Source organism: Ascaphus truei, chromosome 8 (genome assembly GCF_040206685.1).
Source record: "Ascaphus truei isolate aAscTru1 chromosome 8, aAscTru1.hap1, whole genome shotgun sequence".
In the NCBI taxonomy this organism is placed as follows: Eukaryota; Metazoa; Chordata; class Amphibia; order Anura; family Ascaphidae; genus Ascaphus; species Ascaphus truei.
Genome location: NC_134490.1, coordinates 56,891,248 through 57,035,426, shown reverse-complemented (window position 1 = coordinate 57,035,426; position 144,179 = coordinate 56,891,248).

Sequence of the window (144,179 nt, the reverse complement as noted above, 5' to 3'; positions counted from 1 at the left end):
GAGTGGGGTGCAGGGGGGTGCAGGAGGAGAGTAGCAGGCCGTGGGGATCAGGGTGAGAGGGGCAGGCCGTGGGGTGTAGGGGGAGAGTGGCGGGCAGTGGGGTGCAAGGGGAGGCTGTCAGTGAGGTGCAGTGGGAGAGTGGCGGGCAGTGGGGTTCAGCAGGAGAGTGAGGAGTGAGGTGCAGCGGGTGATAGAGAATGATGCAGGGTACCGTAGTCAGATATTTTTTTTATTAATTTCATTGTAAATCATGTTTCTCCCTCTGGGTAATACTATTGCTCTTTATTATTGAATCTAACGCCACGTACAGTACTCATTTATTCCCCCGCAGCCTGCCACGCCGTGCGCCAACCTAACTCCTCAATGGTTTTCCCTAGAAAACAACATCCCGCTGCGATTACCCCTCTGATCAAAAACACGCAGGCCCAGGTCAGCACTCTGCCTTGGGCCCCATACAAGCTGTCTGGGCCCTATCAGGATATGATGCAAGTGAAACGGGACAGACCCGGAAAAAAGGAAGGAATATGCACGACCCCACTATCACCAAGAGAACACAGACACCAGTGGGAAAACACTCCCACAACGCCGGTCACAACATTAAACAGGAGTCCCCAATGGTTTATATATTCCCTCCCCCTACCTTTTTTTTTTTTACACATGCTCAAATACTGAGCACATCTGAGTGTGTGGATCCCATCACACAGGGGGTTACATGCACATTCATTGAATGTATTGTGTCCTGTATTAAGATATCTTACTAAGTCAGCTTCTGTTGTAATATGCCTGAAAAAGAGACCTAAGTGATCCTAAAACCTTGCACTCTTTTTAAACACTAGTTAGCCATTAAAGGTATCACATTTGCAGTATTTTGATGTATTTTTATTTATTTGTATGAAAAAAGCCTTTTTTCCACTACACTATAGGCTAACCCTGCCCCATCCTCTGTCTGTATTACTGCAATGATGTACTTCAGTTGGCAACTACAGAAGTATGAAAATGTAAGGCAGCAAAATGAATAAGGAGCTTCAGGGACAAGATTTAAGAAGTATGTTTAAAGCACTAATCCTCAGTGACCTCAAACTGAACAGGTTTTATTATAGCCCTGCATAGGACTAATTGTTTTACTTTGGAGCTCATTACAATTAACTGTATGCCCGATTGGCACCATGGGAGTTGAATTAATCCTACCTGATCCATAATAAGTTACCAAAAAACATACAACAACAAAATGCCCTCCACAAATGTTAAAGTAACAGTGTCGTATTTCTGTATTGTGGCACACACCGGCACATGATAGTTTCTGTTACACTTCGTATGGCTTATTTATGGTTTCTCTGAGAATGCTGATCTTGCCACAAAGGGTTTTGCTAGCAAAAATAATTACAAGCATCCTGTAGGCTTTGGACAAAGCCTTTCATCTATCTCCTTGAAGTTCAAAGACTTTGTCTGTTTGGCATGGACCCAAAGTCATTTTGCTTTCTCCGCTTATCCTATGACTTGTATGGAAAGAGTTGGTAGTCTTAGTCCGGATACTAAGGCAATACATATCTGAATCCCAATCAGCACCTTAGGGAGCTGCGGCACAGTGTGTGTTCTGAAGGTTCTCTGTGACTAGGAGGGGCATTTTTAATTAAACCCTGCAGATAATCTGATAGTTGCCAAAGAAAATCACCGCGTATCATGCCACAACCACACACAAATGTGTATACGGCTAAAGGAATTACAACGAAGAAAATCTCCAGCCACTCCAAAATAGCCGACACATTATTGCAATGCATTTTTGACATGATGTTAGACCTACATTATAAGAATGTTTCAGCTGTTTTGGAGTGTCTGGGGATGTCCTTCCTTGTACTTATAGCGACAGGTGTGCTCTCCCTGGAGCACCAGGTAACCTCTTGTCAGTTCTGCTTTATTTGTGGTCTTCACAATGTACCCTCTACAATTTCTATTGCTAAAATAAATTACATGGGGTTTACACAGGAATTTTCAAGCCTTTAACTCATTTTGTCCTCCATACAAGACAGCAATTACAAGCTATGTAGTCGGTTGGTGGTAGCATAAGGTTTAGCGCTATTTTTCTCATGAATATTGACACCTGAATTGCTGGAGGGAACTGTAAAATATTGCTCTCCAGGGTTGAATATGTTTGAACAGGACTTTTTATAGCATGTGTTATGATAAGGATACCCTCTAAATAAAGAGACAATTAAGGCATTCTGGGCTTGACTCACCAGCAAGAGTGTTTGCCCAAAATGCTGTCCAAGTTGACTAGCCTTCCATCCTTATAGTGGACACGCGTAATACAAAGTAGTACTGAGTTTGGTAACTCACAGGGTCATACTTAATAAGAAATGCTACTCCATAGTACACCTACCATGCTGGAAAACACCCCATGGCTCCTTCAACTGAATGGGTCATAAAGAGCCAGATATACTAAATGGCATTGCTCTATAAGACACTTTCAGTGACGAAAGACACCTAACAGTCCATTTACGTAAATAGGATGAAACAAGCCATATTTACTGAAACAGGTTGGAAGGTGTCATATGGAGTAGCATTGCTTAGTAAACATGGGCCACAACCTTTTATCTAAAGCTCTTCTTTGTGGAGCCCTCCAATTATTATATGCATTAACAAGCACCGCCGTCTTCAAACAGAACCAGAGTAATCACTTCCAAGGTTCCCGCTGAGCTTTGGTTCGCACTGCGAGTTGGATGTGCGCCCTGGTTCACTTTGCAAACACATTTGCCCATTTTCCAAGGAATTCACATGAAACTGAATTGTATGAATTTTCCAAAAAGAGCAAAGTTCTGCAAATCTTTTGAGCCGTAAAATCCCACACGCTCCATATTTTTGTCTTATATATATATAGTAAGAAAATGTTGAGCGCATTTGATGTGATATTGAAGCCAGTTCTGCTTGATGTTAATTTGTAGACGGAGCCATTTTCATGGGTCGCAAAAAAATAAATATATATATTTGTTTTTTTTGTGTAAACTTGCGAGTTGGGGAGAGTGTCTCACATATCCAGGTGGCAATGGGTTGGAGACAATTGAGGTGACTTAGCCGCTATGCAGTTTGTACAAATGCAGTATTTACAAGCAATACAATCACAATACAGGAAATATAATAACACAGATGGGAGTGCATCAACAAAAATGTACCATAGTCAAAAGGACTCCCTGTTCTCAAGAGCTTACAATCTAATTGGTATGTTGGGAGACAGAAACAGTGGAAGTGAGTAGTGGTCATCCAATTTAAACACTTTGTTGGCCAGATGAATTTTCAGAGGGGTTTTGTAGTTAGAAACAGAAAATCTAAGATCTAGCGTACGTAACATTGAACTTATTGCACATCCCCCAAAATGTGCTATTTGTGCTGCTCGTTCAGCCTCTGCAGTGCTGGAGAGGCCAATACGCTTTGCAGCAGAGTTGTTCCCCACTACAACTTCTTCATTCCTTGAGTGCTTTGCAATGCATTGCCCACCCTTCAGGCACTCAAGGGGTTAAAGAAAGATTTGATATTGCCAAAACATAACATAATGTTCTCAAGCACAAGTTCAGACAAAGGAGACAGTGCGGCCGGGATAAATACCTGAGATTAGCAGAAAACGAGCATTAAAGCCCATAAAAGAGGAGGCTCTTGCCTTGATGTGTAAACATATCACTAGTGAGGTCACATGTTAACTATTGCTCTGCCAGAACGATGCACTGTAAGTCAGAGCTGAAAAACAAGGTTTAAGTACGGAGGTGAGATATGAGTGCGGTTTATTTGCTTCAAAGACAGTTATACAACTTCCCGGGCGGTGTTTCTGCCAACGCGGTCTGTGTAGCATCACGGGCCCTCAATTACCCCCCTCTTTTACAGCTGGAGGGTCTACACCGCACATATCAGGTAGAGGGATGGGTGAGATTGTGCGTTCTTGCAAACGTGGGACAAACACTTTGAACTTGTGGCCAATGAGAGCAGTACAGCACACGGTACTCATTCTACCACCTGCAGAGATGCCTCTCCAGTACATTTTTATTATAGATTGCTGCTTCAAATCCCTTGTTCTCTCAACATGTTTTCATAGTAATGTGTTCTTATTATTGGATTGAATGTGCAAGTTTGTTGTGTGTTAACTTTATTTGGTTGGAACAAGGGAGTTTTTGGCTATGAAGGTGATCATTTCATTCCTAGGGTATGTGATCAGTTGACCTTTGCTTTTTTGCAACATAAAATGCCCCAACCCCCCCCCCCCCCTATTCCAGGGGTGGCAAACTCCAGTCCACAAGGACCACCAAGAAGCCAGGTTTTAAGAATATCCCTACTTCAGCAGAGGTGATTCAAACAGTCCCTGCATCAGCAGAGGTGACTCAATCAGTCACTGCTTCAGCACAGGTGACTGAGCCACCTGTGCTGAAGCAGGGATATCCTTAAAACCTGACCTGTTGGTGGCCCTTGAGGACTGGAGTTGACCCTCACCCCCACCCCCTGCCCTATTCAATATGTTAAGAAGCAGGGTAATGCAAAGTTAACAGTATATAAGAAATACGAACCGGCACATCAAAAAATGTCCAATAAATTTCCAAAATATGTTGATAGATGGTATTGGGAACCTTGTTAGGAGGTCCAATCTGGCGTGACAAACAAACACACCACAAAAACCACACTACAAACAGAAACTGACAACAAAAAACAAATAAAACAGATGTTTTATTTGTTTGTTTGTTGTTAGTTGTTTTTTGTTATCGGTTTCTGTTTGTAGTGTGGTTTTTGTGGTGTGTTTGTTTGTTACGTTTTGGTGTGCCAGTATTGTATTGTTTGTTCCTTTGTTTTGTCTGTCCTTTTGTTGCAGTATTATACACTATGATTTTTTTTCTTGTGTTTAACCCCGCATGTCCTGAGACACTTCTCTGGATCCATCAAGCCGATCCGGGTGGGCCAGACTGGACTCCCTAACAAGGTTCCCAATACCATCTATCAGCATTAAAGACTTTATGCGCCGCCCCTCCTTTGTGACGCTAAACCAAATAATGGAGACCACACAATGTTGGAAGAAAAGGTCACAGCTTTATTTTAACATCCGCTGTTAAAATTCTACCAGCCTGCCTGCCAGCCAAGCATGCTCCATGCAAAATGGGGGGGAGATCCTTGCCCAGTGGCCATAGATTGGCCGCGCTCCCTCCCCCCGCAGCATGTGAATGGGGGGGAGATACTTGCCCAGGCAGCCAGCAATTGGCCCGCTTCCCCACCCCCCCCCCCCCGCCCAAAGCACTGTAAGGCGGGAGGGGGAGATCCTCATTCAGCCGATGTTGGGCTGCTTCCCTCCCCCTCCCGCCCTAGGGTCAGCTTCGGCCGAGCCCTAAAGCTGGCGCCCAGCCTTTTACCAGCGTTGATTGGGCATAGGCCCTACAGCCGGCGCCTCCAGCCTGCCGAGTTGTTCTAGGGGCTCCAGCTGAGGGATGGACCCTAAAGTCCTCACCCTTTCTCTGTCTCCTGAGCTTGGCTGGCGCGGCAGCTCCACCACCCTGAGGCCCCTCTGCCAGGTACTGGCTACCCTGGGGCCGACACGCCCACCCAAAGCTGCGACCTCTGACCTTAAATTCTTTCCGCAAAACACCCTTGATGTTACTTAAGAACACCTCCAACCCTTTTGGTGATAGATGCACGCAGTCCCTTCTGTGCCAGCTGCACTCTTTGGTGTCAGTCTCTCTGCGCTCTAAGAGTCTTACCGCCGCTAGAGAGGATGAATTTTGCCCAAGGCATTATTTACCTTCTTCCTAGCTTTCTCTTTCCGTGGCCCCTTTTAAAATTCGCTTTGGAATAATTAAATACCAATTGATTACAACCTCCCTCCACAGCGCCTTCAAGCGGGCGCATTCCTGTTGTAACCGATAAATCACCTCTATTGTTTTGGTGTTGGCTGGGTCGTTCCCCCCGCGTTGTAGCAAAATAACATCTGGTTTCACCTGCAATTCTGCTAGCGCCTTGTCCAGAGCCTGTTACAGATCAACCAAGAACATTCCTCTGTTCCCAAACCAACGCCAATTCACCCCCTCCCCCGTAAATCACAGCTGCTGGCCGCACCGCTGATCCTTCACCCATAGGCGCGCCCACTGAATGAAGGAAAGACCCATGATCCACACTTCCAGGGTCCTTGTGCAGCTGTCTACTGAGAGGGAAAAACATGTTAATCTTCTTGCATCCGCACGTTGCTGTGCCATTTGGTCCTGATGTAACCCCCCATAGGCACTGGGTTTCCACTTCTCCGGTTTCTTTATTTGCTTCGGCGTACAGCCGCTCAGCTGCCGCTGTAGCGGCACCAATTCTAAAGCAATGGGTATCAAATACTCTTGGATCTATCCCCCCTAGCGGCAATGCACCGCCTAAAAATGCTTTGAAACTGGCACCTTGTGAGTGGCGTTGCGTCCTGCCTTATGCCTGTGCCTTGCGTACCACTTAGATCAATACCACTGGGCAAACTTCCGTTATTGTCCGTAGTGAGGTGGACCCCCACCCCCCTTCCCGCTTGGCCAGTTTTAGACCTGTGAACCTTGCACGCCACCGACGTAGCATTGAGAATAATGCTCGCGAAAAAACAAGCCGGAACCCTGGCTTGCTTAAGATGCCGCCACTAGCTCGCCAACCCTGAAGGCCCCAAGAAAGCCGCGGCAAATGCTACTCTGAACAGTTCCCGTTTCCGCTGTAGTGAAACATACCTTTTTTTGTTGCCATCATCAATAACTCAAGCCTGTCTAGCGTTACCGGATCCCTACCGTCCCTTCGCTTGGCTTCGCCCCTACCCCAGCCTATGAGGATTCTCCTTACTATGAAATCCATAGTCATGTCCTTGCGGTTGTGGAGCTTCAGGAAAAAAGCCAAACCTGCCAACATGGCCCCAACACTGGTCCGAGTCGCCCCAGCTGTCTTCAGAGCCTGTAGGAAGCCACTGATCCACGCGCTGCTACCTCGCTTACCCTCAACCCTGTACTTTTGCTTGAATGCTAGCCACGTGTGCCAAGCCCGGAGGTAGGTTTTCTAGGTGCGTGGGGCTAGCGACTTCTAGACCAGGTCCATTAATCCGATATACCTATCTGCCAGCGGTGACGTGGGCACGTTAGACCTGTGGCATTTGCCGCTGCTCGTCTAAACGCTGTCCAATTTAATCGTGGTAAGGCGTCTGTTTTCACATTTAATCTCTCCGGGACATGCTTGGCGTTAGAGTTGATGTTGCTGCGCATGCAAAGCAGCGCCAGCCTCCGCAGCAGCCGGATCACTGGGCTTGATGTTGCGGAGAGGCTGTTTACTGCTCCCACCACCCCAAGGCTGTGGGACCAGAATATGATGTGTTTGTTACTCGGCTCCTTAGCCCAAAACTCTACCGCCACTATGATGGGAACTCAGGAAGGCGATAATCTTTATTAAATCCGCATCTACCCGTGCCTGGGGCCCTGGTTCTGCGCACCATTCCCCTTTGAGGTAGGCGCCGAAGCCTACTAACCCTGCCGCGTCTGAACATCTCTAGCTCTTGGTTACTACGGCCCCCTTCTATCCATAGCTTTTGCCATTAAAGTCCTGGAGAAAAGCTTCCCAGGCACCCAGGTCGGCTCTAAGTTCTTTAGTGACTCTGATACGGTGCAGCGGGCGGGATACCCCGGCGGTCGACCTCTCTAATTTCCTGCTGAAAATCCTGCCCATGGGTATGCCCTTACATGTGAAATTTAGGAGGCCGAGCAGTGCCTGCATCTGCCTTAGTGAACCTTCCTAGCACCCTTGCATTCCTGAATAAGGCCCCTCAGTTTGATGACTATCTGGCAAAGGGAGCAAATTTCTCCGGTGTTACCCGGCGAACCCATAAGTCAAGGCCCTTAGTACCGAAATTCGAACGGGGTTCCCATGTATCTTGTGCCTAAATATATTCGTACCATGCTGCGCCCCCATATGTTTATATGTGTCGTATATAAGTTCTATGTATTTAAGGATATTCAGACCCTCCTCTGGGTGCTTATCCAGCAGGCAGCTGGCGAACACTAGGTAACCTCTCAGCCAGTTGTCACTGGTTTTATGCTTATAAGCGCTCTCATCGCCTGCAGCCTTTGCTTTTCCCTCGCCTGTTACCCCTCAGTAGAAAGGTCGTACACGTCCGTGAACTTCACTTTTATTATTTCACTTTGTGTGTAACCCGACTGGAGAGAGAGGTCATAGCGCAGGCGTACCTGTCCTTCCCTTTCATCGCCGACGCTGTCGTCCTTATTTTTGGGGCCTTGCTCTCCCCGCTGCCTCCTGCGTTGCCTCGCTTGGCCAAGCCTTAAGTGACCAGTTAATCACTACTAGCTGTCTCTTTAGGAATTTATACATGGGGGTTTCATGCAATTGCGCTGCGCTCTTAGACTCTGATATGTCGCTGACACTGAATCGCTATTATCCGTAATTGACGAGGATTTATTTCCTTACCTGGAATCTCGTCGCTCGGGTCAGCGCCTTGCTCTGACCTGGACCTGAAGCGCACCGACTGGACTCAGCGTCTGTCCACTTTCTCGCCATGCACTGGTGAAAGGGGGTAGGGATCCAGGTCTACATCCCAGGCGTGCGATTACCACACATTGACCACCGCTTCCTGCAAAAACTGAGAGGACCCAGCCTGCGACCCCCTGTGGGATCCAGGGGCTGGGTCGCCTTAAATCCCCCACCTGGTGACATAGGACGCCCGTCTCTGTGCTGGAGTTAATCTGCCCCGAAAAGCGTGACCCATGGGTGGGAGGAGCAGGGGCCCCCCCGGTGGCTGTTGTGGTTATAAATGAAACGCCTGCGCCCCTGCCAGCTGGAGGTAGGTAGGTGGGGTGTGACGTATGGTGGTATATTTAATATTGGTGCTTCATGGATTTAATAATCCTACTCACAGTTCCCCCTGCAGTGTTGCCAGGGGCCTCATGGTGGCGCTGTTGCAGGCGAGGGCTGAGGTAAAGCCTGCCTGTGCAGACCTCACTGACCTCCTGTCCCTTTAACAACCCCCCCCCCCCCCCCCACGCATAGCTCAAGCAGCAGCCAGCGCGGGAATCCTGGGAGGGAGGAGAGCCCAGGAGCCCACGCGGGAGTCCTGAGAGGGAGGTGAGTGATAGCAGTGGGTGAGCACACGTGGCGATCGGGGGAGGCTTGTAGCGATCGAGGGGGCCTTGAGGCTCTCCCGTCTATGGTCCGCGGGGTGGTGAGGCGGCACGCGGGCTGGGGGCAGGGCCGCGCCGGCGCAAGGGAGGACCAACCCTCTTCAGTGTCCTGGTGCTCCGGGAGGGAGCGTGCTGCAGCGCGGGCCTGGGGGAAGAGGGAAGAGCGGACCCGCAGATGGTAGCTGGGCGGCTGGTGAGGGTCCTGACGGGGGGGGGGGCGCGGTAACCCAGGCCGGGGGGCGCCATAGCCCGGCGGGGGGACAGGTCACGAGGCGGAGTGACCTCGCAGAGATGCGGGCCTGGAGCCGGCGGGGGCACAGGCCGGGAGGGGGCCGGATGAAGGGAGGTATGAGGGCATGAGCTGGAGGGGGCACGGGGGGGGAGCGCGGTGGGCTGCCGGCAGGTGCCTGCGCTTGGCAGGGGAGCTTGGAGGACAGTGGGATGGGGCATGGGGATACATACCTGCACCTCAGTGCTGGGTCTGCGCGGGGCAGAGACACTTACCGGCTCCTCCAGTGCAGCAGCATCAGCAGGCTCCTCAGGCTCATGGGTGAGACTGGCAGGACTCGGGGGTCTTCATACAGCAAGGGGCTGCTGTAGTCACTGCGGCCTTCCCTCGCGGTCTGGAAAACAGCAGCGCAGCAACAAGCGTTCCTGTAAGGGGAAAATTCCGTTAGCTCTGTCTCTCTCCCCTGGGGCCCCACTCTTTATACCCTCTGCCCCCTCCCCCTGCGTGGGAGGGGACAAGCAGCCTTCCCACTCCGTGGGGGAGGGGGGGTTAGCCGACCCCCCCCCCCCCCCAGCTCTCGCCAATCAGGATGTCACAGCCCTTAAGGAGCCTACGACCCCATGCTGGGGCCTCTGCCTCTTCAATTTGTACATTTTTTGGACATTTTTTGAGGCTCCGGTTCATATTTGTTATATATTATTGTGTTCTGATCTTGCTTGGTCAGTTTGACATCAGGCAGCACTGCTCATATGTATGGGTTTTCCTTACACATTTTATTTAATCACTTGAGGTCACATCAATTATTGTTTTATAGCGAAAGCGCTTCCAGCACCTTCTTTTTTGTTGCAAAGTTAACAATGTGTTTAATTTAAACTACTAGAAACGGTAGCTAATAAGTTTTTAACTATTCATTCCCCCAATTCTCATTTTATTTCTGATGGTTCCCCAGCACAGCTACAAACGTCCACCGCACTGCTACATCCATATACACTACATTGAATTAAAAAGTCACTCATTTCCGTTCTTTCTACTGATTGGGAAGTACTTCTCCTTCGTACTTTGATCATTCCCCACATAGAAATGAAAAGAGCAGATGTCGGGGAAGTCAGAGGGCGTCTTTGCTATTGTTGTGTGATTATAAATCTTACATTTTCTGGGTACTTTCTGATTCAGCCTGGTTCCAATTGCTAAGAAATATGCCAGCAAGCCAGGTATAATGAGACAGACAGAGAGCCAACACAGGGCAAATATTCATCTGATCTTTCTAACAAGTTTAGTCGAGCTTACACCATGCACATGTAATGGTTAAAAGTTCTGTAATGCATGGTATCTATCTACAGACTATATAACATCTATATACAGGCTATATAACATCTATATACAGACTATATAACATCTATATACAGGCTATATAACATCTATATACAGACTATATAACATCTATATACAGGCTTTATAACATCTATATACAGACTATATAACATCTATATACAGGCTATATAACATCTATATACAGGCTATATAACATCTATATACAGACTATATAACATCTATATACAGACTGCATTGTGTTCACAGTGTTGTGTCTTTTTCTCTGTTCTTCACTGGTAAATCTTAAGTTATTCTATCTGTAGTTATACTAACCAAAAGCTTTATTCTCTCACACCTTTACACAAACAGAAATATACAAAGGCAGTACCAATGGTAATCAGAGAGGCACCAGCACACACTGAAATAAGTGCGTCCCCCCTCTCGGGAGGGAGAGTAAGGGGTTAACTGCTTTAATGGGTTAACTGGGGGGATTGCTCTAGTATTGTCCCTCCCCATCATGTGATGTAGGATGTCTTGTGACCAGTGATGTCACTATAGGGCGATAGAAGGTTATATATAGCTCCACCCAATGTTCTAGAAACAGGTTCCTCAGCGTTCTGGTAGAGGGCCTCACTGTGAGTCCTGTAAATATGTTTAAGTGTATAGATATGCATATTAAGAGTGTCCTGTCACTGTTTATTATTGTGAGTTAAGGAACGTGCCCTATGTTGTTAGCGCCCATAGTAATGGCCCAAGTTCTCATGCAGGAAGAGGAGTGAGCATGTGCTTCGCAGGAGTTCTCAGAGTAGTCGCTCCGGATCGCCCCCACCGGAAGGTCCTTAGTGAACTCCCGCTCAATATACATGGACAAAGTATGCAGTACATAGTAATGGAAATCTGATGCCAGAAAGCAGAGTGTATTGCCAACAGGGGCCCACTTGAGACAGGGCATTAGTGACGCTATGCAGGAGATTGCCAATCTAACCCATACTAAGAGCAACAAGCATAAGTACATCCCCAGTGTAGGAGTGAGAGCTACCAGGGAAAGAGGCACTGAGTACCAGCATTTGACACCAGTTAATATGCCTGACGTAAAGTCTGTCCTTGTATGGCAAGCATTATAAACGGATGAGAACAAAGCACTTGTTTGTAATATAAAAGTTCCTGGTGCACATCCTTATTCTATGTGCATATCCACGCCCAGCCAGCACGGACCCAGCCCCATGAATAGATATGAGAGACTGAGCATTGCCATGTATATCGTTCAACTCGATGTAAACTCCTTTAGAGCCGGACAAGGAGGGTTACACACAAAAATGTGTATATGATATCACAAACAACTCCAATGTTTCGGTCCTCAAAAGGGAGCTTTATCAGAACCAGGATCATGGTGTGACTCCTGATGAAGGCCTCCGTGGGGACTAGAGGTGTGAAAATGTTTTCACAAAAGTTCCCAAATGTTGCCCTATTTGCCACAATTTTTTATGCAAAAATAAAATAAAACTTCACCCCAAAAATATAGCCGGGCCCACATGGACAAAGTGCAGGTCATGTGACCCCCTTTAAAAAATGTAATAATTGAAAAGCAATTTAAAAAAAAACAGGTGACATTTCAAACATTTATTTTTGCATAAGACCCTGTGAAAATTGAAAAAATTGCTTAATTATTGAAAAATGTGCGGACAAATTAGCAAATGGAAAAACGGCAAGTTTGCACATCTCTACTAGGGATCAAAACATTGGCAATCTTGGTGATTTAGTATAATAGTTTCTATTTGTTTTAGTGTGTACAGGAATGTACCTGGCACACTCCGGAACAAGCAAAAGTGAATATATAAAGGCCCATATCAACTAAGTGATGCTACTCTATAAGATACCTTTGGGTGCAGTAAGACACAATATGGCTATATAAGTGTCTTACGCTGCTGGAGGTCCCAACACCACTATGCAAATATGGCCTTAAATCTCAAACATTGCCAACGTTTCAATCCTCAGAGGAACCTTTATCAGGATCCCCACCTACAATTGCATATGAGGACATCAAATATCTTCCCGTTGCTCTTCAATGTAACTTTACCCTGGGATCAAAATATCTCAACAAGTATGTAGAATGTCTGTCGCTTAAAAGTTGGAATACTCTTCCTCTTCCCTAATTGTTTTATTGCTTGTCGTTTTATGTCAGTTTGATTTCTAGAAAAGATACAAATAAACTAGTGTATGTCAATTTGTAGTCAGAAAAAAATATGGTAGGTTTAAGTGTCACCAACGGCGGATTTTGCCATCCGCCGCCCCTAGGCACTTACATATGCCGGCCACCTCCTTGCTGCCGCCCTTCTCCTCCTTCCAATTTGCAGCGTCAAATGACGCCGCGGACGTCACGTGGGGTCTCGTTGCCATGGTAACGTGATGGTATGACGTCATGTGACACCGTAAAAAAAGAAAAAAGGTGGTGTATACAGCGCTAAAAATGTGTGAATGTGCAATACTAATATTAAACAACAAAGTGAATAACAAAATGGTGAGGCAAGGCTGACAGGAAAACTAACCCAAACACAGTTAGTAAAAGACACAAGGAAAACAATACAGACCGGCGTCTAGAGTCCAAATGAATGGAAATGGGATAAGTCCAGAGATTGGTGTCAGTGTCCAATGTATGATGATCCAGCCGAATGTACAGCAGATTCCTCAGCAGCAGTAATAGTATATGATGCAGGGGAGACAAGAAGGAAAAGAAGTGCGCATGCGCACGAAACGCATTGGGCTTTTTGAGAATCATTACAGCAGTGTACTGGCATAGGAGCAGAGCCTTGCAGGAGACCCCTTGAATAGCGGTGTGTTGGAGATATAACTACAAGAGCTAGTTCCGGAGCGCGGTCCCGCCTACCGTGACGTCATTCCGGGCGCGGAGAGCAAGCCGTGTGGGAAGTTGCCTGCAGTGACGCCTTGACCGGCGTTGATCGAGAGAGGTGCCTGCAGCCCTCCACAAGTGGCACGCGTCCACCAACAGCTGCCGCCGGACAATCACTACCATATCCACCTGCTTATATCCTGTGGACATCTTGTAAGTAGGATTCCGGTTTTACACACCGGATCCTAGACCTGCTCCTCATCAGTTTTCTGCTTTTTATTGTTTAATAAATTCTCTGTATATTAGTCAGCCTATCTGTTTATTGTTGTATGTGTGTGTCTGTCTATGTCTATGTGTTATGTTGTTTTAAACAGTGTCACGCTATGATTTTTCCTTCTTGTCTCCCCTGCATCATATACTATTACTGCTGCTGAGGAATCTGTCATGTGACACCGTGACATTACATTGCCATGGCAACGAGATGCCGTGTGACGCCACCTTGGCGACATCCACGGCGTCATTTGATGCTGCGAATCGGAAGGAGGAGTAGGGCGGCAGCAAGGAGGCGTCCGACGTAAGTGCTTTCCCATCAGGCTCGAGGGGCCCGCGAGCGCGGCAAATGTATATGGGGGCGGACATTTTTGCAGCCCAAGGCCCGAGCCTAATGGGAAATTCATCACCGAGTGTCACCAAGCATTATCTGAACTTTTCTTACCCACTGCGGTTTCCTTGTCTTCCTTTTCCATTGAAAGAAAATAATACAAATAAATGGGTATTTTGTACAGAACAAAATGTTTAATTTTATTCTCTACTGATGAAGCAGAAACTGTGTTTAAAAAAGAAAAAGATATCCTGATTTAAGCCAGTAAAAAAAATCAGCATTGCGGGGATTTCCACCAAATGAAGTGTGGCAGTGGCGGTAAGAGGTAAACTAAGCCTTTTATTTCACAAAGCAGTTACTTGTGTAACAGGGATTTTTTTTTTTACGTGTCAAATTCCATTGCCAAATATGGTGCAAAAATGTGTCTTCACGCTGTAATTTTAGGTCTTATAGACTTAGCGTTTAGCAGACTGAATAAGGCAGTTATACCAGAGCATAACTCATCACAAACAACATCTCCTAACCATTCCCAAATGCTCACACTAAACATTTACTACTGTGTGGTGCTCAGTGCAGACCGTGCTCATATTTCATTGCTGGCTCAAAAACAATATAAGACTTTTGTTGAATGCTATCTTGTTTACGAATTAAAAACACTTTGCTGCAGATTCCACACGTCCGCAAAGTTTGTTAAAAGAAGGGTCTCATAAGCTCCTATATACCTGTATGTATTTTTATTAGACATTGGCGAAACTGGGTGTGTGAAATCATTCCCTGAGTTTGTCCTGCTTTTTAAAAATCTTTTTCTATTGTTAAAAAATAGAAAAAGATTTATTTTTAAAAATAACTTTATTTCATATAGTGCCTTTCTCCGAGTGGGACTCAGATTACATTATAGGGTGCCGTAAACAGCACATAGGATTTTTACAGGCACTGTTCCTGCCCAAATGAGCTTACAACCTTTGTCTTTGCTGCCTGAGGCACAGGGAGCTAAAGTAACCTGCCCAAGGTCACAAAGAGCAGACATGGGGAATTGAACCAGGTTCCCCTGATTCACACTCACACTCATGAGCCACTCCCTAATCTCTAGCTTCTGAGGTTACCATGGTAACCTTTAAACTGCGATGGGCTCCGGGTATTTTATCTCCTGGACAAAGCATCAGCTTCTAAAAATAAAAACAGCTTTGGAAAGAGAATGAACACTGATCTAAAAAAAAAATATGGCGGGTAGCGCGGGGGCGGTACGAGAAAAGACCTGTGAGGTTTTGAAAGCTATATACACATATTTACATCTATGAAGAACTCTCTTGTAGGTTTATTAACCTCTTTACTAATGGAAAGGCAAGCAAAGCGTTGCCACCTCTGATGGCAAGAGAGTTTAAGGGTACCATAGCCTAACACAAATCTACGCTTCTCCAGTTCCAATCCAACCACTCGTACTACGAATTTACACCTGGGAGGCGAACAAAGAAAATGCATGATAGCATATAACCCAATAACCCTCCCTGCCCGGCTTCTAGGGAGATTACATCAATGTGTTATGTACGGCTACTCCGCATGGGTTACCTTGGCTCAGGGTCTGGATTCAGGCAGCTGGGCGAAGAGGTAGCAAGGTTATAGAGTAATGAGCGCCAGGAACTTTTGTCATACGTCTTTTATTCAAGTCCCCAGGCACAGGGGCCGTACACCACACTTCAAACAATGTTGTACGGCTTATTTATTTATTGTTATCAATGCTCTATGTGCTTCCATGAACGCCCACTTTTATCACTGAGGGTGGTATATATCTCTAGTTGCTTAACTATTCTGAGACCCGGACCCGTCTTCTTCTTTGTTTGGGATAACCCTCTGTATTGTCCCCGGTAGTGCTTGGCTCATTGGGACTCCTAGCGGGTCCTAGAGAAGTGACCCCAATATCTTTTGTCAGTGTGGGAACTGCCACTGCCCTGCAGCGGGAGAGGACTGTTAATGCAGATCCGTGGTTAGAGACAATCCGCCGACACCCAGGAGTCCTCGCTACTGGGGGTGCCTGGTCTGTACTATTGTATTATGAACATCCCTATTTGTCCTTTCCGAGGCTCCTCTTCTCTTGTCCTCCTGGAACCTAGCTTCTTGAACTTTCCCCTCCCCTTATGTACTCTCTGTGATGTCATGATCCCATGGCAACACAAGGTAGCACCTGAAATACAGATATAGTCAATGTTATTGCAACCCCTGTCGTGCTGTAGCGAGATGTACACAACCCGCCAGCAGGAGACGCAGCTATTGTTTGGAATCAGAGGCGTTTGAGAAGGGAGCGCAGGGGAAGGTGCCATGGGTTGCAAACCGCTGGCTACATCTGTAGGTACTGCTTGCAATCGGAATCTCCCTTTCATTTTGTGAAGAACGAGCCCATCAGAAACAACGATATTTTACATTTGTAAAAGACACTCCCTTAGCTGAATACACTTAGAGGCCTATCCAGGGCCAACTTGGGTGTGGGGGGAGGAATCCACGGCTTGCCATTAGTTTGTGTTGGCTGCTTTCCCAGGACTGTCCCGCCGGCACCTACTCTTCAAATATGTGCTTTCCCTCTTCATTAAAAGCAGGGCAAACACAATGGACAGAATTCTTCAGCATTGTCCGGAAACATTCTGCATGTGCCTGTGTCTACAAATGAAGGAAAAAGCTTCTGCACTTTCCAAAAAATGTCATTTGGATGTGTAATTTATTAAGGTTCCTCTCCATCAAATGTACCCATGCGTGCAACCCTGCAAGTTATACAGCTGGCTTGTATGTCTCATGATGAGACTTCAAATTCTTGTACCCAGAATCGTTTTGTGAACAAACAGTCACGATCCTAAGACACATGAATGAGGTTTTAAAGGTATGGACCAAAATATGCCATTTCAATTGACAGAATCCCACTTCAAGCAGCTGGAGTCCATTGCAGTTTGAGACAAATAGTTAGTGTGTCTTCAAAGAGCAAGACTAACTCACACCCTTTCTGTGCTTCTGAGGTAATTCCTCCAAGTTTTACCCACTGTTAACTGATTAAAACTAAAATAATATGTATATTTTCCTTATGGGGCACTGATAGTGTACACAGCACTCTATATAGAACTTCTGCAGGCACGACTTCCTGCCCCGTAGAGCTTACAATCTAAGGCCGCGCTTATAGTGCTGGCGACGGCAACGCGACCGATGACATCACCACCAGCGAAAGTTATTTGTTTTTTAGCCACTGTCGCCAGTGACGTCACTAAAGGGGGTGGGATTTGCAATTTGATTGGTTTAGAGACAGACACATGTGGCGACTGTCTCTAAAAAAAAAAAATCAAATTTAGCTGGCTTCCAAATTTTCAGTCGCTCCGTCGCGCTAACTATAAGCGTTTGCGACGGAGTCAATTGATTTGTTTTGGAGCGACGTCGCGTCGCCGTCACAAGGCACTATAAGCGCAGCCTAATTTTGGTGCATGGAGACAAAGTGACTTGCCCAAAGTCACAAGGAACTGACACCAGGATTTGAACCAGGCTCTCCCTGCTTCAAAATCAGGTGTTTCAGTCAGCGCCTTTACTCAGTGAGCTGCTCCTTCAGCTCACTACATAAACTTTTGACATATCTATTAAAAAATGTATTGAAATAAAATGCATCATCTTATTATTTTCAGTGCGAGAGATGCACACACCATCACAGCATCAGCACTGAAACTGAACTAGTTACATTTCTCAGTGTTCATCTTGTGCTTTCAAGGTTTTCAGTTTGAGAAATGATTGTTACAGCTACTCCCATGTGACTTCCTTAATCAGTAGCATTTTATTCACCTGAAGAAAGATGAGTCACAACACAACAAAACTATTTCTTAACAGATTGTTGTAGTGCTTGCTCTAGGAAGTTTTTTTTTTAATGCTGCTGCCATTTTTAACAATAGCAAAATATTATTAACTATTAAAGTGGTACTGTACATTAATTTTAATGTATCTTATTTTCAGAAGGATACCCCAGTCAGTCTAGTTCAGAATCAATATTCACCGTCACATAAAAAGGCATAACTTATGTTTATATGACAAATTATCAGTGTTAGTGTATGCTAGGCCCCACCCTATGTTGCTATGGGAATCCAGATGCCACGCAGGGGTATTAAAGGAACAGGGACTGTTCTAGAAGGTTAGGTTCCAGGAGGACAAGAGGAGAGGAGTCTTAGTGAGAGTAGATGCCCATGTTTATAAGGTAATAGTATAGACCAGGTCCCCCTACTTTATTATGTTATAGACAGGGACAGTAAGTAGGATCCTTAGAGAAGAGTAAGGGAGTCCAGTAGCATTGCTAAGTGAAACGGCATGCAAAACAGGGCCTCAGTAATGAGGATTCCCGGATGCCGGCGGATCGGCTCTAACCGCGGATCTGCATTGACATTCCCCTCAGGCTGAAGTGGAAGTGACAGTTACCATAAAGGCCAGGGTATTGCGCTATGCATACAGGACCCGCTCAGATCCCCAATGGGTCTAGTATTAGTGAGATAATGAGGAGCGATGTCCCAAACCAATAAGGAGGGGGCCCAAGGTCTTAGCACAGTGAAGAAACAAGATATGTACCTCCATTCGAGTGTTAAGAGTGGGCACTGATGGAAGAACCATATTCATGTATGTCTAATGTAAAATATAGTGCAATGTTGTCAGAATATGAATGAGTGGTCCCTGTGTTTGGGGACACAAATAAATGACAGTTGTACTATAAAAGTTCATGGCGCCCATTATTATACAACCTTGCTACTCATCGCCCAGCCGCCTGAATTCCAGTCAAGGGAAACCATGCGCAGTGGCCATATACATTTCACACCGATGTAATCTCCCTAAGAAGCCGAGCAGGGTAGGTTACATTTAGCGCCTGACGTGGGGCTCGACAAGCAAGAGAAAGAGAGAGGAAGTATATCTGTGTTTTGCTCATTTTGTAACTTTTAGGGCGAAGCATTTATTTTATGTAGACTATGTATTGCAATACTTTCCCGTTTCCATCCTCTCTCCTCATAACCAGTAGGGTTATACGTCATATAGTACCCTCCCATCTCTTGGTACATAAAACAACGACCAAGACATGGGATGCTTCACTCTTGGCAAAGCTAACATTGCGAAACGTACGTCAGGTCAACTAGTTTTGAGGTCAGTGATCTGTGGTTAGCAGGAAGAACGGCGGCCAAGTGGGGCCGTGGCACCCCATTCTATACCAAAACTACTACAGCTAAGTGTAAAGGTCTCTAAACCTTTCATTTTAAGCTACCATTTTAATATTGACAGTAGATCCGCTACCTATGACACCAGAGCGTTATCTATGCATTAAGTATCTCTAGCTAAGATCTCTCTGGGGGTGTCGGGTTACTCTGAGCCTCCGGATGAGCCGATTCAACTCCAAATTCAAACCATACTTACCTACCGACATAGCCGCGGTTTTCCAGGCTCAGCACACTTTGGCACCTATTTGCACAATAGGCCACTACCCACGGCTGCTTAGTTTACTCAGCCTCTGGGGATGGAAGCTTTACCCACCCGTATAGCAACCGGGTTCTCTGGTTCACTGTGTTTTGCGGTGATTGCCCAGGCTCTTTCGCGGGGTGGAGAGCCCCTGCTGGTCTTCCTACCTGGTGGGTGTCTCTGCCGCTCACACGGATGCTTTCAATTGCGCTACCAGCACCTTATGATTGCTGGTTACTGTCTTCCTCCTAACATATAATTCAATATGTTGTGAGTTTAAACCAGGGCTGTTGATCCACCATTAACATAGGACATGCAAAGTTACTCAGCATACGTCCCTTTGTGTTGCAGGCCTGTTATCCGTTTTATATTAATTGCGCCTTTGTTTGTCTGTTTTTATTACTCTTTTATTCTAATGTCACCATTAAAAGCTATGTTTTAATATATGTAATTTCTTCACATTGCCAATAATGCTGAGTGCATACAATTAGGGGCTTTTCTCTTTTTCTCTATCCTCAGATTCCAATCTGGGCCACAAATCCCCAATTGAGTAACACCATGGACCAAAGAATGAATGCCATTTGTGATTCAAGGATAAAGTCAAGAAGAGTTGTATCCTCAGCTTTGGTTCACTAGACCAGTTAATTATCATCACTATCCGTTGCAATTTATTAGAGTTGTAGAACTGAGCGACCCATATGAGTCACTTAAACATACTTCGTGATTTCATTAATTTATTAATATCTTACCAGAATCTATTTTCTGGTAATCAACTTTGAGTGCAAAATAATATTTTAATACTATGTGCTGCCAACATCTTGTAGCCAAAAGCTGTTTTGTGCACTGGTCAAAACAGACATCTTTGAACAAGACCTTTCATATGTACTGTAACAGGGTGTTCATCAAAAACAAAAAGGTGTTCACAATATTGTCCCTTGACACTTCATGTTCAGAGGAAAATTACCTTTAGTTTTTTTAGAATTTATTGTCAATGGACGTCACCTCTGTTCCAGGTTTGTGCACATATACAGTTAATCACGTATTGAATAGCAGGCTTCTAAGTAGTTTTTAAAATAGACACTTGGACTTTTTTCAAGCAAGATCCCCAGGATTAAAAACACTTTGGGTCTGGGTATTAAGCTCCAGGATTGTGTTGTTGTTTTTTTTTACCATGAATGCTAATAAAGACATTTTGAACATTTGTCACTGCATCAATGTCATGTGCTTTGGTTTTACTACGTAAGTAATTGCTATATAATCTTGCAATTTGGGGAGTGTTCATAGGAGGATTTAGGAAGGACACGATATTCTTATACGATGTATAATATTGCATCTAATTATGTAAATAAAAATACCACTTGTGGTGCATTGCTGTGTAATACGACAGACATAAGCTTACAGGGCTCTGTCTTAAAATGGATAAGAAGTAAAGTGTGACACTGTGCTCATTTGCATGTCATTACCCAGAATCCCTTGCTGCAGTGGAAGCACTGTTTGCTAAGAGATAATGTGGAAAGACAGGGTTGCAGACCTGTCTGAGACGTGCAAATGTACAACAAGTGGTATTTTTATTTACTGTACAGTGGAGGGTTTTTGTCACTTTGTTTTCCCACCATAGCTTTCCATTAGTAAGCATTAATAAGCTGAACCATATCTGAAAGGAAGAACATGATTCCAGCAGTCTATGTACACTTCTTTCATCAAACATAATGCGCCCGATTTTGTTTACATATAATGTAGACACAATCCGATGAAAATGTTTTCTGCGTCTCATGACCCTCTTCCTTTTTCAAAGACAGATAATGCCACACGGAAGTAGATCATTAACAAAAAAACAAATGCTTTGGTGTAGCGTGCTGGTAATGCAGTGAGAAAATCAATCTGTTTCATAGCAAACGGGATAGATGGAGAAGATAACATTCCTTTATCACTGAACAGGAAAGAAAATCGGAATCTAACACAATTTGTTACAGGTCTTCTTTGGTGGGGAGGGGGTTAAAATTAAACCGAGAAAATGTTTGCAAACCTAAAGATAAAAACAATTAATTGAGTTTAGGACAAAGACATTTGTTCAGAAGCTTATTAACAATATCAGCAGTATATAAATGAGGCACACCCTGTGATTTCTGGAGGACTAGTCTGCTGGCATTTAACAGAGTCTCTTTCAGAGAATAGAGACTCTTAGTTAACCCCTTCACTAACACCTTCATTATGTAATCTCACACAAGGCTGTCTTTAAAGCTGCAGTTCAGGCAATATCCTGCATGTGTGTTTTTTTTAATAAATCAGTTCTGTAGCAAGAAAAAATACTTTTAGCATTTTCTATTTAAAAAACAACAACTTTGAAAGACCAATTTTCTTGTATTCTATTTTAACAGCCATTTACTAAGTCACTGCCCCTTCATGTCCTGTCACAAGCTCTGGCACACCCCTTTGTCAGCCCTGCCCTCCCTCTAGCACATGTCAGTGCAGGAGTGCTCATGAATATTCATGAGCTTCCACTGAGTGACAGAAACAGAGGAAATACATTCCCCATATTTAAAGATGTCGCCAAACTTTGCCGATCAATAGACGGAGAACGAATTGACCTGCAGCTATGCAGTTCTTTAGGTAATTAGAGATTGCCCACATGAAACTATTGAAGTAAAAAAAAACTATAATTTTTTTTTTTAAAGCCTGAACTGCAGCTTTAAGAAGTCTAAGGCAGGAATGGCCAACTCCAGTCCTCAAGGGCCACTAACAGGTCAGGTCACATTCAGCACTTTGACCCAGATTTACTAAATGGTGCAAAGCTATAGCACACCTTATGGTCTATTCATTGGAATGGGCCATAAGGTTTGTGAAGTCTAAGCACCGTTTAGTAAATCTTGACCGTAATGTAATATTGCTCATCCTTTGGCTTGTCAGGTCACTGTCTACCAAGAGACCGATTAGGTAGCACCTTAGGAAAATGTTCCTAACTGTAGCACTTGATACTTGCCCTGTGGTCCATCCAGACCGGGCTTTGAAACTGCACACCCATCTTCACCCATCTCAGGATTTAACAAGAACTATCTAACCAGGACTGAGTGAACATGAGGATAATCAGGAACCAGGTAATAATTAAAGCCAGAAGCCTAAGGCTGAGGCCCCGCTGCACGCGTCCGCATGGCCGCCTTGCTTGCCAGCGGCGCGTGCAAGTCACTGCACCGCGATTTGCGGTCTGCAGATAACTTTCCGGCGCGGGGGGCGTGTCCAAAATGTGGCGGGGGCGGGGCCATGACGGGGTGGGCCAAAACACAAGCTATTTGCAAACACCCAGCACGGCTTAAAGCAGGGGGTGTGCGGCCAGCTATAAGAGTGACATTTCCCTGACACTGCTTCCCAGGGCATTTCAGCCGGTCACATAAAGCCGCTCCGCGTAACAATAGGGCTAGAAAATAAAGGCCTTAACCGCAGGCAGTGACCGTAGCCCTCTCACTCCCGGAGCCCCCCCTTACGGAGCAGGGGCAGCCTGCGAAACGGGCACCAGAGGAGGGGGGTGGAGCTATGCACGGCTGCACAGACTTCCCTCCCGTAGCTACCCTCCTCATTGGTTCACTGCAAGACCACGTGACGCGTCGCCGCTTGGGATCACGATCCTCGTGTATTCCCTGCTGGCTGATGCGTCACAGTGCGCCGTGAGCCTTGCAGCGAGGAGGGACTGGGGCTGGCTCGGGAGGGACTCAGGTCTGGTGAGTGACGTGCACGCGGGCGCGTGTGCCGTCGGATACAGCGGGACCCAGGCCTAAGATGACATTAAAATTTTTATTTTTTTGCAAAGAGCATTCTGAAGAGATTCATGTGCTGCCTCCCTTGACATATAATAATAATAATGATAATAATAATAACAACTTTATTTCATATGGCACTTTTCTCCCAATGGGACTCAAAGCGCTTCACAATTACAGTATAGCGCGCGGGACGCAGCACACAGGAATGTTACAGACCATCCCTGCCCCGTAGAGCTTACAATCTATGTTTTTGGTGCCTGAGGCACAGGGAGATAAAGTGACTTGGCCAAGGTCACAAGGAGTTGACACTGGGAATTGAACCAGGTTCCCCTGATTTACACTCAGTGTCGTTGTTTTACAGAGTCAGTGGGGCCTATTCTAGTAGCTTCAATGACTTTGCTGCTAACTCGAACGATTTTGGGACTTTTAGTGTTATGCCATTCTGCTTTGAGAAAGGCCACGTGTGGCCGAAACGTCAGTCATTTTGTTGGCAATAAATTAGTTTTGAAAATTCCGTGGAGCCCTGTTCTTTATACCTTGCATTGTAAGCTGGATCATCACAGAGAATCCTGAACCAGGAGCACCGGTAGTTGTATCCTTATATTATTTTTATGTGGTGTGCAGCATTTCCCCCATAGTAACTCAAACGATGTGGCATGTTCCCGCCGAACGGTTTGCCATTTGTGTTATCACGATATTCAGAGGCAATGTGTGAAGAAATCAAAGCACAGCTGATGCAGCAAAAAAAAACAAACACCACGGATCAACCACGGGAAACTCCCATAAAAAATGCAATTTATTAAAGCTCACCTGGACAAATGTGACAAAAAGTAAGAACACCTACACGTTTCGCACGCCCTGTGCTTTATCAAGGTGTGAGGAGGTAGTGTAAACTTACGTTTTTATACCTGCAGAGATCGCCGGTGCCGTGAGGGTGATGTCATTGGCCTGCGACTGTCCCAAACCTGTCGCTGCATGGCCATGGAAGAGAGCGTCACTCCTTATTGGCCTGTGATATCAGCTGACTCCAAATTAAGAGTAAGAGACTTTATCAACTACAAAACATTGAGACAAATGAATACTCCCATAAGGGAGAATGTGGAGATGTAAATATACAAATGTTCAACAAGAAAAAAGGCATTTGTCCCCTAATAAAACTGATAATCAATATTAAGAATGCAAGGTTACACCATATTAGTGTGAGGATTCTGGAGTCACGTCGCTCACGGCGTGCTCCTCACTTACCTGCAGCTCCGTCTGGGTCTCCCGCGGCGCACGTGGACTCCGGAGGCAAGCCGCCGACAGCTGTTCCTTCTATGCGCGCGCGCGCACGTCTTCCTCTCTCTTCTGCTCTCGGAGCAGGGCGTGGGTCCGCGCACGCAGCCGATGGCACTGATTCACGGAGGCGTGGCCACACGGAGGCGCTCCCGCCTCTTAAAGGCACAACACCTCTTTTGATGGCCATCACCAAATACAGTCAGGCTGCTGGGCTTTATGGCTCCTCCCCTGGGACTCCTTCTGGACCTATACCTGCTGTAAACTGGCCTTTCCACACACCTCCACCTTGCTGCGCTGCTATTGGATCCTCTCTCTTATATATACCTTGCAGAGTCACTGACTCGTTGGCTGAGCATAGAACCAGTTGTTCTCACCTCTCTCTGCCTCCTTAGTCTATTTCGCAGACTTCCTCGTGAACTGAACCGGCTTCCGCTACGTCTTCCTGTACCTCTGGCATCCCGAACTCGGCATACGGCTACACGACTCTCCGCACCTCTGGCATCCCGATCCTGGCTTACGGTAAACGACAACGTCCCTCTCTCTAACCCCGGACTTGGCTAACGGCCTCTCTACCTACCGTACCTCTCCTACCCCGATCCGGAATCCCAGACCACTCTTCAATCAAGACGTGCCCTCGTGGCTGTGGGTGGCGTTATTTCCTATCCCACCTCAGCACCGCGGTCCCGTCTCGTTTGTGGTGAGCACATCCTTACATTATGCTCAGCCCAACAAACATGGACCCCGCTGAGGTGGAGCGCACTTTAAACGCCCATACTGCTCTGTTTTCCAGACTAGAGACTTATTTAGACCAAGCAGATAAACGGACGGATACGTTGCAGCAAAGCGTCCATGCCCTTACTCTTCAGGTTCGAGCCCTCACTCAGCAACCTTCACCCGTGGCAGCTCCTGTACCGGCTAGTCCTGCTCCGACACCTCCGTCTGCCCCGGAACCACGAATTCCACCTCCCAGACACTATGCGGGGGATCCCCAAGGATGCCGGGGTTTCATTAACCAATGTCTCGTCCAATTTCGTCTCTCTCCCTCTCGCTTTGTGTCTTCTGTCTCCAGGGTTGGCTACATCTACTCCCTTCTCACCGACCAGGCACTGGCGTGGGCCTCCCCCATTTGGGAACAACAGGGTGCTATCACACAGGACATCGATCTCTTCGTCGAGGAATTCCGAAGAGTCTTCGATACTCCCGCACGGAGGTTAACGGCAGCTTCTGCTCTTCACCACATAACCCAGGGAGATCGTTCGGTTGCCGTGTATGCAGTGGAGTTCCGCACTCTTGCTGCTGAGACAGGTTGGAATAATGAGGCCCTATCTTCTGCATTCTGGCAAGGTCTGTCTGAAACCCTAAAGGATGAGCTTGCCGCACGACATCGTCCCACTAACCTGGAGGAGTTGATCGCTCTGTCCATTCGTGTGGATCAGCGTCTGCTGGAGCGGAGATACGAGCGTTCTCATTACCGTCAACGGGTTTCAAGAACTCTTGCTCCCTCCTTCGTGGCTCCGTTACCTCCTTCCGGGGACATTCCAGAACCCATGCAGTTGGGAGGCAACAGGCTGTCTCCTGCTGAGAAACAGCGTCGGCGCAAGGCCGGTCTTTGCATGTACTGTGGCAATTCCGGTCACGCTGTACCCCAGTGTCCTCACAAACCGGGAAACGCCAGCTCCCAATGAGATCCCGGAGAGTTTCGTTGGGAATATTGACACTTTCTCCCATCGTCCAGAGCATCCTTCCCACCAGGATAATCTTGCCCATTACACTTTCTGGAGAGGGGTTTCACACTCAGGCACGAGCGTTCATTGACTCCGGTTCTGCAGGTAATTTCATTGATGAGACTTTTGCTAGACTGAACAATATCCCTTTGATCAACAGGAGGACGCCGGTAGGACTGGAGGCCATTGACGGTCGACCGCTTAAACCAGCATTTATCACGCTACAGACGGTGCCTCTTCTACTGCAGTTCGTCAACGTCCATACGGAGATCATTACCCTCGATGTAATCCACACTCCTTCTGCTGAGCTGATTTTGGGTCTTCCTTGGCTTCAACTTCATAATCCTCGCATCGACTGGACGGATCAGGAGCCCATCCAGTGGGCTCCTTCTTGTGCCAAGACATGTACCCAGATTTTCCAGAGGATTGGTGGATTGTCTACCCTATCTGAGAAGATTAACTCCTTACCTTCTGTGTACTGGGAATTCCGTGATGTATTCGACAAGGCACGTTCCGAGGTTCTACCTCCGCACCGGTCTTTTGATTGTCCGATTGACCTACTTCCGGGCGCACCTCTTCCCAGGGCAAGATCCTATCCTCTCTCTTTCCCAGAGACAAGGGCCATGAACACTTACATTGCTGAGAACTTAGAGAGGGGTTTCATCAGAAAATCATCTTCCCCGGTCGGAGCAGGCTTCTTCTTTGTCAAGAAAAAGGACGGTTCTCTCCGCCCATGCATAGACTACCGGGGTTTGAATAATATCACTCGTAAAAATCGCTACCCTCTGCCTTTGATTCCGGAACTCTTCGACCGTCTCCAGGGAGCAACTATCTTTTCTAAGCTGGATCTAAGAGGTGCCTACAATTTAGTAAGGATACGAGAGGGGGACGAGTGGAAGACTGCTTTTAACACCCATGACGGCCACTACGAATATCTGGTTATGCCGTTCGGTTTGTGCAACGCACCAGCAGTTTTCCAGGATTTTGTCAACGAGATTTTTCGGGACATTCTGAACTCATTTCTTATTGTTTACTTGGATGACATCCTCATTTTTTCTAAATCCACTCAAGAACACATCAAACATGTTCAACAAGTACTGTTACGTCTTCGGGAGAACCATCTTTTTGCGAAGCTGGAGAAATGTCAGTTCCACCTCAAATCAGTGGCATTTTTGGGTTACGTCATCTCGGACTCCGGTTTCAATATGGATCCAGAAAAACTTAAGGCTATTCTGGACTGGCCTCGTCCGACTACTCTTAGAGCCGTGCAACGCTTTTTAGGTTTTGCAAACTATTATCGACGTTTCATCCGCAACTTTTCGTCCACCGTATCTCCCATAACAGCCCTCACCAAGAAGGGTGCAGATCCTTCATCTTGGTCGGAGACCGCCATTAGGGCATTTGATCTGCTAAAGAGGGCTTTTGTGTCTGCTCCCATCCTCACCCACCCAGATCCTAAACTCCCATTTACCTTGGAGGTGGATGCATCGGACATTGGGGCTGGGGCTGTTCTGTCCCAGAGAACATCTCCCTTAGCCAGACTGCACCCATGTGCGTTTTTCTCGAAGAGATTTTCGTCCGCTGAACGGAATTATGATGTCGGGAATAGAGAGCTTTTGGCGATCAAGTTGGCTTTAGAGGAGTGGAGACATTTCTTAGAGGGTACTGAGACACCCATTACCATTCTGACGGATCATAAGAATCTCCTCTACCTAGAAGGGGCACGGCGTTTGAACGCTCGACAAGCCCGCTGGGCTTTGTTTTTTTCACGATTTAATTTTCTCATCTCCTTCATTCCTGGCTCCAAGAATCTAAAGGCGGACGCTCTATCGCGACAGTTCCTGGCGGAGGACAGGTCTGAAGAGCAACTTGAGTCTATTATTCCTTCTAGTTGTATCCTGTCCGCTAATTCGTTTGATATCATGGGCAAGATTCAATCCGAACAGTCACGGACTCCTGAGGGACTCAAGGTTCCGGAGGGAAGACTCTACACGGCACCTCAACACCGCAAGAAGGTTCTCGAGTGGTGTCATTCCTCTAAATCAGCAGGACACCCAGGGATACGGAAGACCAACGACCTGGTTCAACGTACCTTCTGGTGGCCAGAGAGGGCTAAAGATGTGGAGGAGTTTGTCAAAGCGTGTAGTATTTGCGCTCGCAACAAGGTACCTCGGGTCAGACCTGCTGGGCTTCTGCTACCGTTACCCATTCCAGACCGTCCCTGGAACCATATTTCTATGGACTTCATTGTAGAGCTTCCAGAATCCAAAGGAAAAAATACGATTCTGGTGGTCATCGATCGTTTTTCCAAACAGTCGCACCTTGTTCCTTTGAGGGGTCTACCGAATTCCTCCAGGCTGGCAGATGTCTTCATTCAGGAGATTTTTCGTCTTCACGGAGTACCTTCTACCATTGTCTCGGATCGTGGGTCTCAATTCGTGTCGAGGTTTTGGCGTGCCTTTTCCCAGAAGTTGGGGATTTCGCTTCAGTTCTCTTCTGGGTACCATCCACAGACCAATGGGCAGACGGAGAGGGTCAACCAAAACCTGGAACAATACCTTCGATGTTTTATAACTGATACACAGGAGGACTGGGTGGATCTGCTTCCATGGGCCGAGTTTGCTCTGAACTCTCTTCGCAATGATTCTACCCAAGAATCTCCATTCTTTATAAATTTTGGATTTCATCCGTCTCGGTCACCTTTCTCTTCTCTCTCCTCAGGGGTGCCAGCAGTGGACAAGCACGTTTCTCGCCTGAAGGTCTTATGGTCCAAGATTCAGGAGAACTTAAGGGTGGCTACAGGGAGACAGAAACTCCAGGCTGATCGACTTCGACGCCAAGTGCCGGAGTTCGCCCCAGGAGACAGGGTATGGCTCTCGTCCAGGAATATCCGTTTGAAGGTTCCTACCATGAAGCTCGCTCCCAAGTTCCTCGGTCCCTTTACCATAGTTAGGAGGATTAATCCTGTGGCTTACAAGCTACGTCTTCCACCTTCTATGAAGATACCTTCGGTCTTCCATGTGTCCTTACTTAAACCAGTGTTTCGGAGTCCTCGCTTTTCCAAAAATACTTCTTCTCCACGTCCGATTATGATTCAAGGTCAACAGGAATACGAGGTGCAGTTTGTCCTGGATTCTAGAATTTCCAGAGGAGGAGTACAATACTTGGTTCACTGGAAAGGGTTCGGACCAGAGGAACGTTCATGGATTCCTCACCGGGATCTTCACGCACCTCGTCTTCTACAGGCCTTTCATCGCAAGAATCCCTCCAAGCCTTATCATGGTCGCCCGGAGGTCGCCCCTGAAGGGGGGGGTACTGTGAGGATTCTGGAGTCACGTCGCTCACGGCGTGCTCCTCACTTACCTGCAGCTCCGTCTGGGTCTCCCGCGGCGCACGTGGACTCCGGAGGCAAGCCGCCGACAGCTGTTCCTCCTATGCGCGCGCGCGCACGTCTTCCTCTCTCTTCTGCTCTCGGAGCAGGGCGTGGGTCCGCGCACGCAGCCGATGGCACTGATTCACGGAGGCGCGGCCACACGGAGGCGCTCCCGCCTCTTAAAGGCACAACACCTCTTTTGATGGCCATCACCAAATACAGTCAGGCTGCTGGGCTTTATGGCTCCTCCCCTGGGACTCCTTCTGGACCTATACCTGCTGTAAACTGGCCTTTCCACACACCTCCACCTTGCTGCGCTGCTATTGGATCCTCTCTCTTATATATACCTTGCAGAGTCACTGACTCGTTGGCTGAGCATAGAACCAGTTGTTCTCACCTCTCTCTGCCTCCTTAGTCTATTTCGCAGACTTCCTCGTGAACTGAACCGGCTTCCGCTACGTCTTCCTGTACCTCTGGCATCCCGAACTCGGCATACGGCTACACGACTCTCCGCACCTCTGGCATCCCGATCCTGGCTTACGGTAAACGACAACGTCCCTCTCTCTAACCCCGGACTTGGCTAATGGCCTCTCTACCTACCGTACCTCTCCTACCCCGATCCGAAATCCCAGACCACTCTTCAATCAAGACGTGCCCTCGTGGCTGTGGGTGGCGTTATTTCCTATCCCACCTCAGCACCGCGGTCTCGTTTGTGGTGAGCACATCCTTACAATTAGTCCAAAAACTCATAATGCTCAAATAGCATACAAAAAACAGACAGTAATAAAATAAAAATAAAAAATTTATAAAAAGCATAAGGTCTAACGGTCTAATAAATATAACACAAGGCAAGGATCGAACAAACGGCTGGAGGAAGTGATCCACGTACTGTGAAAGACCATCTCCCAAAGATCCAATGCTAGATATTATCGGTCTCCCAGACAAGCATTTTGTGGATCTTTGGGAGATGGTGAAACACGGATGTGGTTGGAGAGGGATAGCATAGATAATCAGTCTCATCCTCAGACAGCACACCCAAGACAGAGCATTCCTCCAATAGGTCCTTGAACTCCTTGTGGGGAGTACCACAAGGTGCCTGAGGATTCGGATCATGGAACATGTCCACTTTATCACTAAGAGGGACATGAACCATCCGGTCTCCAGGCACTTTTCTCTCTGTACCAGGGCAGACATTAACAACCTTACATTCCAGGGTATTGAGCAGGTCAAGCCCCTTACGAGAGGAGGAGACAGAATCAAGGTCCATGACCAGCGAGAGGCCTTCTGAATATTTACGTTAAGAACTAGAATATCGCTTGGGCTCAACACGGACTGGGATCTTGGACATTTTCTCTAGCATTTCTGTTGTGGATTATTGTCCGGGACCCCCCTCCGTGTTGGATATATTCAGCTTGGTCCATGTCACTTATAGGTTAATGTATATTACTGCATTTACCAATATGCTAATAGGGCATCATTAGCCGTAATAATAGGTCTGGGCTATTTCCTATGGCCCAAAGTGGGTATATATTCATACACTGTATTCTGTCTAGACCCTGTCCTTAGGGAAGATTCCCTTGATCATTCCCTTTAAGCCTGTTTATTTTCTCTATGTTGCTTCTCATATGTTGGTATGAACATTAATTGCCATTCTGTTCACATTACAGTTGGGAATTTCGACTGTGGAGATACAATAGTGATGTTTTTTTATTATTGTACACTATGCAAGGGACTCTTATAGTATAGGGATATATAATAAATGTAATCTTTATAATGCTGGGACGTCTCACTAATTCTCCTGTGAATATTGAAATGAGATACTGGGCCATGTGCTCACAATATCTTAATTCCCTATATTATGGGTAAAGTTCCCTTGCTTATAGAAATAAATATACAAATATAAATATAAATAAATATATATATATATATATATATATATATATATATATATTTATTTATATTTATATTTTGTGTCATTTTTTCTAGTTAGTTGCCGGCTTATCTCTGTTGTTCTCAATATATATATATATATATATATATATATATATATATATATATATATATATATATATATATATATATATATATATATATATATATATATATATTGTATTGTATTTGTGTGTGTGTGTGTATATATATATATATATATACACACACACACACAAATACAATACAATATATATATATATATATATATATATATATATATATATATATATATATATATATATATATATATATATATATATATATTGAGAACAACAGAGATAAGCCGGCAACTAACTAGAAAAAATGACACAAAATTGCTTAAATCAAAAGATAGGATAATACTGATAAATAAATAACAGCCTAATGACGGTGCTGGGGACAAATATAATATGAATACCAAACGAAAAGAAGAGGGAAAAAGGTGTCCACTAAAAGCACTCAAGCAAAAAGTAATAATAAATTGATTTATTCAAAGAAAAACATTGATAACACGAAAATGATTAAAACCGTCCCCAAGGAACCCCTACAGCATATAATCTAACCTATAGGATAGAAGGTACTAAGATATACAACAGTAAAATGGTCAAAAGGACGACACAAAAAAACATGTATAGTACAGAGCAGAAAGAACAGTACTGTAACCTACTCCTATGGTTTAAGACCAGCCGGTCAGTAATTAAGGGCCTCATGCAGTAAGCGCCAAAAAGGCTTTTTTCGCAATTTTCTTGCCAAAATTGCCTTTCAGATTCAGTAAGTGCCGAAAAGTGCCCTAAATCGGCATTTTTTTTCCCCGAAAAAACCTTTTCGGCAACCGGGTGCCGATAAGCCACTTTTCGGGACTTATCGGCACTTTCTGAAACTCGCTCAATTCTAGTAGCCCCGATCAGCTTTTCGCTGCTGATCGGCACTCTAGAATTGAGATTTTTACGCCAATCCAGCCCGCCAACTAAAGTTGGCAAGTTGCTGGGGGAGAAGCATCGGCAACGTTGACACTTAGAAAAAATCAGGCCTTTTTCCTGGCTGGGATTGATGCCGGGGGTCTCCGGAGCTGATACGCATTAATACCAGCACCGGAGCCCCCCGGCATGCATCCGAGGCAGGAAAAATGCATTTAAAGCCCACTTCATTACTTAGCGGCTAACTGCTAAGGCAATGAAAGGGTTAACCAGCCGTGCCAGGTTTATTGTGGGTAGCGGGGGTGGGTGAAGGGGGTATTTGGCCCTTGGTGGCTCTTTAGGGCTTGCGGGGGGGTTGCAGGTGGACTTAACCCCTTCATGACCTTAGCGATTAATACCGCTACGGTCATGAAGGGGTTAAGCCCTCCCACTACCCACCCGCAAGCCCTAAACAACCACAGTTGGGGCTAATACCCACTTTGGCCACCCCGCTACCCACAATAAAAAAATACACACACAGCAGCCCCACACTAAATAAATATATAAATAAATAATAAATATATATAAATAGTATACTTGTTTGGATTTCATTGTATTTTCTTTGGAATATTTTATTGTTAACATTGATTGCCAGAGTGTACATGGTGCACAGATTTTTTGCATCATGTATACAATGTCAATTCAATCTTTGGATTAGCATTTGATGCTTTTGATTGCCAGATGAAAATGATTTTATTAGGAAATAGGATTTTGTTTTACTGTGGCAGATATGGCGAAGTGGAATTTTTATTTATGCATGTTTTACTAAACTTAAAACCAGAGACAGAACATGAAACACAGACAGAGCTCAGTGCACATCCAATGAAACTTATACACGGTACAGTGCCTAAATATATATGTATAGATATTTATTAAATAAAATGGTCTTTTAGTTTAACATTTTGGCCAAAGTGTTGTAAGCCCCTGAGCCACTACACGGCAGACCACATCTCAAGGGTCCCTAACACTAATATACATTCTTAATAACCTGTGCATTACCAGGGAGAATGATTTATAATAAATCTGTCAAAATTAGTTGCATAGTTCTAAATCTGATTGAAGCTTTTATTAACCTGTACATTACCAGGAAAAGCACTCTGTATTAGATTTGTCACAATCACACTGCAAGCTAGCAAGTTCCCCTGAGAGTGGGAGATGCTATGGAGTGAGCTTTTAACCATTTAAATGTGGGAGGGGGTGAGCTTCAATTAGGTAGAAGGTTGCCACCCTCCAATCAGCCAAAACCAGCTGAACAAGAATTGTAAAACATACAGGACACCTACAAGCTCATATTGAACCCCCAAAAGAACCACAGCATATATATAAGCATATAAGTGTCACAGAGGAGTTCTACTGAGCATGGCAATATATATTTAAAACCAGAGACAGAACATGAAACACAGACAGAGCTCAGTGCACATCCAGTGAAACATATACACGGTACAGTGCCTAAATATATATGTATAGATATCTATTAAATAAAATGGTCTTTTAGTTTAACATTTTGGCCAAAGTGTTGTAAGCCCCTGAGCCACTACACGGCAGACCACATCTCAAGGGTCCCTAACACTAATATAAATGCTTAATAACCTGTGCATTACCAGGAAGAATGATTTATAATAAATCTGTCAAAATTAGTAATAAGAAACACTTGATTAAACAGTGAACACTAAAATTGGCTGTGCAATACCAATCAATGAAACATACACATGATGTATAACATCCCTAAGGAGACAGAGTGAACAAACAGTATATAAAATACTTCCTCAATGAGCATAAATACTACCTCTTAAAAGCAGGTATGTTAGAACCTAACCCACAGCAATAGAAATCTCTGAGGGAAATAGGTGATCAAGCTCTGAGGGTCACTCTAACAATGAAACAGAATAACACATATGTTTCATCAGTGTATAAGTACTCTAAATCAGAATGCAAAATTAACAGCCTGTGTATAACCAGCATGAATATCAAAAAGTGTTTCAAAGTCCAGAAAAATTGTTAGGAAGTATTTTATATACTGTTTGTTCACTCTGTCTCCTTAGGGATGTTATACATCATGTGTATGTTTCATTGATTGGTATTGCACAGCCAATTTTAGTGTTCACTGTTTAATCAAGTGTTTCTTACTACATTGTCTACAATAGGCATTAGGGTTCACATTGTGAGTTTATCCCTATATCATGCTACAGTGTTTCTATTGGGTAGTATTCGTGTCAGGGGCCCTAGCCTTATTTTAATATTGTTGTACTGTTACTTATTTTTTTCTCTATGTCAATTAATACATTGTAATTTTCTATACGGTATACCTGAGTGCTCATTAGCGGGTTTCTTTTCTCTTTGCTATCATACTATCATTGACCCGTGAGCACCGCCTGTTATGACATTAATTTTTTCATTACATACTGGCTTATGGTAACCATTATTTTGTTGGAGTGGATGCAAGGTTATTTTCCCTTTTTTTCGTATGTATATGTATGTATATATATATAATATATATATATATGTAGCCATGCTGTAAAATGGACTGCAGTTTCCTCTCCTGCTGGCAGTAAGGCCTGGTAAGTAACAGGGATGCCAGCAGTAATCATGGAGGTTTACCCTCACACCCTGGTGAGGTGCCCTATGTGTTGATGGGAGTGGCTACATACTCTGAGTCCACCATTAGTGACATCAGAGATGTGCCCGCCTCCTGGAGATATAAGGCACAGCACTGTTCAAAGTTAGTGGGTTGAAGTAAGGAGCAGGTCTGCGTTGAGACCTCGGGACATAGGGCGCTAGTGCTGTAACTAGTGGCCCTATATTGATAAATCAGCAGCAAGCTGTGTACACGATACTGTGTCCAGGGACCTGGCACAGGGGTGATCTCCCTGAGGGGAGAGGGGATCCCACTCCATTGGGAGGGTGTACCTTTGAAAGGAGCACACGGTGCAATGTGTGGCTAAGTGACTTACTGCGAGGGGCAGCCAGCCCACATCAAGCAATAAAGATGACCTTGAATAAAGACACTTCACTGTGTGAGTCTGGAATTACTCAGCAGGGGAAGGCATCACCAAGAAGGAGTTCCTCATCAGAACCATCCCCTTGCGGACGCAGGGATCCTGATGAGGTGGAGGCGCTGCACTGGATATAGGTAGGACTCATGCACACTACCTTAGCTGCCTGTCTGGGTTGGCAATCCCCATACACCATCATGCGGGAGACTCAGGAGTCCTGTTGCCAACAGGTGCACCACCAGACACTACCATGTAATGGGGACTGGTTAGACCACAGGGGCCAATGTGAGATTGGGTGGGTCAGGCCAGGCCAGAAAATCCATTACATATATATATATTTTATATATATAGGAGAGAGAGGAGAGAGCGCACGCCCCATAGTATAAAACCGTAAATTTATTGATGGGAAGGGGGAGGGAGGGGGAAAAATTGCACTCACAAGGGTACAAGAATAAAATGCATTTCGTGATAAAATCACCACCATCCGGTCTGTACTTGAATAAGAAGTCCCTCAATCTCAAGGATGAAGGATCCATGAACTGTCAAGATGTCCCGGATGTGTGGATGAAACCGCAAACAGTTCCAGAGATCCCCGAAATGATCTTCGTGCTGGAAGGCCTCTGTAATGTTATGGCGCTCGAACTGGCCTGTTCTTGCGCTTCCGTGATGACGTAGTGTCTCTGCGTGTTGCGTATTGTGTAATGACGCTCCCTGACGCGTTTCGTCACTCACGGGTGACTTTTTCAAAGGGCTTTTGAAAAAGTCACCCGTGAGTGACGAAACGCGTCAGGGAGCGTCATTACGCAATACGCAACACGCAGAGACACTACGTCATCACGGAAGCGCAAGAACAGGCCGGTTCGAGCGCCATAACATTACAGAGTCCTTCCAGCACGAAGATCATTTCGGGGATCTCTGGAACTGTTTGCGGTTTCATCCACACATCCTGGACATCTTGACTGTTCATGGATCCTTCATCCTTGAGATTGAGGGACTTCTTATTCAAGTACAGACCGGATGGTGGTGATTTTATCACGAAATGCATTTTATTCTTGTACCCTTGTGAGTGCAATTTTTCCCCCTCCCTCCCCCTTCCCATCAATAAATTTACGGTTTTATACTATGGGGCGTGCACTCTCTCCTCTCTCTCCTCTACAGATTCCTTACGGACGTGGTTAATCCCTTCGAGAGCGGACGGAGACCCCTTCACCAGCATCATTTTTCCATTGTTGGACATTTTCCCATAGGACTGGTTTAACTCTTTTTTTACACATTTTATTCATTTGTATTTTTATTTTTGGGTGTATCACTTATTGGTTAATCACTGTTTATTGCCAGAATAGGTTGTGTATTCACAATCATTTTACTGCATTTAATATATTGTATTGATTTATATACACAGGCACTTTCACATTTTGATTACATTCCATTTCAATCAATAATTTATATTTGTTTCACCACTAATATTTATTTAATACCCTTGAGGCGCTGCTTTGTTTTTTCGTTTGTCTATATATATATATATATATATATATATATATATATATATATATATATATATATATAGAGTTGCATGATGAAGCCACTGTACAAATGAATGGGTGATGGGTGGGTTAACCCCTTAATTACCTTTGCGGTTATTAACCGATAAGGTGATTAAGGGGTTAATTGATATCAGAATGTAATAGCAATGTATTGGCTATGTATTTTGTTAGCAACAGAGGACACGGATTTTGCTGTCGAGGGGGCTTCATATTGATCAGGTCAGTAGAACTTTATTTCTTTTATTATGTTACTTAATGTGTTTAATAATGGGCAAATAATCTATTTTCCCTATCTGGATAATAGTTATTTTGCACATTATTGTACTGTATGTGTTGGGGGGGGATTCATGTATTTAATGTATAGGACAGATTTTTTTTTTTTACATACAGGGTTGGTTCCTTTTGGTTTTGCGGGGGACCTATGGAGACCACCTGAGGTCTCCTCGGGCTTCTCACGGATAAACGGCTGCCGGGTCCACGGGGGACAACTGCGGAGAAGAACTGGTTGCCACACATCTGTGGGGGCACCGCGGACCCGTAGGGACCACCCGAGGGCCCCCAGACCCCCATGGGAACCACCCGAGGCCCCTCAGAAACCTGTGGGTCTGACCCGGGGCCCCCCAGGCAGCCGCGGGCCTACCAGTGGGGACCCCATTGTGGCCCACGGAGACCACCTGGTGGACCATGGCGCCTGGCGGGTACCACCCATAGGCCTCCAGACCCTGTTTGAAACACAGTGCTGGACTACTGTGAGGTCTGTGAGGTGACCCGTCAGGCCCACCGGGGACTCCCGTGGGCCTGGGGTATTAACCTTGTATGTAAAATAATAAATCATGTATTTATGGGGGGGGGCACAGGGTGGGTTATGTATTTAATAAATATAATGATGTTTATTGTGGGGCTGTGTATTGTTTTTATTGTGGGTACTGGGGGTGGGGGAAGGGGGTATTGGCCCCAAGGGTATGTGGGTAGGCCTCCCGGCTTGGTATTGGGTGAGTGAGGGTGGTTAGGCCTCACGGGGTGGGGGGGGAGTGGGGGAGGGTATGTAGGCCTCCCGAGTGGTGGGTGAGGGTGGGTTAACCCATTAATGATTGTAGCGGTTAATAACCGCTATGGTGATTAAGGGGTGAGGGGACATTACATTGGCTGTTTTTATTCTTGTTTATGTTTTGCAGCATCGGAGGGGGCATGGACGGTGATGAAGATGAGGATGGCCTTCATCGTGGCAGCCGGACATGGGTGAGTGCAATATGTATTTAATGTATTTATTATTCTTTATGTATTTAAAATGGGCAAATTCACTATTATCCATATGTGGATAATATTCATTTTGCACATTACTATACTGTGTGTGTTAAGGGTGGTGTATTTATGTGTTCTTTTTTTTTGGGGTGCACATAATTGGTACTACAGGCCTGCGGGGAACACTCGAGGGCCACCGCCGGCCTATAGTATCATTGCTGTGCATCCCAAAAATGTTATATATGTAATGGGGGTATAGGGCTTGTTGGGGGCACATTGGGTGTATGTTGTTTATTGCTATGTTTATTGGGGGTAATTGTCCCCAATAAACGTTCTATTATGCCTTAACCCCTTCATTGCCTTAGCGGCTATCCGCTATGGTAATGAAGCAGCATTAATGTATTTTATTAATATTGTACGGGAGCAGGGGGTCCCCTGAGCTGAACCGCATTGATTTGTGGCTCAGGGACCGCCTGCTTCCCGAGTTACAGGCCCCGGTTTGGGGCATCGGTGCCAGTGTCAACGCCATCTTTATAGCGGGCACGTCGCGTATGGGATGCTATAAAGATGGCAGCGACACTGGCACCCGATGACCCATACCGGGGTCTGAAACTCGGGAAGCAGGGGGTCCCTGATCCACAACTCAATGCGGTTCAGCTCTGGGGACCCCCTGCTCCCGTACACTATTATTAGGGGGAGTGCAAACAGACACAACCCCGACGTACGTTTTGCACCCTTTGCTTCGTCCGGGGGCTTAGTGTAATGTTGTAAATACCGCTAAGGTAATTAAGGGGTTAACTCCTCCCGCAACCCTCCCGCAAGGCCTAAACACCCACCATTTGCAAAATACCACCTTCACCCTCCCCCGCTACCAACAATAAACATTAAAACACAATACTAGTCAATACACCCATTCATTGCCAATATGGTTACCTATGCCCTCAATCTAACTTAGCTAGTCTCTCCTCATAAATTAGATTGTCCATCCCCTTTATTAATTTGGTGGCTCTTCTCTACAATCTCTCTAGTTCCAGAGTGGTGACCAAAATTGTACTCCATATTGAAGTTGTGGTCTTACTAATGCTTTGTAAAGGGGCATAATTATGTTTTCTTCCTTTCCATCCATTGCCCGTTTAATGCAAGATAGGATCTTGTTTGCCTTTGCAGCTACTGCATGACTTTGGGCACTATTGCTAAGCCTGCAGTCTACAAGCACTCCTAAATCCTTCTCCACCAAGGATTCCCCCAATTTATCCCCATTTAATTTGTAAGTCGCCTGTTTGTTCTTGCATCCCAAATGCATAACCTTACATTTATCTGTATTAAACCTCATCTGCCATTTACCTGCCCACGTTTCCAGTCTCTCCAAGTCCTTCTGGAGAGAATTACATCCTGCTCTGATTGTATTACCTTACACAATTTAGTATCATCAGCAAAGATGGAGACTTTGCTCTCAATGCCAACCTCAAGGTCATTAATAAAACAAGTTAAATGTTTATTTATCAATGATAAAGCGCCCTGTGCGTGAGACATGTCAGAGTGTTATTAGGATTTTTTGTCCTTATGCTCTTTTAAGCTAATAAACATTTGAAAGAACTTTATGTGTCCTACATGTAGCCAGGTCCCCTGTCAGTGCGCAGAGCCCCCTCCCCTCCGGTTACTCACGGAGCCGCTCGGGGTGAAGTGCGGGGGCGTGCGCTAGCATAGCGCGCCTCCTATGGATGCGGCCGGTTGCTGGGGACGCGCACGGCCCGTTGCTAGGGCCGCGGTCGCGTTACTGAGGTCCCGGCGGCTCGCGGTGCAGGACGTCGCCATTACAAGGTGCGTTGCGCATGCGCAGGGGCTCGGAGCGTCGGGAGGCCCACAGACAGGTCGCGCATGCGCAGTGAGAGCAGTCAGCCCCCAGGGTGCACAGGGGCAGAGCCACATGACCCCAGGGAGCCAATAGGGCTACAGTATCTCCCTGCTCAGGAATGGATACATTTCACGGGCTTGGAGCACGCAGTTAGTTGGTGACCGGAGCAGCTAGGGGAAGGAGGTAGGGTGCAGGAGTCAGTGACTCCCTGCACTAGGCCAGCAGCCCCCTAGGCCCCAGATAGCCCTGAGTCATAGTAGCTGAGTGTTGTAGGGACAGGCCCCAGGTTAGGGACCCTGCCCCTTATCAGTATCCAGAGTCAGTTAGGGACACAGCGGACGCTGCGTTTCCATTCCGAGGTTTGGGCTCAGACCTCCGCTGCGGCTGCAGCAGCCATCCGGGTGGGATCGCAAAGGACGGTATTTCCTGTATTCATCAGCCACCGGATCCTTTGTGAAGCTCCTTGGCAGGCCCGGGCACAGGAGTGCTCGGCAGATAACCTTCATCAAGTGCACCACTGATTCTATACTATTATTATCAGACATAGTGGCTGCGCAGTCACACACATTCATCTCACTTGAGGGTGGAGGACAATTGTGTGGGGTTACTGGACACGGGGTGGGATCACCCGGTGGGGGGATACGGGAGTGTTGGCGTCCGCCGTGACGCGAGTAGAGTGTCTCCGTTAGGGAGGACCGTTAATCTGTGTATGCATATGAATATTCGTGCAAGTAAAGTTATTGGTTGTTTTACATGCTGTTGTGTGATCTATATATATATATATTGTCCTGCGAGGATCATTCCCCCTCGGGTGGGAACCATCGCAGGTGGAGGCGCTGCACCGAGTACGAGGTTACTCCTATCACTATTATACGCGCCCCAGGCTCCCCGTGGCGGAGGCTTAGGCCCACTGTGAGCCTGACAGGTAAAGCACCACACCTGGTAACATTAGGTTCCCAGCACATATATACCATATGCTCTTGGGTGGGGGAATACCCGTTACATACATTATACTGGTGTGGCTGTGCACTGGCTCCTGTTTGGATCCAAGATTCTTGCATTAGCAAGCATGCATTTAAGTTTTTTTTCAGCCTGTTCTATTATCTTATCTGTTCCTTCCTTTCTGCACCCACTTGGTTTAGTCTTTAGAAGTTTTCTAGTATTATCTGTATTTACTATGAGTGTCTCGCTGCTTGTCAAACTCGCACTTGCCCCCATTCTACCTCCATACCCCCTTGTATCCTCTTCTATTCCATTTAGTTAATTATCTGTTTCATTCCCCTCCCCCCTCCATCCTAGTTTAAACTACCCCCCAACCTTTTTAACATTCTCCCCCCCTAGCACAGACGATCCCTACATTACAGTACATCTTTAGATGGCAAGCAATAAAAAGTCAGATATCTGTATTTTTCTCTGTATTTATTCTTGACAGTGTTTACATTTACTTATTTATTTTCTCTGCACATAATCTATGTCAGTTACTCCCCTCCTCCCCTCACAGCTCAGTGCTGCCTACACCCAGTGATTTTTTCAATCTAATTTTAACTGCCCGAACAACAACACACTGTTTGAATAATTCCTCTATCATTCTCGTGGCACACATAACTATCACCCATGTTTGATCCGACACATCAATCGCTCTCATATGCACAGGATTGAGTTTAGTTTATTGAAGGCATGTCCAATAATGAAATGTTTAAGCATTGCATGAGACTTGTGAGCCCGTAATATATTCCATTGTAGGGGTCATGAAGCCATTTCAGGCTATTAATTACATTTCATATATATTAAAACACATTTATTGATTATTTTCACCTCGCAATCAATCAATAATCCCAATTTTTTTTAACGTGATGTCAATTAGTAACATTGTAAAATAGAAGCTTAGCATAATAAGAAGGTATAAAGTGGTGCTGCTAGAAAGGTGTCAGGGCCTCGGTTTTAGTTGATTGCCAATACATGCATAAGTGGCGCCAATGCTATCAGAACTTTCCATTCTTCACAACCTGTGAGTAGGGTTACCATGTGGCTTCTCCAAAAATACTGGACACAATGATGAAAGGTGCAACGTGCTCGAGAGACACACACCCACACCTCTCTCCACTCCATGCTGTTTCCTCTTCTCCTTGGCCCCGCCTCCAGGCTCCTGTCACCTCTCCTGATTGGCTGCATTACCTAGCAGCGGCCAATCAGGGTGGAGGAGCTGCCCTGCCACCTAGCAACAGCCTTGCTCTCTCCTTGCTCAGGGAAATCCCGCGGCCCCCCCAAGCCGGTCAGGTCACTATGTGTAGAGCGGTAATACACATACATGTCCTGTATTACCTCTCATTTTTTACTGGAGAGAGTGTCCAAATACAGGACAGTCCAGTTCAATACTGGACACCTGGCAACCGTACCTGTGATGCTTTATGGCAACACAACCATTCCTAACCTGTGACCAAGCCTTGCATGGACCTTGCCCTCCCCCTAAACGTCCATGGTTCCCGTTTGCTGTGTAAGGAGATTGACTGTAACCTGTCCTATTCATAGAACATCTTGGTACCAATTTCCAAAAGTGCAGCTATTGGCTTTCAGTTTGTGATAATACTGTAATTTAGAATACTCACCGATGTACCAAGCTACTTGTCTCCAGTTTTGCTTGACTTTACCAAATGCTTACATAATTACTCCTTATAACTGCATGACATGCTATTTCTTTATTATCCCATTCATACATATCGTGGACTTTGTTGTACATATTGGCCATTTGTACATATTCAACAGATTTATAAAACAGATATTCAGTCCAGTCAATCTGTATTGAAAAGATTCCAGCTTCTTGTGCATTAATGGAGTTAGAAATTGTATTCCTCCTTATCATGTTTGCTTGTCAAACTGGTTTTTAAGTGCATGCCTTGTGACTTGTTTTTCCTGTTTCAGCTATCAAGCCTTCAACCAGTTTATGGAAACAAAGAAGGGTCTTTTATATGAACTTGCCCCAGCACGATTCTCTATTAAACAATACCCTTACATGTTCCCCAATGCTCCTTTAATCAGTGCACTTACAGGTACTTATACTGTCTCTATAAATACCAGTTAGATTGTAATCTCTTGGGGACAGAGCTCCTTTTTGCATGTTTTCTTCTATTTGATACAATGCTCCCTATTTGTTACCACATTCTCCTACATTATGGCCCATATTTACTAAGCAGTGATATGCCATAAGGAAGTTTGGGGCACCGGAACACACCTTACAGCAACAGTATTGAGCTTTTGTTGCATATCCTATGTATACCATTAAATTCTTTTGGCTTATCCATTTGCTTTTTCTGTATCACTTTTGAGTGCCGAGAACATTTGTTGTGTGTTTATGTTTACTGGGAGGAATTAGGGTCCTCCTTGTTCCTTTGGGCACCACCCTATTTTTTCCTGAGTGCTGTCTATTATATATGTTGACACCTTCCAGCCCATTCACTTAACCTGTAGAGTACCCATATGATAAACCAAGTAACATCATGGGCACTCGCTCATTTTCTAGGAGCAGATCGGGCTGACTGGAGCCCCTTCCACTTCCATCATCCGGGTGCCTGCCAGACCCGCACCACTGTAACATCGACATTTATAAAACATCAAATAACTAGAGTATATTTTAGCTTATTAGTATTTCTTTGTTTCTATATTCCCACCCGTTTTATTTCTTGAGTGGAGTAATCCAAGCAACGTATATAAAGGAGTTCCAATAAAGTGAAACCAGTCAGTTATATGATACATTCTCTGCCACTTTTGTGAGTTTCATCATTTGCTTTGCCAATTTAGGCCACAAAGTTTAACAACTCCTGACACCGCAATCTGAAACACTACAGCATCCTCCGATCTGGTTAGGGGCTCATACAGTACTGTACATAACTGACCTAATCCTCAATTTCCTCTTTTTCCAGGCAATCATGTAGGGTCCCCCATCCACGGCTTCAAAAATCTATTCAAAATGTCACCACATAACAGGCAGGACACCTTCACCATAATTCCCAAGGACAGGCCGGAGGAAAACAGAGCACAACATGGCATTTCAACTATTCATTTACAACTCTTCACATTGCGGTCAGTCTATACATGTCTGTCTGTGTGAGCCCTATTTCCAACTCTTTCAACTGCCCAATGCCCCAATCGAAACACAAATGCTATCCCTAGAACCGCAGCTAGAATCCTCTGACGGTTCCAAGAGCAGCAGCTCCGCTCTTGCAAAGTCCGTGTCTCTCCTGGGGCATTACAATGCCATCTATACATGTCGTTATTGCTGATCTTCCCTCTTTATTTAACCGCTTCACTGCCAGAGGAGCCAGTAACACATTGTGACATTAGAGTTAATAATAATGGGCGTGATGGGACCATATTGTAAATATGTGGCTCTGATGCTTGAGGTCCAATATGGATTGTGTTACTGTATATCAATGTGCCAGTCAGCCATAGTCATCGGGTTGCAATATATCTACTGAAATACTGATGTGTTAGATAAAAAGTAATGTTACACTAGTTTTATGCAAGTCCTCACTATCTTCCAACATTTCTAAATATGAGTGCTGTTTTCTTGCACTTGAATCTATGCGTTTATTTGCATAAACATGACTATTTAACTGAACATACTTGTTTCTCAAAGGAAATGGAACACCGCTAATCATTTAGGACAGGGGTGGCCAACTCCAGTCCTCAAGGTCAACCAGCAGGTCAGGTTTTAAGGATATCCCTGCTTCAGCACAGGTGGCTCAGTCATTCTGACTGAGCCACCTGTGCTGAAGCAGGGATATCTCTAATACCTGGCCTGCTGATGGCCCTTGAGAACTGGAGCTGTCCACCCCTGATTTAAGGACACAATTCTTCTGTGCAGAGCCCTCTTCACGCTAAACACGCTGCTTACTTTCTGAGTGCCTTGTGTCTCTAGGTACCGCTCATCTGTCCAGCACAAGCTGCACTGAGAGTGATACCAGCTGTGGAATCAGTTTCAGGATGAAGCATGGTTCTAAGGATGCAGTGTAATCGTAGCAAGAAGAGCTTTGAGATTTAAAGACTATAGCAGAGGCAGTGGCGTAGCTAGACATGTGCGGGCCCCCGGGCAGAAAAAAAAGTCTCTCTCTATCTTCATGTCTGTCTCTTTTCTCCCCCTCATGTGTCTCGTGTCTCGTGTCTCGTCTCTCTCTCTCTCATCTTTCTTTTCCCTCTTATGTATTTCTCTCTTGTACTCCATTTTCCCTTTGTGTCTCTTCCGGCCTGTATCCTTTCGTTTCATGTCTGTTTTTACCCCTGTGATTTAACCCTTCCTCCTTCCTCTCACCTTTCCCAGCCTGTCTCTCAGGCTGCAGCATCATGCTGTACTACTTGAGGCCCCGCCCCTTGACCTAGGCCCGCCCCTTGACCTAGGCCCGCCCCCTGGCCTAGGCCCCACCCACCTACAGAGTCTCTGCAGAGGAAGGCATTTTCCCTCTGTCCTTCCTGCTGCATCTCAGGGCCCCGCACCCTAACCCCGGCCACCTGCTTCCCTCCCTACTGATGCAGGGCCTTCAATGTGCCGCTAACAGGGAGGAGGGGGAGAGTGGGCCCCCAAAGAGCACGGGCCCCGAGCTTTGCCCGGACTATAGCTATGCCCGAGCAGAGGGATGTTGAGGGAGGGGGAAAGAGAAAGTGCAAGATTCAAAATCATCCGCTTGGTGGCTATTTTTACTGCCCACATGAAAGAAAAGTGCCAAAGAGCATCAACAAAAAAACACCGGCTTTTTCTCAGCCAAGGTGCAGCAAAAGATAGGACAATATGAAGTATAGGGCTATCCTAGGCCAAAGCTCAGCTTCCCCAACATATGAAAGTCCATACACGTCTACAGACATCTATATAGATATCTGGTGTTGCTTGGCATCAAGGACACGGAGATATAGCCTGCACGCCCTGCTGTCCCTAGGGTTCATGGACACACGCATGTGGTCTGTTCACAGACCAGGGAGAGACAGAGAAACTGTTCCCTTCCCTGCCTTTTAAACCCCATGCTAAACTCAGCTGGGCTTAGCAGTCCTGCCTTCCTCCAGGCTGGGATTAACCACTGCCGGTCCATCACACAAACCCTCAGGTTGTCCCTGTTACAGTCAACCGCTGGCTGTAAAAGTCAGGCAAAAAACGGCATTACATTTACCAAACTTATCAAACATCCCCCCAAAAAAAACAATGCACACAAAGCACACCACGGATTAGATATAAAATAATTTTAATACAATAAATATCTGGTCAAAAGACCACCAAAAAATGTATATACCACAATAAATAATATTCACGATACAATAATTAAATGAAAATAAAACTTTATAACACTTTCCATAAATGTACGGACAATCGCACCAGAGGGTAAAAGACCCAATGCTAGCTCTGTCAGAGCAGAGCAGCAGAACATGGAAAAACCAAGTAGATCAAGTAAAAACAATCAAAATAGAAAGTACTTTGAAAAACTTGATTAAAAACCACAACGAGGGGAATGGACACTAACCACAAGCGTCAGCAGGTGACTCGTGTGAGCGCGAAAAAGTCCGGACACCGCGAACACGCACTACAGATCTCCCCTCCGCTGATGCTTCCTGGTAGTTCCCTTCCATCCAATGGGTGAATGCGCAGAGCAACCTCTTGTGACCTCTACGCGTTTCACAACCACGTGCTTCGTCAGGAGTTACTACTTGCTTATCAAACATCCAATTGTTTCCTATGGGACATTTTTCTTTGATACACTTGGTATCGTTCTTTTGCTCCAGTTTTACAGCTGTGAGCCTTTGATACATGCCTTCTATAATAGACCCTGCACAGCCACAAACCTGCCACTATGTAGCCAGAGGTGCGTGTGCGCTGACTCAGTGGTGTCTAAAATTATTTTTTCTGTATTTATGAAGTTTATTTGTTCTGTTTTAGAATTTGGCGTATGGTGGGCTCGTATCCTGCGCTAAAAAAGTGAGAAAACCATCAAGAAAAATAACGCAAACCCAGGCCGTCCCTTAGGCAAGCACTATTAAGGATGTGGCCCCTGCTCTCCCCCAAACCCCCCACTAGGTAGGAAGTAGGGGGTTCTCCATTGCTGAACCGTATTAAGTTCCGCTCTGGGGACCCCCTGCTTCCTGATATACTTACCTACTTAGTGGGTGCCGGTATCTCCTGCTCAGGTTTAAAGCCCCCGATCACATGGGCCAATAGGAAGCCGTCAATGACATCACGGCTTCCTATTGGCCCACGTGATGGGACATTTATACCTGAGCAAGAGATACTGGCACCCCCTAAGGAGGTAAGTATCTCAGGAAGCAGGGGGTCCCCAGAGCGGAAATTAATGCAGTTCAGCTCCGGAGACCCCCTGCTCCAATCCCACATCTATATAAAAAAATGTTAAAAAAATATATAGGAAAGCAGCAGTGCTGTTACTCTCTCCCTTTTGCTGCCCCCCCGAGACATGCCACCCCTAGGCGACCACTTACCTGCTAGGGACGGGTCTGCACAAGTCACACATTTTTAAATAACCAGACCTACGCCAATATGCAAATGTAACTCCTCCCACTGGCTCCTTATACCCCTCATCTCATCGCAGGCGGACGCAGATTTGCACAAAAATGACTCAACTCAGATTAATACATAGCCGATGCCAGATGCAGGTATATTTCACCGCCAGTCATGACAAAATAACGACTTTGCCCCAACACTTTGCTTTTGATACTAAGGCTTGTAATATAGTACGCGCTGGTGTGTGTGCGGGCGGGCACGCGAACGCACGCACATGGCTCATGCGTTTAATTTCTATGTTGCAAGCGGTGGCGAGCGCGGCTAGGGGCGTGGCTCTGTCACAGCATTAGGTTGCGCTGTTATTGGCTCGCAGTGTCACGTGGCGCGGCAGCAGCGCGAAAATACAACATTTCTTGTATTTGCTCTGATCCGCCGCGTCACCACTCACGGGCGTGTGTACGCACGCGTCTCAACTATAGCACCGTCAGCCTCACACAGTCAATTATCATTGACGCGCGCACTATATTACATGTCTTAGATGGTAAGTACAGCAGACCAAGAATAAAAGAAAATGTACACTTATAAGGAAGTTAAACTGGAGAGTTGCATACAGGCATACCCCGGTGTAAGGACACTCACTTTAAGTACACTCGCGAGTAAGGACATATCGCCCAATAGGCAAACGGCAGCTCACGCATGCGCCTGTCAGCACGTCCTGAACAGCAATACCGGCTCCCTGCCTGTACCAAAGCTGTGCGCAAGCGGGGAGACTATAGAGCCTGTTACAAATGCATTATTTACATCAGTTATGCACGTATATGATGATTGCAGTACAGTACATGCATCAATAAGTGGAAAAAAGGTCGTGCTGCACTTTAAGTACATTTTCGCTTTACATACATGCTCCGGTCCCATTGCGTACGTTAATGCGGGGTATGCCTGTATTACTTGTATCAGCACAACTATGCAGACATATTGTATTTATTTATTTTATAATAGACCATGTCCAAGATTATACATTATACCTGGAAGTATAGTAAGAATTACACATCACCATGAGTATACATATTCATAGCACTGTATGTATTGCACATTTATTGCAAGCATTGAGATTACAGATTATTGATAGTATGTTATTTAACAAAATATTGATGGTGTTTCCAGTGCCTGACTATTTGCTCATGCATTAGAGCAGGCGTGTTCAACTCCAGTCTTCAAGGCCCCTACCCCCCAACAGGTCAGGTCAGGTTTTCAGGATATCCCAGCTTCAGCACAGGTGGCTCAATCAGTCCCAGCTTCAGCACAGTTGGCTCAATCGAAGACTGAGCCTCTCATTGTGCCACCTGTGCTAAAGCTGAGATATCCTGAAAACCTGACCCGTTGGCAGGTAGCTTAAGGACTGGAGTTGAGAAGCCTTGCATTAGACACAGGAGAAGAGCCCATAACCAAATCAAATCAGTGTCTATTCAGGAGGTTTTAAGACGATGAGTTTATGATTAAAATTGATGGAAATTATGAGACAGAAAATGGACCATAAATGCCGCCCAGAAAGGCTGCACACAGGTATCTCGCTTGGGAGCCGCACCGGAAAGGCTGCACACAGGTATCTCGCTTGGGAGCCGCACCGGAAAGGCTGCACACAGGTATCTCGCTTGGGAGCCGCACCGGAAAGGCTGCACACAGCTATCTCGTGTGGGAGCCGCCCAGAAAGGCTGCACACAGCTATCTCGTGTGGGAGCCGCCCAGAAAGGCTGCACACAGGTATCTCGCTTGGGAGCCGCCCAGAAAGGCTGCACACAGGTATCTCGCTTGGGAGCCGCCCAGAAAGGCTGCACACAGGTATCTCGCTTGGGAGCCGCCCAGAAAGGCTGCACACAGGTATCTCGCTTGGGAGCCGCCCAGAAAGGCTGCACACAGGTATCTCGCTTGGGAGCCGCCCAGAAAGGCTGCACACAGGTATCTCGCGTGGGAGCCGCCCAGAAAGGCTGCACACAGCTATCTCGCTTGGGAGCCGCCACATCTGAAAGTGCAGAGAACTTGTGCATCAAGTTAATAAAAACTTAGCATTTTGTGCCTTTAAATGTGACGTTCCCCCCAATATGAGCTATTTAAAAAAATTAACTCACGTGATGCCTTTTAAAGCAGATTAGCGACATTGCCCCCCAGCTGCTTTTTATTCTTATTTAGAAAGGCCCACATCTGTTTGCATTTGTTTGTCCTTATTAGGTATGTCGTTCTGTTTATGTCATTTATATCATTCTATTCCCCTATTGTACTGCATTGTGGAATGTGACGGCGCTGTTATTCTCTCTTTCTCCACTCCACCAGGCAGCACAGAGCAGTTTTCCATGAAGACTACAAAGAATCTTATCAGGAGGGGAAAATGTCTCATCTTCAATCTCCTCAAAGAAGGTGAAGAGATAGAGGCTTGAGAGGCAGTGAGAGAGGCTAGCAGCCATAGTATTTTAAGTTCTGGGCTCACTTTTTAGAAGTAAAATACAATGTTTAAAAAAAAATACGTGAACAAAGAAGGAACTAGAGGCGAAAACAGATATCCTAGTGTAAAAAATGGTGAATAAAGCTTCAAAAAAATAAATACAAAATAAGCATGCAGTGAGAACTGCACCTTTAAAGTCCCATTAGAAGTGGATCAGTGATTTATAATCCTGTCTCTTAACATCTTGTTTATAACGTTTCCTTATCAGGCCAGGTTTATTCCAGCCCAGATCTGTCAATGTGCAAAAAGAATTGAGAAAAAAGACGGTGAGGTGGATCAATGAGTAGAGTTGAGTGAATATTTTTTTGCGGATTTGGATCAGCTGGTTCCTTAGTCCACCGATTTCCACAAATCAGCCTCAAAAAGTGCGATTTGCCTTTTCAAGATTTAAAAAAAAAAAAAAAAAAAAAATTATTGCAGCCAATCCACTTGGCGGATTCCGCCGTCCGCTGGCTCATTTTGAAGAATTCTTAGAAAATCCGTCCTGGATTGAATCCAATGGCGGTTGTGGATTCATCCGCACAGCATGAAACTGGAACAATCCGTCAACGGATTTTACACCGCGGAACGGATTTTGCACCGCGGAATGGATTTTGCACCGCGGAACGGATTTTACACCGCGGAACGGATTTTACACCGCGGAACGGATTTTACACCGCGGAATGGATTTTGAATGGAAAGCTCTGGAAATTCCAGAAAACGGATTTGGACAGTTTCGCCCCTCTCCAGTCATGAGGGTGTGATAGGCATTTTTGTGTAATCACTCATATCACACTTCTATAAATCTACCCACAGAAACCCATATACTGTATTATAGTATAAATCTACCCACAGAAACTCATACACTGTATTATAGTATAAATCTACCCACAGAAACTCATACACTGTATTATAGTATAAATCTACCCACAGAAACCCATACACTGTATTATAGTATGTGTGTAACTGCACCACTAATTCCTTCTATAACTCCATATAACCACATCCTGTATACCCCGTCCCTGATGCAAGACAAGCAAAGCAGCTTAATACAACAATGTATATAATGCGGTAGTGAGTTTAGTACAGTATATAGAACGTAAGTGACATCATTCTGTACTGAGTCAAAGTTATGGTATAATAGGCTGTGGTTACTGAATTAAGGTCAGATTATTTATCATGCTTTTCCAGTACACCCGGAATTCAGTACTATGAATTCTTCTCCAAATATGAAAGGTTATTGAAATAAAAACATATTATAGACTATCTATATTAAAGACATATATGACTCACGCTCTTTCAGGGGTGGGCAACTCCAGTCCTCAGGGGCCACCAACAGGCCAGGTTTTCAGGATATCCCTGCTTCAGCACAGATGGCTCAATCAGTGGGTCAGTCAAAGACTTTAGCTACCCCTGCTCTAGCGGCAGAAAGACTTGCAGACTAATTACCCGAAAGTATCCCAATATTTTAAATGTCACAAGATGTGCAATACTGGGCTAAGCATGTTACTGGATCATGCCTGGAATAAAAACCCCTAATAAATAAACCTCCCTGATTCCCAGGAGCACATGACCACATTAAATATATATATATTGTGTATTTTCTATAGCTGTAGGGATCCCATGGGGGCTGTTTTAATCTTTGTATCTTTTTTGTGTAATCCATGTCCTTGAATAAACATTTTTTTCATATAATTATTTTGCTTGAGTGCTTCTAGTGGGACAATTTTTTCAGTATATATATGTATATGCAACATATGTATATGTATATGTATATACAGGTAAACCCCGTTATAGCGCAACCCGTTATACCGCGAAATCGGTTATAACGCGGTTTTCACGTGGCCCCCGTTTAAAAAAAAAAAATGTTTTAAATTAAAAAAAAAAATTTTTTTATTTTTTTAAAAAAATTTTTTACACACTGCACACACTGCACACTCTCTCACTGCACACTATCTCACTGCACACTCTCTCACTGCACACTCTCTCACTGCACACTCTCTCACTGCACACACTCTCACTGCACACTCTCTCACTGCACACTCTCTCACTGCACACTCTCTCACTGCACACTCTCTCACTGCACACTCTCTCACTGCACACACTCTCACTGCACACTCTCTCACTGCACACACTCTCACTGCACACTCTCTCACTGCACACACTCTCACTGCACACTCTCTCACTGCACACTCTCTCACTGCACACACTCACTGCACCACTGCACACACTCTCACTGCACACACTCTCACTGCACACACTGCACACACTGCACACACTGCACACACTGCACACACTGCACACACTCCCAGCACACTGCTCACAGCACACTCTCACAGCACACAGCTCTCACAACACACAGCTCTCACAGCACACAGCACTCACAGCACACTCTCACAGCACTCAGCTCTCACAGCACACAGCACTCACAGCACTCTCTCACAGCACACAGCACTCACAGCACACAGCACTCACAGCACACAACACTCACAGCACACTCTCACAGCACTCACAGCACACAGCACTCAAAGCACACTCTCACAGCACACAGCACTCACAGCACTCACAGCACACAGCACTCACAACACACTCTCACAGCACTCACAGCACACTACACCAAACCTCCCACTCCCCCTCCCTACCTATGGGGTTTACCTGTAATATATATATATATATAATGTATGTAGCCCTCTTTCCCCATGACTAAAGAGACTACGCGTGCTGATTACCTGTGAGGCGTACAGGAGGCCTGATCTTCCACCACTGGGAGCCTGGGGTGATCATGTTCGTTGGTATGCAGCGCCTCCACCTAAGAGAGATCCTAACGCAGTAGGATAACCTCTCCCATGAACCCACCAGTAACAGATAATAACAATCACACACAGTATGGCTAACTTATATTTACTGGCATATAACTGATAACGTTGGTAATAACAAGGCCGCACCCACACAATACTCCCACACTTTAAGCCCACCACTTGGGAAGTTACCTCAAAGTAATGAGGTGCCCTGGGCACCGAACCACCCGATGTCCACAATAGCAACCCCACCCCAAAGTGTATGATAGCGCTGCCCACAGTGTGTATGGCCGCTGGTGCACGTTGGGAAGATACCTTACTGGTCTTAGTCCAGACCAGGCTGTCGTTGCTGAAGATTCGCCGGGCCGCAATGTGTCCCACGCAGCACGGGGATCCTCAGGTGTCCGTTCCACCTCTGAGGGGGCTCCCATTGGAGGTTATCCCTTTTGATAGTCTCTGGCAATGTGCCTGGGTCTGTTCTCAGACCGCTGGGCTCAATCACCGCATGGCGGCTAGCATGTATGCAACGTCTCAGTATGACAACTACGGGGAAAGGGTCCCTAGCTATGGGCCTTCCCTACAGCAGCCACAACCTACTTGTGATCAGGTTCTAGCTGGGGCCTACGGGGCAATCTGGCCTAGTCCAGGGAAGCACATCTCCCTGCACACTACCTTCTCCGTTGGGGTCCCTCTTCCAACTGGCAACAAATGTATCTGTTTGCCTCTAGCAGCCCTACTGGCTGTCGGGTCCCACGTGTCAAGCAGCCCCTGGGGCTGCAGCGACTTGTAGTCCCTCGCGGAGCTTATTTCCAATGGCCGCCGCTCTACTGAGCAATGTGTATGTGCAAAGTACTCACTGCGCATGCACAAGAAATATAAAAGACCGCCACCACCCAAGCAGTTCCCTTGCCAGACTGCAGACTCGTCGTACCTATGCAGAGTCCGCCTGTAGCGCTGACAGCTTGGCAGTAGCCTCCTCTCCGTCCTGCACCCGCAGTGAAGGTAAGGGGCAAAAGAGGGACATGGCTACATCTGATAATAAATAATACATCAATCAATGCTATGCAGTTGTTCATTATTTGTTGAAAAGATGTGACTTTGGAGTTTTAAATTTTACTGTTTGGTACCTTGGCAGGCAGCTTAATAAATATATTGCTTATTTTAGGTTGGTGTCTATTGTTTTAACCCTTTTGCTGCCAGAAAGGCTTGCAATTGCTCTGCCATGTGTTGCAGGCCCAACAAAGGGGTTAATTTTCATTAATTTATGTAAATGGAGGATGGTACCATGTTAAATCCTCACATTTAATTTGTGTTAAATACTTTTTTTGTTGACGCGTGGCGGGGGCGTTACAAAGCTGGTTCGCCCTCATTGGCTGAGCCAGCTCACGTGCGCTGGCGTCATGTGATTTTGATTACATCAGGCAGAGGGGGCCCGAGAAATTTCATGGATGAAAAGGGTCGCTCGGCATAAAAAGTTTGCTCACCCCTGCTCTAATAAGGCTAAGGCCCTGCTCCCAGAGTCAGCGCGCCCGTACTGCAGACAGGCGGGGCGCTGACATACACAGACCGCGATATGCGGTCTGTAGGGAGCCGGAGCCGGAGCGGGAGGTGGGCGGGAGTGGGAGGTTTGACAGGGAGGGGGGGCGTGGCTTGAGCGGAGGGACCCGCTACTCTCCCCCCCCCCCTCCCTCCACGGACTCGGGCTGGAGCTGCTGATGATAAGCAACACACACACACGCACACGCACACGCACACGCACACACACACACACACACAGGCACTCATATACATACACACACACACACACACACACAGGCACACACACACAGGCACACACACACACACACACTCATACACACACATACACACACACAGACAGAGGCAGGCACTCACGCACTCATACACACACACACACAGACAGAGGCAGGCACTCACGCACTCAGGCACACACATACACACACACAGACAGGCACTCACGCACTCAGACACATAGACACACACAGACAGGCACGCACGCACTCAGACACACACACAGACAGGCACTCACGCTGCTTTCACTCCACACTCCTCCCCGCTCCCCGAAGCCTCTCCTCCTCCCGAAGCCTCCCCTCCCCATTGGCTCACAGCCACACCACGTGACGCGTCAACGCTAGGGAACACCATTTTCTTGTGTCCCATAGCGGCTGACGCGCCACAGCGTGTAGTGCGCTGTGCCGCCAGGGGGGACCGGGACCGGCTCGGGAGGATTCCCCTGCTGGTGGGGAACTCGCGTGTGGCCGCCCGCGCCAACGAGCGCAGCGGGACCGAGGCCTAAGAAAGAAAAAAATTAAAGCTGTTTTGCTGCTTTACTACAGTATGTGTCTCTGGAAAATGTGCTTGACTTTGTGTATATAAAATACAGGAGCGCCCTCTGGTGGATATTTCATACACAGGAGCTCTAGATATTGGTATTTTCTGTTCATCTCCAGCTTTGCATTTTCTCTGAAGTAATCAAAGTATTTTTGCCAATAATGAGAATTCATCCTTCCTTCCGCTGTCCGATCAGAAGTTTCAGAACCAACTACAAGTAAAGTCGGACTCGCTCAGTGTCTGTGCTTGTGGCCCAGGCATTGTAGTGCTGTAATTGATTTCATATACGGCTTATAGTACTGGATTCTTCATCTTATTACTGGCATCTATTTAACAGAATCTCAGTTTTTACTGTGGTCCAAAACAATGAAATAATCTCGAGTCTAGGGATCCCCTTCTGCTTCCTTGTTTCTCTGCAAAGAAAACTATTTTATTATTTAGTAAAGATTTTTTTCTGGGAAAGCAAAAAGCGCAATGTTATTTGGAGGAGGAGCACATATATTTATCCTGCTATGCTGATGGGGAAGTGATTTAATACCCGAGTATGTCAGTTATTAAATATTGTGTAAAGATGAGAGCAAAATCCACCCCGCTCCCCAAACTCCTTTGGTTTGAATCAATCTGGACCACGTCTTTTATTTGTGAAGCAACAACATATTCCACAGCGCGGTACAATAGGGTACAGAGTTATGTATATTACATGAACAGTTACATATGGGTGAGGACAAACAGATACAGAGAGGGAATGAGGGCCCTGCGCACGAGAGCTTACAGTCTATAGGGAATGAGGGACAATGTTGAAACAAGAAGGTGAGGCGGCTGCTCATTGTAGGATAAGGTGCGGCTCAGGTTACAATATGGCCCAATCTGACAGCTCAAGCCATTAAGGGTTTTTTTCGAGAAGGGGGTGTTACATAGGGTCGAAAGTTGTACAGCCACTCAGCTGGTCCCAATGGGGTTGGAGAGGGAGGGGAATTAGATGTTAGAGGTATGGGGAGTAGGCTTCCTGTAAAAGGTGAGTTTTCAGGGAGTTTTTAAAACATCTGAAACATGGGGGAGAATCTGACGCTGCGTGGTAAGGAATTCCAGAGAGAGGGGGGGGGGGGGGGCAGCACAGGAGAAGTCTTGCAGACAGGAGTGAGAGGAGGTAATAAGGTGGGAGGATGTCATGGGCAGAATTTAGGGGGTGTTTAGTTATGTATTTGTGAGTAAGGGCTGAGATGTACAGGGGGCAGTGTCGTTGAGAGCTTTGCACGTCATTAATAGGGTTTTCAATTTAATTCTAGAGACTATGGGAACCCACTGCAGGTTTATATGTAGTGGAGAAAGAGAAGTGAAGCGGTGAGTGAGGTAGATGAGTCTGGCAGCAGCGTTTTGGATGGATTGGAATTTGGAGAAGCGGACAAGGGAATGCCAACGAAGAGAAGGTTGCACTAATCAAGGCGGGACATGATGAGTGAGTGGATTAGGATTGTAGTTGCATCATGGGTGAGAAAAAGGTGTATCTTGGTGATATTTCTGAGGTGGATATGGCAGGACTTCATGAGGGACTGAATGTGAGGAATGAAAGAGAGATCAAAGGCAAGAATGACCCCAAGATAGCAGGCTTGAGGTGTTGAGGAGATTGTGGTGTTATTGCCAATGAGGGAGAGTATTGGTGTAGCGTTGGTAGTGAAAGAGCGAAATAATATTAAGTCTGTTTTGGACATGTTAAGCTTCAGGTAGCAGTGAGACATCCAGGAGGACATTATAGAGAGACAGATGGAGACACCGGACATCAGGGGAGGAGAGATAGATTTGGGTGTCATGAGCATAAAGATGATACTGAAAGTCAAAATATTGTATTAGTTCACCAAGAGAAGAGGTGTATAGTGAGAAGAGCAGAGGGCCAAGGACAGAGCCTTGTGGGACTCCAACAGAAAGAGGGAAAAGATGAGGAGACCCCAGAGAAGGGAACACTGAAGGAGCGGTTGGAAAGGTCGGACGTGAACCAGGAGAAGGCTGCATCATGGAGGCCATTGGAGCGGAGAATGTTTAGGAGAAGGGGATTAACACATCGTTAAGTGCTAACGGGTATATTCAAAGCTCATTAACGATGCATTAAGTGCTGTGTTAAAGTGACGATGGCCTGTGATTAACTTTGAGGGACATTTGTGCTAATGTTATGCAAAAGAGGTGGGGACCGCCCCAAGGCATTTCCTCAGCTGTCCGTTAATATTAACACGTGAAATAATGCATTGGTTAACACATTTTTTAAAGCGGTGGATATACCTGGCATTAGGTGCTGGAAGCTGGAAACACCTAACGCCAGGTAGCAGACAATTATTTGACCTTGTCCAGAGTTCTGAATTGGCCCACTGTGGCTTCCTATGTTGCCGTAGCATTATAGTAAGCCAAAGTGAATACCCTGGACTAGGCCAAATAATTCAACCACAACCTAAGTATTAACCCCTTGGCAGTCATAGTGGCCATGAAGGCATACTTTGGCACTGCGTTAGTCATATGCAAATGAGCGAACTAACGGACTTTCATTTTTCAGAGAAAATTCTTTGAGGATTCCCGGTAAACTTTGGAAAAATAATGTCCATTCCCAATTTCAAGAACGCCACGTTATTAGCGCTAAAGCAACGGACTTCTGTGGATCTAACCCTATGTTAAATAGGATGCATTGGTGAAGATGCCAATGAAAAAGTAGTGGTGATGTGAGTTATTGTAAGAAAGCGCCATTGTGTTAGGAAATACGGAAAAGTTCCTACTGACTGTACGTTTAAAAGGTTTAAATTATATGTCACATTTTAAGAGATGCATTATATAAGAAGTGGATGTTTATGTTGTTAAATATAAAGTATTGCTATGTTGAGTACTGAGTACCACAACCATTTGACCACTGAGGGGCTCAATTCCCCACCTCTTTATCTGCCAGCATTGTGGCATACCTGCCGGCCCGGCCCTCCTCTTACCATTAAAAGCTGGATCGTTGTAAGGACCTTTGAAAATCACTGTGTTTCAATATTTTATGCCAAGTTTGCACATATTATCAAAAGAAAACTGAATTAAAGCAGAAAAGTGCTGGACCCGTTTTGCTTTTTGAGAATGAATAAAATAGCTGCACCGCCTAAACCTTTAGGCTTGGGCTCGCCTGGAATCAGGTTGAGTACCACAAGATTTTGAATGGCACTTCCCAAACATTTGCCACTGGCTCTCGGTTACTGAGTACTGCCGCAAGAAGCCAGAGCAAAGTGCAGTGGTGCATGTGATTAAGTGTACCATAGAGCAGGCGTGTGCAAACTTTTCCCCGTGCGCACCCCTGCCTGCTCTCCTCTGCGCCTCGCGCCCCCTGCTCGACCACGGCATCAAAAGACGTGCGGGGTCATGTGATGTCACGTCTCCATAGCAACGTGACGTCACATGACCCTGCGGCAAACCGGTAAGGCAATGAAGAGGTTTACCACCAGTGCCATGCTTATTGTGGGTGGCGGGGTTGGCTGAAGGTGGTGTTTGGCCCTTGTTGGCTGTTTAGGCCTTGCGGGGGGGGGGGGGGTTGTGGGTGGACTTAACCCCTTCATTACCTTAGCCGTTAATACCACTATGGTAATGAAGGGGTTAACCCCTCCCGCTACACCCCCGGAAGGCCTAAACACCCATCCTTGGGGCTACTACCCCCTTCACCCACCCCCACTATCCACAATAAACAAAAATACCCACAACAGCCCTACTACCCACCTCGTAGGCCACCAATAACCATTAGAATATGTATAAACACCAATACACAACCCACCCACCCCCTCTGCCCCCACATAAAACCATTTTTTTTTTTTTTTATACACAGGATTAATACCACAGGCTGGCTACATTTCAATAAATACACCTCCCCCCCACCCCAAAACATATACAATACAGTAATGTGCAAACTAACTATTATCCAGATATGGATAATATATAATTTGCCCATTATTAAATAAAACATTAGCCAGCCAGCATAAATAAAGTAAATAAAACCGTTCTACTTACCCCTGCCATTATGAAGGGCATCCTCGTCAGCATACTGCAGGGCCATGTCCTCTGATGCCAGCAAGAATACATTAAAAAATACAATCTAACCCCTTAATCACCTAAGCGGTTTATAACCACTATAGTAATTAAAGGGTTAACCCATCTCCCCAGTACACACCCGGGAGGCCTAACCACCCACCCCAGACCCACTATACTCACACTGTACCCATTGATTGGCATAGTATTACATCATACCCATAAAATATGGGCATGATAAGCTACAATAGCAGTCAATGGTCACCCTAATACAAAAGCATGAATGTCAAAAATACATAATAATAAAACATACAACAAGCACCTAAACCCTCAGAAACAAAAATAAAAAGCAATAGCCAACCAAGCAATTACCTAAATAAAACCACTAGCCAATCAATTAAAGAAATAAAACCACTAGGCAATCAATTAAATAATTAAAACCACAGGGCAATGAATTACATAAATCATACCACTAGCCAAACAATACATTTAATACATAAAGCAGTTACCAACACAATAATTAATTAATACAACCACTAGGCAACACATTAATTAAAACCAGTAGCCAACAAAATACATCATTAAATAAAAAACGCTAACCAATCTGTAAAAAAAAAACAATAAACAAGCCAACACAATTCAAAACAATTTAATCTAAACAATAAACAGAAATAGAGAATATAACAGTCAATAGAAGAAATGCATTTGGCCAAAAATGCTTTGGCTACCATTGTATTCATCTGTACCCTAAACAGTCACAGATTAATACATTAGCAGTCAATAGGCAATGAAAAACATTTTAAAAAAAAAATCCAATAAATAAACCTGGAAAAATAAAAGTACATACATTCAATATTTATCTGACCTTTAGAAGCGTCGGCCCTCCGAATCCTGGGGAATCAGCAAGCTCTCGTACCGTGACGTCATGAAACTCAATCCAACGCCATCCACCTTGAAGATCCGGAACAGGTAACCAAATTCTTCTTTCTTTAATCTTCTCTCATCTTCTTCTTTCTTCATCTGTGATTTTTTCTTTATTTTCTTTATCTTCTGTCTTTATCTTCTGTCTTCATCTGTTAATCCAATAACCCCATGTTAAAACCACGATGTTGACCCGTCGGCTTCTTGAACCCAAATGAGATGTCCCGGCCTTAAATATGGCCTGTGACGTCACATTTGAGTGGTAAATGCTTCCCACACCATGTGATTGGCTGGGGAACCTTTTTTTTTTTTTTAATGTGACGTCATGTAAAGGGACTGAAGTAGAACAGTTTTATTTACTTTATTTATGATGGCTAATGTTTTATTTTGAGTGGGCAAATTAGCTATTATCCATACCTGGATAATAGTAATTTTGCCCATTACTGTACTGTATGTATTGGGGGGGAGGGGTTGTTGGGGTAGAGGAGGTGGGTAGTAGGGTTGTTGGGTTTTTGACTGTTTATTGTGGGTAGCGAGGATGGGTGAAGTTAGCATGTGGCCCTTGCTGGGTGTTTATACTACTGGGTGGGTAGCGGGAGGAGTTAACCCCTTCATTACCGTAGCGGAATTAAAAGCAAAGGTAATGAAGGGGTTAACTCCTGCCGCAAACACCCCCCCCCCCTACACGTCCTAAACACCCACCAAAGGCCAAATACCACCTTCACCCACCCCCGCTATCCATAATAACCATGGCTCTGGTAGTTAACCCCTTCATTGCCTTAGCAGTTAGCCGCTAAGGTAATGAAGTTGCCTGTAAATACATTTTTATTGCATGGGATTGATGCCGGGCGTCTCCGGTGCTGGTATTAATGGGTATCAGCTCCAGAGACTCCCGGCATCAATCCCATGCAGGAAAAATGCATTTGTTTTTTCTAAGTCCCCTCTCGCCGCTTCTCGCCAGCTTCACGCCAACTTTATCTGACGAGACATATTTGGGATAAAATCGCCATTCTAAAACCTCGATTACATAATTGGGGCTACTAGAATTGAACGATTTTCCAAAACTTGGGATTTGGGGCTTATCGCTGCACACCTCGCGGCATGTTTGGGCGAGTAATGCTTTTGCTGCGCACTTATTGAGGCTTTCTGAATAGCTGTAGCTTTTTTGGGCAAATTACTTCTCCAAAGCCTCGATAAGTGGGCTATCGAGGCTACTAGAATAGGCCCCTATGTCTCTTTGTGTCTCAGTGTGTCTCTTCTCTCTGTGTGTCTCTGTTTCTCTGACTCTGTCTCTGTATATCTGTCTCTCTCTGTGATTCTGTCTCTCCATGTCACTGTGTCTCTCTGTCTCTATGTGTCTCTGTCTCTCTGTTTCTCTCTGTCTGCGCCTCTCTGTCTCTGTCTCTCTCTCTGTCTCTCTCTCTCTGTCTCTCTCTCTCTCTGTGTCTCTCTCTGTCTCTCTCTCTCTCTCTCTCTGTCTCTCTCTCTCTCTCTCTCTCTCTCTCTCTCTCTCTCTCTCTCTGTCTCTCTCTCTCTCTGTCTCTCCCTGTCTCTCTCTCTGTGTCTCTAACTGTCTCTATGTCTCTGTCTCTGTGCCTCTACCTGTCTCTGTATCTCTGTGTCTCCCTATCTGTCACTGTGTCTCTCTCTCTCTGTCTCTGTGTTCCTGTGTCTGTCTCTGTGTCTCTGTCTTTCTCTGTGTCTCTTTCTCTCTGTGTTCCTGTGTCTCTCTCTCTGTCTCTGTCTCTCTCTGTGTCTCTGTCGCTCTGCAAAGTGGGCGGGGCCTGATTATAAGGTGAGTATGTACTTTTCAACATAACTTTATTGAAAAAAACCTTGCCTTATAATCGGGCAAAACCGGTATATAATACGCCTTCTAATATTTTTTTTTAACATTTACAAAATGTTGTGTGTACTGTACATGGTGGGTGTTATATAGAATGAAATACAGTAGTAATAACAACAATAATGAGCAAAACACTTATTCTCCTGTCTCCATACTGTGTGATAGACACAAAATATCAGACGTGGAGACACAAGTATAGCCCAATTAATTTCAGAAAGCTGCATTAAGTATTATTTTCTGAAGTACCCTAATGGTAGCTAAAATACAGCCAATTACATATTATCCACAAGACAATAACCATGTGTCTATCAAACCATCCAATTATTTTATTGATTACCCACTATTTGCCAATTAAGTTAACAGTATGTGACTGCATTAGGAATAGTTAGTTCTTAGGAAAGTGCTAGAGAACAGTGAGAACCTTAATACAACGTGTGGTGTCTAATAATATCCTGCTGAGAAAAGTGATGCACCAGTCTTTGTTTATAATAAGTTCGCCAGAGTGGTCATTATGCCCGTGTCCCCTCATTTCTTGCAGACTCTGTATATTTATAATCCAAGATATTCAAACTGAATGGGAGGTATTAGCTGGTGTTGTTAGCGGTACAGTGCAGGGTGCTCAGCTCCAGTCCTCAAGACCCCCCAACAGGTTAGGTTTTCAGAATATCCCTGCTTCAGCACAGGTGACTCATCAGTGGCTCAGCCAAAGACGAGCCACCTGTGTTGAAGGTGGGACGGATTGAGCCACCTGTGCTGAACCTGGGACTGATTGAGCCATCTGAGCTGAAGCTGGGATATCCTTAAAACCTGACCTGTTGGGGGGTCTTGAGGACTGGAGTTGAGCCCCCCTGCAGTGGATGTTTTGTAGCTGTAAATGCTTAAAGACCAGGAAATAGAGAAACCACTACAGACCAGAGTATTTTCCACTTGTAGTCAAAAAAGTAATTTTATCAGCCTTTGCCTCAGGTACCAGACTTCACAATAAAAGATAAAGTTTAACCTATAGTGGCATTGTTATAGAAATAAAACGCTAAATATTACCACCCAGCAACGGCAAGTAAAGAAATGGAAGCAGCAGCGCTCAGCATCATAACTCCTTTTATCTTACTGTGAAATATTTTGAAACATTTTTCCTCTAGGCAACAATACTAAACAGTGAGCATGAAGAGCTTCTCAATTCTGCAAATCCTTGTTCTTCAATTCTACAGTTTAATACAAAAATCATATAAAAGAAAGTTCTGCGTCACAACAGTTTCCAAACTAACCACAGGAGAGCACATTTTATTCATGGGAAGTATTTGAAATAGTAAGATCTATGTTATGCTTCTAGTGACCTTAATATCTGTATGGAACAAGTGATGGTTTCCGAACTAAAGAAAACTCTGTAAAACGCACCATACTGTTCCACCGTCCATCACTTCTTTGTTCTCGCATTCTTTCCACAAATGCCAATCAGAAGAAAGTATTCATTCTTAATGTTCTTTCCTTTTCCTTATTTAGCTTAATAGAGAGGAGTACACGCACTCAGTAATATGGTGCACGAGGGGGGTTCTGCCGGTTCGCTGGGTCCAGAAGTCCCAAGATATGCCAGTGAAGAGAAGGGAAGCAGGCACACAGTCTTAAGCATACAAATTTATTGTGCCAGAGAATCCAACGTTTCGGCAGTATATAGCTGTCTTTTTCAAGGAGAGGGCCCCCCAAACGTTGGATTCTCTGGCACAATAAATTTGTATGCTTCCCTTCTCTTCACTCCTTATTTAGCTTGACACATATACTGTAGACAGAGTGTAGAAGACTGACATTCTGTGCACATACTTCTTCAGCTAATGAGGCAAGTCAGTGCAAAGTATGACTAAGGTTAAGCAGTGTAGTTTGCGTATGTCTAGTCTAAACCTACAAGAATACACAAACACTATTGGCTCTTTGTGCTATCACAACTCAGAGAGAAATCGTTTATTGTGCAGTTATAGATTGTCAATGACTTTGACCTTGGGCTATCCTTAAGAAGTGGTTATGCCCTGGATTGATTTGAGGCCCCATACCTGGGATAAGGGCCAGAGGAAGCAGAAGGTTTGATCCAGACAAGGAAAGCTTGTAGTTGGGGACACACATGTCATTTACCAAGGAAAAGGAAATCTTGCAGATGCCAAAATGATACTTTGTCCCAGATTTGCTCAACTCTGTAAAATCAGGTAAATAATATGATGTCCCATTAATCAGAAATGGACGTTATTTGCCCTGAGTTTCACAGGAAAAATCACAAAACAAATTATATGCAAAAATAATGTTCTTACTGAAGCTCATTAGCATCGGATGAATGTCATGTTATTTCAGGATAACTCTACCTTGTCTTCAAATAACGTCAAGTTATTTAATTATTGGTGCAACACTCAGCAAGACAATGGAATAGGGTGTTTGGGGGATAGTAGAAGAGAGGTAAATAACAGAATGTTATTTTAGTTGTATCTTCCCAGTCACACACTGAAACAGGGCTTTGTCCATTACTTTTGCCCTATTTTAGTGCCTGGATGACAACGTAACTGTCACGTATATCACTATGTGTGTGTGTGTGTGTGTGTGTGTGTGCAATCAATAACATACAGCTGCCCCACTTACATCCCAAAAGGGCACACAAAATGAACAATAACTCCCCAAAACCCATCACTCTACACCTGAATTATGGTGCCACCACCACATATAATTTAAGGTTTTAGCTCAGGGGTCCTCGATCCCCTTGAAATTAGAAAAAAAGATGCAATTAACACAATAACCCAATGTGGCAAAATGTGCCCGAAAATACAGTTAGTCTCTTCAAGAAGGTACTATGTTCAATTAGAGCCCAAAGACAGTACTTATTACATTTTACATTTAATATAACGAAAAGTGTATACTGATTTTTATTGAAAATAAAGGTTACAAAGCGTACGATATATGCCGTTTCATATAATAAAAGGGAATAAACAGAAGACCTATACGTTACCAATAAACAGTATTAGATCCTTTCCAAGAGGTCTTGAAGTTGGAGATATGAGAAGTCACATGGTATTGATATAACACCCATCTTAGGTTAAATCTGTTTTAGTTACTAAAAATACCTTATATCTCTCTCCCTATAATCACTAGAATTATACTACCCACATCATTCCGTTCGGATGATCTTACCACAGGCGTAGGTGCCATTTTTGATAGGCCTACCTTTAATGTTGAGAGGGAAACAAATGATCTGATATTTGTAACACAGACACCTAACTCATATTTAATATCGTTACAACCGGGTATTTTTGCTCGTTACTGTGATGGTAACTTTGTAACAGGCTATAATAATACACCAAAAATATAACTGGGTTGAAAAGGTGAACACAACAGATTATACAAATAACAGATAAAATATAGACATTTACTGAAAGGTTTGGACAAGAAAGCCATCAGGATACAGGATAGGCCATTTCTTCCATAATTCAGTTTCAGATGTAGACATCACGACAATACATGAAGATCATGAAGACCATGAAGACAATTGAGTAAGGGGTGACTCTGACTTATATACCATTTCAACCCTTTAATCTTAACCCAAGGCGTCGAGTTGGCTAGAAAAATCTCTTTGAAGTAGATTTTGGCTTCCCTTGTAAGTGTGAAGTACCACACTTAAAAACACTCAGCTCCTTTTGTTCCCGGCCCTAGTATAAACAATCAGGGCAGTTAACTTTTGATCACTTTGGATCACAGGGCTAAGCTAATTATTTCACGATGCTCTTCCTGCCCTATTAGCATAGCAGATGGGATCTGCATTTTCAGAGCAGATCCAAAACCCCATATATACTTTAATATCTTCACATATTAGTAAGTTCCGTTCTGGTGGGTCCAGTGGGTCGAAATCTGCCAGTTATTAAAGCCTACAGTGACCCTACATATTGGCCAAATTACAACTCTTTGCGACCTCCAGAACCGGAGATACAGAAATGCACTTTAATACATTTTTTAAAATACAGGATTCGTCCCTTTAAAAATGAATCTCTGCTTTTCACTCTTTCCCCATTTAAATCAACGGGGTCCGCCACCATAGCGTTGAATGGCCGTTGCCGTCAATGGGATTTCCCGCCATAGGCTTTCAATGGGGAAACGCCGCCATTGGAGCCTATGGAAAAAACACAAATCTTTACATTCGTCCACACTCCGTCTGGTTGGTCGGAGGAGGCTGGGAAGGGTCATGCATTAAAGCCGGTACCTGGGCTACATGCCACCCAAATCCCATCCCCTTGGTCATTCCAGAACCGGAGATATGGACTTACATTTTTCATCATTTTACACTTAGTCGTTTTTACGCAACGCGGCTTTTCCCCATTGGAATCAATGGCCGGCGTCGCCATAGACAATGCATGGTGCACGCCGCCATTAGATTCAATGGGACCTCCGCTCCGCCATTGAAGTCAATGGCGCGACCCTCCTTCTCCGCTCGACCCCTTACGGGGGTCTCTCATTCCTGGACCCGGTGTGGATCGTGTGTGGGGGTTCCTAGGAGCTAGGGACAAAAAGAACTTTATTCCCAGGGGCCCTAGAACTTAAGATTCCCATGCCAATTGTCTTTGAACTTGACCGAAGTGATTCAACTCTTTTCAAAGACATTGTACCCGCTTTTGCAGTCTGCGGTTTGGATGGCTGCCAACCTGTTCCTCGAGGCCGGCGTTGAGGAATCTCCATTGAAGTCAATGAGCCCATTGACTTACAATGGGAAACCGCCGCTCCTCCTCTCGGACGCCACCTGCTGGTCGTCGCTGGAAAACAGGTCCAAAACCGCTACTTATGCCATTAGAAAGCATGGAGGCTCAATGGTGACCTATGGATGGCTGCAAAATGGAGCCTGAAAAGGTGGAAAAGGGGAACAAAGGGCTATAATCACTAAATTAACCTTAACCCCTTCCCTCCCGCATCAACCCTAGTGTATGTGTGAGTGCAAACACCGGGATAACACAATACAGTTATACAGGGGAATAAACATTTGGATACTGAAGCAAGGCAAAAAACACATTACTGGACCTCAGTCCAGTTAACCCCTTGCTTCCCAGGTGAGAGTAGAGGGGGGCCAAATGGGGTGTAACCCCTTTAATCCCAGGCCAAATCCTCTCTCTCATGACAGTTACATATTTAGATTTTATTTTATTGTGGTTTGTGCCAGATATGTATTATCATACATTTGGTAAATCTGTCAGGATATGAATGACGTCCTGTTACCTCTGTCTGCAGTTCTGACGGGGTCCCAGGAAGTGATGATGTTCCTTTGAAACTCACACTGGTGGATCTGTGCTAGATCTGTACTGTCACAACTCAGCTCAATGTAAACATGATTCTCCTGTTGTTTTTATTGCCCTAATAAAGCCATTTCCCCATGTGTTATTTTAAAAATGAAAGTTAACTCCTTGGTTCCTGGATGGCTGACAATTTAACCCATTCATCGCTCTATCTTGACAGTAATGTTATTTTTTTAATGTTATCATTAATTGAGCTTTTAGGTCAGGGGTGGCCAACTCCAGTCCTCATGAGCTACCAATAGATCAGGTCAGGTTTTGAGGATATCAATGCTTCAGCAGAGGTGGCTCAATCAGTGGCTCAGTCTTTGACTGAGTTCCTGTGCTGAAGCAGTGATATCCAGTAAACCTGATCTGTTGGTGGCTCTTGAGGACTGGAGTTGGCTTCCCGTGTTCTAGAGCATGGGGGTGCAAACTGGGGGGCGCAGGATTTGCTTGGGTGGGGGTGCGGCATTGCAGAGGCCCCGCGCTCTTCCCCAAGGCATTTCAATTAAATGCCACGGGATCGCGGGAGGCCTCTACAACTTCACTTTCCGAGGTTCAGTCGGCTTCAGATGACGCGTTAATATGGCAATGCGGTATCAAATGATGCTGCGGGGTCATGTGATACCACATGACCCTGCATTGATGCCCTTTGCCATAGCAATGCGTCACGTCACATGACCCGCTGACGCCGACAGCCAGGTAAGGGGGGCGCGAGCACGGGGGGAGTGGATGCAGGGGGGCACAGCATCAGAAGTTTGCGCACCCCTGTTCTAGAGTAGGGTATTCTTATGCTAGTGGCTCTTACGCATAATATTTCCTCTAGCACCCGTTCTTTATAATGCCAGGCTTTTAACGTGAGGGTAACATACTGTACTGTAAGTTAATGTTATATTTCTTTCTTTTGTGAGTAGAGTGTTACTATTAATGTTACATTAACTGAGGTTAACATTACACTAAATGGCCTTAACGCAGTTTAGTGAATCTGGGCCTTTGATTTTATTGTTACATAAATACTTGGAAGTTAACGATCAGTTCACTGATGTTGAAAGCAGCACACATTCAGGACCCCTAAACCCCTTCTAGGTATGTAACCTGGGGTATTTTGCAACTACATGAAACCCTTATTAGGGGAGCTAAGTTATCAGGAATAGCTGGAGCAGCTCTGAGGGGAGGGGGGTCTTTCTTTACCTCAATCATGTATTTTCAACACAAGAAACTGTAAATTTTGATTCCTGCTCGGTTTCTATACAAGATACCACATTCTTTCATGTGACCAGAACAGAAAATGCTTCTTTATTTTAAACAATGTGTTCCTGGATTTCTGAACAAATGTGACCATATGTAAAGCCTTATGATAAATAAAAAAAAGTATGGAAATGAGAGAGCATTTAACAAAGAGGGGATCATATTGCATTCAAAACAAAAACACTTTGGATGAAAAAAAAATAATGAACGTATTTTTTCATAAGGCTTTTTAGGGAACAATTCATAGCATACATGGTACAATCTGGTTCTCCAACAGAGTTTCTTTTCACTAAAAATAGCAGGATATTTTCATTTATAGACCTGGCAGCGGTTTGTACAAACTGGAGAAAAGCCTTGATAAATTCCATCTGTCTTTTCTATTCAGTTCCCCACTGTATGAAGTTTAAAGAAAACAGACTTTATAGTTTACACATTACCGCTGGTTTTGATTAACTGGAGTCAAACAAACTTCACATTTCTCTAATCGAAATTATTTTATGACATTTCGTAGCTTTCATGGATAATTAATAGCAGCAGCTGAATTGGAGATACTATATTATAATTCCATAGTCTTGTCTTTTACTTATAATTACAGAGCTCCTGCCTGCTATAAAGATACAATTATAGCTGTGCTGATCCAGGAATACATGCATGTAAGAAACGTTTTTATTATACGCGAGAAAAGCAACCTCTACTTTGTGATCAGAAAGATGAAAGAACTAATTGCAAAGCTGCAGATGCTATCCGCTCAACATATGATCATGTTCAGGGGGTAACTATTTTAGTGTCTATGATGTATTCATTCTTGCTTACATTTGAAAGAGGATGTGTTGGATTCCAACACAACTCACGGTACAGTAAGAATGATTGCAGAGCACATGCTGGTTACAAGTGTATAAGTTAGTGCTAACATATCTTGTGATTTTCAAACTGTGTGGGATTGAAGAGTGGCGTTAAGTCAATGTAGCCCATTTGACTTTTCCCTGCTTCAGCATAGGTGGCTCAATCAGTCCTTGCTTCAAAACAGATGGCTCAATCTGTCCTTGCTTCCGCACAGGTGGCTCAATCAGGGGCTCAGTCAAAGACAAATTGAGCCACCTTTGCTGAAGCAGGGACATCCTGAAAACCTGACCTGTTGTTGGGGGGGGGGCGGTCTAGAGGAATGAAAGTTTTTGGATGAAATTTACCATTGAAGTCAATAAGGAATTTTGGCCATTTCGGCAGATATGGGATAAGCCTCTTCAAGCCTTATGTTACAACTACATGAATAAGAGTGAAGTAGCAACTTAAAAAATTGCAGTCATTTGATTACCTGTTCCAGTCTGTTATTGTAATTAATATCGTTACTACTGTCTCTCTGAGCCACACTGTTGGAGATTTTGACTGAGTTAAAATGTATAACTCTGATAAGCACAACTTGCAAGGTTAGGAGGCGCCCGTAGGTGAAAAAGAATAAATAAATAAAATGAATAAATATGTAAAAATAAAGTGTTTTCTTATTCAAATAGGAAATCAAATACAGTAGTTAATACAATAATCTCTGCATGTAATTTCGCCGTCTGAGTCAACTGGTGCAGGTCATTTGGCCCGTACACATCACGCCACGATGTCAAGTGATGATGCGTTGTCATGGCAGCTGGAGGAGGAGGGTGGCGACAGAACATTGGCCTTACGAATTCTTCTGGAGGCGGCAAATGGACGACGCGGGGCGCTGAGATGCCGCCCTCTCCTCCTGGGCCTAGTGGATTTATTTGGAAATCCGGGCCTGAGTACGGTACAGGTTTGTAATCATTTGTTTACATGCTGGAACCGGCACATCACACTCCACCCTCCTCAACACACACACACACACACACATACACACTCCACCCTCCTCAACACACACACACACACACACATACACACTCCACCCTCCTCAACACACACACACACACACTCCACCCTCCTTAACGGCTGCCCGGCCTTGACCCCCCCCACCCCGCCCTTCCCGGCGGCTGGCCCACAACAACGGAACCCCCCTATCACCACTCCACGGGACCTCAACATCACCCTCTCTCCCGGTGCTCACCCTCTCTCCCGGTGCTCACCCTCTCTCCCGGTGCTCCCTCTCCCCCGGTGCTCCCTCCCACAGACCGCCCCCCCCCCCCAGAGCACGCTCTCGCCGCTCTCACCTTCAGGCCTAGAGGCCGCTCCCCCAGTTCACCATCCCCGCGAGCGCTGCTCCGGCTCTCTCAGTCGGGAGCTGTACGGGCCAGCTGCCCACACCACCTCCTCACCTGAGCGTCTCAGCTCCGCCTCGCCGGGGGGAACGGAGACCGCAGAGGAACCCGAGGAGGAGCGCGGCCCGGTGCGAGGTAAGTAACCGCACGGGAAGGGATCTTTCACCCCCCCCCCCGGCCATGCCCTTCACCCCACCCAGCCCGGCGCTACACCCGGCCCGGCGCTTCACCCCCCCCGGCCTGGCCCTTCACCCAGCCCGGCCCTTCACCCAGCCCGGCCAGGCCCTTCACCCCCCCCCGGCCCTGCCCTTCACCCCCCCCCCTGGCCATGCCCTTCACCCCCCCTGGCCATGCCCTTCACCCCCCCCTCCGGCCATGCCCTTCACCCCCCCACGGCCCTGCCCTTCACCCCCTCCGGCCCTGCCCTTCGCCCCCTCTGGCCCTGCCCTTCGCCCCCTCCGGCCCTGCCCTTCACTCACACACCCCCTGCCCTTCACCCCCACCTTCCCTGCCCTTCGCCCCCACCCTCCCTGCCCTTCGCCCCCACCCTCCCTGGCTTCGCCCCACCCTCCCTACCCTTCGCCCCCGCCCTTCCTGCCCTTTGCCCCCACCCTCCCAGCCCTTTGCCCCCACCCCCCCTGCCCTTTGCCCCCACACCCCCTGCCCTTCGCCCCCACCCCCCTGCCCTTCGCCCCCACCCTCCCTGCCCTTCGCACCCACCCTCCCTGCACTTCGCACCCACCCCCTCTGGCCCTGCCCTTCGCCCCCTCCGGCCCTGCTTTTCGCCCCCTCCAGGCCCTGCCCTTCGCCCCCTCCGGCCCTGCCCTTCGCCCCCACCCCCCCTGCCCTTCGCCCCCACCCCCACCCTCCCTGCCCTTCGCACCCACCCCCACCCTCCCTGCCCACCCACCCCCACCCTCCCTGCCCTTCGCACCCACCCCCACCCTCCCTGCCCACCCACCCCCACCCTCCCTGCCCTTCGCACCCACCCCCACCCTCCCTGCCCTTCGCACCCACCCCCTCTGGCCCTGCCCTTCGCCCCCTCCGGCCCCTCCGGCCCTGCTTTTCGCCCCCTCCGGCCCTGCCCTTCGCCCCCTCCGGCCCTGCCCTTCGCCCCCACCTTCCCTGCCCTTCGCCCCCCTCCCTGCCCTTCGCCCCCCTCCCTGCCCTTCACCGCCTCTCCACGCCCCCCGCCTCTCCATGCCCCCCGCCCCAGCAATCACGGGCAACGCCGGGTTTATCAGCTAGTATATATATATATATATATATTTTTTTAAACATTACAAACCATGAGGAAAAGCCCCCCAAGTCTTGGTGCCTACATGCCCCAGAGGGTTTTAATCCACCATTCAGGGAACGTCATGTGAATATAGCTCATTTTCTAGGGAGAGATCGCGTTCATCGGCACTCCGATGGAGCAGCCTCCCCTTCTATTGGTGACACTGGAACCATTTGATTGGTCGCCAAGTAACTCCGGGAAGACTGACTCGAGTTAAAGTCCCTGACTCGGGGGGGGGGGGGGGGGGGAGGGTGAGTATGTGCTGTATGCAATGCTACCGGTTCTGATTATTTTCAATCTTAGCTTACAGTAAAACATACTCTAGAATCCAGCTACAACGTCCACAAACTCTGTCCTTTTTTCTTTAACATCATAATGCAGGGACTTTCAAATTCAATCCTCAAGACCCCCAACAGGTCATGTTTTCAGAATATCCCTGTTTCAGCACAGGTGGCTCAATCAGTCGCAGCTTCAGCACAGGTGGCTCAATCAGTCGCAGCTTCAGCACAGGTGGCTCAATCAGTCGCAGCTTCAGCACAGGTGGCTCTATTAGTTGCAGCCTCTATTAGTTAAAGCCTCAGCACAGGTGGCTCAATCAGTTGCTCTATCTTCGACTGAGCCACTGATTGAGCCTCCTGTGCTGAAGCAGGAATATCTTGAAAAACTGACCTGTTGGGGTAATCAGGAATAGAGATGGGAACCCCTGTCATAAGGTATTCCAATATAATAAGGTTTTTAAATAAGAATGATTAATATTTGGAGGACATGGAACTTATTACATTAGTCTTGTGAGCCTCTTCCCTGTACATTGATGGTAGGAAGCTTTTGGGGCATAGTTTTTTGGGGCAGTTTGGGGCAAAGTGCAAGAAAATCAGTGCACAGTCATGCCAAAACGGAAGACAGGTTGTAGTGATGAAAATATATTAATATATTATTCTCGCAATATTCCGTTAGAAACATCTAGGCAAAAACATCACTTGCATGTTGTTTGTGTTAAAACTGTTTGATGCAATAGATCTTTGTCAATGCCAGCAAAACTGAATGATTCAATATAAACTGATGTGAGATGTCACTTTCTATCTCACACTTCATCGAATGGCATATTTAATTGGATGGACTTTCTTCATTTGCATAGCGCACAGAGTTGAATCACTACATAAACAATCTTATCGCCGGGCTTCAACATGCGTGAACTGTTTAATGAGCACAGACAGATATGTTTCTCTGCGTGATTGCATGGAAATCCGTTCTCACCGTTTAAAGAAGAGGCTTTCCATAAATAGGTTGTTGTCTTTGTACTTCTCTCACCCAGGCTCACTTGTTCAAGTTGCCACATTCTAATGGGAGTTTCCGTGCGATAGTGCACCGATCGGCACTATTGCAGTTTAATGAATAACTGACATTGTCACTTTTGTTGTGTCAACAAATGTTACAGGATATTTTTTTTTTTTTTTTAAACTTAATTTTTATTAAAAAAATTTAGGGAGAGGGGGGGAATTAAGGAAATAAAAAATGGGGGGGGGGGGGAAGGGTACAGAAAATGGAGATGGGAGAAAGTTCACATTCATTTACAATTTTACCTAACAAGATTTCTTAAAATATTCTATCACACAGTTAATATAAATATCCTTTCTTTTCTTTTTTTATTACAACAAAATTAAGTGGGTATTAATTTCTGGTTGATTTTCACTCAGAATCCAAGCTAACCCCACCTTCTGAAAATCTGTGTAGGTGTCGTTATTAAGACTAACCATTTTTTCCATGTAGCAAATCTGCCAGACTTTATTTTTAATTTTGGAAATTGAGGGAATAATTGTTTGTTTCTATACTGCTGCTAATTCGCGTCTTGCGGCTGAAGATATGTGGCACAGTAATTTATTTTCATGTCTCGTGAGGAGGTAATATGGTTTGTTTAAAAGAAATAACCAGGGATCCATTGGTAGGTCCAAACCGAAAAACCTTTGTGACCACATTTTGATTTCCAGCCAATAAGCTGCTATGAATGGGCACCCCCACCACATATGTATAAATGTGGCTTGTACTCCACATCCTTTCGGACATGTAGTTGGGTACTCATGGGGGTTAAGTACCACCTCATCATAACTTTATAGGCATTTTCTCTGATTGTGATACACATTGATGATGTGGCAACTTTTTGAAAAATATCATTCCAATCTTCCATGTCTAATACCTCCCCCAGGTCATCCTCCCATTGTAGCATATATTTCAGTTTTTGATTCATTTGTGGAGGAGGGCTAACAAAGTATCCATACAATTTAGATATCATTCCAGGTGTGTTACTATCTGCTAGACAAAGTGACTCAAATCTAGTTAGCAATTTGGGGGGTCGGATTTTGTTATAAAAGGCTTTCAATTGAAGGTATTGGAGGAACTGATTGTTTGGGATAGCCTTTTCTTTGTGGAAATATTCAAATGTTCTGGGAAATCCTTCTGAACCTACATCTTTTAATCTTGTGATACCTGCTATTTTCCAGTCTATAAACCTATTACGGCCTATTCCTGGACCAAATTCTGGGTTATCATATAGTGGAGTCATAAGTGTGTTCCGTGTTGTATGGAAGTGTCGATTTGCAACTGAGTTCCATAATTTGAGTGAATGGGCTATAATTTGGCTGGATTTGAGTATTTCGGGACTCTTTCTCACTGGGGACCATAGAAGATTACTTAATTCGACTGGGGCAACTAAATCCGTTTCCAATGATACCCAGCGTCTATGGACTGGATTAGAGTGCCATAGTATTAGTTGGCTTATTTGGGCTGCTTTGTAATAGGACATAAGGCATGGTAGTCCCAGCCCTCCTGTCTTGTTTGGTATATTTAAGATTTTCTTACCAATTCTTGTTGTTTTATTTTTCCATATAAATTTGTTTATTATAGACTGTAGAGTTTTAATTTCCTCCAATACCAATGGAATGGGTAGAGTTTGGAAAAGATACAGAAGATGGGGCAATATGTTCATTTTTATACTGTGTATTCTGCCTATCCATGATATAGCATGGCCGGACCACTTCCCAATATCAGACTTAAGAGCTCTTAGGACCTTTGGATAATTCTCCCTATACAGAGAACTATAGTTTTTTGTGATAAATATCCCTAGGTATTTGATCGTATTCGGTTGCCATTTAAAATCAAAGTTTAAAGCAATCAATTTAATTTGATCTTTAGGCAGATTTATATTTAGTGCCTCAGATTTGATCCTATTGATTTTGAAACCTGAGATATCCTTAAAAGAAGACAGAGTGGAGTATAAATTTGGAAGTGAAGTTTGAGGTTTGGTTATTGTAAGGATCACATCATCTGCATAAAGTGCGATTTTGTATATCTGACTCTTTACCTGAACTCCTGTTATATTTGGGTTGTTTCTTATGTTTGCAGCTAGTGGCTCCATACAGAGGGCGAATAGCAGTGGAGATAAGGGACATCCCTGTCTGGTTCCATTTTTTATAGGAAAGGTCTCAGAGGAGAAACCTTGGGAGTATATTTTTGCCGATGGTGTAGTGTATAAAGACTCGATGGCTCTAAGGAAAGGGCCTTCCACTCCAAATGCCTGCAATGTTTTTGACATGTATTTCCAATCGATTCGGTCAAACGCCTTTTCTGCGTCAAGGCTCAGGACCATCGATAGTATTTTATTTTTGGTAGCTAATGACACCAACTCAATAATGCGTCTGGTATTGTCCGCAGCTTGTCTTCCAGGGATACATCCCACCTGGTCCGGATGAACCAGAGATGGGAGAACTTTATTTAATCTAATAGCTAATATTTTGGAGAATATTTTTAAGTCTGAGTTTATTAAACAAATTGGTCTGTAGTTCTTACAGTCTGTAGGGTCTTTTCCATCTTTATGGATTAGTGTTATAGTTGCCTGGAGCATACTGTTGGGAAATTGGGAGTCTATTAATATAGAGTTGAACATATTTAATAGTACTGGGGTGAAGATATTAGAGAATTTTTTATAGTATAAGTTCGAGAAGCCATCGGGCCCCGGAGCCTTAGCCAGTTTGAGATCTTTAATAACACTGACCTGACCTTCGCCAATGTTTATGCCCCTAATGAAACCAGTGCTAAATTCTTCACTAAATTCTTCTGTACCCTAAAAAAAAGTAGCTAGAGGTGGGATTGTAATTGGAGGTGATTTTAACTTAACCATGGACCCAAACACTGATAGGACTGGGCCTGTAACCATTCGAAGAAAGGTAGATCGTAGGGCCCTGATCAAAGGTCTGTAGGAACTCCATTTGGCAGATGCATGGAGAGAACTTAACCCAACAAACGGAATTTACTTTCTACTCTCCTCCTCATGGTTCACACTCCCGTATAGACTATATTTTTATTTCCTCTAGAGCAATACCATAATGTGCATATTCAAAAATACGTGCTGTGGCCTGGTCGGATCATGCCCAGGTGGAGATGAGAATCTCACATCTTAACATGCCCCCACATTCAGCCCAATGGAAAATAAATGAGTCCTTACTCAAAATAACTGAGATTAAAAAAATACTGGATGAAGAACTAGAGTTCTTTTTCAAAACCAATACAGGCTCTGTATCATCCCCTTTGTTCTCTGGGAGGCCCATAAGGTTACCCTTAGAGGAAAGCTAATCAGTATTGCAGGAAATAGAAAGAAAGAAAGGGAAGCCAATATAAAGAGGGCCCAAACAAAAGTGGAAGAAATAACAAAATTACACCAAAGAGGGAATCAAAATGTAGATCTAAAAAAAGTAAAGGAGACCAAAACTGAACTGAATCTCCTTCTCATGGCTAAGGCAGAACAATCCCTCACCTTTACTGAAGCTAATTTTTTTGAGAAATCAAATAAACCTGATAAAATGCTGGCCGCTAGACTTAGATCAGTTCCAACAAACCGTAATATCCACGCAATCAGACAAAAATCAGGTATTCTCTCAACAAATCGACACTTATAATTAAGGAATTCCAGGCCTTCTATTCCAAATTATATGATGGTAATAAGACTAAACAAAGCAAACAATTAACAACCAAAATGGAAAACTTCCTAGATTCAGCTAATCTCCCCATAATTACTCCAGACGATAAAGACAAATTAGCCCAAAATTTCACACTCGAAGAAGTTCACAGGATATTTTTTTAATTCACTATCATTAAAAAAATAATACGATTCCATCAATCTGATGCAACATTGCAGTTCTTTCTTGCAAATACCCTAAATCTACATCATTTCTGTAAATGTAATTTCATTTGGAGACGGGGTTTATCCTAACTTTAACATCAGTGTTATAAACTAATTGGTTGGTTTCTTTGACAGCCATTAGCAGTGTCCTCTGTGTAATATCAGATAGATTCACTCTACATTAGCTACACGATGACACCTAGACAGATGGCAAACTTAAGTGAGGGAGATAGTGAAGATCTAATAAAGCTAAAAGGAAGTTATATTGCTAAATGAGATATTTTCCATATCGCTCTGAGATTAAATGAAGATATGTGTTGTAATTTATAGCACGAGCTGGATGATGTCTTCATTGTGTCCACTGGGAACACAGCAAATTATATCCCAGTACAGACTGAAGCCTTTGTTCCTTTTTAACTTACTAAATAATGTCTACTACAAAAATGTCACCCTGCTACAGTGTAGCTACGCATTGATACTGCAAGATCATCTCAATGCAGGAGCACACAGGCCCAGGTCTTCTTTATGTAAAGCACCCAGTGCCTTATATATCTCCCTAAATGAGACGTTTAACATTTCACTGAGTGCGCTTCAACCCTGATGCTATCTAATGCCCCGTGCAGCCACCGCCGCACACCCTCCTCAATGTCCCGTCGCGCGGGACTCTTTAAAGATGGCAGCCGCATTGAGATTTAATGATTGGGTCAGAGGGTGGAGAAATGTGAAGCAGCGACCTGCCCGGGGGTGGGTTGCAGTGGCGGCAGAGCACTAGTGGCGCTTTGGTCACGGCCAATCGTCCCATTCTGATCCCCAAACATTCCTTTATACAACACGCGGAGAGATATCTGGGAACTGTGCTCATTTAAATATACTTTGCATATCCTAATTAGCATACAGGACCTTGGGTCATATTTACCGGATTGGGACATTTGGTCACTGCTGTCTCACTGTGACCACGTCTCCGCCGGTGTTCGGCCACAGAAGGACCCTTTACTGCAGCCGCTCAGCTGCTGACTAAGTTTATTTAAGGGTTAATTTAGCGGTTAGGGCAGGGGGTTAAGGGTAGACGTTTTTGGGTAAGAGGTTGGGTTTTAGGCTAGGGGATTAGGGGATGGAGGTGACAGGTAGGAGATATTTACCAAGCAGTGCTGCTCAATCATACACCTTCTGGTGCTTAGTAAATATTAGTTTTAATGTTATTTTTTCTCTTCTCTGCACAATACCTAGTTACAAAGCACATTTGCAGTAAGATACATTTAGCAGTGTTTTTGCTGCACTGTTAGCCCATTAGTAATCCAAAAAAAAAGTTTTAGGAATAGGCATAGTACAGAAGTGACACAATTACTGTCATTTTAGCATCTAGTCATAAATGAACCGTTATATATTATATATAAACATGTTTATCTTTCTTCCATGCTCTGACCTAATATATTTACATGGGGATCGAAGAACTGGTTTAATCATTACAACTGATGTGGTGTTAGATGTCATTTAATGATTTTCTTCATCTCTGTTTAGATAGTATTCCATTAGATGTGTTTTTCAAGATGTTTAACAAATAAAACGGGGTCAGATCAATCTTCTATGACAAGCACAATGTTCCTAATATGGATCCTCACAAATCACAAGCCATTGGTTTTAGTGAACACTCAAGAAGGAAACAACATTTCAAAATGTTGCTTACATATACAAAGAGTCCACACTAGTGATTAAAGTGGACAATTTACATTGTATTCAAGCGGTGAGTCTCCGAAGCGGAACCCACGTTAATGCCAGCTCTGGGGACCCCCTGCTTCTGGAGATACTTACCTGCATGGTAGGTGCCAGTAGCCACTCCCCTCACCTAGCAGGGATCATGTACTGGCCACCTTTCAAAGCTCCTGCGCCCTGCTGGCCAATAGGAAGCCGTGACATCATCAGTGTGTCATTGGCACATGTGACACGGGAGCTTTAAAAAGCAGAGGGATACTAAACATCTCCTGTAACCTTTACGATGCAACGTGTTGAAGCCCTCCCGGGAGCAAAATAACATTGTTTACTAGCCTCTTCTGTGATAGATTGTTGAAATATCGTTAAAGCAGCAAAACATGCAAAATATTATACTGTTTTTTTTTCCAAATAAATCAGTTCTGTAGTATTAGATAATAGTGATTTTAAAAAAAATTCAACTCCTAATACCATTTCTAATGAGTTGTAATATGCTGAACATCCTTTGATTCCAATAGCAGGTTTTAGCCCACCTCCCCAGCAGTGCAAGATATTTGCAACACTTTCCTGTTTGTGATCATTTGTTGCCAATATTCCCGGCAGTTTTAGCTGCAAACTGTAACAATAGATAATGTTGCCTTTGTGATATAATAATACATTGTAGCTTCTCTGTTACCCTGACTGAAGGATTGATTGGAACAGAAAGGCAGCCATTATGTTAGGCACACAATCAGAATTGCCATCTTAGGTAAGAATGTAGAATTATACATTGTCACATGTTTTACATATAAAAGAGAGAAACAAAAAGGGAGGGAACGTGGTATTGCGGCTTTTTTAAAAGGCTGCTGAAAATAACCCTTAAAACTGAGCAAAACAGAGACGTCATTACGTACAGAAGAACATTTTGCTTCCTTGGAGAGGTGTAAGTGCAAAACATTGCCGAAATTAGGTGTGAAAAAAAGTTAGTTATTATACTGTTGGGAAAATGATGCTGCTGTGCTGAGACATAGAAAAAGAGACACAAACCAATTAGCAGATCAAAAGAAGGTAAGAAGCCAGATCCTAAAATAAGAGTGTTAATTTTAAGCGACACGCAGGATGATGATTATAATCTAAATGAGATTTGAAAAGTGTGAACAGCCAGCAGCTGGCAAGGGACACGGCTCAGACTTAATGGGAGCAAAAGATGAGCGGTTGCACAAACCTACATGAAAATAGAAACTGGAGAAAGTAGAGACACCTTTTAAAGCTGAAAAAGTACTTGTATTAAAGACCAGCATTACGAAAAGGCGATAACATGGCACAAAGGGAAAGTCTCTGTGGTAATATCACTGCGCTTTGGTGTGGGTGAAGGGAAAATCACCAGACAGACGTTTTAGGGCAGCACCAAAGGAATCGGCCTGCGGACGCTGCTGCATTGAAAAATGTATTGAGCCATATGAAAAGGAGGCTGACGTTCCTCCGACGCGTTTCGCCCCTAACACGGTGCTTTGTCAAGGAGTTTGGTGGGTGAACACTCATTTAAATCTCAGTGTCAGCTCCTTGTGACTTTGGGCAAGTCACTTTGTCTCCCTGTGCCTCAGGCACCAAAAACATAGATTGTAAGCTCGTTGTGACAGAGACTCATTGTTCCTGAAAAATGATATGTACAGCACTGCGTACACTGGCAGCACTAGAAGAGGAAAATCTATCTTTATTATTATTAACCTTATTGTATGCTTCAGATTACTGTAAATCTGTTGGGAGAAATCCCTTCAGGTGGAGGTACTGATGGCGTATATCTGACTCCTATTCTCTGGGCATGTAATTGGCTGGCAGGCTGTTGGCACAAGACAAAGTGGATAAATTTATATTCTTTGAAGTGGCCGTTCGGGATGTTTTCCGACAGAAAAAACCATTGACGTCAAAAGTGGTTTTCAGACAAAAATGTCCCAAATGGCCCTTTTGTATTATATAGATTTAGCCCAATAGCTGTATTCACAAGAGCTAATTACAACACTTTGGGGAAAGCATTTTCATGGTTTGGAGGTTTCGGTGCAGCATGTTTGCCTTTGACCTGGATTTTCGCTTGCGTTGGTAACCAAGGCCCTCTAACATTAATACTAAGGTCTCAGCTGCCAGAGTCTCATTAACTAATATCTGACTTCACTTCACTCATTAATTTCTCATCACTGCATATAACTCCCACTCGCAACTGTGTGCAATATGCCATTTTTGGGATATCGAACGCGTCACCTGTGCCAGAGGCCGTTAGCACAAGAAGAAATAGTAGACAGTGTAAACAGATTAATTTGTCATCCATTCAATCTATTCTTGTTTATTTCAGAGGATGCTGACAGATTCATTATTATCAATCAATTGTGGGCTTTGGTAAATTGTGTTGTGTTGACAAGACTCGTAGGATGAAATTAGAAGGGCCACAAAAAAACATTCTAGGCATGTGAACAGAAAAGCTACCAAGACAACCAGCAGACAGAGCGGACTTAACTTACATCAAAATGCTGTGCAGGCTGTGTACACATTGTAATTCATTGTAACTCATTGTAACTCATTGTAATTCATTGTAATTCATTGTAACTCATTGTAACTCATTGTAACTCATTGTACTCAGTTGCTTGTCAACTGTGTAACATGGAGCTCCGGTAAGTCTAAACCAGTGGTTTCCAACTTTTCTTTGGTTAAGGAACCCTAAATGAAATTCTAAGGCCGCGTCCATAGTCAGCGCAAACAAAAGGCCGTAAGGCAATGCGCACGGCCAAAGAGTGCGCATGCACGAGAGTGATGGTGTGGCCGATTTTTCGCCAGACAAAATAATTTGATTTTGCCGCTCGATGGCCGGGTCACGTGAGCAGTTAAGCCAATGAGGGCGAACCGCTCACGTGACGTCACGGGCACGCCTCTCGTTGCGTCTCCTCCTCCAGATCACACAGGCCAGGGATCGCCCCTGCAGTAGGCGCACATGACGCCACACGCTCCGTCGCGTGCGCGCGCCAACTATGTACAGTGCAAGGCCTAAGGAACCCACAACCCCCTCTAATTGCAACTCTGAGATCAGATGCATTTTAAATTCTTCTGTATTTGATGCAGTTTTTAAATTATCAGAAAATTGCAGGGAACCATTTAGGGATGCCCAGGGAACCCAAGAGGTCCTAGGAACCTTGGTTGAAAAACACTGGTCTAGACTAAAACCATTTAGAATCAGTACAAAAAACACCAAAGACTTCAGGAAGGAATTAGATTCCTCTTTATTCCCTTTGGGATTATTAGAGAGACAGATTAGAGATGCTAGTTGAACAAATAGGATAATGTTAACCCCTTGCTTGGCAGCGCCCTGCAATACATTGCAAAGAAATACACGACAGGCTCCTCTGGCAGCATCGGGGGTACAGCTATGAATGTGCGTGTAATTGCATGGGGACAGTCTTGATGGGGTAAATTGATACAAAACAGGAATGTGTTAAGCTGATTTTGAGGTACGCCCCGACTGAGTACCCTATAAACCCTTGGGGATTAAAGTGCATGGTAGTTGAATTGTGAAGATATAAATTGTCTTGTATTTTATCATCAGGTTGAAGCTGCAGGTGAATCAAGGCAAATTACCCCCCTCTGCTCAATTCAGAGACATCTCATTGCACACTACGTGGATATCTTTGTATATCTGTATATCAATATTGTATCATTGGGAAAATATAGGAGCAACAAGTGTCATTGCATGAATTCGTTTTTTTGCATGTATATGAGATTGTATTACACAATTCATCTACATATGACCCAGTAATATTAAAGGGAACAAGGGCACAGTATTATGATGGGTTGCTGATCTGATCTTCACACCTCCACAATAGGTCCAACAAGTCATAATTCCATCCTTCAGCGGTTGAGGAGCATGCAAAACATAGCACATTACAATGCTGGCGAGTGCAGAATTAATAGGGTTACTTTTCACCTCAATGTCACATTAATCAGTCATATTACATTGATAGAGAGTAAGGGCCATCATTTCTAAGCAGTGAAGTGAATGTGCTGAAAAGGTGCCTATGGCACAGCACCACTCAATACATATGGCCCTAAATCATATGGTCATGAGAATGATGAACAGCAAACAGAAAGTATTCTGTCCCCACTGATTGTCAGGCCTCAGGAAAGAACAGTTTGTTACTTCTTGAGAAGTAAACGTTCCACTCAGCTTTCCTGTTCAATGCCAATACGTGATGTCGTTTTTAGTTTGTTTATGTATACATTAAAAATCATGTAACTTAACTGAAAAGCATTCTAGCCTCTGCAGGTAGAGGGAGACAGAGGCTGTGTTCCAGTTTGCAGAAGAATAGAAAAACAAAAGATTTCTAGTGATGAGGTGTTTTTATGGAAGCACAATCTTATTAAAAGATGTAATTGTTTTCTTAATTATAGCACGTGGCAGCTTGGTAACAATAGTTGCCAAAGATGCAGATTCCAATCCATTTAATTCCAGTGGTCGCCATGTTTCAGGTTTAGCAGGGAATGCTTATTATACGCAGTGAATTCATACATCATTCAGTATAGAATGTGTATAAATTGCAAATGTTTGTGTTAAAAAAGAAAATATTTATAGAAAACCCTGAAACACAAAGATTAAATGTATGGTGTATTCGCAGTTGCTCGTAACAGTAGATAAAGAAACTTTTTTTTACCAGATGCAGTGTTTTTATAGATTTGTTGCATTAGTGTCTTATAATATAAATTGTTAGTCCAAATAAAAAATTACCTAATACTCAAGTACTCCTTTATTCTGCACTGAACTAACACAGGGATTTACTTAATTGCATTAGTGTCCTAACTTTCCACGTTTGTTTTAATGGATCATTGAACATCCTCCCTGCTTACTAGGGAAGGAATTAAAGCATAATTGCTCCAGGCATATCCCCATGTGGGTTGGGAAATCCAAAACTAAGGGCTGTTCTATACAGCATGCGGCCGTGTGTTCCTATGTGAACGCGCGTGCACGTGCTGCATGCTTTCCGTGTATATAGAGCTGGTAGCTGCAGGTAAGTCTATATGCATGTATGTGTGTGTATATGTTGTGTGAGTGTAAGTGTAAGGGGAGTGTAAGTAAGATTTTTTAAATTAAAAAAAAGTTTAATAACATTTTTGTGTGTGTGTGCACGCTCCCGGCACTATAGAACGTGCCTAAGCCACAGAGCAGACATAGGGGTCATGCACTAAGCAGTGGAAAATTGCATTCGCCAGGGGTTTGAATTCGCCATTATTTTGGCGTGTTGCCCTCGCTGTATGCAGGAAGGGCCGAATCACTGGCGAATCACAGCGAGAGCAACATTGCCAAATATGGCGAGTAACCGGTGGCGAGACAGTCTGCCTGGCGAGAAGCAGCCGAGAAGCCGTCCCCTGCCGAGATGTGTCTGCAGTAGAGAGAGATCCGCCGCTCTCTCTGCACAAACATCGGCACATTAAAAAATCTTTTAAATACAATTTTATTCATAGTGTACATGTGCAGGGGGTCTCCGGAGCTGAACCGCATTGGTTTCAGGTCCGGGGTCCCCCTGCTTCCCGAGATACAGGCCCCGTTATGAGGTGAACAGATGGTACATCAAAACCACCAGGAAGAATAACCTGAGGATTATACAGTATAAGAATACTTCATGTGTTCATAATAACATTAAAATAATATATTATATTAATTATTTCTTATTTCAATCTACATATTGGTTATAGATTATATGACTGAGTGAAGTATTAAATGAAAAATAATGATAAAAACAAATGGCTGTGAAGTGAATGAATAATAATATTGATGCATAGTACCCCATCGAAACAAAGAACAACTGTCTCAAAACAAAGTCACATGAAGAATCACAAATAGAATTTGAGAAACAGCATGAATACAGTATAAATTGACATAGGAAAGATGCAAAGCCAACAGCATAGAATAACCATGTGTGTGTGTATATATATATATATATATATATATATATATATATATATATATATATATATATATATATATATATATATATATATATATATATATATATATATATATATATAATGTACTGGTTCATATAGACAGGTGCTAGTCTCAAATAATAGAAATACAACATTACCATTCTCTCGTCCGGTAAAGAAAGACTGCACTCGGTTCAGTACTCAAGAAAATTTCTATTGGGCATCTGAATAGAAAAGATAAATCACCCACATTTCAGTCGCTGGCCATCTTTGTTTTGATGACGTCATCTTAAAGGCAATTGAAGCTCAGCCATTCTGATCGGCTGGCGTCGTTGCCTTTACATGACGTCATCATTTTTTTTGTTTTTTTTTCACAAATCACATGTTTTTCACGGTCCAATCAGGGCCGTGAGAAACAATTGACCAAAATGTGATGTCATAGGCCTATAAAAGGCTATGTCGTCTCATTTTGAAGCCAGACGCCGAGAAGGAAGGACCTCCTACCGAAGAAAAAAGGCCAGGGCGTGGCCGAAGAAGAGAAGTTAGACCCTGGAAGAGAGCGGAAGAAGATACAAGAAAGAATAATACAGATAAAGATGGATTACAAATAGAAGACCCCTGGATTGTTATGGTTTCTTATTTTATGGTTTATTATTTTATGGGTTCCTGTGCGTGGATTGGTTCGAGAGTAAGGTGTTCAACGGGAGTCGGTAAGTTGGTTAAGTAATAGTAAGTGAACAAAAGAAATGGTTTATTTTTAACTTGTACATGTTTTTTTTATTTTTTGACATGTCACATATTTTTTTTTTTAAAGATAATTTCTTGCCACTGTATGTATGTATGTAGATCAGGAGAAGAACAGCCTCTGGGGAGGAAAGTGGAGCACTGCGCAGGGCAAAAGTACAGGAACCAGCACACCATAGGTTAAAAAACTACTTTATTAAGCAACTAGGGGAGACACCCACAGTGGAGCAACCACCCACTCTGACGCGTTTCGGGCTAGGCCCTTTGTCAAAGAGTATGTATGTATGTATGTCTAGATCGATATATACATACAGGGTAAGAAATGATTTGGTAGGAAATGCTTGTTTTGCTGTCTTTAATTTTTTTTGGCTATGCTGCTATGCATAAATGTGTGTGTAATGTATTTTGGAATTAGATAGATGTAATTTTTGGTGTTGTATGCTGTACTTTAGGTCATGGTGAGGCTTGCTTTTGTATATTGTATTCTTTTTGGTACTTATATTTTGTCTGATGGTAACTTGTTTTAACAAATGAAATAGTTAATTGTGTAATTGTTATGGATGGTATTTTAATTGTTTTGGGATTTGATTAATGAATGATAATTGATTTATGTAGACTTGCTTGGTTTAAATAGTATACTTGTTTGGATTTAATGGTATTTTGTTTGGAATATTTTATTGTTAACATTGATTGGCAGAGTATACATGGTGCATAGATTGTATGCATCATGTATACAATGTAAATTCAATGTTTTGATTGGCATTTGATGCTTTTGATTGGAAGATGAGATTTGATTTTTTTAGGAAATAGGATTTTATTTTACTGTGGCTGATATGGAGAAGTGATATTTTTATTAGAGCATGTTTTTCATAACCCTTAAACATTTATTTGTATATTGGTTCATTATAAATAAATATATATATATATAGATCGATCGATCGATCGAGGTCGAGAGAGAGAGAGAGAGATACACACACACATGTTGAACCAATATACAAAGAAAAACATATATATATATATATATATATTTGCATGATGAAGCCACTGTACAAATGAATGTGTGAAGGGTGGGTATCGGGTCAGGGTGGCTTAACCCCCTAATTACCTTTGCGGTTATTATCCGATAAGGTGATTAAGGGGTTCATTGATATCAGAATGTAATTGCAATGTATTGGCTATGTATTTTGTTGGCAACGGAGGACACGGATTTTGCTGTCGAGGGGGCTCCTTATTAATGAGGTCAGTAGAACTTTATTTATTTTATTATGCTAGTTAATGTGTTTAATAATGGGCAAATAATCTATTATCCCTATCTGGATAATAGTTATTTTGCACATTATTGTACTGTATGTGTTTGGGGGGGGATTCATGTATTTAATGTATAGGACAGGTTTATTTTTTTTACATACAGGGTTGGTTCCTTTTGGTCTGCGGGGGACCTATGGAGACCACCTGCAGTCTCCTCAGGCTTCTCACGGGTAAACGGCTGCCGGGTCCACGGGGGACACCTGCGGGGAAGAACCGGTGGCCTCACATCTGTGGGGGCACAATGGACCCGTAGGGACCACCCAAAGGCCACCAGACCCCCGTGGGAACCACCCGAGGCCCCTCAGACACCTGTGGGTCTGACCCAGGGCCCCCCAGACAGCCACGGGCCTACCCGTGGGGACCCCATTGTGGCCCACGGTGACCCACGGAGACCACCTGGTGGACCATGGCGACTGGCGGAGAATTCCCGTAGGCCTCCAGACCCTGTTTGAAACATGGTGCTGGGCTACTGTGAGGTCTGTGAAGTGACCCGTCAGGCCCACCAGGGACTCCCGTGGGCCTGGGGTATTAACCCTGTATGTAAAATAATAAATCATGTATTTATGGGTGGACACAGAGGGTGGGTTATGTATAGAATAAATATAATGATGTTTATTATGGGGCTGTGTATTGTTTTTCTTGTGAGTACTGGGGGTGGGGGAAGGGGGTATTGGTCCAAGGGTATGTGGTTAGGCCTCCTGCCTGTGGTAGTGGGTGAGGGTGGTTAGGCCTCACGGGATGGGTATTGGGGGAGGGTATTTAGGCCTCCCGAGTGGTGGGTGAGGGTGGGTTAACCCCTTAATGACTGTAGCGGTTAATGACCGCTAAGGTGATTAAGGGGTTAGGGGCTATTTTTATTCTTGTGTATGTTTTACAGCACCGGAGGGACATGGGCAGGATGAAGATGAGGATGAAGACGGCCTTCATCGTGGGTGCCTGTAAAAGGTAAGTGTAATATGTATTTACTGTATTTATGGTAATTTATATGTATTTAAAATGGGCAAATGCATTATTATCCATATGTGGATAATAGTAATTTTGCCCATTACTGTATTCTATGTGTTAGGGGGGTGTATTTAGTTATAAATATTGTTTATTATTTTTTGAGGCGCAACATTGGTACCGCAGGCCTGCGGGGACCCCCGCGGGGTCAGCCGGGGACACCCGCCAGCCTGTTGTATGGGTTTTGCGCATGCAAAAATGTAAACAAAGAAATGTTTCTAAGTCCAGCTTTTTTTGCGGCTACCTTGAGCTGACATGTTTTGTTGAACGCAACTTTCGGTTACGCTAAGGTTGCGTTGGTTAGTGCATCCCACTTAAGGGCAGAATTTCACGCAAACAGGGTAACGAACGAGCAAAGTTGGACTTAGAAAAATTTCCAGAAAAAAGTAACTTTTAGAACGCAAAGTGCCTATTTGCGTGGCTTAGTGAATCGTGTTCAGCGCAACATCACGTTCTAAGAGCACTTTGCATTCTAAAAACGACTTATCGGAGCTTAGTGCATGACCCCCAATGACTCTGTAAATAAGTTTCCTTGTGCGCACCCCTGCCTGCTCTCCTCGGCTCCTCGCACCCCCCCCCCTGCTTGACCCTGGCGTCAAATGACACGTGGGGTCCTGTGATGTCACATCGCCATGGTAACGTGATGTCATGTGACCCCACAGCGTCATTTGATGCCGGGTTACCAGGACGACGCGTGGCTGGAAGGTAAGGTAAGTGAATTATAGAGGCCTTGCGCGGCCCCCCAACATTTAATTTAAATGCCTGGGGGGAGAACGCTGAACTTTTATAACTGCCGCGCGCCCCCCGAAAATCTAGCGCCCCCCCCAGTTTGCACACCGCTGGGAGAAAAGTGCTATATGAAATAAAGTTATTATTATATTTTGAAATGGACAAGTTTCAAGTTAAAACATATTGTGGTTTTAATGAGTATTTTAGGGCCAAAGCGTTCTCATTTATTGCTTCGAAGTTCGTTCATGTCTCAATACGTGCTTTTTTCTGGCGCACTAGGTAAAATGTGTGATTGTTAGAATATTTTTGGAAACATAAGTTGCAATCACCTTCACAGCGAATTCTTCACACTCTATTATCACCCGGCATTCTTGGTTAATTTGATCTCAACCCTGTCAGCATCAGAGGGGTTAGTGCTATACAAAGCAGTTCCCAATTACTGGTGCATATTTATGTCTCGTTCTCCCTCCTCTCTCTCTCTCCTGCACTAATAATAATAAGTGGAAATTACTGTAATTTACACAAATCAGTGTTTAGTGGGGATGAAAATATGGTATGCTTGAGGTGAGTGGGCAGTAAGGGGTCATTCAGAACAGGAAGTCCTATGGATTAGCACATCTTAGTAAAAATGGGCTGGTATGTGAACAAGAGAAACCAAAATGGCGATGTAAAGGGATAAACGCTGGAGTGACCAATTCCAGTTCTCAAAGGCCACCAACAGGTCAGGTTTTCATGTATCCCTGCTTCAGTACAGGTGGCTCAGTCGAAGACTGAGACTCAATCGAAGACTGAGCCACTGATTGAGCCACCTGTGCTGAAGCAGGAACTGATAGAGCCACCTGTGCTGCAGCAAGGATATCCTGAAAACCTGACCTGTTAGTGGCCCTTAAGGACTGAAGTTGGCCACCCATGGTATAATAGATGATGTTACAAACCTGGAATACTACACAAAAAAAACCAACACTGAATTGAAACGAGAGCAGCATGAGTTCTTGACCAGTTGGCAAACCCAAGGGAAACTGTTGATTCTAAGCGCATAAAAGTTCATAATTCCGTTTATAGGAAGTACATCCGGTGACATTTTGTGTGTTTCAATAACATGAATGTTTTGACAGTCATGTAACTGATTACTTACACTGAGAAAGAATGCCATCTAATACATCAGCAGTGACTCCTATTTGAAAATATTGAAACATTCTTTTATTGATTTGACATTCTTAAAATACATTCTCAGCATTTTTGATTTTCATGAGGGAAACACATGACGTGCATTGCAATATATCACAATATGTCATAGACTTCAATACCAATGCATAATATCACAATGTACAGATTTGTATCAGATTCAATTGCCCTAATTTCAAGTAATAAATATGAAAGTCTCTTATATTCCACCCCCCCCCCCCCAAAAGATATCAGTCACTTAATTATAACTCCTTAAAATTTGATGATATCTTAGTAGCTAAACTGAACTAACTGCAAATCTGTTTGTGATTGGGTGAGTCAGGGGTACTCAACTTCAGACCTCAAGACCCCCCAACAGGTCAGGTTTTCAGGAAATCCCTGCTTCAGCACAGGTGACTCAATCAGTCGCCGCTTCAGCACAGGTGGCTCAATTGGCTGAGCCACTGATTGAGCCACCTGTGCTGAAGCAGGGATGTCCTTAAAACCTGACCTGTTGGGAGGTCTTGAAGACTGGAGTTGCGAACCCCTGCGGTGAGTCATTTATTACTGCCCAGGAAATGCCACGGATGCTAAAAATAGAGACAGGCCACCATTATTGCTTCTAGTCTGCAGTTGCCTCTTCTATTACTTAGTCAGTAAGATACAGTATACTGCACATCCCTTCAAGCCTTATTCCATATGCTGTGAAGACACTTCATTCAAATGAATGGGACTAAATCTTTCTCCAGGACACGGAAGCGACAACACAGGATATTGAATGAGGCCTTAGTGGTAATGCGAAACATGATTCAGAAACAGAATTTCACAGACTAAGGGCCTTATTCTACTGGATATAGTCTGAAGCAGCTGTTCAGGACGTTTTCAGGTGAAAATCCCCATTAGGGTAACAGGGATTTTCAGCCAAAAATGTGCAGAACCGCAACTTCGGACTATATAGAATTGACCTCTAAGTGATTTGGGGTGTATAGGCGCAAGCTGTTGCTGTGAAGAAAAGCTTGCTTGGGTTTGGCAGGGAAAAATAACTAAATAGTGAATTTAAAAAAAATGGCACTAAATATTAATATTATTGCATTATTGATTATTCTTTATTAAATTTGCAAAACTATAATGAGCATTATAAAAAAAAACTAAACCATAGAATAAGGGTTCTTCAAAATAAGAAACGATTTATATGTAGATCCTTCATTAGACCTTGATTTAGTGAAGAAATTAGAATGGAATAGAGTTATACTCGGAGTGCGGATATTCAGAATTTAGAATTAATTGCGGTTACAAAGGGATTCAATTCACAGGCGTCCTGTATACGCAGTCATTTTGAAGTTCGCTGTGGAATATCAGTGTTCCTATGACAATTAGCTAGAGGAACGTCTGCTATCATGGTCATTAAAGTGTAAATAATAAGTAAATCTCTGACCTACACTCTGGGCTTTAAACTCAATCGCTCCATGCTAAAGATTGACCTATTTTTACTCAGTAAAACCCTATGGATTGATTTAATCCCACTCACATGGCTCCTTTTCAAATTAGCCTCATCCCAATTTATCCTTAAATGTGCTAAACCTGTTTTAACCATAAAAACACACTGTTCCAGCTGACTTTTTTTCAAAGAGGTTTTTAAGATGAATGCACTGAGCAAAAACCTTTTCATGTTTGTTGTACAGTATGCAACACCCTGTTGCAGGCGGCAAGGTTTAATTTTAACTTAAAGCAAGTATGCAGTAGCAGAAAAGCTGCCTTGAGCCCTAAGTGAAGGGCTCCGTGACCGGGGGGCCAGGCTCTCTTACCTCCTTCTTCTGCTCCCTGCCCTCTCTCCCCCCCCCTGCCATTGGGTGACGGGGTGACGCGGTCAGGGGGCGGGGGGAAGGGAAAGGGAGGTTATTTTAGTGCAGCTGGAAGGGCACATGGTCAGTCCGCGCCCTGACAGCAATTCCCACCCACTCATCCCTGTTTTGTGTATATTGTAGAGGATGCAGTTGTTATCGTTTGAAGTTTATTATAAATATAAAACGAAAATAACAGATAAGAAATATGAGAAAAGGGATTGAAGTTCCTTGGAGGAGGGGAGTGAAGTCTCCGTTTTTTTGTTACCCCTATGGGGTCAAAGTGTTGAGGTGTTCGTTGCCTCTGTCATGGTGGCAGTTGGGGGGTAAGTGTGTTTATCCATACCAGAAGGGGCTCCGTACTTGGTAAAGCTTGTGAGGCTGGGAGTGGCGAGTGGCCGGGGCTCATTAAAAAGTGAGTTCCGGGAGCCCACTCGCGTAAAAAGCCGGGTCACGTGGGCCCGGCTTGGATGTCACAGGTCATCGGTTCAAGGACCTTTGACCTCTAACCCTTTTGAACGAGCGCTCTGACAGGGGTAGCACTCACCAATGAAATATTAGTTAAATAAAAATCCGTGGCCTTGTACCTCCAGACCTTGTCTGGTCGTTATTTGTGTGTTATCTATGTGGGGTTCTGGGTACTTGGGTTGGAGGGGAGCTCCCTCGCAGTCTCACAGGTCAAGTGCATTGAACTACATGTAAATGACAGTGTAACCTTGTCTGTGAGAATTATCTCTCAGTTACAGAGTTGTACATTGCTATAGCTTTTAATTGATCGATATGAGTTCTGTTTTGGGTGTCTGTCCCGTACTGCCATGCCACTTATCACTTGAGAAAGACCTATGTAGGTTGAAGCATCACACAGCTATTTGACTTAATATATAGATTAGGAAATCCGTAGTGCCCTGTGTTGCTTTTTCTTACCATGTATTTGGGTGTCTCACTGCCAGAGGTCCCCAATCTGTGTTGGTTTAACCACTGCCACCAGAGTCCTTGAGGATAGACGCAACCTCATTCCAGCCCCTCTCTGCTGCATGAGACACAGGTTACTTCTAGTCACACTTGGGAGCAAAAGTTCTGTAAACAATCATTTTATCCATGTAGAACTCTCAAGTTGATCATTTGAACCACCTGCGATCGCAGCAGCTCTGTAAGCTGGATATTAACACGTATTTACATAACTTTGTTAACCTGGCGCAAGTATACAATTTTGGCTGATCTATGAGAAAAGCCCAGAGGTTCCGGGAACCTGATAACCTTTTTTAACCTCAGGCGTGGATTACTCTCACGGGAAGCCATGTTAGATTCAGCGAGTCTAATGGTTCCATCCATGTTTCTCGCTTACTGTTTCGTTTTTTTTTTTTTTTTTTACATTTTTTTTAAAACTATGTACATCTTAGAAGTTGCTCTATGACAGGAATGGCCATCTCCAGTCCTCAACAGGTCAGGTTTTAAGGATACCCCTGCTTCAGTACAGGTGTCTCAATCAATACCAGCCACCTGTGCTGGAACAGGCATATCCTTCAAACCTGACCTATTGGTGGCCCTTGAGGACTGGAGTTGGCCTCCCCTGTTCTATGACTTTGGGTCTGCATCATTTTCTAGCAGTAGTGTCTGATCATTAGAGTTACATAAAGGCCATTACTTGCGCCCTTGGTCATACTGTTACATATGTAGGTGTCTTACCATCTTTACCCCTATGTTAGTCCCCTCTATTGTGACCACATTTCCCCCCAACCTCTATGATAGTTCTCTGGTTCTTCCAGGCCCGAATCTCCTCCCATAGTAATCTGGGCCTGTCATGGGCAAGAGCAACACCAGTATACACAGACAGAACACTTAAAATAACTTCGGATACATCATGGATCGATCAGTATGGTTTAGCATGGGTCCACTTTCCTGGGCGGGAAGCCGAACGGGGATCTCCCTTCGGCTCTTTCACTGTCATCCAGCCGGGTTAGGACTTCCTCACTTTCCTCCGGATCTTTGTTGGTGAAATTGGTTCCTTCTCTTGATACTATTAATGTAAAAGGGAATCCCCACCGATAACAGATGTCCTTTTCTCGCAGGATGTCTATAATCGGTTTAAGTGCGCACCTTCGGGCCAGCGGTTGCCAGATCTATGTATACCTGTAGTTGCTTATTTTTCGAAAGATAGATCTTATTTTGGGCGCATCGTGGCCCACAGAGCCTCTCTTATTTTAACATTATGGAGGAAGAGCAGCATGTCTCTTTCTTTCTAGATTGTCAGTGCGTGTGCCCAGGTCTGTGCTCTCTGGTCTCACTCGGGCTTGTGCTGTATGAACCTCCGCCTAGAGCAGAGTTTTAATTTTGAGGTCCTCTGTCTAATTTTTGTTGTTGTGGAGTTTTGGCTACACACCTCTCAGTCTAACTCAGAGTTCGACTGGCCAGGTGTAAGGGATTCTCCTGTGTGTGGCGTGCACAGAGAGCTCTTCCTCCAAAAGAACTCGACTAACTCGGCTTGAGGGTCTTTTTGTTGTTTTGAGGCCATCTCTGGTGGCTAGCGATTCCCCTTGCTTAGTTTGTGTGTCGTCAGTTTTGCCTTTTTCCTGCTTTTTTCTCTGTTCATCATCGGCGACTCTTGCTTCTCAAACGGCCATATCTCTCAGTGTCACGCATGCGTCCCCCAGAACTCTCATTTTGATCCACTAAAATATATCAGAATCTACAAACCTCCACTCTTCTAATAAGGATTTCAGAGCTTTGAACTAACCTTAGCTGTAACACACTGGTGGAAATACATTCGTATTTTTATGCACAGAATACATTATTTTTATTGATCCAACCAGCACACCCAAAATCAAGTCATTTTAGTGAATACAAACCAGGTGTTCCCCTGGAGGTGAAATGCAGCTCCCAAAGTTCCAGAGACCCTACAATTGTTAAGATATTTAATATTTTACTTTTGGCAGTACTGTACTTGCAAAGATAAAGAAAGATGGCTATGGAGTCACCCAATCGGAAGCTGCAATGCCATCTTCTATTGGCCGGTAAAATGAGGATGACACCAGTGACCATATTATTTCTCCCAGATAAGAATTCTTATAAGGAAATTTGAAATTTAACTATTTTAGTAACCGGAGCTGAGCCACAGTTCTCCAAGATACAGGTACCTCTCGGTTCTGGAGATATTTCATTTTGAAATTACCTTGCAATAATTCTTCCCTTCAGCTCCAGGAAATATACAAATATACATACATGAAAAACAATGAACTGCATGAATTGCTGCTTTAAGAACAGCAGCATCAGTGAACTTCTCAGCGTCTCTCCGACTGAAATCCCTCTCCTGGCTTCCTATTAAATCCTGCATTACTTACAAAATTCTCCTCCACCCTTTTAAGTCTATACACTCGTCTGTCTCTCCTTACATCTCAGCCCTAATTTCTCGCTATACACCTGCTCGACTTGCATTCTGCTCAAGCATGTCTTCTGTCTAACCCTTTTGTATCTAAAGTCCTGTCCCTCCTAAAACCCATTTCACTCACTGCCCCACACTTCTGGAATGTCCTTCCCCTCAATATCTGACTGGTACCCTCTCTCTCCACCTTTAGGACCTTTCTTAAAACACACCTCCTTAATGAAGGATATGGGTAGCTCAGCTGGCTGATACTGTACACCTCATATGCACTGACCTTGACCCCTTGCAGATGCACCAACCGTAACACCCTCCTACTGTCTCTGTAAGTTCTCCCCACGTATCAATTAGATTGTAAGCTCCTTTTCCTATTGTTTTGTCTGAAGTGCTTATTCCCATTATGTTATAATATTATGTCACGTGTATAGTAAAGCTGAAGAAAAACGTTATATCTGTGGCGCTAAGCCTTAAATAAAATATACAACCAGATGGAAGTGGATGTCCTCTGGGGCTCTCCTCACGAAGACGATCAAATCATGTAAAAGATATAAAAACAAACATAGTGTAATACAATAAAACCTCCTAATAGACAGACATACTAACACATATGGACAACGAAGGCTGAGACAAACAGATGATTGATGAGCAATAAAACATTTAATAAAACAATTCAATATATAATAATAAACACTAAAAAGTATACTTGTGCACACCAACGCTGACTAAGCTAGCCGCTTACCAGACTAAGATGGTAAATGAGCAGTGGATAATTCAGAGAGTATCCCCTCTCGTGATGGTGGATGTCAGCTCCACAACTCAGCAGCGGTCCCACGGTACACAGGGGCCTCCAATGGGGTTTCTCCTTCCCCTTCTCCGCGCAGATCTCAGCTGGGCAAGCACGCCGGACCGCGTGTCACCGGAACAAGCGTCACCACGTGAGCAGCGACAGCATGGGACACAGGCACATCTCAGCGCCACTCCGCGGCAGATGAATCCAGCAAAAGATCTATGTGCGGCTGGGGACTGTGAACTGTCCGTGTAGCTGGTAGTCAGAGGAGCTTGGTGTGCACAAGTATACTTTTTAGTGTTTATTATTATATATTGAATTGTTTTATTAAATGTTTTATTGCTCATCAATCATCTGTTTGTCTCAGCCTTCGTTGTCCATATGTGTTAGTATGTCTGTCTATTAGGAGGTTTTATTGTATTACACTATGTTTGTTTTTATATCTTTTACATGATTTGACCGTCTTCGTGAGGAGAGCCCCAGAGGACATCCACTTCCATCTGGTTGTATATTTTATTTAAGGCTTAGCGCCACAGATATAACGTTTTTCTTCATCTCTCTATCTGACATAGGGTGTCAGAGTTATATCATAGGCTGCTGGTCTTATTATTATTAGCGCTGCCTTGTTTTTTGTTGTTAACGTGTATAGTAAAGCGCTATGTACCTGGATGGCGCTATATAAATAAAGATATACATACATATATGAGAGTATAAGACAGCGGTGTTAGGGGTGGTGTGTTTGGAAGGGAACAGGAGTATAACCACCTCCTGTAAATATCCCCTCAGTTTTCCCAGCTTAGCTTGGCTGAGATTACAGGGATTCTGCCCAAACAGACTGCAGGGTCTCTGGCTGAATTAGTAAGTGTTTGCCATCAGCCAAAAATCTTGGGATGGACACAGCCTTTTTGCATCCTAAAGCTGACATCGTTTCCGAAGCGGATTCTGCCACGCCAACTGAAGGTAAAATAGGGTTAAACAGAAAGTAAAAATGTGAAAAGGTTGTTCCCGGCCCCAGATGTTTAAAACAACACAGCCTGTTACACAATACAAATAGCTGGTAGATATTAATAAGATTTTACCAGGTTGCTAAAAGGTTACATTTCATCCAAATGCTGTATTATAAACCTCCTTTACGACCCTGTGGAAAACGTTGGCTCTTTCCAGTAGTTCAGTAATTAATTTTGTTATGCAGAATGCTCTTGACTTTGCGTTTAAAGCTGAATACATTTCTCAAGCTGTTTATATGTTATATTGCTGAGGCAAATACAGTAAAACAATACGCATCAACACGGGGATGTCAGGTTAGCTGATGCACATTCAGCACCTTTAAGGCCATGGCATCTGAAGATAAAGCTGCTGTTTCTGCAACATTTTCCTAAGCCAAGCTGGTAAGACACATGATTAGCACGTCATAATATATTGTGAGCAGGATTCATCCTTTAATTTAGGATTTCTGTCATAACTTATCTATCAGAATCAATAGTGCAGACAATATTTTCCACAATAGATTTACTACTAGGATACTAAAGGGTTTAATGGAGAAGAAAACACGACGAAATCTGTCAATAAATGTATTTTAAAATGGTATGTGAAATGTGATCAACCAAAGCAAAGCATCCTTCATCTAGGTCTCCATGGTTACTGAATCCATAAGGTTATCATGATTGACATTTACTCCACAGGAGAAATTTTCATTGATTTTCAGGAGGGGACCAAAGAGTGGGATGAATTTAAGCCGAGGTTTCTCTGTGAAAACTGTATAAACAATCACCAATTCAGCAGGCTGACAATGGACAAGGAGAATCAGACACGTGAATAGCAGGGGAAATCACTACATTTCTATGAGAATGAAAATAATATTGATAAACCCTATAGCTCAGCGCAAACAATATATGAATGTGTAAATACAATAAGTGAATATTAAGGTTAATGCTAAGTGAATGCTGCCAAAGGGGTCTCTGCCTAACAAATTTCTCACAAACTCATTTACAGATAATAATACACAAAATGCAGTGACCCGGCGCTCCAAACAACAACAATACCCCAGTCCAATGATTAGTCCATGTGGATGAGGAAAGTTGTTTACAATGTTCCTGCTGGTGGAGAAATGATGATCCAATTTCTGGCTGTTGCTTCTAGACTCCTCCTAGTGTGTAATAGACAAAAAGGGGAAAGACCATTGCGCAGCTACAAGAACCAATAAATGACTCCACAACAGAATAAAAGTATCAAACTTACAAACATTCTGTGTTGTTGTTCCTTTGAGACAATCTGTGCTTTAAGCCTCCTTTTTGATAGATTAAGGTATCCTTTCCCCCCCCCACCCCCCGTCTCATACATCAATCAATCATGCATTAATTGTTTAACATCTGTAATTTTATATGGAGAAAGTTAAGAGATGCCACGTTTGTATATTTGATGCATTGCCACTGAATCCCAGGGATGTTTCCCTAGTGGTATATATCATATAAGTAGTATGTGTGCAATTTTATTTAGTCAATCCATATTTTAATTAATTCATTGGCAATTAGTATATATTATCCTCCAGGGTATATATATCTCAGTAGGTAGCAACTCCCCCTCACCACTGAAGAAGTGACCATAGTGAGTCACGAAACGCGTCTGGAGAGGGAGGAGTTAGAACTGTTAGAACTGACACGTCCGTCAGGAGCAGAGAGACCAGGAGAGACACCGTAGTGTGACGTCACTGAGTTGCGCACGGGTTGACGGCAGTCGCTCAGAAGGGAGAGCAGAGCACAGTGTGTAGTGCTGGCCACCGTAAGCTGAGTGAAAGACAGCAAACTGGAAATAGAAGAGGTGGGCCTCGTAGGGTAACTGCGTAGGGCCAGACGACACTTCAGGGTTTGCTGAGAATAAGAGCGCCATCATCCCAGAGGCCAACCATACCTGACTGTATCAAGCTGCGGTTGGCACGATGTCAGCTGTTTTTATACAGCCCGGTTTATGTGAGTAAGCCCTTGGCTGTTTTTATTTCTATTGTAATACATTTTTATCAATCTGCACCATCATCTTTTTATGTCATCTCCTTTCTGGGAACACTTGGGGACCCTGTCTAAGTGGTAATGCTGTGAACAGATAGAAAACCTGGATGACTGACAGACAACACGGGGGGTTCGTGATATCTGAAAGAGAAGAGGTTTAAAGCACAGATTGTCTCAAAGGAACAACAACACAGAATGTTTGTAAGTTTGATACTTTTATTCTGTTGTGGAGTCATTTATTGGTTCTTGTAGCTGCGCAATGGTCTTTCCCCTTTTTGTCTATTACACACTAGGAGGAGTCTAGAAGCAACAGCCAGAAATTGGATCATCATTTCTCCACCAGCTGGAACATTGTAAAGAACTTTCCTCATCCACATGGACTAATCATTGGACTGGGGTATTGTTATTGTTTGGAGCACCGGGTCACTAAATTTTGTGTATTATTTCTATGAGAATGTTTCATGTGCCAGGATGATTTGTAATTAATGTGTTTGAAGAAAGGAACTAGTCTGAACACTTTGCTGCACTTACAGTGGTTACAAGTTTTCTTATTGTGACCCAAGGCAAGCCCAAGGAAAAGCAATTTGCCAGGAGCAATGTCATAGCTTTACAAAGAGCCAGCGTTACTGACATATTTCGCAATGATTTGGTACTATATAAAGTAATATTCTCAAGGACATTTGATACACTGTGGGGGTCTATTTATTGAAGTGAAAAAGATATCATTAAGACCATTCGGTTGAGTAGCTCTTACATAGAAATCTGTATGTCTAGTTCCTACTCAAGATAAAGGAGAATACTATAAGGGATCTGTCTGAACATCCAGGAAGTGACATCATCCGGTCCAAAGCTACCATGGCTATCCTGCTTCCTGGCAAATCCTGGCGTCAGGGCCAGCTTCTGGGAACCCATGCCACCCGTCTAGCTACGCTGGATCAGAAACTGGATTCCATCTCCGCTCCGCTGCAGACCCTGTGCAGCCACTCTGTACCCCCAGCGTGGCCCCATCTATGCCCGTGCCTTTAGCTCGTGATACTGCACCAGTATCTGTGGTCCTAAGGGAGCCCCGGATCCCGACTCCTCTACGCTTTGGAGGGCTTCCCTCAGCTTGCAGAGGATTCTTGAACCAGTGCCAGGTGCAGTTCGACACTGTCACGCCTGTATGCCCGCAGAGCTGGCAAGACCCCAATACTGAGGTGGGAACGGTATTACACCACACACCCACAGCAGTGGGAGCGAGCCCGGAGTGTGGTATAGCGTTGCAGGGCCTGTTGGTAAAGTGGTTAGTATACTTGCAACGTCTTGTAGGGTTAAGCGTAAGAATGGTCGTGTCTGTGTGCCAATGTCCAGGGGTCCAGAGAGTAGAATAGTCGAAGTTCAAAGCCAGGTACAAGGATTCCAGAGGTCAGCAAGGTAAAGTTTGTAGCAAGATTCAAGGGGTACAGAGAGCAGAGTAGTCCAGGACAAGCAGGGGTCAAAACCAGGGAAATCCAAAGTAACACAGGAGCAGGGACACAGAGGGAGCACAGCATAGGGCAGCACACACAGGGAAACAGGAACTATGCAGAGCGACGATAGAGAGGACAGACAGGGATTATAAAGGGAGACACACCAATAGGAGAGAGGGGAGGAGCAGAGAGAGAAGTGGGAGACAACAGGGATAGGTCAGGGAGAGAAGAGGAGGAGACAGAAGGGGCAGACAGGGAGATGGCCTGTAGGAACTGGGAGGAGGAGTCAGGAGAGCGACAGGCCCCAGAAGAGGAGCGTGTGCGCGCGCCCTCTGTAAGCTGGGGGAGCGAGCACACAGGCTGCATCACCAGGCGCGCGGAGCACCGTGCCGCGGGCACCCCGGAGGGGGGAAACAGAGGACCGGACGGAGCCACGAGGGAAGGTGAGGTACTGGCCATGGGCATAGCGAGTGTCTGGGAGCGGGGAGCGTTGCCGCATGGGCTCGGGGACCGCGCAGGTGCGTGAGACTTGCGGGGCATGCGCTGAGGCAGTGGGGCAGAGAGAGAGGTAGACGGAGCGGGACAGGTTTGGGAAAGGACAGAAGGATTGGAAGGAGATGGGACAGAGGGATCCCCTGAATCGTCACAGTATCCCCACTTGAGGATCGATCTCCGAGCGATCCAACCAAAGCTTGAGCGGAAACTTTTGGTGGAATTGAAGGAGTAATCTTGGGGCATGGATGTGACGTGCTGGTACCCACGAACGTTCTTCCGGACAATAGCCCTTCCAGTGGACCAGGAACTGGAGTTTGTATTTGGACCAGCGGGAATCGATGAGTGATTGGACCTCGTACTCCTGTTGTCCTAGGGTGGAGACAGGATTGGATTTCCGAGAGGGGACAGGAAAATGAGGACTTTGTACAAAGGGTTTAAGAAGGGAAGCGTGAAACACGGAAGGAATCCTCATGGTGGGAGGCAGGTCAAGACGGAAAGCTACTGGGTTAATTTTCTCTAATATTTTGAATGGGCCCAGGAACCTTGGAGATAATTTATGTGATGGTGTTTTGAGCCTGATATTCTTTGAGGTGTCCAGTATGTTTAACCACACCCTGTCACCAGGTTTGAAAGAAGGCCCAGGTTGACGATGACGATCTGCCTTGGTCTTTTGTTTGGCAACCGCAGATTGTAGAGTTTTGAGGATCTTTTTCCAAGATTCTTGTAGATTGGCAACATGAGAGTCGGCCGCAGGAACGCCCGAAGGGGAAAGCGAGAGAGGAAGGCTACTGGGGTGGAAACCGAAGTTAATAAAAAAAGGAGACTCTTGAGTAGACTCGTTTTTGAGAGAATTGATAGCAAATTCGGCCCATGGCAAAAGGTCAACCCAGTTGTCCTGTGAGTCAGAAATGAAGCATCTTAGATATTGTTCTAGAGTTTGATTCATCCTTTCGGTTTGACCGTTGGTTTGAGGATGGTATCGTGAGGAAAACAAGAGAGAGATTCCGAGTCTTTGGGAGAATTCCCGCCAGAATTTAGAGATGAATTGAGATCCACGGTCAGAGACAATAGAAATGGGAACGCCATGTAACCTGAAAATTTCTTTGGAAAAGACCTCAGCCAAGGTCCCAGAATTAGGGAGACCCTTGAGGGGAATAAAGTTTGCTTGTTTAGAGAACCTGTCCACTACGACCAGAATGGTGTTCATTCCCTTGGAATTGGGCAATTCGACAATAAAATCCATCAATATATGTTTCCAGGGCTGTTCCGGAATGGGAAGGGGTAAGAGAAGTCCAGAAGGTTTGTGATGAAGAGTTTTACTCTGGGCACATACAGGACAGGCAGTAGTAAAGTCGAGAATATCTTTGTTCATCTTTGGCCACCAAAATGTCCGTTTAATGAGGTCTGCTGTCCTTTTGAAGCCTGGATGACCGACTGCTCTAGAGGAATGACCCCAAAGTAAAATTTTATGGCGAAAGCGTGGGGTTGCGTATAGGCGTCCTTCTGGTACCCTGAACCTGCTGGGAATGTGAGCTTGAGCTTTATTGATTTCGTCCAACACATCGAAGTTGTTAGCGGAAATTATACATTTGGCAGGAAGAATAGGCTCCGTGGTTTCGTTAGCTTCGGTTTCTGTGGCGAACTGACGAGAGAGAGCGTCTGCTTTGACATTTTTGGTACCCGGAATATATGAAATAGTATAGTTAAAGCGGGAAAAGAAGAGTGACCACCGAGTTTGGTGAGATCCCAGGCGACGAGCTCCCTCGATATACAACAAATTTTTGTGGTCAGTGAGAATAGCAACTGGTTCTTTGGAACCCTCCAAAAGGTGCCTCCATTCTTGAATAGCCAGTTTTATGGCCAAAAGTTCACGATTGCCAACATCACAATTCCTTTCGGCAGATGAAAAATTCCGCGAAAAAAATTCACAGGGGTGGAGTTTCTCTTGGGGAGAGGTCCTCTGGGAAAGAACTGCGCTGGCCCCTACGTCCGAGGCGTCAACCTCCAAAGTGAAGGGGAGGGAGGTGTCCGGATGGCGAAGGATGGGTGCGGAAACAAAGGCCTTCTTGAGCACCTTAAAAGTGAGAATAGCCTCCGGGGACCAGGAAGTGGTATCGGCAGCTTTTTTGGTCAATGCAGTGATGGGAAGAGCAATAGAAGAAAATTTTTTGATGAATTTCCTATAATAGTTGGCAAAATTGAGAAAACGCTGCACAGCCTTGAGTGAATTAGGCAGCGGCCAATCGAGAACAGCTTCCAGCTTTTCTGGATCCATGGAGAAGCCTTGGCTGGAGATGAGATAACCTAGGAAGGCCATAGAGGTCTGGTGGAACAAACACTTCTCCATCTTGGCATATAGGCGATTAGAACGGAACCTAGAAAGCACTAGTTTGGTATGTTGAATGTGTTCCTCCAGATTTTTAGAGAAAATAAGAATGTCATCTAGATAGACTATGACGAATGTTCCCAATACATCGCGGAAGATGTCGTTCATGAACTCTTGAAAAACGGCAGGTGCGTTGCATAAACCAAAGGGCATAACAAGATATTCATAATGTCCAGATTGTGTGTTAAATGCAGTTTTCCACTCCTCCCCTCCCTTATGCGAATGATATTATTGGCACCTCTAAAATCGAGCTTTGAGAAGATAGAGGCCCCCTGGAGACGATCGAACAGTTCAGAGATAAGCGGGAGGGGATACCGGTTCTTCACTGTGATCTTATTAAGTCCGCGGAAGTCAATGCACGGCCGAAGCGATCCATCCTTTTTCTTCACAAAGAAGAAACCAGCCCGGCAGGGGAGGTAGAGTTGCGGATGAATTCTTTCTCCAAATTTTCTTGAATGTAGGACGTCATGGCCTCGATCTCAGGGATGGAGAGAGGATGTGACTTAGACTTAGGCAGGATGGTCCCAGGAATCAAATCGATAGGACAATCATACGGACGATGGGGAGGTAGAACCTCCGCTTGTACCTTGTTGAACACATCCAGGTACTCATGATACACGGTAGGCAGGATCAATAGATTAGAAAGAACGGAATCCAGGCCGGCAAGTACTGCAACAGGAGGCTCTGTAGGAACAGCTTCTGCAGACGAAGGCCACTGGAGGGGCAGAGTACCGGTCCAGTCAATGCGCGGATTGTGGAATTGAAGCCAAGGCAATCCTAAAATAATTTGCACTGTAGGAGATTGAAAAATATCGAAGATTATTACCTCCTTATGACCGTCAGCCAAGGTCAGTGTGAGAGGGATAGACTCCCAAATGATAAACGCTGTCTGGAGTGGTCGGACGTCGATGGCCTCGAGGCCGATGGGAGTTTTCCTTCTGACCATGGGAATTCGGTTCTCCGACGTGAACTGCTGGTCCTGGAAGTTACCACCAGATCCCGAATCGATGAAAGCTTCCCCCTGCAGGAAAAGGTTCGGACCCTCCAAAGTAGCAGGAAGCAGAAACTTCTTTGGGAGAGCTTCGGGGAGAGAAGGGCAAGGAGAGACAGTACCCAGTAGAAGCCCCTCTACCTTTACTGGGTGTGCCTGTTTCCCGGCTTCAAAGGACAATTCTGGAGATGATGTTCAGGAGGAGCACAGTCTGTTCAGACGACGTCACGCTCTCTCCATGGCCCGAAGTTGCTGACTGCCAACCTGCATCGGCTCCGGAGACTCCAGTGCCAGGAGGGGTGTTGTAGGCGACCTGTGAGAAACAACAGAAGAAGGAGAGCGAGAACAGTGTCTCTCGTGCCGTCGCTCCTGAGTATGCTGATCCATGCGTACGCTCAGGGTAATCAACTCCTCCAGGAAAGAAGGCCGAGCATGAGTGGCTAAATCGTCTTTCAACGTATCTGAGAGTCCGTGCCAGTACGCGGCGGCGAGTACCTCATCATTCCATTGGGTTTCAGCGGCTATCGTATGGAACTCAATGGCATATTTGGCAGCAGATCTTCGGGCCTGTGAAATGTGAAAAAGAGAGAAAGCGGCTGTCTCGCGCCATGCAGGAGTATCGAATACAAGTTGAAATTTGCGTCTGAAGAGAGCATAATCTTGCGTTAGTTCATCTTTGCGCTCCCACAGGGGAGAGGCCCAGGCGAGAGCATCTCCAGTGAGCAAGGCTTAGATATACGCTACCTTAGCACGACCAATGGGAAACAGGGAGGGGGACATCTCGAATTGCACCTCGCATTGGTTTAAGAAACCGCGGCAGGCGAGGGAGTCCCCATCATAACGATTCGGTGAAGGAATACGGGGCCCAGAGCTGGCATAGTTTGTGGCAACCGGTTATGTAGGAGACATGGGACTCTCCTGAGGGTAGAACTTGGCCAATTGCTGGGAAACAGTATACAACTGGTTAATGACGAACTGTAAGGCCTCTAGGGAAATACCTGTACCCACCTCAGGGGGGTCTGCGTTTGTTGGGCTCTGCATAATGTCAAGCCTGTATGCCCGCAGACCTGGCAAGACCCCAATACTGAGGTGGGAATGGTATTACACCACACACCCACAGCAGTAGGAGCGAGCCCGGAGTGTGGTATAGCGTTGCTGGGCCTGTTGGTAAAGTGGTTAGTATACTTGCAACGTCTTGTAGGGTTAAGCGTAAGAATGGTCGTGTCCGTGTGCCAATGTCCAGGGGTCCAGAGAGTAGAATAGTCGAAGTTCAAAGCCAGGTCCAAGGATTCCAGAGGTCAGCTAGGTAAAGTTTGTAGCAAGGTTCAAGGGGTACAGAGAGCAGAGTAGTCCAGGACCAGCAGGGGTCAAAACTAGGGAAATCCAAAGTAACACAGGAGCAGGAACACGCAGGGACACAGAGGGAGCGCAGCATAGGTCAGCACACACAGGGAAACAGGAACTATGCAGAGCGACAACAAAGAGGACAGACAGGGATTATAAAGGGAGACACACCAATAGGAGAGAGGGGAGGAGCAGAAAGAGAAGTGGGAGACAACAGGGATAGGTCAGGGAGAGAAGAGGAGGAGATAGAAGGGGCAGACAGGGAGATGGCCTGTAGGGACTGGGAGGAGGAATCAGGAGAGTGACAGGGCCAAGAAGTGGAGCTTGTGCGCGTGCCCTCTGTAAGCTGAGGGTGCGCGCGCACAGGCTGCGACAGGGAGATGGCCCGAAGGGACCGGGAGGAGGAGTCAGGAGAGCATCAGGCCCCAGGAGAGGAGCATGTGCGCGCGCCCTCTGTAAGCTGGGGGAGCGTGCGCACAGGTTGCGTCACCAGGCGCGCGGAGCGCCGTGCCGCGGCCACCCCGGAGGGGGGAAGCAGAGGACCGGATGGAGCCACCAGGGAAGGTGAGGTACTGGCCGTGGGCATAGCGAGTGTCTGGGAGCGGGGAGCGTTGCCGCATGGGCTCGGGGACCGCGCGGGTGCGCGAGACTTGCGGGGCATGCGCTGAGGCAGTGGGGCAGAGAGAGAGGTAGACGGAGCGGGACAGGAGTGGGAAAGGGCAGAAGGATTGGAAGGAGGTGGGACAGAGGGAGAGAAAGAAGGGGAAGGAGTCCCCTGAATCATCACAGACACACAACTGTCATCCTTCTCTACCCACTACTCTCGAGTGGCATATATCTTCTCGCTCCTCACAGATGAAGCATTAGCTTGGGTGTCACCTCTTTATGAAAAGGGTTCCTCCTTGTTGGACGATGCCGTCACTTTTATGCAAACCTTCTGGACAATCTTTGATATCCCCGGCCATGAGGCTTCCGCTGAATTTGCACTACTACATGTAGCCATGCATGTAAAATGGTCTGCAGTTATCTCCCCTGCTGGCAGTAAACCTGGTAAGTTACAGGGATGCCAGCAGTAATCATGGAGGTTTGCCCTCATACCCTGGTGAGGTGCCTGTTGTATGGGTGGGAGTGGCTACAAGCTCTGAGTCCACAGTTAGTGACATCAGAGTTGTGACAGCTCCTGAAGTATATAAGGCACAGCACTGCCCAAAGTTAGTGTGGTTGCTGAGTTGAAGTGCGTTGGGAATGAAGGAACCACTAATGCAGTAACTAGTGGTACATTTCTACAGCAAGCTGAATAGAGCCACACTGTGTCCAGGGACCTGGCACAGGGGTGATCTCCCTATGGGGAGAGGGGATCCCACTCCATTGGGAGGGCGTACCTGGCAAAGGGACAGCAGAGAAATATGTGCGGCTGAGACAGCTGGCTGTGAAGGGCAGCTTGCCCACCAAGCAACAATAAAGATGTCTTGTTCAAGACCCACTGTGTGAGTGTGAAGTTACTCTCCAGTGGACGGCACCACCAAGAAGGAATTCTTCATCAGGACCATCTCCCTGCGGACGCATAGACCCTCATGAGGTGGAGGCGCTGCACGTGATATAGGTAGGACTCGCACACACTACCTCAGCTGCCTGTCTGGATTGACAATCCCCGAATACCATCATGCGGGAGACTCAGGAGTCCTGTTGCCTACAGGTGCACCACCAAACATGACCATGTAATGGGGCTGGTTAGACCACACAGGCCAATATGAGATTGGGTTGATCACACTAGAGGGAATACCCGTTACAGTTGGAGGAGCTGCTGAGATACCTGTCAACAGAACAGGCTTTTGCTAGGCACACTGGGAAACAGGGAGAGTGTCTGCTGCCACTTTGTGCTGCGTAGGAAGGAGCCAGGGGTAGTCAGGGGAGCTGCTGGAGTTGCAGGCCGCACGGACGCTCTGCGATCTTGCAAGGAGTTTAGTGGGGCTGGTGCCGGGCTATAGCTGTCCGAGTCCCTTGAGGTAGTGCTAGTGGTAGGACGCCTAAAGGGATAAACTGGTAACGTAGTTCAGGAATCCTGGAGAGGTTCTACGCTAGACTAGCCAACAGTAGGTAGACTCCTAAAGTACTGCATGGAAGAGCCAGAGTACTCTAGTCCATGTAAAATAACTGGTAGTACACCGCTCACCAAATAGCAAATAATGTAACCGGTGCAAAGGGATAGTACTGACATCGCAAGTAAGCAGGAAGACAATAGGTAAATCTTCCACAGATCCCAGATAGCTGCACACAGGCTAATAGAATATATTGTACAGATAGAGTAGCTTGTATTGCTACAGGGGGTGGATTGAGGGGAGGGGGATCCTGGTAATTGTACCCAAAATTGGGATAGAACAATCACCTAAAATGCCCTATGGGCAAAACAATAAACTTTTATTAAACATCTATGTAGACGCACATTGTCACGACGCAAAAAGTGTAGTGAGTAATAAAAACAACTAAAACACAGGCACGGATGTATAAGGAGGTGGTGGTAGGATTAATATGAGGTATACCACTGCTTAAATAGATACCTCCATAGGTGGCTCCGATAGGGGTAGTGGGCGGTGAGGTAAATATGCCTAATTGAGAACTAGCAATATATGCTGATGAATCACCTAAAGCCCTGGGAGGGTGTAATGGGTATCTATTATACAACTAGTGTAATAGTACCGGAGGAATGAGCCTCAGTTAAGGTGGATCAGAAGTGCTGCAGTAAGATACGGGTGCATTACCCACTGCTCTGGTGATTGCAGTGTCACCTCGTGCAGTCTGTACAGCACCTGCTCTCCTGTTACATAGAGTGGCAAGTGCCAGTATGGTGCTCAATTTCAGGCAAAGTAACTGTAGTTAGGAGTAGCCAGTACAGCACCAAACACCCTCCCTTCCCTGTCAAGGAGCGATCTCTCCCGTGACCGCCGACGTCAGCGTGATGACGTCATCCCGACGTACGTTTCGCGCTCGGGGGCGGCGCTTTCTCAAGGTAGGAGGTCCCTATTGAGTCATGGTAACTCTTATTTATATACATATGAAGGGGCGTGACTGGAAACCTCCCCAATCACACTCCACTGTGGTGATGGACAATCTAAGGAGCATATCATAATGCTCGAGGGGTAATAGAGGACTATTGATACTTTGAACCCTAGTATCTTGTGATAGGGAAAGGAAAACGGATCAAGTACAGTGGCACACAATAAAAAGTATAACATATGCCTAAATGTGGCTGTCTCTGTCTTCCTTTTTGTGTCACCCTTTGGATGCTGCAAACTTGCCAGATAAGTGGGTTGTCAGTTGGTAAGACATGAAATCCGTATCCACATAGCTCACTAGGCATTTAGTTAGCTCTATGTGCATAGCCCTCAATCGATGGTGAGTATGGCACTAAATACCCCAAGTATGAATATAGATAGGGTAATTAGTTGGAACAGTGTATTTAGCATCTAGGGCTATGATGTATATAAATGAAGGAACACACAGGTAGGTATAGGTATAATATCTCCATTTATATATTTTTTTATTTTTATATGATTTCTGATTTCCTGACCTGGGGCCAACCAGTAAATATAAATATATTGTGGATGTAAGTGGGCTGTGAAGTTGTGTACGGTGGTGCGTAAATGGGGGGTGTAGGACTGTTCTAACCTATGGCATCCGCCCCGTAAGTCAAAACGGACTCTAAGTTTAAACTGTATACCTAGATCCCCATCCTGTGTAGTGTATTACAGAGGTTACAGGTATGACTTGTAAATAAACCCCTCATTGAGGCCGATGGGACTGAGTGTATTGAGCATGTATATCCATTTACACTCAGTCTGTAGTAGTGCCTTGTCCCAATCACCCTTACGTTGGCCCCATGGGATATGTTGTATGCCAATAAAGATTAATTGGTCACTGTTTCCATTGTGTTCGCTTATTACGTGACGTGCCACAGGGGTGTCTGCGGCATTCCGAATAGAACCCAGATGTTCAAGAATTCTCTTTTTAAACTGCCTGAACGTTTTGCCTACATATAACTTGCCACATCCGCAGACTAACAGGTATATCACCCCCTCAGTAACGCAGTTTATGAACTCGTTAATTTTAAATGTTCGCTGTTTATTAGAGTCCATGAAGTCTGTTCTCTTAGGTACGTGTCTACAGGCCTTACATCGGCCACATGCGTATGATCCCGTAGGTTTTTTAGCTAGCCATGTGGTGTTTGATTTGGCTTGGTAGTGGCTTCTAACAAGAATATCCTTCAAGTTACGGCTTCTTCTGCTTGTAAGTTTGGGTGTGTGTGATATAGCCCCTTGTAGATCTTGGTCATCTAATAGTAGGTGCCAGTGTTTATTGAAAATCCTGTAAATTGAGCCCCATTGGTCACTGAAGGTACCGATGAAACGAATTGGTTTATAATCGTTAGTCCCATCATTCCGCTTGGTGTCAACTAGGAGTTGTGTTCTGTTCGTCATAATGGCCCTATTGTAGGCTCTTTTTAGATTTGTTTTTGAATGTCCTCGTTCAATGAAACGTTGCATCATGTCTTTAGCTTTGTCCTTGTATTCGCTAAGAGTGGAGCAATTACGTCTCAGGCGGAGATACTGGCCTGTGGGTATTGCCTTCACCACATGTTTGGGGTGCTGGCTGTCAGCTCTCAGTAAACTGTTGGTGGCTGTCGGTTTCCTAAAGATGGTAGTGTCTAATTTCCCAGTACTGTCTTTAGTGATGGTAATGTCAAGGAAGTCAAGATGTGTTTCACTTGAAACTAGAGTCAGTTTGAGATTGTGGTGATTGGAATACAAAATATCCACAAATTCTCTTAGGGATGCCAGTGTGCCTGTCCAGAGGACCATGATATCATCAATGAACCTTACCCATAACTCAACAAACTTAGTGTATTCGTCCAGGGCCTCAGTGAAGACCACCGTCTCCTCCCACCAGCCTAGGTATAAATTGGCGTAGGTGGGAGCACATGTGGTCCCCATAGCAGTGCCCTGGATCTGGTGGTAATATTTGTTGTTAAATACAAAGTAATTTTTGGTCAGGGTAAGGTCCAATAGCTGAAAAAAAAAAGAGAATTCTTGAACATCTGGGTTCTATTCGGAATGCCGCAGACACCCCTGTGGCACGTCACGTAATAAGCGAACACAATGGAAACAGTGACCAATTAATCTTTATTGGCATACAACATATCCCATGGGGCCAACGTAAGGGTGATTGGGACAAGGCACTACTACAGACTGAGTGTAAATGGATATACATGCTCAATACACTCAGTCCCATCGGCCTCAATGAGGGGTTTATTTACAAGTCATACCTGTAACCTCTGTAATACACTACACAGGATGGGGATCTAGGTATACAGTTTAAACTTAGAGTCCGTTTTGACTTACGGGGCGGATGCCATAGGTTAGAACAGTCCTACACCCCCCATTTACGCACCACCGTACACAACTTCACAGCCCACTTACATCCACAATATATTTATAGTTACTGGTTGGCCCCAGGTCAGAAAATCAGAAATCATATAAAAATAAAAATATATAAATGGAGATATTATACCTATACCTACCTGTGTGTTCCTTCATTTATATACATCATAGCCCTAGATGCTAAATACACTGTTCCAACTAATTACCCTATCTATATTCATACTTGGGGTATTTAGTGCCATACTCACCATCGATTGAGGGCTATGCACATAGAGCTAACTAAATGCCTAGTGAGCTATGTGGATACGGATTTCATGTCTTACCAACTGACAACCCACTTATCTGGCAAGTTTGCAGCATCCAAAGGGTGACACAAAAAGGAAGACAGAGACAGCCACATTTAGGCATATGTTATACTTTTTATTGTGTGCCACTGTACTTGATGCGTTTTCCTTTCCCTATCACAAGATACTAGGGTTCAAAGTATCAATAGTCCTCTATTACCCCTCGAGCATTATGATATGCTCCTTAGATTGTCCATCACCACAGTGGAGTGTGATTGGTGAGGTTTCCAGTCACGCCCCTTCATATGTATATAAATAAGAGTTACCATGACTCAATAGGGACCTCCTACCTTGAGAAAGCGCCGCCCCCGAGCGTGAAACGTACGTCGGGATGACGTCATCACGCTGACGTCGGAGGTCACGGGAGAGATCGCTCCTTGACAGGGAAGGGAGGGTGTTTGGTGCTGTACTGGCTACTCCTAACTACAGTTACTTTGCCTGAAATTGAGCACCATACTGGCACTTGCCACTCTATGTAACAGGAGAGCAGGTGCTGTACAGACTGCACGAGGTGACACTGCAATCACCAGAGCAGTGTGTAATGCACCCGTATCTTACTGCAGCACTTCTGATCCACCTTAACTGAGGCTCATTCCTCCGGTACTATTACACTAGTTGTATAATAGATACCCATTACACCCTCCCAGGGCTTTAGGTGATTCATCAGCATATATTGCTAGTTCTCAATTAGGCATATTTACCTCACCGCCCACTACCCCTATCGGAGCCACCTATGGAGGTATCTATTTAAGCAGTGGTATACCTCATATTAATCCTACCACCACCTCCTTATACATCCGTGCCTGTGTTTTAGTTGTTTTTATTACTCACTACACTTTTTGCGTCGTGACAATGTGCGTCTACATAGATGTTTAATAAAAGTTTATTGTTTTGCCCATAGGGCATTTTAGGTGATTGTTCTATCCCAATTTTGGGTACAATTACCAGGATCCCCCTCCCCTCAATCCACCCCCTGTAGCAATACAAGCTACTCTATCTGTACAATATATTCTATTAGCCTGTGTGCAGCTATCTGGGATCTGTGGAAGATTTACCTATTGTCTTCCTGCTTACTTGTGTACTCTAGTCCATTCCAGATCACTTACCATAGGGAGCACAGACTGGAAGGAAGGAGATACAGCAGACACCGAGCGAGTGAGCCTAGCCTGAGGTAGTGCAAACACGAGTCAGATCTACATTAAGTAAACAAGGTGGTGCACAAGGCATTTTTATTGTATCGGTGTGGCAGCTGCCCCGCAGAGAGGAGCTCCATGTACAATAAAATAGAATATAGTAGCCCAATGGCGATTGCAAGAATGGAAGATCCGCGCGGTGCGGAAGGTCCAAAATGGCGACCGGCGGCTGAAGGAGAGAGCGCACATGGCATGTGTGCGAGAGAAGGGCAAGCTACCGAGGAGACTTGTGTGAAACTGCTGGAAGAACAAGCTACAGAAGAGACTTTTGTGAGCCTGTTATGGAATGGTGCGAAAGCTGTGATTGCACCGTGTTGGTCCTGCCTAAGACCTTGGGGTAGTAACCCTGAGGACAGTGAAGAGGACATTGTCGTGAGTTATGAGGAATCTAATGGACTGGCTTGTCATTCGACGTACAAACAGTTAAACGCTACCTCATCCGATAACAAGAGTGACATTGCTAACCAAAATGGCGGTTCCTGCTTCCCTGGGAGACTGCATGGGCCAGTTGCAGAAAATATTGCAAATGCGCAACTTGCAGAGAGTTGGCCAGGAGTGGCGCCAACGGGAAGGCTCCGCTCTGATGGGGAGTATGGCGCGAAAGCTGGAGCCACGCCCACATGGACTATGACGATCTCAGCCCCTGTGCTGGGTCATGAGACTAAATCGAGGAACCTCCCTCCAGTTTCCATCAGGGGGAGTGGATTCCAGTTGTGGCGGATACAGATGGAATTAGCTGGGGAAGGGGTTGGCAAACCAGCCCCTGCACTTTAGTTGCGAGGAGCCAGCAAGCTGAATAGACCACTAGTGAGAGTGCCTCCTCTAGTGACTATGGCATGCAAATCTGAAGAAGGGTCACCGATATCTACCCATCCCTACTTGGCAACAGGAGGCTTCCTGATATTACGAGTAGCAGGTATGGAGACAGTGGCATGCCTGTGCCTGCAGTGTCGACTGCCGGGCGGTGCTGTGAGCTCTACGGCACGATGCGCACAATGTGGCCTGCAATACCTGTGGCCAATGCCGACATTCGTGCCGGTTCAGGCAGTGGACACCGCGGAAGATATTGCCATGCTGGCTGCCGAACTTCCTGGTGCGTTCTGGAGGGAGTCTGCTGATTCCGGAGAAAGGAGATTGGGCACGGTTATCAAATACGAGCCAGACGAGAAAACTGACCACCGACGCGGTGATAAAAAGGGGGCTCACCGTCGATCACCAAGCGGAATGCCTCTGCCTAACGCGAAGTTGGAGTCCTCGGACGAGGACACCGCCAGTCCTATTGCGTTGACGGCCCGACCACTGGGAACACCAGCAGCAGTACGGTTAAACCAGTGCCACTCACCTGTGTCGGAATTGAGCGGAGCAGAGTGTCGCCCGTGCAGCGGCAGCCCGAGAGGCGAAGTCGCACGGCCGTGGTGACCAGCGGTTCCGATGGCGGCAGATCCACCCCAACACCGCGGAGTGGTAAGCAAAGCCCCTGCTATTACCAGGTTCTGAGGGTGGCAATGGCAGAGGAGGAACGGAGCAAGGCCCAAGCGGTGCCACAGCGGAAAAAGGCGTTGCCGGATGTAGTCGTGGAGGAAGAGGTCTCGCTTGGGGACCCAACCCAAGATGGCGGCGAGACACGTGCGTGTCAGGATGTCATTTCCGGTGGGCAGAGCGGACCTGATGGGGAGATGACAGCGCCTCTTCGTTCGAGCAGTGTCAGCCGATCGCCGAAGTTGAAGAGGAGCGAGCGATCGATGCGGAAGCTGAGGAGCAGTGAGACCGGAGAAGCGGAGAGCCCATGTGGTGGCACCGGACCAGGTAGCGGTGAAGAGCAGGTCGAAGCCCCGCGGATACCCACTGTCCGGCCCTATGCCCAAACCCCGGCCCTAGTCAGACCCAAGGCCCTAGTTAAAGCCCCAGCCCCAGCCACCTTTTCTTTTAGTTCCACTTCAAGCTTAGAGATGTCAGGGGGTTCCCGGGTCACGTCGGAGGAACGGACTGAGGGGGGATTGGACTGTGGTACATCTGATGATGGTTCGGTGGGTGGAAGGTATTCGTGGCAAGTGTCCGCGTCTAGTGATGGTCTGAGTGTCATAAGTGTCACCCTAGAAAGTAGGCCCAAGAGGGTGGGATCGCAGTCACAGTCTACCGGGACCTCCGGAGTGTCCTCCTGGGGGGAGATAGAAGAGGGGGAGTCAGTGGAGTCAGCTCGAGAAGAGATTAGGTCGACCCGGTGGTGGGCCCCCTTATTTGAGGGATACGAAGCCTGGCTAGATAGGACCCGGTTAATTTTGGAACGAAATGGGGTGGTGGACTATTGGTGGGCCAAGGGAGAATTTACAGAGGAGGAGCGGTTGCAAGCCATACAAGCCTGATGGTACAATATTAGTCGAGGGCTAATAGAGCCATTGGGGCCCAGTGGGCTTGAGGATCCAGTGGAACCGGACGAACCCCTGTCATGGGTGCTGCCAGGGAGAGCGGGAAATACTAAGCTGATAAGGGCCAGTAGAGCAGAAAGGGCCATTGTGGCTAAGTATAAAAACTCACATGGGCTTGAGTACCTCTAAGTCCCCGAACCCCTCATGCAGGAGATAGAGGATCACAGGGATAGATGGCTCAGAGAAGATATAGAGTTGTACATGATTAATAAAAGGGGTAAAATTACTGGGCGCAGAGCAGAAGAGAGGATCTCTCAGCTAGTGCGAGTATGGAGCATCGGGCGCAGCATATATATGCACAAGGCTATATATAGACCCGAGAGTGGCTTGCCCCGGGAATATAGCATCACCGTGACCGACATGGCAGGAAGGGAGGTGAAGAAACCAGATCGTCGCCACTATTATTAGGTAGACAGAATAGTGAGGTCTGTTTCTAACCTTGAGCACCCTCTGCTGGTCATGGAGCGTTATACCGTTGATAATTATGAAACAAGAATGTTGTTTGATTAATTATGTGTTTCATTTTACAGTGCTTCCTGGAAAAAGGTACACCAAATTTAGGTCCCAGCCGGGACGGTGGGGATTCACCAGGGGGAGATTGTAGCCTTGCATGTAAAATGGTCTGCAGTTGTCTCCCCTGCTGGCAGTAAACCTGGTAAGTTACAGGGATGCCAGCAGTAATCATGGAGGTTTGCCCTCATACCCTGTTGAGGTGCCCTATGTATGGGTGGGAGTGGCTACAAGCTCTGAGTCCACAGTTAGTGACATCAGAGTTGTGACAGCTCCTGAAGTATATAAGGCACAGCACTGCCCAAAGTTAGTGTGGTTGCTGAGTTGAAGTGCGTTGGGAATGAAGGATCCACTAGTGCAGTAACTAGTGGTCCATTTCTACAGCAAGCTGAATAGAGCCACACTGTGTCCAGGGACCTGGCACAGGGGTGATCTCCCTACGGGGAGAGGGGATCCCACTCCATTGGGAGGGCGTACCTGGCAAAGGGACAGCAGAGAAATATGTGCGGCTGAGACAGCTGGCTGTGAAGGGCAGCTTGCCCACCAAGCAACAATAAAGATGTCTTGTTCAATGATACCCCACTGTGTGAGTGTGAAGTTACTCTCCAGTGGACGGCACTACCAAGAAGGAGTTCTTCATCAGGATCATCTCCCTGCGGACGCATAGACCCTGATGAGGTGGAGGCGCTGCACGTGATATAGGTAGAACTCGCACACACTACCTCTGCTGCCTGTCTGGATTGACAATCCCCGAATACCATCATGCGGGAGACTCAGGAGTCCTGTTGCCTACAGGTGCACCACCAAACACGACCATGTAATGGGGCTGGTTAGACCACATGGGCCAATATGAGATTGGGTGGGTCACACTAGAGGGAATACCCGTTACATACAGTTTAAACAAGGCTCTCGCACTATGGGACAAAATGCTATCGAGTTTAGGACCGTGACAGCAGAGACCGAGTGGAACGAGGGGGCTTTGAAGGCTGCTTTCCATCAGAGCAGGCTGAAGTATGAACTGACATACAGGGACCTACCTGCAGATCTGGAAGGCCTGATCGCCCTGTGCATGTCCCTGGACCTTCAGATGAGGGAGAGATGCCAGGAGCAGGATCGTTCTCATAGATTCCGGTCTCATCCAGTGACTCCACCTATTCAGGCTCCTTCCAATGAAACGCCAGGAGAACCAATGGAACCCATCCAATTGGGCAATTTGCGTTTGACAGAATGGGAGAAGCAGCCCCAGCGATCCTTGGGGTTATGCCTCTACTGCGGCGAGAAGGGTCACATGGCGCGAAAGCTGGAGCCACGCCCACATGGACTATGACGAACTCAGCCCCTGTGCTGGGTCATGAGACTAAATCGAGGAACCTCCCTCCAGTTTCCATCAGGGGGAGTGGATTCCAGTTGTGGCGGATACAGATGGAATTAGCTGGGGAAGGGGTTGGCAAACCAGCCCCTGCACTTTAGTTGCGAGGAGCCAGCAAGCTGAATAGACCACTAGTGAGAGTGCCTCCTCTAGTAACTATGGCATGCAAATCTGAAGAAGGGTCACCGATATCTACCCATCCCTACTTGGCAACAGGAGGCTTCCTGATATTACGAGTAGCAGGTATGGAGACAGTGGCATGCCTGTGCCTGCAGTGTCGACTGCCGGGCGGTGCTGTGAGCTCTACGGCACGATGCGCACAATGTGGCCTGCAATACCTGTGGCCAATGCCGACATTCGTGCCGGTTCAGGCAGTGGACACCGCGGAAGATATTGCCATGCTGGCTGCCGAACTTCCTGGTGCGTTCTGGAGGGAGTCTGCTGATTCCGGAGAAAGGAGATTGGGCACGGTTATCAAATACGAGCCAGACGAGAAAACTGACCACCGACGCGGTGATAAAAAGGGGGCTCACCGTCGATCACCAAGCGGAATGCCTCTGCCTAACGCGAAGTTGGAGTCCTCGGACGAGGACACCGCCAGTCCTATTGCGTTGACGGCCCGACCACTGGGAACACCAGCAGCAGTACGGTTAAACCAGTGCCACTCACCTGTGTCGGAATTGAGCGGAGCAGAGTGTCGCCCGTGCAGCGGCAGCCCGAGAGGCGAAGTCGCACGGCCGTGGTGACCAGCGGTTCCGATGGCGGCAGATCCACCCCAACACCGCGGAGTGGTAAGCAAAGCCCCTGCTATTACCAGGTTCTGAGGGTGGCAATGGCAGAGGAGGAACGGAGCAAGGCCCAAGCGGTGCCACAGCGGAAAAAGGCGTTGCCGGATGTAGTCGTGGAGGAAGAGGTCTCGCTTGGGGACCCAACCCAAGATGGCGGCGAGACACGTGCGTGTCAGGATGTCATTTCCGGTGGGCAGAGCGGACCTGATGGGGAGATGACAGCGCCTCTTCGTTCGAGCAGTGTCAGCCGATCGCCGAAGTTGAAGAGGAGCGAGCGATCGATGCGGAAGCTGAGGAGCAGTGAGACCGGAGAAGCGGAGAGCCCATGTGGTGGCACCGGACCAGGTAGCGGTGAAGAGCAGGTCGAAGCCCCGCGGATACCCACTGTCCGGCCCTATGCCCAAACCCCGGCCCTTGTCAGACCCAAGGCCCTAGTTAAAGCCCCAGCCCCAGCCACCTTTTCTTTTAGTTCCACTTCAAGCTTAGAGATGTCAGGGGGTTCCCGGGTCACGTCGGAGGAACGGACTGAGGGGGGATTGGACTGTGGTACATCTGATGATGGTTCGGTGGGTGGAAGGTATTCGTGGCAAGTGTCCGCGTCTAGTGATGGTCTGAGTGTCATAAGTGTCACCCTAGAAAGTAGGCCCAAGAGGGTGGGATCGCAGTCACAGTCTACCGGGACCTCCGGAGTGTCCTCCTGGGGGGAGATAGAAGAGGGGGAGTCAGTGGAGTCAGCTCGAGAAGAGATTAGGTCGACCCGGTGGTGGGCCCCCTTATTTGAGGGATACGAAGCCTGGCTAGATAGGACCCGGTTAATTTTGGAACGAAATGGGGTGGTGGACTATTGGTGGGCCAAGGGAGAATTTACAGAGGAGGAGCGGTTGCAAGCCATACAAGCCTGATGGTACAATATTAGTCGAGGGCTAATAGAGCCATTGGGGCCCAGTGGGCTTGAGGATCCAGTGGAACCGGACGAACCCCTGTCATGGGTGCTGCCAGGGAGAGCGGGAAATACTAAGCTGATAAGGGCCAGTAGAGCAGAAAGGGCCATTGTGGCTAAGTATAAAAACTCACATGGGCTTGAGTACCTCTAAGTCCCCGAACCCCTCATGCAGGAGATAGAGGATCACAGGGATAGATGGCTCAGAGAAGATATAGAGTTGTACATGATTAATAAAAGGGGTAAAATTACTGGGCGCAGAGCAGAAGAGAGGATCTCTCAGCTAGTGCGAGTATGGAGCATCGGGCGCAGCATATATATGCACAAGGCTATATATAGACCCGAGAGTGGCTTGCCCCGGGAATATAGCATCACCGTGACCGACATGGCAGGAAGGGAGGTGAAGAAACCAGATCGTCGCCACTATTATTAGGTAGACAGAATAGTGAGGTCTGTTTCTAACCTTGAGCACCCTCTGCTGGTCATGGAGCGTTATACCGTTGATAATTATGAAACAAGAATGTTGTTTGATTAATTATGTGTTTCATTTTACAGTGCTTCCTGGAAAAAGGTACACCAAATTTAGGTCCCAGCCGGGACGGTGGGGATTCACCAGGGGGAGATTGTAGCCTTGCATGTAAAATGGTCTGCAGTTGTCTCCCCTGCTGGCAGTAAACCTGGTAAGTTACAGGGATGCCAGCAGTAATCATGGAGGTTTGCCCTCATACCCTGTTGAGGTGCCCTATGTATGGGTGGGAGTGGCTACAAGCTCTGAGTCCACAGTTAGTGACATCAGAGTTGTGACAGCTCCTGAAGTATATAAGGCACAGCACTGCCCAAAGTTAGTGTGGTTGCTGAGTTGAAGTGCGTTGGGAATGAAGGATCCACTAGTGCAGTAACTAGTGGTCCATTTCTACAGCAAGCTGAATAGAGCCACACTGTGTCCAGGGACCTGGCACAGGGGTGATCTCCCTACGGGGAGAGGGGATCCCACTCCATTGGGAGGGCGTACCTGGCAAAGGGACAGCAGAGAAATATGTGCGGCTGAGACAGCTGGCTGTGAAGGGCAGCTTGCCCACCAAGCAACAATAAAGATGTCTTGTTCAATGATACCCCACTGTGTGAGTGTGAAGTTACTCTCCAGTGGACGGCACTACCAAGAAGGAGTTCTTCATCAGGATCATCTCCCTGCGGACGCATAGACCCTGATGAGGTGGAGGCGCTGCACGTGATATAGGTAGAACTCGCACACACTACCTCTGCTGCCTGTCTGGATTGACAATCCCCGAATACCATCATGCGGGAGACTCAGGAGTCCTGTTGCCTACAGGTGCACCACCAAACACGACCATGTAATGGGGCTGGTTAGACCACATGGGCCAATATGAGATTGGGTGGGTCACACTAGAGGGAATACCCGTTACATACAGTTTAAACAAGGCTCTCGCACTATGGGACAAAATGCTATCGAGTTTAGGACCGTGACAGCAGAGACCGAGTGGAACGAGGGGGCTTTGAAGGCTGCTTTCCATCAGAGCAGGCTGAAGTATGAACTGACATACAGGGACCTACCTGCAGATCTGGAAGGCCTGATCGCCCTGTGCATGTCCCTGGACCTTCAGATGAGGGAGAGATGCCAGGAGCAGGATCGTTCTCATAGATTCCGGTCTCATCCAGTGACTCCACCTATTCAGGCTCCTTCCAATGAAACGCCAGGAGAACCAATGGAACCCATCCAATTGGGCAATTTGCGTTTGACAGAATGGGAGAAGCAGCCCCAGCGATCCTTGGGGTTATGCCTCTACTGCGGCGAGAAGGGTCACATGGTTCGAACCTGTCCTAAGAAGTCGGGAAACACCCACGCCAAGAGCAAATAGGGGAGTTTCCTCTGGGTATCTGCACCTTCTCCCCATCTCCTTGTCATTTCATGGTCCTCATCCGCCTATGCTGGAAAAACCAATCCGTGATAACCAAGGCTTTCATGGACTCGGGAGCCGCTGGTATATTTGTGGATGAGGCCTTCGCACAACGGATCAAGATTCCTCTCCAGAGAAAGGACGTGCCCTATGGTACTGATGCAGCGGCCGTTATTCGAACACTTCTCGCGTCATGTACATCGGAATCCCGATTTGAAAGCGCGGGATGAATTCCAGCCTTCCCGCACTAAGATGCGAGCACGGCGAGTGCAGAAAAACGAATTTTAGTGTTCTGGCTTTTAAAAACATGAAATTGACACAGTAGCACAGTACTGTACACATTACAATTCATCCATTTTATTGCAAACAAAGAAACAGAATCCATGAAATTCAAACAAAACATCCGCGATAAGCGCGGGTGCCTGGGGCGATTGGTCGCGTTCATGCTGCATGGGGAACAGCAGAAAACTCAAAATCGGCATCGTGATGTGTTCGAATCTGTTGCAGGGTACATGCAAACACATACGCGGGTTCTCTTGATAAGGCTTCTTTATTGAGCCTTATAAACATACAGCACACAAAACAAAATAGCTTCTCTTCAGCATACAAAAACAAAATAGCTTCTCTTCAGCAGACAACAACAAAATAGCTTCTCTTCAGCATAGAAAACAAGGCAGCTTCTCTTCAGCATGCAGGACACACACAGTTCATCACACATGTACTTTGAAAAAAAGACCTTATAGCAGTAATCTCTTCAGTATTTCAGTCCTGTCTCCTGACCAGCTAGCCTGCATGTGTGTACAGCCTGGGGGTTTTAAAACACCTTGATTATGCAGCTGGGGTCAGGCTAATTAAGCAGCCCTTCTCAACTGAAACTTAACCTCGTCACTGCTGCACTGCAAGCCTAAACATAGGTTTGCCAGGTATATGGCTGGTGACGTTCATTCACCCTGTCACAATCTCTTCCATTGATGGTAGACCGTTGGGATCAGGGGTCATATCACAAGAGACGGTTCAAATCAGGGCTACGGTTGGTGTTTTGCACCATGAACACGTCCAGCTGGATGTTATCAATTCCCCAGCCATCAATGTGGTTCTAGGGCTTCCCTCGCTACATATCCCTAGATTGACTGGACTTCGGGACAGATAAGAGCTTGGGGGTCTGTGTGCCATGGCAAATGTCTTTCACCATGTCGTCCGGTGGGTTCTCTTCTACTGCCTGCACTGGAGGACTTATCCGGTCTCCTGGTCTGTTATTCTGACCTAAGGCGGGTCTTCGACAAGGAATAGGCTGTAGAATTACCTGTGCATCGACCGTTTGATTGTGCGATTGATCTCCTTCCTGGGATGACTCCTCCTTGTGGACGTAGATATCCTATTTTCGGAAACCAAGGCGATGAGGACATACATTGATGACAACCTGAAGCGAGGATTCATTCACAAATCCTGTTCTCCTGCTGGTGCAGGTTTTTTCTTTGTGGCAAAGAAGGACGGGTCATTGAGACCTTGTATTGATTACCCAGGGTTTGAATAAAATCACTGTCAAGAACCGGTATCCTCTTCCTGTGATCAACGAACTCTTTGATCGATTTAAGAGGGGCCTATAACCTGATAAGGATTAAGCAGGGTGACGAGTGGAAAACCGCTTTCAACACACGCAATGGCCACTACGAATACTTGGTGATGCCCTTTGGCCTATGCAATGCACCGCAGTGTTCCAGTTCTTCGTGAGCGAAATTTTCAGAGACATGTTAGACTCCCCAGTTATCGTATACCTTGATGATATCCTCATCTATACTTAAACCCTGGAACAACATCAACAGTAGGTAAGGGTGGTCCTTAAACGTCTCCTGGAGAACAATCTCTTCGCTAAATTTGAGAAGTGCGAATTTGAGAAATCCCGTCTTTCTTTTCTCGGATACATCATCTCTGCCCAGGGCCTAAAAATGGATCCTGCTAAGTTTGCTGCTGTTCTGGACTGGCCAGTACCTAAGGGATTAGAAACCATTCAGAGATTCTTGGGTCTCGCAAATTATTACAGACAATTCATTCGGGATTTTTCCAAAATCGTTGCACCCATCACAGCTGTTCTGATAACAAAATTACTTGTTCAAGAGATTGATTCGGATTGTCGATCTCAGCCATGAGTGCACACATGAATAACACCAACACCAGTTGTTATGAGTAAATATAATTTATACTTAGCTTCGGATATATTTCAGCATTCTATGGCACTAAGGATACGCTCATGATGCCATCAACAACCAGGGAACTCCCATCATCGATTAAGATGAACTGCCTGGTCAATAGTTGCTATTCTGTGATCAATTTGTACTGCGCACAGTCCTGAGTATACTTTCAGCTTTGCCACAGTTGTGAGTCTGGCACATTTCTGTGCTGTATAAATGTATCAGAGAACACATCCAGACATTCAGCCAACGTCCCAGGTAGGGATGCGAGGTAGTCCAGCTATATCTCGCACTTTCTCATAACAATTATTCTAACTGTTATTTTCCATCAGTATTCTGTTCACAGCAAAATTACTACATTTAAGCATGTCTGTAAGAGACAAAAGTTAACCCATCATGCAAATTGGCCATCAGAAACACAAGAAACTCCATTCTCATTACATTCCACCTGCTGTTGTTTTTATGGCCTAGGCTCAACTAAAACAGTTACAAAACAGAAACTTTGATAAATATTTGCAAGCATGAACCATCAGAGACAGAAACAGACTTCATTTCTATTACAACAGCCATGGCAAAAAAAACAGGCAGATCACATGAACTGGTCTCCGCAGGCTCAGGTGGCTTTTCTGAAGCTCAAGAATTTTTTTTCTTCTGCACCCATCCTGAAACACCCCGACCTCGTCATCCTTTTATCGTCGAAATGTATGCCTCTGACGTTAAGCAGGCGCAGTCCTGTCACAGAGAAGTGAGTTTCAGGGTCGGTTATATCCGTGTTCCTTCTTCTCTAAGAAGTTTTCACCTGTGGAACACAACTAGGATGTGGGCAATCGTGAACTTCTAGCCGTTAAAATGGCCCTGGAGGAATGGAGACACCTCCTTGAGGGAACCGCCGTACCAGTCATGATTCTTATAGACCATAAAAACTTGGAATACCTTGACAGGGCACGCAGGTTAAACATTCGCCAGACTAGATGGGCACTCTTTTTCACTCGCTTTAATTATGTGATCTTCTACCGACCGGGTTCCAAGAATGTAAAGGCGGATGCCCTACCACCCCAGTTCTTCACAGATGACACTGATTCAACGGACAAAGGCCCCATAATGCTTTCATCTAAGATTGTGTCTGCTATTTCGATTCTTCAACGTATTCAAAAAGCCCAGACCAAGGCTCCCGCTGGAATAACCATTCCCCCATCCAAACTTTTCATTCCCCCTCTCCTTCGGCAGGAGGTTTTTCAATGGGGATATGAATCCAAGCTCGCAGGTCACCCGGGGGTTCGGAAAACATGTGAGCTCCAGTAGAGGACCTTTTGGTGGCCAGAATTAAAAACAGAGGTACAGGACTTCATCTCGGCCTGCAGTGTGTGTGCCCATACTAAAGTTCCTCAAACACTTCCTTGTGGATTTCTGATATGAAATTTGCAATGAGGATTTAAGGCCATAGCAAAACCGATACCCTCCTGTCCTTGGACGCACCTTTCGATAGACTTTATTGTGGAACTTCCCCCCTCTCAAGGCATGACTACGATTTTGGTTATTGTGGATCATTTTACTAAAAAGACTAATTTTGTACCCCTAAAAAAGCTTCCCTCCTCCCCGGAACTGACAGACATCATCACCAAGGAGGTATTTTGTCTGCATGGACTGCCTTTAGAGATCGTCTCAGACAGGGGGTCTCAGTTCATCTCAAAATTTTGGAAGGCATTCTGCAGGCGATTAGGGATTGATCTCCATTTCTCTTCTGCTTACCACCCACAATCTAATGGACAAACTGAGCACACCAATCAATCCCTGGAGCAATACCTCAGGTGCTATACAAATGAACTGCAGAGTGATTGAGCAGAGTTCTTACCACTAGCAGAGTTTTTTGTGGAGGTACCCGGGCGCTATCTCTGTATGGCTTATTTGATGTGCGGAGGTATAAAAAAAAAAAGGTGTGGTGTAATACTGCCTGTAAGTAGTTTTCAAGTGGTATCCTCTTGTGACTCGGAACCCCAGCAGGATCTATCCAGGACCCTTGTAGGCAGTGAATACAAAAAGGATGGGGGAGCACAATAGTTGGAAACAGGCAGTGTTGTAGAACTGGTAATCGCTTTTTAAAATAAAGTAGTTATATCCTGAGTGAGTGTGGTAGCTCAGGTGTCTAATGTCTAATTTGAAGGATAGACACACATGGGTTCGTATGTATTGGTGAAAGAATAGAATAAGAGTAAATACAACTTACACGGCCTTGTGTAAGCCCAATCGCATCAAGGTTTCTTTTGGAATCCCGTGTGCTTCTGGTGAGGCTTTTCTTCTTGCGGTGTGGGTTCTTCTTCTTGGAGTATAGGTTGCTTGCTTCGTTGGTTCAGAGTGCCGCTCCAGGAGGATTTCCTCTCGTATAAACAGAAAGGAGGATAGGGTTAACACATATACATATATACGTCAAAGTGGGGGAGGGGATGGTGTGTTTATAGACCACCATAAAAATATATTATACTCTTGCACTCACACGGGCTGGTGTGAGTGTGCTCTTATCTTGGTATCTTGTTTTCTTATGGGTGTTACCCAATTAGTATCAGGTGATGAAAGGGTGGGGTACAATGGTGTATATGGTAAAAATAACACAATACTCACACGGGCCAGTGTGAGTACACACTTCTAGCGGTATCTTTGTTCTTCTATTCCTGATGTAGCTGATGGTGAAGATGGGGTATAACGCATATAAAAGACACTAGGGTCTGGAGGGTACAAACTAACTTTAATAAAAAACATGAGAAATAAAAATAAAAACAAAAACAGAAACCAACGTTTCTTAGGGAAGTAAAAGCAAAGGGGGGACAGTATGGTGTATAGTAGTAGGGGGTCCCGCCTTCCGCGTCCGGATGGGGAGCTACAACTACACCTCTGTCTCCTCTGTGATGTGCTGTTAAAATGTTCCAGGTAAAAGAGCAACGCGTTTCGTCCAAGTACTGGACTTCCTCAGGCTCTGTAGATGTGTTCCTGCTGTTTCCAGCCTCTTTTATGCCGGGTTTAGCCAATCCTGGTCGTTGTGTTAATTGCATTAATTGCAATCCTGTTCCTCTAATGCGACGGGACGTCGCCATCTTGTGATGTGCGCGCGCATCCCATCTTGTAGGGTGCGCGCGCATCCCATCTTCTATTGCAATGATTTGCAGTCCTGTTCTTCTAATGCGACTGAACGTCGCCATCTTGTGATGTGCGCGCGTATCCCATCTTGTAGGGTGCGCGCGCATCCTATCTTCTATTAGGTCGCACATGTGTGGTGGTCTAAATAATAAAGTTTTCAGGCAGTACAATCGTATGTCCTTGTGCGTCTCAATAAAGTTCCGCCTTGTTGAAAAAAAGGGGGAAAAAAAAGAAGAGAAAAAGGAAGAAAAGTTCGTGCGCAGTCCCTTGTATACTGCGTTATTGCATGTTCTGTATCTATGTACTTTCACTTATGACTAAATACTGAAGGGGTTAAAAGATGCCTTAAGAGTATCTTGAAAGGTGTTGTGTATGTCTCTGGTTGCTGCTGCATAAAGTATAAAGATTATACTGTGCCATAATTGTCTCGAGTGCAACCTAATAAAGTTGTTTATATGTGCTGAGTTGTGTGTCTATTCTTATATATTTATAGTGTTGTACAGTGATTAAAAATGTGATATATATTCTAAATTGTGTTTGCTCTTAAAAATAATACGTATGATTTAATCTTGTGTATTAAGGGTCCAAAATATTATAGTACTAAATTAAGGTTAATTCATAAATAGTGTATGTTCTAGTGTGAGTTAATTTAAGGAGTGTTAGGTATAATCTAGTATTGTGTTTTTGAAAAAAGTGTTTTAGTGTTTAAAGTGCAGAGTGATTAAATTTATTATAATTAAATTAGATTAAATTGCCTGTTATAAATTAATGAAAGTAGTTTATAAATGGTACATATCATAATGTGAGTTACTTTTAAAAGTATTAAATAAAATCTGATCTTAATTAACTGAAGATAGGTGTTTTAAATATTTAAAGTACAGAGTGATTAGAAATACTCTAATGTGATTAGGTTTAATACCTAATGTGAATTGGTTGGAGGTAATGGTAATGGGGATAATAATAGAATAATATTCAAATACTAATAGTGAGCAACATATTAAAATGATGTCCTATGTGAGTGAGTATGACAAGTGAATTAACATGCTCTTGTTGTTTGCTAACCGAGTTTAAAACACACTGCTGTGGGAGGCAGGTGGAGTGGATAAAATCATGAAACAAAAAATAAAAAATAAAATAAAAATAAAAATAAAAAATAATAATAAAAAGCAAAAAATTGTGTATAAAATATACAAAAAATCTCTGCATATAATCAAATGGACTAGAAAAAAGGCTCTGTCCCGGGTAAAAATTATAAGTTAAAAATAGTATACCATAAGATAAAAAATGAGGATCTATGGTTTTAAAGGCAGTCTTCAATAATGCAGTCCAATCCCAAATGGAGGAGAGAATTCCAGAGCTTTGGGCGGGTATATCTGTGGTTGGAGGAGAAAATGCAGGTTAGTGATCGCCTTAGTTTAAGCATACATGATGTCCAATGAATGGAATATGTAGTCCGTAGTCTGGGTGATCACATAAATGCCCCCAGATCAATGTCTATGTTGAGTCCTCTGGGTGTTAGTGTCTTCAATTTATATATCCAGAAGGTTTCTCGTTGGCATAGCTTACGCAGGCGATCCCCACCTCTCCAATTGGCATCTACCCTCTCTATTCCCTTGTATGTCAGAAGATTTGGGTTGCCCTCATGAAATACGCTGAAGTGCTTAGAAACACTGTGTGTCATTAGCTGTTTTTTTATATTTCCCATGTGTTCCAGTACGCGGACTCGCAAAGGTCTTGAAGTGCGGCCCACGTACTGGAGTCCACAGGGGCAAGACAATAGATAAACAGTGTGGTCTGTGCGGCAGTCTAGGTGTTGCTTTATCTTAAAAGTTTCTTTTGTAACGTTTGACGTGAATTCCAGTTTGTTTCCCTTTGCTGCTTGTTTGCACGCTTTGCAATTAAAGCAGCTGTGGAAACCTTTTACTGGGGGTAACCAGGTCTGAATTTTTGGTTCTTCTTTCTTGTAGACGCTGGGTGCTAGTTTGAGTTTAATGCACGGTGCCTTTCTAAATATGACTTTTGGGACATTGGGGATGTTGTCTTTGAGGACAGGGTCTTGTAGTACCACATGCCAGTGTTTTTTTATTATTTTTTGAATTTTCATGGCATCTGTATTATAAGTACTAATGAATGGTGTTTGGAATTGTGTGTTGCCCTGTTTTGTTTTGGAAATCAGCATGTCGTTACGTGGTATTGTGTTAGTTTTGGTTACTGCTGATTCTATGAGTTCTGGAGAGTAGCCTCTTTCAAGGAATCTGCCTTTCAAAATGTCGGCTTGATCCTTGAAGGTGCTATCATCAGTGCAGTTTCTCCGGACTCTCCGAAACTGGCCAAACGGTATGTTATCTAACCATTTTGGATGGTGGCAGCTGGTCGTCATTAAAAAATTATTAGCATCCGTTGGTTTAAAGTATGTTTTTGTTTTAATTTCTGAATTTTCTATATATATGTTGAGGTCCAGGAAGTTGATATTTACCTTACTCTGCTCGGATGTAAACTCTAGATTGATGTTGTTTTGATTAATATGTGTGATGAAATCTCTCAGTTTAAGTTCGTCCCCCTTCCATATGAACAGTACGTCATCTATATAGCGATGCCATGAGACCAGGTTTGCGCTGAAGGGGTTATTAGACCAAATGTTGGTTTCCTCCCAGTCCGCTAGAAAAATATTTGCGTAACTGGGCGCAAACCTGGTCCCCATCGCGGTTCCGCACATCTGGAGGTAGAACAGGCCGTTAAACCAGAAAACATTATGCGTTAATATGAAATTGATGCCATCAATAATAAAGCTGCGCTGTTCCTCTGGAATGTTAATATCCTTACTGATGGCATTTTCTACTGCTTTAAGACCATCTGTATGTTGGATGCATGTGTACAAAGACTTCACGTCGCAAGTGGCTAACGTGAAGTCTTCCTGCCAAATTACATCTTTGAGGAGATTTATGACTTGGGTGGTATCCTTGAGGTATGATCTCCCTTTGATTGCATATTTCTGTAAATAGAAGTCTAAATATTCAGACAGGTTTTGGGTTAAGGACCCGATGCCCGATATTATGGGTCTACCAGGTGGCTTCTCCATGCACTTGTGTATTTTAGGCAAGAAGTAGAATACCGGTAGAATGGGCTTTTCCTGATGTAAATAGCCCCATTCTTTATCGCTAAGGATTCCTAAGTGTTTTCCTCTATCCAAGATCCTATCTAGTTCTTGTTTATGAATGTTTGTGGGGTCATTCCTTAATTGTTGGTATGTAGTTACGTCCCCCAATATTCTATTGGCCTCTAATAGGTAATATTCTGTGTCCATCACCACCACGCCTCCTCCCTTATCCGCTGGTTTGATGGTGATGGACCTATTGTCTGCCAGTTCCCTTAGTGCTGCTGTTTCTTCTTTGTTGAGATTATTTCTAGGGTTCTTTTTATCTTGCGACAATTTTTCAAAGTCCTCTAAAATCAGTTGGTGGTAAACCTCTAGATAGTGTCCCTTACTGCCAATGGGATTAAACTTTGACTTTTCCTTTAATCCGGAATGTACAAAGTTCACTCCCTCTTCCCCTGCTGATATTGGTGTGTTTAGGGTGTCTCTAGTCACTGCATCCCTATTTAGAAAAAATCTTTTCATGGTAAGATTTCTCAAGAATTTATTCGCGTCCATGAACATTGTAAAGCCACTTGGTTTTGTTGTAGGTGCAAAGTTAAGGCCCCTAGCTATAACTGCATGTTGTGTGTCTGTTAGTGTGGTTTTACTAATATTAAAAACTCCTTTTATCTTTGGTATTTCTTTTGGAGCCCTCCTTCTCCCTCTCTTTCCTCTCTTTCTCTTTTCTGTCCTTTCTTCCTTTCCTCCGTTTCTGGTTCTGCTAAAGCTGAGAATTTGTTTTTTAACGGGGGGCGGTGTGGTGTACTTTGCTCTAAAAAAGCCACTGATGTTCCATTTTTTGTTGTTCTGTCCCATACGGGGCTCCTAATAGGCGATCTAACGGGTGATCTACTTGTACGTCTTACCCTCTCTGGTTCCCTATCTCTATGCCTTGAGTGGTCTCTTCTGTCTCTAAATTGTTCTCTTTCCCCTCTCCATGGGGGTCTTTCCCTTTTATCTTCCCTTTCGTGGTGTGGTTTATTATCCCATCCCTGGCGTCTCTCCTGACTGTGATGATCCCTTCGATATTGATCTCTCCTATCTCTATGGTCATATCTCCTTTCCCCCTCCCAGTATTGTCGTGGCCTTTCTTGGTGATAGTATCTATGGGGAACATACGTTTCCCTCTCTTGTGGTGGTCTTGGTCGTTCTCGCTCCCTCCTATTGCTATCTCTTCTTCTTTCTGGACTTTTTCTTTCTAATTTAGCAGGGGACTTTCTTTCTCGTTCTTGGTTTTCTGTGCGATTAGTGGTTTTAATGTCAGTGGAGTTTGTGCTAGGTCTCCTCGCTTTGTGTGTGCTTCCATCTCTACTCTTATCGTAATTTCTATTTAATCCACTTTTATCCCATTTCTTGTTGTTGGTATATACTCCCTCTGTGTAATCATCCTCATCTCTTTTAAATTTGTTATTCTTGGAGATGATTAAGTCCCTTTCTATTTTGTCTATTTCTGTGGATAGTTTTTTATTTCTTTCATGGAATGTGCTACAGTGTTTTAGAGGTTCCAATTTGATTCTTATCTCATTTATATCTTCGTCTAATTTTTTAAGAGTAATCTGGTGGTGTTCGATTAATAGTTTTATAAGGTCATTACCGCAGGTGTCTAATATGTTCTCCCACCTTACCGTAAATTCAATTTCCTCTAAATCGAAGGAGGCTTTTTTGCTGACTCTTAGGCCTCTTGGTATTCTTTTGGCCTTAATATACTCTTCTAAATAGGCTTTGTCTAGTAGTTTTTTAATCTCCTTTTTCAGGAGTTTGTCTAGTACATCGAATTCCTCATTTATAACTTCTGAGTCATCTCTCTCTTCGGTTATTTTCATAATACTCTCCATATCCGTATCTCTTAACAATCTTTTTTCAAAGATGTTAGGGGTGGTTACTGTGGTTTCCATTTCTGTGGTATCCACTTCTATAAATGTGGTTTCTAGATCTGGATCTGTGATATTAGAGTCTGATTCCATGTTTTAGGGACCAGTTTCTTAAAAGGTGAGAAGAGCTGCCTACAGGTAGTGTGGATACTAAATAAGTTGTTTGTGGAGGTACCCGGGCGCTATCTCTGTATGGCTTATTTGATGTGCGGAGGTATAAAAAAAAAAAAGGTGTGGTGTAATACTGCCTGTAAGTAGTTTTCAAGTGGTATCCTCTTGTGACTCGGAACCCCAGCAGGATCTATCCAGGACCCTTGTAGGCAGTGAATACAAAAAGGATGGGGGAGCACAATAGTTGGAAACAGGCAGTGTTGTAGAACTGGTAATCGCTTTTTAAAATAAAGTAGTTATATCCTGAGTGAGTGTGGTAGCTCAGGTGTCTAATGTCTAATTTGAAGGATAGACACACATGGGTTCGTATGTATTGGTGAAAGAATAGAATAAGAGTAAATACAACTTACACGGCCTTGTGTAAGCCCAATCGCATCAAGGTTTCTTTTGGAATCCCGTGTGCTTCTGGTGAGGCTTTTCTTCTTGCGGTGTGGGTTCTTCTTCTTGGAGTATAGGTTGCTTGCTTCGTTGGTTCAGAGTGCCGCTCCAGGAGGATTTCCTCTCGTATAAACAGAAAGGAGGATAGGGTTAACACATATACATATATACGTCAAAGTGGGGGAGGGGATGGTGTGTTTATAGACCACCATAAAAATATATTATACTCTTGCACTCACACGGGCTGGTGTGAGTGTGCTCTTATCTTGGTATCTTGTTTTCTTATGGGTGTTACCCAATTAGTATCAGGTGATGAAAGGGTGGGGTACAATGGTGTATATGGTAAAAATAACACAATACTCACACGGGCCAGTGTGAGTACACACTTCTAGCGGTATCTTTGTTCTTCTATTCCTGATGTAGCTGATGGTGAAGATGGGGTATAACGCATATAAAAGACACTAGGGTCTGGAGGGTACAAACTAACTTTAATAAAAAACATGAGAAATAAAAATAAAAACAAAAACAGAAACCAACGTTTCTTAGGGAAGTAAAAGCAAAGGGGGGACAGTATGGTGTATAGTAGTAGGGGGTCCCGCCTTCCGCGTCCGGATGGGGAGCTACAACTACACCTCTGTCTCCTCTGTGATGTGCTGTTAAAATGTTCCAGGTAAAAGAGCAACGCGTTTCGTCCAAGTACTGGACTTCCTCAGGCTCTGTAGATGTGTTCCTGCTGTTTCCAGCCTCTTTTATGCCGGGTTTAGCCAATCCTGGTCGTTGTGTTAATTGCATTAATTGCAATCCTGTTCCTCTAATGCGACGGGACGTCGCCATCTTGTGATGTGCGCGCGCATCCCATCTTGTAGGGTGCGCGCGCATCCCATCTTCTATTGCAATGATTTGCAGTCCTGTTCTTCTAATGCGACTGAACGTCGCCATCTTGTGATGTGCGCGCGTATCCCATCTTGTAGGGTGCGCGCGCATCCTATCTTCTATTAGGTCGCACATGTGTGGTGGTCTAAATAATAAAGTTTTCAGGCAGTACAATCGTATGTCCTTGTGCGTCTCAATAAAGTTCCGCCTTGTTGAAAAAAAGGGGGAAAAAAAAGAAGAGAAAAAGGAAGAAAAGTTCGTGCGCAGTCCCTTGTATACTGCGTTATTGCATGTTCTGTATCTATGTACTTTCACTTATGACTAAATACTGAAGGGGTTAAAAGATGCCTTAAGAGTATCTTGAAAGGTGTTGTGTATGTCTCTGGTTGCTGCTGCATAAAGTATAAAGATTATACTGTGCCATAATTGTCTCGAGTGCAACCTAATAAAGTTGTTTATATGTGCTGAGTTGTGTGTCTATTCTTATATATTTATAGTGTTGTACAGTGATTAAAAATGTGATATATATTCTAAATTGTGTTTGCTCTTAAAAATAATACGTATGATTTAATCTTGTGTATTAAGGGTCCAAAATATTATAGTACTAAATTAAGGTTAATTCATAAATAGTGTATGTTCTAGTGTGAGTTAATTTAAGGAGTGTTAGGTATAATCTAGTATTGTGTTTTTGAAAAAAGTGTTTTAGTGTTTAAAGTGCAGAGTGATTAAATTTATTATAATTAAATTAGATTAAATTGCCTGTTATAAATTAATGAAAGTAGTTTATAAATGGTACATATCATAATGTGAGTTACTTTTAAAAGTATTAAATAAAATCTGATCTTAATTAACTGAAGATAGGTGTTTTAAATATTTAAAGTACAGAGTGATTAGAAATACTCTAATGTGATTAGGTTTAATACCTAATGTGAATTGGTTGGAGGTAATGGTAATGGGGATAATAATAGAATAATATTCAAATACTAATAGTGAGCAACATATTAAAATGATGTCCTATGTGAGTGAGTATGACAAGTGAATTAACATGCTCTTGTTGTTTGCTAACCGAGTTTAAAACACACTGCTGTGGGAGGCAGGTGGAGTGGATAAAATCATGAAACAAAAAATAAAAAATAAAATAAAAATAAAAATAAAAAATAATAATAAAAAGCAAAAAATTGTGTATAAAATATACAAAAAATCTCTGCATATAATCAAATGGACTAGAAAAAAGGCTCTGTCCCGGGTAAAAATTATAAGTTAAAAATAGTATACCATAAGATAAAAAATGAGGATCTATGGTTTTAAAGGCAGTCTTCAATAATGCAGTCCAATCCCAAATGGAGGAGAGAATTCCAGAGCTTTGGGCGGGTATATCTGTGGTTGGAGGAGAAAATGCAGGTTAGTGATCGCCTTAGTTTAAGCATACATGATGTCCAATGAATGGAATATGTAGTCCGTAGTCTGGGTGATCACATAAATGCCCCCAGATCAATGTCTATGTTGAGTCCTCTGGGTGTTAGTGTCTTCAATTTATATATCCAGAAGGTTTCTCGTTGGCATAGCTTACGCAGGCGATCCCCACCTCTCCAATTGGCATCTACCCTCTCTATTCCCTTGTATGTCAGAAGATTTGGGTTGCCCTCATGAAATACGCTGAAGTGCTTAGAAACACTGTGTGTCATTAGCTGTTTTTTTATATTTCCCATGTGTTCCAGTACGCGGACTCGCAAAGGTCTTGAAGTGCGGCCCACGTACTGGAGTCCACAGGGGCAAGACAATAGATAAACAGTGTGGTCTGTGCGGCAGTCTAGGTGTTGCTTTATCTTAAAAGTTTCTTTTGTAACGTTTGACGTGAATTCCAGTTTGTTTCCCTTTGCTGCTTGTTTGCACGCTTTGCAATTAAAGCAGCTGTGGAAACCTTTTACTGGGGGTAACCAGGTCTGAATTTTTGGTTCTTCTTTCTTGTAGACGCTGGGTGCTAGTTTGAGTTTAATGCACGGTGCCTTTCTAAATATGACTTTTGGGACATTGGGGATGTTGTCTTTGAGGACAGGGTCTTGTAGTACCACATGCCAGTGTTTTTTTATTATTTTTTGAATTTTCATGGCATCTGTATTATAAGTACTAATGAATGGTGTTTGGAATTGTGTGTTGCCCTGTTTTGTTTTGGAAATCAGCATGTCGTTACGTGGTATTGTGTTAGTTTTGGTTACTGCTGATTCTATGAGTTCTGGAGAGTAGCCTCTTTCAAGGAATCTGCCTTTCAAAATGTCGGCTTGATCCTTGAAGGTGCTATCATCAGTGCAGTTTCTCCGGACTCTCCGAAACTGGCCAAACGGTATGTTATCTAACCATTTTGGATGGTGGCAGCTGGTCGTCATTAAAAAATTATTAGCATCCGTTGGTTTAAAGTATGTTTTTGTTTTAATTTCTGAATTTTCTATATATATGTTGAGGTCCAGGAAGTTGATATTTACCTTACTCTGCTCGGATGTAAACTCTAGATTGATGTTGTTTTGATTAATATGTGTGATGAAATCTCTCAGTTTAAGTTCGTCCCCCTTCCATATGAACAGTACGTCATCTATATAGCGATGCCATGAGACCAGGTTTGCGCTGAAGGGGTTATTAGACCAAATGTTGGTTTCCTCCCAGTCCGCTAGAAAAATATTTGCGTAACTGGGCGCAAACCTGGTCCCCATCGCGGTTCCGCACATCTGGAGGTAGAACAGGCCGTTAAACCAGAAAACATTATGCGTTAATATGAAATTGATGCCATCAATAATAAAGCTGCGCTGTTCCTCTGGAATGTTAATATCCTTACTGATGGCATTTTCTACTGCTTTAAGACCATCTGTATGTTGGATGCATGTGTACAAAGACTTCACGTCGCAAGTGGCTAACGTGAAGTCTTCCTGCCAAATTACATCTTTGAGGAGATTTATGACTTGGGTGGTATCCTTGAGGTATGATCTCCCTTTGATTGCATATTTCTGTAAATAGAAGTCTAAATATTCAGACAGGTTTTGGGTTAAGGACCCGATGCCCGATATTATGGGTCTACCAGGTGGCTTCTCCATGCACTTGTGTATTTTAGGCAAGAAGTAGAATACCGGTAGAATGGGCTTTTCCTGATGTAAATAGCCCCATTCTTTATCGCTAAGGATTCCTAAGTGTTTTCCTCTATCCAAGATCCTATCTAGTTCTTGTTTATGAATGTTTGTGGGGTCATTCCTTAATTGTTGGTATGTAGTTACGTCCCCCAATATTCTATTGGCCTCTAATAGGTAATATTCTGTGTCCATCACCACCACGCCTCCTCCCTTATCCGCTGGTTTGATGGTGATGGACCTATTGTCTGCCAGTTCCCTTAGTGCTGCTGTTTCTTCTTTGTTGAGATTATTTCTAGGGTTCTTTTTATCTTGCGACAATTTTTCAAAGTCCTCTAAAATCAGTTGGTGGTAAACCTCTAGATAGTGTCCCTTACTGCCAATGGGATTAAACTTTGACTTTTCCTTTAATCCGGAATGTACAAAGTTCACTCCCTCTTCCCCTGCTGATATTGGTGTGTTTAGGGTGTCTCTAGTCACTGCATCCCTATTTAGAAAAAATCTTTTCATGGTAAGATTTCTCAAGAATTTATTCGCGTCCATGAACATTGTAAAGCCACTTGGTTTTGTTGTAGGTGCAAAGTTAAGGCCCCTAGCTATAACTGCATGTTGTGTGTCTGTTAGTGTGGTTTTACTAATATTAAAAACTCCTTTTATCTTTGGTATTTCTTTTGGAGCCCTCCTTCTCCCTCTCTTTCCTCTCTTTCTCTTTTCTGTCCTTTCTTCCTTTCCTCCGTTTCTGGTTCTGCTAAAGCTGAGAATTTGTTTTTTAACGGGGGGCGGTGTGGTGTACTTTGCTCTAAAAAAGCCACTGATGTTCCATTTTTTGTTGTTCTGTCCCATACGGGGCTCCTAATAGGCGCATTAGAAGAACAGGACTGCAAATCATTGCAATAGAAGATGGGATGCGCGCGCACCCTACAAGATGGGATGCGCGCGCACATCACAAGATGGCGACGTCCCGTCGCATTAGAGGAACAGGATTGCAATTAATGCAATTAACACAACGACCAGGATTGGCTAAACCCGGCATAAAAGAGGCTGGAAACAGCAGGAACACATCTACAGAGCCTGAGGAAGTCCAGTACTTGGACGAAACGCGTTGCTCTTTTACCTGGAACATTTTAACAGCACATCACAGAGGAGACAGAGGTGTAGTTGTAGCTCCCCATCCGGACGCGGAAGGCGGGACCCCCTACTACTATACACCATACTGTCCCCCCTTTGCTTTTACTTCCCTAAGAAACGTTGGTTTCTGTTTTTGTTTTTATTTTTATTTCTCATGTTTTTTATTAAAGTTAGTTTGTACCCTCCAGACCCTAGTGTCTTTTATATGCGTTATACCCCATCTTCACCATCAGCTACATCAGGAATAGAAGAACAAAGATACCGCTAGAAGTGTGTACTCACACTGGCCCGTGTGAGTATTGTGTTATTTTTACCATATACACCATTGTACCCCACCCTTTCATCACCTGATACTAATTGGGTAACACCCATAAGAAAACAAGATACCAAGATAAGAGCACACTCACACCAGCCCGTGTGAGTGCAAGAGTATAATATATTTTTATGGTGGTCTATAAACACACCATCCCCTCCCCCACTTTGACGTATATATGTATATGTGTTAACCCTATCCTCCTTTCTGTTTATACGAGAGGAAATCCTCCTGGAGCGGCACTCTGAACCAACGAAGCAAGCAACCTATACTCCAAGAAGAAGAACCCACACCGCAAGAAGAAAAGCCTCACCAGAAGCACACGGGATTCCAAAAGAAACCTTGATGCGATTGGGCTTACACAAGGCCGTGTAAGTTGTATTTACTCTTATTCTATTCTTTCACCAATACATACGAACCCATGTGTGTCTATCCTTCAAATTAGACATTAGACACCTGAGCTACCACACTCACTCAGGATATAACTACTTTATTTTAAAAAGCGATTACCAGTTCTACAACACTGCCTGTTTCCAACTATTGTGCTCCCCCATCCTTTTTGTATTCACTGCCTACAAGGGTCCTGGATAGATCCTGCTGGGGTTCCGAGTCACAAGAGGATACCACTTGAAAACTACTTACAGGCAGTATTACACCACACCTTTTTTTTTTATACCTCCGCACATCAAATAAGCCATACAGAGATAGCGCCCGGGTACCTCCACAAACAACTTATTTAGTATCCACACTACCTGTAGGCAGCTCTTCTCACCTTTTAAGAAACTGGTCCCTAAAACATGGAATCAGACTCTAATATCACAGATCCAGATCTAGAAACCACATTTATAGAAGTGGATACCACAGAAATGGAAACCACAGTAACCACCCCTAACATCTTTGAAAAAAGATTGTTAAGAGATACGGATATGGAGAGTATTATGAAAATAACCGAAGAGAGAGATGACTCAGAAGTTATAAATGAGGAATTCGATGTACTAGACAAACTCCTGAAAAAGGAGATTAAAAAACTACTAGACAAAGCCTATTTAGAAGAGTATATTAAGGCCAAAAGAATACCAAGAGGCCTAAGAGTCAGCAAAAAAGCCTCCTTCGATTTAGAGGAAATTGAATTTACGGTAAGGTGGGAGAACATATTAGACACCTGCGGTAATGACCTTATAAAACTATTAATCGAACACCACCAGATTACTCTTAAAAAATTAGACGAAGATATAAATGAGATAAGAATCAAATTGGAACCTCTAAAACACTGTAGCACATTCCATGAAAGAAATAAAAAACTATCCACAGAAATAGACAAAATAGAAAGGGACTTAATCATCTCCAAGAATAACAAATTTAAAAGAGATGAGGATGATTACACAGAGGGAGTATATACCAACAACAAGAAATGGGATAAAAGTGGATTAAATAGAAATTACGATAAGAGTAGAGATGGAAGCACACACAAAGCGAGGAGACCTAGCACAAACTCCACTGACATTAAAACCACTAATCGCACAGAAAACCAAGAACGAGAAAGAAAGTCCCCTGCTAAATTAGAAAGAAAAAGTCCAGAAAGAAGAAGAGATAGCAATAGGAGGGAGCGAGAACGACCAAGACCACCACAAGAGAGGGAAACGTATGTTCCCCATAGATACTATCACCAAGAAAGGCCACGACAATACTGGGAGGGGGAAAGGAGATATGACCATAGAGATAGGAGAGATCAATATCGAAGGGATCATCACAGTCAGGAGAGACGCCAGGGATGGGATAATAAACCACACCACGAAAGGGAAGATAAAAGGGAAAGACCCCCATGGAGAGGGGAAAGAGAACAATTTAGAGACAGAAGAGACCACTCAAGGCATAGAGATAGGGAACCAGAGAGGGTAAGACGTACAAGTAGATCACCCGTTAGATCGCCTATTAGGAGCCCCGTATGGGACAGAACAACAAAAAATGGAACATCAGTGGCTTTTTTAGAGCAAAGTACACCACACCGCCCCCCGTTAAAAAACAAATTCTCAGCTTTAGCAGAACCAGAAACGGAGGAAAGGAAGAAAGGACAGAAAAGAGAAAGAGAGGAAAGAGAGGGAGAAGGAGGGCTCCAAAAGAAATACCAAAGATAAAAGGAGTTTTTAATATTAGTAAAACCACACTAACAGACACACAACATGCAGTTATAGCTAGGGGCCTTAACTTTGCACCTACAACAAAACCAAGTGGCTTTACAATGTTCATGGACGCGAATAAATTCTTGAGAAATCTTACCATGAAAAGATTTTTTCTAAATAGGGATGCAGTGACTAGAGACACCCTAAACACACCAATATCAGCAGGGGAAGAGGGAGTGAACTTTGTACATTCCGGATTAAAGGAAAAGTCAAAGTTTAATCCCATTGGCAGTAAGGGACACTATCTAGAGGTTTACCACCAACTGATTTTAGAGGACTTTGAAAAATTGTCGCAAGATAAAAAGAACCCTAGAAATAATCTCAACAAAGAAGAAACAGCAGCACTAAGGGAACTGGCAGACAATAGGTCCATCACCATCAAACCAGCGGATAAGGGAGGAGGCGTGGTGGTGATGGACACAGAATATTACCTATTAGAGGCCAATAGAATATTGGGGGACGTAACTACATACCAACAATTAAGGAATGACCCCACAAACATTCATAAACAAGAACTAGATAGGATCTTGGATAGAGGAAAACACTTAGGAATCCTTAGCGATAAAGAATGGGGCTATTTACATCAGGAAAAGCCCATTCTACCGGTATTCTACTTCTTGCCTAAAATACACAAGTGCATGGAGAAGCCACCTGGTAGACCCATAATATCGGGCATCGGGTCCTTAACCCAAAACCTGTCTGAATATTTAGACTTCTATTTACAGAAATATGCAATCAAAGGGAGATCATACCTCAAGGATACCACCCAAGTCATAAATCTCCTCAAAGATGTAATTTGGCAGGAAGACTTCACGTTAGCCACTTGCGACGTGAAGTCTTTGTACACATGCATCCAACATACAGATGGTCTTAAAGCAGTAGAAAATGCCATCAGTAAGGATATTAACATTCCAGAGGAACAGCGCAGCTTTATTATTGATGGCATCAATTTCATATTAACGCATAATGTTTTCTGGTTTAACGGCCTGTTCTACCTCCAGATGTGCGGAACCGCGATGGGGACCAGGTTTGCGCCCAGTTACGCAAATATTTTTCTAGCGGACTGGGAGGAAACCAACATTTGGTCTAATAACCCCTTCAGCGCAAACCTGGTCTCATGGCATCGCTATATAGATGACGTACTGTTCATATGGAAGGGGGACGAACTTAAACTGAGAGATTTCATCACACATATTAATCAAAACAACATCAATCTAGAGTTTACATCCGAGCAGAGTAAGGTAAATATCAACTTCCTGGACCTCAACATATATATAGAAAATTCAGAAATTAAAACAAAAACATACTTTAAACCAACGGATGCTAATAATTTTTTAATGACGACCAGCTGCCACCATCCAAAATGGTTAGATAACATACCGTTTGGCCAGTTTCGGAGAGTCCGGAGAAACTGCACTGATGATAGCACCTTCAAGGATCAAGCCGACATTTTGAAAGGCAGATTCCTTGAAAGAGGCTACTCTCCAGAACTCATAGAATCAGCAGTAACCAAAACTAACACAATACCACGTAACGACATGCTGATTTCCAAAACAAAACAGGGCAACACACAATTCCAAACACCATTCATTAGTACTTATAATACAGATGCCATGAAAATTCAAAAAATAATAAAAAAACACTGGCATGTGGTACTACAAGACCCTGTCCTCAAAGACAACATCCCCAATGTCCCAAAAGTCATATTTAGAAAGGCACCGTGCATTAAACTCAAACTAGCACCCAGCGTCTACAAGAAAGAAGAACCAAAAATTCAGACCTGGTTACCCCCAGTAAAAGGTTTCCACAGCTGCTTTAATTGCAAAGCGTGCAAACAAGCAGCAAAGGGAAACAAACTGGAATTCACGTCAAACGTTACAAAAGAAACTTTTAAGATAAAGCAACACCTAGACTGCCGCACAGACCACACTGTTTATCTATTGTCTTGCCCCTGTGGACTCCAGTACGTGGGCCGCACTTCAAGACCTTTGCGAGTCCGCGTACTGGAACACATGGGAAATATAAAAAAACAGCTAATGACACACAGTGTTTCTAAGCACTTCAGCGTATTTCATGAGGGCAACCCAAATCTTCTGACATACAAGGGAATAGAGAGGGTAGATGCCAATTGGAGAGGTGGGGATCGCCTGCGTAAGCTATGCCAACGAGAAACCTTCTGGATATATAAATTGAAGACACTAACACCCAGAGGACTCAACATAGACATTGATCTGGGGGCATTTATGTGATCACCCAGACTACGGACTACATATTCCATTCATTGGACATCATGTATGCTTAAACTAAGGCGATCACTAACCTGCATTTTCTCCTCCAACCACAGATATACCCGCCCAAAGCTCTGGAATTCTCTCCTCCATTTGGGATTGGACTGCATTATTGAAGACTGCCTTTAAAACCATAGATCCTCATTTTTTATCTTATGGTATACTATTTTTAACTTATAATTTTTACCCGGGACAGAGCCTTTTTTCTAGTCCATTTGATTATATGCAGAGATTTTTTGTATATTTTATACACAATTTTTTGCTTTTTATTATTATTTTTTATTTTTATTTTTATTTTATTTTTTATTTTTTGTTTCATGATTTTATCCACTCCACCTGCCTCCCACAGCAGTGTGTTTTAAACTCGGTTAGCAAACAACAAGAGCATGTTAATTCACTTGTCATACTCACTCACATAGGACATCATTTTAATATGTTGCTCACTATTAGTATTTGAATATTATTCTATTATTATCCCCATTACCATTACCTCCAACCAATTCACATTAGGTATTAAACCTAATCACATTAGAGTATTTCTAATCACTCTGTACTTTAAATATTTAAAACACCTATCTTCAGTTAATTAAGATCAGATTTTATTTAATACTTTTAAAAGTAACTCACATTATGATATGTACCATTTATAAACTACTTTCATTAATTTATAACAGGCAATTTAATCTAATTTAATTATAATAAATTTAATCACTCTGCACTTTAAACACTAAAACACTTTTTTCAAAAACACAATACTAGATTATACCTAACACTCCTTAAATTAACTCACACTAGAACATACACTATTTATGAATTAACCTTAATTTAGTACTATAATATTTTGGACCCTTAATACACAAGATTAAATCATACGTATTATTTTTAAGAGCAAACACAATTTAGAATATATATCACATTTTTAATCACTGTACAACACTATAAATATATAAGAATAGACACACAACTCAGCACATATAAACAACTTTATTAGGTTGCACTCGAGACAATTATGGCACAGTATAATCTTTATACTTTATGCAGCAGCAACCAGAGACATACACAACACCTTTCAAGATACTCTTAAGGCATCTTTTAACCCCTTCAGTATTTAGTCATAAGTGAAAGTACATAGATACAGAACATGCAATAACGCAGTATACAAGGGACTGCGCACGAACTTTTCTTCCTTTTTCTCTTCTTTTTTTTCCCCCTTTTTTTCAACAAGGCGGAACTTTATTGAGACGCACAAGGACATACGATTGTACTGCCTGAAAACTTTATTATTTAGACCACCACACATGTGCGACCTAATAGAAGATAGGATGCGCGCGCACCCTACAAGATGGGATACGCGCGCACATCACAAGATGGCGACGTTCAGTCGCATTAGAAGAACAGGACTGCAAATCATTGCAATAGAAGATGGGATGCGCGCGCACCCTACAAGATGGGATGCGCGCGCACATCACAAGATGGCGACGTCCCGTCGCATTAGAGGAACAGGATTGCAATTAATGCAATTAACACAACGACCAGGATTGGCTAAACCCGGCATAAAAGAGGCTGGAAACAGCAGGAACACATCTACAGAGCCTGAGGAAGTCCAGTACTTGGACGAAACGCGTTGCTCTTTTACCTGGAACATTTTAACAGCACATCACAGAGGAGACAGAGGTGTAGTTGTAGCTCCCCATCCGGACGCGGAAGGCGGGACCCCCTACTACTATACACCATACTGTCCCCCCTTTGCTTTTACTTCCCTAAGAAACGTTGGTTTCTGTTTTTGTTTTTTATTAAAGTTAGTTTGTACCCTCCAGACCCTAGTGTCTTTTATATGCGTTATACCCCATCTTCACCATCAGCTACATCAGGAATAGAAGAACAAAGATACCGCTAGAAGTGTGTACTCACACTGGCCCGTGTGAGTATTGTGTTATTTTTACCATATACACCATTGTACCCCACCCTTTCATCACCTGATACTAATTGGGTAACACCCATAAGAAAACAAGATACCAAGATAAGAGCACACTCACACCAGCCCGTGTGAGTGCAAGAGTATAATATATTTTTATGGTGGTCTATAAACACACCATCCCCTCCCCCACTTTGACGTATATATGTATATGTGTTAACCCTATCCTCCTTTCTGTTTATACGAGAGGAAATCCTCCTGGAGCGGCACTCTGAACCAACGAAGCAAGCAACCTATACTCCAAGAAGAAGAACCCACACCGCAAGAAGAAAAGCCTCACCAGAAGCACACGGGATTCCAAAAGAAACCTTGATGCGATTGGGCTTACACAAGGCCGTGTAAGTTGTATTTACTCTTATTCTATTCTTTCACCAATACATACGAACCCATGTGTGTCTATCCTTCAAATTAGACATTAGACACCTGAGCTACCACACTCACTCAGGATATAACTACTTTATTTTAAAAAGCGATTACCAGTTCTACAACACTGCCTGTTTCCAACTATTGTGCTCCCCCATCCTTTTTGTATTCACTGCCTACAAGGGTCCTGGATAGATCCTGCTGGGGTTCCGAGTCACAAGAGGATACCACTTGAAAACTACTTACAGGCAGTATTACACCACACCTTTTTTTTTTTTTTTATACCTCCGCACATCAAATAAGCCATACAGAGATAGCGCCCGGGTACCTCCACAAACAACTTATTTAGTATCCACACTACCTGTAGGCAGCTCTTCTCACCTTTTAAGAAACTGGTCCCTAAAACATGGAATCAGACTCTAATATCACAGATCCAGATCTAGAAACCACATTTATAGAAGTGGATACCACAGAAATGGAAACCACAGTAACCACCCCTAA